The sequence below is a fragment of the Sparus aurata genome, chromosome 21 (genome assembly GCF_900880675.1).
Source record: "Sparus aurata chromosome 21, fSpaAur1.1, whole genome shotgun sequence".
NCBI classification, from domain to species: Eukaryota; Metazoa; Chordata; class Actinopteri; order Spariformes; family Sparidae; genus Sparus; species Sparus aurata.
In genome coordinates, this window is record NC_044207.1 from 14,794,461 (window position 1) to 14,922,159 (window position 127,699).

Consider the following 127,699-nt stretch of genomic DNA (forward strand, 5'->3'; position numbering starts at 1 on the left):
GACAGACTTGTTGTTATCTATGTATGCTGTGAGAGGTTGGAATCGTTGCCATAGAGAAAGACAATCCATCCTTCAAAGATGTATTTAAATAAGTGTGAGTTATGTGGATTTAATGACTAAATTGGTATGTCATATAGCAATGTAACCACATCCAAAATCGAAGATGATTCACAGTCCCATAATATGATATAATATCCATGTATTGCCCAGCTCTAGATTGAATACTCTGCAACCCTTGTGTTTTTGATTTGAGTTCTGTATTTTGAAATATCTCATCCTCAGATCTTGTGCTTGTATGACAATGTGGATGCGATCGACGTGGACAAAGTGGTGGAATACATCAAAGGGCTGCAGCAGGAAGACGGCTCATTCGCAGGAGACAAATGGGGTGAGGAAGACCAACTCCTTTGTATTTACTTCTTCTTTTGACATGTACTCATGTATAACTTGTATAAATATTTAACTGAAACATCCCCTCCACACATGTGTTTTAAGCCTAGAGTCCAAATGATGTTTCAGTTCTGGCTGATGTTAGCCGCCTGTTTTGACCTTTAACAGATTTATTTATTTATTTATTTATTTGTTTGTTTGTTTGTTTGTTTGTCTGTTTGTTTGGACATGTTAAAGACAAAATAAGACAATAAAAAAAAAGTTTTAAAAAAATAATAATGATGATAATAATAATAATACAAAAGCAAACAAGCTTTGAAAACATCAGGCATACAGCAAATCACTAAATCCCTGCAGAGAAAAGCAAGCAAATATTTCATGTCCAAAAAGGAGCAGGAAGGAAGTGTGAACTTATCGAGTCCTACTCCTTTTTTATATCTATATTTCATTTTTAATTTTATAGTCATTCTTGTGAAATCAAAGATTCAGATCACATAGATGATAAATAAGATGTACTTAAATAACAAAACAACCTACGCAGATAGATGGGTACCAGCGCAAATGCTGGCCGATATGTGCCTGTGTGAGATTTTCTTGTTGTAATTTATTTATCATGATAATAATAATTACAGAATAGTTACCGTCTCTGTTGTTATAATTGCAGTTCTTTGTCTTTACAGGAGAAATAGACACAAGATTTTCTTTCTGTGCGGTTGCTACACTTGCATTACTGGTATGTATGTCATGTACGCTTCTTCTCAATTATTTGTCTTCACTAAATGGCGTAACACTTTTTAATTAAAATGACAATATTTGAAGAGGACTCTCTGTCTTTACCTCTTTCCAAGGGCAAGATGGACACAATAAATGTTGACAAAGCTGTAGAATTCGTCTTGTCCTGTATGAACTTTGATGGAGGTTTTGGCTGCAGACCAGGTTCAGAGTCTCATGCCGGTCAGGTGAGTCTATTGATGTAATGCTGTGAGAGTTTCACTTAATTTAATCTCTTTACAGAGTTACAAAATAATCCCACGGTGAGTAAAGTAGGTGTTAAATTGCTCTGTCCCTAATACAAGTCACTCATCACAAATGTGAGGCTGTCGGTTGGTCTCGTGGGAGGGAGTCTGACTCATAACTGAGAGATTGTCAATCCCCCAAACTAACAGAATGAAATGTTCTCACTCTAGAAGGTGGCTGGTATCACATTTACACCAGTGACGTGTTAACACCCCCTCCACCCATCTCACAGATTTACTGCTGCACTGGTTTCCTATCACTCACCGGTCAACTGCACCAGGTGAATGCTGACCTGCTGGGCTGGTGGCTCTGCGAGAGGCAGCTGCCGTCTGGAGGACTTAATGGACGGCCGGAGAAGGTTTGTGCTTTCCCGATGCTGTGCTGAGAAAATCAAATACCATCTTGTCTTTTTTTAACTTTTACCAAATCAGGGCATAGTGATTCCTGAATTTGTTCTGCTGCTCTGCTATTTCTTTATCATTATGAATTCATACAAGTACAAGTTTCTTCATATTGGAAGAGTTTGAACTGCAGACTCGATTCTTAAACATTCACATTTATTTATAAAATAAGATGGTACATTTACTGCGAAAAGAATAATTAACTGGACTTTATTTAGATAACTGCACTGACCCATTGTGTTTTTTTTTGTCTCATTCAGCTTCCAGATGTGTGCTACTCGTGGTGGGTTTTGGCGTCGCTAAAAATCATCGGTAGGATCCACTGGATCGACAAGACCAAGCTGCGAACGTTTATTCTTGCCAGTCAAGATGAGGAGACCGGAGGTTTTGCTGATAGACCGGGAGACATGGTAAGCTGTCAATCAAAACTCACTCCTGCATGCTGCAGTGGAAAGGGGAAATCTTTTATCATCTGTCAACAGTAGTGTGCTAGCTAACATCTGTAACAAAGACAAGGGTTGGTTACTGTTGCTTGGCAACACCGCCAGCTGCTTTGGGATGTCGCTCTCATTGACTATCGTGAAAGTACTGTTGGAATGACAGTCATGGTTGTCCAGATTTTCAGCTTTAGATCAGTTTAATATTTATCAGGGTGGCCCAGATAAGCCTGGTTCACTTAAAGAGGCTAAAGACTTGATCTGTGGACCCCTCATGTTACCAGATAATCGGGGGAGAGCTTGAGGATCGACCAAGCTCTCCGCCCGAGTCTCCTGTAGTGTAAGCCCCCTCCATACTAGCCGCAAGAAGTTGTTCTTTGCACCGCAGCAAGATTAAAGTCCTTAATCTCACAGCCTCATACACACGTCATAATTTTCTGTTGCTAAACGCTGAGCTGAGATGCTACTGGGCGAGTGTGTTAGTACAAGCCCAGTGACTTGAGAAGCATCTCTCTGATTCTCATCTCATCACCTCTCCCGCTCCCTCCATCCCTGCAGGTGGATCCTTTCCACACTCTTTTTGGAGTCGCAGGTCTCTCCCTACTCGGAGACGAACAGATCAAGCCGGTGAATCCAGTCCTGTGCATGCCCGAGGACGTCCTGCAGAGGGTTGGCCTGCAGCCGGACCTCCTCAGCTAACCATCCGACACACACTATCACACTACTCTCAAAGACACACACACAGCTGCCCTGTTAGGCCGCAACCCGACTACCACGGCTGGATGTTGGGAGCAGAGCGAGGACCACCACACATCTCCGCATTAGCTGAAGTCAACAGACACGTTTTAGGCTTTGCTCTCCACCCACTGAGGACAAACCCAGTCACACAGTTCTGACTCGATTCCTCTGAGCCTTTCTGTCTTCAAAACCTCAAACACTCATGATGTTACCAAGTCACATATGTTGGTTTTACTGCAAGAGAATGACTTGGAGATGTTTTGAAGTGTAGCCATTGTTGCTAATACCCAGAAATAAGTAAATAATATTCATCCTTCATTATTTTTGACTTACTCACTGTATGGATGCAACACAGGACTTGTTGCAAACAAAGCTGATTTTATTAGTGATGGGCTGGTTATCGGGGCTGATGTTGATCATTATTCTGATTATAAGTGTCTGTGAGGGCTTTTTTGTCCAACTGCTGGTTAAATTAATTATTTTGAAAATGAGCTCCTTTGGCTCTGATGTAGCCGCCTCTCTCTGTCTGTTGTCATCTCCAGAGCTCTTATGTAGAGAGAGTCGTGACAACAGATGTTCAAATGCCAATCGTCATGTGATTCACGGATACCTCAGACAGTCCCAGAAAGTTCTTATTGGGACATTTAAATGCATGAATACAGAGATACAGTGTTTTGCAGTTGGTAGTCGACACGTGATTTATTGGTCGATTGATTTACAGAACTGGTCTGCTCGTATTTGCAGCAAACTTCCAGGACCTATTGAGAGGCTCCACAATCCGTTATTGGTTAAAAAAAAAAGGTCCACTGGTGTAAAGGAAGATGATGCAACTCTACTCAAAGGCTCAGGTCACCTCTCTGTGGTCTTAATAAATGTTCCTCCCACTAAACTGTCTGATTGGTTACACATCACTGGGAAGAGCCTTTTAACTCTGACTAACCTGAATCTGAAAAGTAACTGAAGTTATCAAATAAATGCAGAAAATGGAAATACTCAAGCTAAGTACCTCTAACTCTTACAGTACTTGAGTAATTTGTGCTCAATTGCGTTCAGTCACTGGTGGTTTTAAGTGTTGACACTAAGAATTTCATTTTTACTCAATATCAATATCAATATCAATTAACACTCTCCTTGATTATTAATAATCGATATGGTCCCTGTAAAAAAAAAAATCAATATTGGATCCCTAGATTTTATTTGTAACTGGAGACACCCAGAGGAGTCATCTTCTCTTGCCAAGCATGTTTAATTTCTTATCCACAGGCTCAGCTACACTGTTTATTTAACCTCTGGTTACTCAGTCCAGCTGCAGGCGGACACACTGTGTGTAAAATCATGAAATATTTTTCCAGTCTTATGATTTTCAAGTGTCTTTTTTTATTTTTCATTTTTTATTTTTTACATCTACTAATCGGTTAAAACACATTTTCCTTGTCTTTCAGGATCTTTGTTTCTGCACTCTTGTTGTCTTACTGAATCCACATTATATCTGTTGTTAGATAACAGTTCAGTGTTGACATTGTTACAGAAGTTAGATAAATCACATGTTGGCATCTGCTAGTTCCGAGGCTGTGTCGATCTAAATGACTGATAACTGATAAATGAGTTCATTTGACATTGTTATGCAAAGTCGTTAGTCAAACGAAAGCCTGTAGTGTGAACGTAGGGTACAAAAAGTTCTCAAAGAATTGTGCTTCTCAAAGATGATTCAAATCTGAACAACAACACAAAAGCATAACTACGTCCTGAACAACTTGGTAAAACAAGAGCTCATCTTTGTGTTGCGGTGGCGGCTCTGATCCAAACAGCTGCTCGCTGCTTCGCGCCTGTATGTGTGTATATTCATCTAACTTATTTGTTATCTTTGTTGGCAATAAATGTTTCCCCCCAGCTGTGACTCCGCTTGTTTTTGCACTAAATGAGTTTAATGAGCATATTAGGGTCTCCGTATCTCGGCGTGTTAGTGAACTGTTCAATGAGTTCTTTTTTGTCAAACTCGATTAGAATCAGAAACTCTGTTCATTGCGAGTTTCACAGCGAAACAGTGTTCCAACAATCTCCTAAGCAACTGAAGTAGATGTTTTAAAACAGAGAAAAAATACATAAGCCAGCTTTTTTTTTTTTTTAACAGCATTTTTATATGGATGCTTTTTTGTTGTTTCATGTTATTTTTTTGTTTGTGTTGAGCTGTGCAGGATGCTGCATCACTGTTTTGCACCGTGAGCTCCAGAAATGTTTTGTGGATTTTCATTTTTTGGGTCAACTCATCCTTTAGTCTTGTTTTCTGCAGGACAAAATGGATAAAAAAAAGCCTTTGCCCAGCTGGTTATCAGATTGGATAAAGCTGTTTGCTACATATGTTTGCTTAAAGGATTTTCTATTTTTTCGTTTTTAACAAACGCATAACTACGTTATATTTTTGTGCACTCTTTTTGTGCAAAAATGTCAGTGAGCTCTTCATAAACACATGTAGCCTATGTGTTATACTTGTGTATGCAGACACTACGGCATAATGTCCATGGAGGGATCCTTTCCACAAAATCCACCTAAACTTGCCTCTGTGGCTTGTTCGTGTAAGTGCCACTAGGTGGCAGCCTTACCATTCAGACAAACTACATATGTTTTAACGTCTCACTCAGGATCCTGGTAAGAAACTTCAATTATGAGCTCTTAGTTGAATGATTGCAAACCAATTTTGATCGCAGGTTTAAGTCTTTGTAATCAATGCCTCACAGTGAGGCTCTGATGTAAGAGCTCTGTAGAAAGTGTAACTGAGTTATTTCCATACTTTCCTCATGCACATCACAACCCACGCTGATTAATACCAGGGAGGCTGGGGTAATAATGCCAGCACCCCAGAAATGCCACAACTCATTGTGTATGAGATATTATGTTTCAGAGCGGTGGCAGATTGTAATAATGGAGCAGCGTAAAGATTGATTTACTCCGCCTGAGTAATTAAAGGTGGGTAATTCCCTCCTACCTGTTTTCCTCCATGTAAGAAAGATAAAGACTCCCGCTGCAATGTACTGCCTGATGAGCAAAAAGACACTTCACCCGAAACAATTTTCAACAATGGCTTTCGTGAAATTTCAAATAATGATCTAGTGATAACACATTGTGAAACATTATCATCTCAATGCACTAATTACTGCGTCATGAGAGAGAGAGAGAGAGACGAGGTTCACTTTAATATTCTGGTCCACTCCTGGGTTCCTGCTCAGGGATGGTCTTGGATAATGTTGTAAGAATTTGTGTTGTTGCATCTCTACATGGTATTTATGCATTTCTTTTTTTTTTCCTGGTCTTTGTAGGGCCCCGGGGTCTGTACACTGTGTGGTCGCTGTGGTAGTTTTGCATCTTTTTGTATCTGTTATCTTCATTTTCCTTTTTTTTTTCTCTTTCATCTAGCATCTCTTCCTCAGCTTTTTTGCTTCACTCTGTGGTTGTTTTGTGTCTCTTGGTGGTTGGTTTGCGTCGCTTCAAGTTGTTTTGCATCTGTGCGAAGATGTTTTGAGTCCATTAGCAGTCACCTTGTGTCTCTATGCAGTTGTCTCTACGCAGTCCTCTCCTTGGAGCCATTTTGTCTTCTCTTACTGGTTGTTTAGCTCTTTTCAAGTCAGTTTTGCATCTCCTAGGCAGTTCTTTTTACACCTCTTAGTGGTTGTTTTAACCACAAAGTGTTGTGGTCATTTTGCACCTTAGTATTCTTATTGTGTGTCTTTGTAGTCATCTCTCTCAAGTTGTTATGTGTCGCTTAGCAGTTGTCTAGTGTAACTTGGTGGTTGTTTTGAACCTTGACAGTTTTTTTCTGTAAGTTGTTTTATATCTGTGTAATCCCATGACTTTTCCACAAAATTGTTTCGTTTTATGAAGAGGCTCTGCCTGTACCCAGCAGGCCCATTCGGTAATCAATCCGTGGCACTAACAAGCAACAAGGGGGCATCAGATTCTTGGTAGTGGGCCCGTGCCACCCCTGGCCGGCCCTCTTTCACTGCCCCTGCTCCTGCTCCATGCATTTTTCATCACGTATTGTCAGAGCAGCGCGGACCTGCAAAAATATAGTGGAAGCCCTGTGAGTTTTGTATTTATTTGTCTATTTACTAAGTCGATGGGGGAGCAGTAAGCAGTGGGCCCCTGGTGTCTGGGCAGAGACAAACATGCTGGTTGTTAGGCTACTGAGAAACCCCACCGGCTCTCATTAGTGAGGAAGAGCGAGATGAAGAGAAAAACAGAAGGTGGGAGAGAGGGGGAGAAAAAAAAGAAAAGTGCGACTGAGAGATAGACGCAGAGAGCGGGAAAAAGCAGAGGGAGAGACAGAGGCAGAAAGACAGATGGATGGATCACAGCCTTCACCTCTCCGTCTTGTTTTGTTTGCGGGCAAAGCCGCAACCCATTTTTTCTTCCCTCTCCTTTCCTCGGCGCTGTCACCCTCTTGTTATCTCTCAGCACAAAATACTGAGGATTAGTCCGACCACAGGGGCTGCAGCCAAATGCTGCTGAACCACCGACACAGCAGACAATCACTTATAAATGTTTAATTAAACCACTGCAGTCTTGTATGTGAATGTAGAGATGACTCATGAGTTTGGTGGAAAAGTCTCAGCATGAGCTTCATGTTAAACCTCTCGCCCAGTTTGTGCCTATTATCCAGGACGCAGTGTGACGTGTTATTTTCCTGCCCTCCACAGCTCTGGCAAAGTATGATTTTGTATCTCTGGTGTGGAGTTTTGTCTGGAAAAAGTTTATTTTTCGCTGGATTCATAATTTACCTCGTGTCACTGAGGAGTTGTTTTTACCCATCAGGTTGCTGCAGTTTCTGCTGACAGAGCAGATGTTGTTGGTCAAAGTTCTGCTCTCCTCTGACACACCTGTCACACATCCAGGTGTAAATATAGATATACAGAGCTTTGGGTACGAGGGGGGAAATGTCAGCTGAATCTCACAACGAAACCACCTCAACCAAAGGCACAGCAAAAGCCAAGCTGATGAAAAAATAAACCCTCCCATACTGCCATAAGAAATGGATCTGAACGATCTGTCTGTAGGAGAAATAGTTTATAAAATCTACCGGATCATGTCAAGGATGAATACTATTTTACGTCTCATCTTAAAGGTCCAGTGTGTAGGATTTAGGGTTGTTTGTGGGCAGAAATGCAATATAATGTTCCCAATTATGTATTCGTTAGCGTAAAATCACCTGAAAATAAGAATCATTGTGTTTTCGTGATGTTAGAAGGAGCCTTTCACATCTGCAGAGGATCGGATCAGATCACGTCCGCCATGTTTGTACAAAAGCCAAGAACAAGCTAACTTAAGAAAACTGCCACGAGAGAGGGACTTCTGAGTTTCAAGAAACGAGGGGTATTCAGTTGGTTGGAATTTGGTGGAGGTTACACCACTTTTAGTGTCGGCGTTACAGATTTGACAAAGACTTGCGCTTTGGGATAGCTGCCAACCCGTTGTACAATCTTAAAGTTTTTGACAAGTTCTGAATCTGAATGAGACTCAAAAATATTTTTTTCTTACAAATAGGTCCTTTAAAGGATTAGTTGAACATTTTGGGAAATTAGCTTTTTTTTGCTCTCTTGCATTAAGTTGGATAAGAAAATCAACCCCCTCTCATGTTTGTAGGCTAAATATGACACTACCGCTAGCTGCTGGTTAGCCGCAATGACATTAAAGCATAGATCTAACAAGGAAGGTCTGGATACAGTGTCGGAGGTGGAGCCCCCATGTTGGCATGTTAAGCCAAAAAAAAAGCTTGACTTCCTGGTTGTAGATTTACCACAGAGAGGATCAACTCAGAGGATTCACTCTCTGTTAAAACAAAAATTCAGTATCTTATACAAAACATGTCCTCAATAAAGTAACACACAGATCTGAACATTGCAAACAATGTTTGTCTCAGTCTCCGCAAATAAAATCCACCTTAGAGGTGCAATATGTAAGAATTATGTATAACTATATACTATATATAATTATAACTTTTAACAGTCTTTTATTTTTCATCTTATTTGCACATTCCTGTACAGCTCTTCCATCTTTATTTATCAATAATCCCACACTCTATGTCTCTGTCTGTTTATGTTATATATGTTATAGTCACTGTTTGTTTATTGTCTTCATTGTATGCACCTTCTTCATCAAGCCACCTTGAATTTATACTTAGAGCATATCTTGCATATAACTGTATTTTTTCCATGCTACTGTTAGCTTTTTAGATCAGTTAGCCATGCAGCTAGCCAGGGAAGTGTTGGTGTTTGCTCCGCTTCTTTGGACCCCTGGCTGGGAGAAAGAGGTTTTCAGGCCCTGACTATTGGCATGCTAACTTCAGTAGATATCTCTTGTCTTTGACATTACTGAATGTTCTGAACTACATTTCTTACAAATCGTACCTTTTAAAAAAAGCTCAACTCCAAACAAGCTTAAATTTGGGGGAATATTTTTAAATCTGGAGGGTTTAATTTTCTTACATGGGACACCATTTTCTCTCACTGCCATCAACATCCTGTAAAAAATCACTGGGAGGCAGCAAAGCACAAATGTTGCACTGACCTACTGTACGGTTTGTAGCGATGGTGACATTTATCAGAGGTTTGTTTTCCTAAACAGCCGAAAAGACACATTTAAATGACCATAAACGCTTCTTAAGAGCATCTTAAAGGAGGGTTAGGACTTTAATCCCCTCAGGTTATTTACTTCAGTCATATATCAAATCACAATATGAATATAAAGGAATCTTGTGTTTTATTATGAACCGTTACACACGTTAACAGAATGACACAGCGTGCAGAAGGACATGTGGTAATTAGATTTCAATGTATGTTTGTGTTCAGTGGCAGGAGCGACAAATCTGTCATATTGAGTCAAAATGATTCATCCTGGTAATCTGTCTTGGAAGCGGAGAGGCACATGGAATGGGAGGCTGTCCGCTGTGTCTGTAGGTGGAGGTGATGTGATGTGCCAGAGCGTCGTCCATGAAGAGCTGCAGTCTGAAAAGCTCCACTTGTGTGAAAGTGCTGCTTGTGTTACACTTTGATTCAGGTTGCAGTGACGCTACACCTGTTGTAGAAAGCGACTATAAGATTTCTCCTACATTTTAAATGATTCATTAAAAGCTAATGAAGAGGTTAGTCAAGGAAGAGTGAAAATGAGCACATTTCTGGATTAGTTAATTTTATTTTGATCCCTGCAGGTAAATTCATTGTTTTCTCGACGAGTTTAGAATAGTTTTTTGTCATGTGTGATTATGTCACACACTTATTACCAACTTGTTTGTTCAGATCAATAATTGATGGTTCATGAGAATACTTGCTGGTTATTCATATTTCTGCAAACCACAGATATGTTGATACTTTACATTTCTTCAGATAAAATTTTTCTATTGCGCACTGTGCTTATGTTTTGATTAGGTTTAGGCACAAAAAGACGGTATTAAGGGCCCACACGATAAAATCTGACAGTGACTTTAATAAAGGAGGAAACTGATTTCCTCAAGGTTGTCATAACAAAACAACAAACAAAACTACTCATTTTAAGTTGTTGAAACTTTTTAACTCATACAACTTAAATCACACGTCCATTTCACTTGGGAATTCTGAGGTAATCGGTTTCCTGACTTTTGAAAAAATAAAGTCAACAAAATTTGACAGTGCAGACACACCGTTTTAAAGTTGTCTCGGCCAAAAAGCTGCACCTGAACACATCGCGAAGACTACACCCGAAGGCCAACCAAGCTTTTACACTGTAAGTTTTAAATTTGTTGAGCTCATAACTGTACCAACTTAAAATATTTAGTTTTTTTGAGGTTATTGGTTTACTCAATTTGATATATTAACTAATATTATTACAAACAGCCTTTGCAAACTCTTCAATTTAGTGAAATGTATTTACAGGTGAAAATATCATTATAACACGGTTTAATTGACACAAATCATGAAAAAACAACTCAAATGTTGAGAAGTTAGACGTACATATATGGAAACTACATTTACATATATGTGAGACAGTGAAACTTGCAGTGATGTACAAATACATGTACAATACATCTTCATTATTCTTTATTTCATCAGTTTCTCTGACTGGTTTTCCACAAATTAGATTATTTATGTTTGAGACAATTGAAATGTTTGATTTGAATTCCACTAGATTTCCCTCTCTGTCCATCTCTTTGTCTTCAACCAGACTGTGAGGAGCAACTCGTCTCCGTCAGCTTGAAACCTCCACCGGCGTCTTTGTGTGCGTCTGTCAGCAGAGGAGGAGGGTTTCAGGGAGCAGCGAGGGCATCATCAATCAGGCATCCTCTTACTGGGCTCACTAGACTAAAGCCTGGGAACCAGAGCGACGATGACCATTCTCATCAAGCAAAATGAGCTCAGATACTCTGGAGCTGAAACCAGATCCCGGCTGCTTCACAGCGTGTTGTCCACTATTTTTAGACAAAAGCTCAGAGAGAAACAGACTTTAGCTCAAACATTTGCATTGTGCACAGTTTCACATATTCCTCACTGATGAGAAAAAAATCCTAGATGATAATAATAATGAATTAATAACTGTATAGTCCACAGGTCTCTGTGTTTTTTCACATTTACAGACTTTCTGCCTCACTCATTGTACAATATAGTTTTAAATAAACACATTTTGGCTGTGAACAGATTTGTGGTTTGAACCTTTACTGTTTTTTGCTTTCACACTCTTTCATCACAGAATGAATACAACACATTCCTACGATCATATTCTTTTGTTCTGTGTTCAGATGTGATGTTTCTGGTCTCTGCAGGTTGTTTTTCATCAGCTGCTCAGAGAAGGATAGTTAAAAAGGATAAAAAGAGAATGACTCTATTGAGTTACTCTCTTTTAAAAGTCGTGTGAAATATAGACATAGCAACATTATATTGTCAGGCACCTCCTGTGAAAACAACACATCCTCATGTCCAGACAATTTTCACTGTTCACTGTTTTCCGAGATGAGAATGACTGTAGTGGTACAGCAGCTTACCAGTGACAGTTCCCCAGACACCCATAAAAAAACTCTCAACTTTGTGAGTTGTTGAGTTTGGAGAATCTTAAACTTGGTTATGAAAAAACGCTGGCAATGACAAATTCTTAAATATCTTCTTGTTAATTCAGCAAATGTTGCACATAAGAGGAGAGGAGCATATACAGTACAACACAGATCTTCCTGTTTGTCCCTGTGAACAGGGACTCCAGTGCGCAGCATGGTTCATACACTTAACCAGAGTATTGTCAAATAACATCAATGTTTCTTGATCAAAGAAAGATTTAATATCCTGTGGGCATCAGTTGATGGTTTTCATACCTTGTTTTGTCCTTTTTTAGCTTTAGCCTTTATGCCTCAGCAACCCTACTTCCCGTGTCCATGGGGTGTACCGGACATGTGTCGTTCGCTTGGCTGGTTTTAGGCAAGAAAACTACTGCTACGATTTAGGAAAATACTGTCATTTGAGTTAAAATAACTATGTTACTTATGTGAATTAAGTAAAATACCAATGCTTCGTACAGAATTCAAAGCGGCTCTATATACAATTTGGAACATGTATTTATTCCCTTTTTTATTGGCCGTATGGGAGCAGATTGTAATGTAACGTGAAAAATGGCACCTCCCCGTCTTCTCTTGGTTGTCTATACAAGCCTGTGGCAGATTGTTTTCAGTTGCTGTCTTTGTGCTACTACGCCTGACTTCCTCCTTTGCTGCTGTAATAACGACTATGGCCACTCGAGGTCACCAGGTAGAAAACAAACATGGCACTAAACATGCTGCGTTTTACAGTCGACCTATATGCTTGTTTTCCTGATGAGGACGCACTGTGTGATCTTTTTTGATTGTGTGTGTATAATAAAATAGTGCAGTTTTACAACAAGGTTTTCATGCCAACGTGGTTAAAAGGCCTGCAAGTGGGCCAACAAGTGACACATGTTAAAAGGCTAACAAGCTGACAGGCTAACATGCTTTCAAAAGATAAAGATGTGAAAACACACTACATTGTTGTAGTTGTACTTTAAACTAGATCTGAATATTTATAACAACAACAGACGCTAATTATAGTGTAATTAGAAATAAAAATACTGTGTTTTTGCCATTAAATTGTGTCTGGGTTGCTGTAGAATCACAATATGTAGAAAAACAATTAGTGTGATTTTCTTCTTTATCATTGTAAAACAATCACAGTATATATATTATATATTATTAGCCCTAAAATTAACCAGTAGTCATTTTTACAGCATCTAGCAATAAACTGGGATGCAGCATTCCGGAGTCCAGTTCACACCATGTAAACCTGTCCGTCAGTATCTACCGTCCACAGCCATCTGGCGACTGGAGAGCGGAAAAGATATATTTTCATCTTGCAGACTTCGCTGAGCCTGAAAACTCTTTAGCACCTCCAGAGAAGTCGAAGGGGTATCATCCACAGTCTCTTAATCATCCAGAGGTAATTTCAGATGCACGGTCTGCAGATGACCTTGACTTTCTCTTTTTGGGCCAGGTGTGCACTCCTGAGAATTTAATCCGTGATTAAGAGTTTGAGGATTACTTTTTTCATGCTCTGTTTGAAAAGCTTTCAAAGATGAGAGGCACAGAGAGAGAGAGAGAGAGAGAGAGAGAGAGAGAGACAGAGAGACAGAGAGGGGGAGATTTGGTGATAACCCCGATGGAGGTATTGATTTGGTGCGAGGACCTGCTTCACACCTGGCAAGAAGTTAATCAATATGCCGACAGCTAATCAAAAGAAGTGAGGTGTACCAGCCACCTGTGGATACCTGCTTACAGACTTCATGTATATGTGTGTGTGTGTTCCTCTATCCTCAAGCAAGTGTTTGTACCGCGGTGGATTCATGCTCGATTGTTGTGTGCCAGTAATTACAGAAGGTGTGTATCAAATATATTCTCCGGAAGAAAAAAAAAAGAAAAAACTTAGATTGGTTTCTTTCATTTGCAAACAAGACTGACATCTTGGAGAATTTCTATTTACTCAAGGTGTCATGTCATCTGACAGGAGGCAGACTGCAGCTGAACTCAATTACAGGCTCCCATACAGGCAGGCACGACAGCGCGGCAGCATCTGAATAACACGATGAAGAAGACAGACGGCATGTTTGCCAGGTTGCTTACGCTTATTCTTATCATTTTAAACAATTTCTGTGGACATACACAGAAAAATCACTATCACAAACCAAATCGTTTCCAAAATACAACCCCTTAAAGAAGTTTAACTTGAGATGTGTTGCCTGGCTGGTTGTGTGGACGGACTGTCTTTGTGTCCTTGGTATCTTTCAGTGGGCTCCAACCATTTATTCAAGCCTTTTTCTCTCCTCTCACAGAAATGCTGTTTTTCTTTCTCATCCTTTCACATGAGTCCTCAGCATTCATACAGTTTCAACTTTTGGACTGACTGTCAACAGATCAGGGTCTATTGATGGCAGCTATGGCTCAGAAGCAGGTTGTCCCTCAACCAAGGATCAGTGATTCAATCCAAGACTTAATCCAAACCTCGGGCAGGATACTGAACCCTGTCCATCAGTGTGAGACTGCATGATGAGCAGGTAGTGTGTGGTGGTGTGACCTGTGCTGGTAATTGCTTTGAGTGGTTGGCAAGACAAGAAAAGCATTATATAAATGCTGTCCATTTTCTGTACCTTCCCCCTAAATCTCTTATTTCATACTGTTGACAGTAAAGAGCAACAGGAAGCAAGATGGGAGGACAACATGAAACAAAGGTCCTGGATTTTACCAGAAGACATCTTCACAAGGGACCTCAGATAACTGAGCCGCCAGGAAGCCCCGTCTTCATTAAGTCGACTTGTGAGGCAGCTGGATTTGCTCGATCATGTGATCATCTGATCTCCCAAATCCATTTTGCCAACTTTCAAACAGCCGACCATATTCACACTGTGGCCATTTTCCTCTGACATTGCGGTCAGGGTGGGAAGCTCAACTGTGGCACTGCTGTGTTCCCGATGGCAAGCCGTATTTCAATCAGGACAGACTCGTATGAAGATTTATTTCCATGTGTACAAAAAAGAATGAGAAAGTTTAGCGGTTGGACTCCATTGTGATAACATTTGGGGAGATGATGAAGCTGCGTGTAGACCAGGACACCGCCCCCCTGATGGAGTCTAGACACTGGTGTTGGTGATGGAGGAAGAACGAACAGGGGAGCTGATTCTGGTGAGTTGAACCTGCGCCGCTGGATATGAAGAACTGGTAGAGAAAGGTCACGAGAATGTCTGACAGCGGCGGAGAGGAGAGCGGTTTTGAGTTGGACAGCAGAGACACAATTGGCTGATAGTGTTCGTGACAAAATCTGGCTGGTTAAACAGAGAGGGAGAACATGAAACGCCCATCGTCAGGTGAATGGAGGGAGCAGGGAGAGAGCTGAATGAAAAGATGAAAAGTCTTTGTGATTAAACTTGAGCTTTGATTTTGTATGATTTCAGCAACTGTAAAAAAACAAAAAACAAAACAATGGATGGTCATAGTTTGTTGCTACAAACATGGCTGTAGATGGCCCAACTTATTGTGAAATATATTTGGCTTTGGCCTCCACAAACATGGAGATGTCCCCAGGTCTCCTTAAAAAACCTTGTGTTGTCCTCACAAACATCCAGTGGTGTCACCCTTGCTGAAAGGCTGAAATGCTGACTCGAGCTGTGGTAGCCCATTTGCCAGCCTGATGGTTTGCTAAAACATCCCATTCTGTGCAGCTTATTTGGGTCACAGATGTAACCAGCTTCTTTAAAAGATAATTAAGTGGCCATGCTTGAACCCAGAAGTACATTTAAAAACACTCAACGGAAGTATTTCCAGATTCCCCAAAGACTCTTCAAACTGTCCGGATTAAAAAATATTTTATCCGCTGAATAATAGAAACAATTTTGTGAGCTGTGTGTTTTAAAAGGATCCCTATCTAGAATATTTGTTATCTGCTCTTGTGGGGAGACGGTATAGAATGAGATAACCTCAGCTCTGCAGATATAAGATATTTTCTTCCAGTGCAGGATTCCCCTGAATGCAAATGTGTTGCAGTGAACAAGATAGATGAACCTTTCAGGTTCTTGATGGAAACTGCACTATACTCGATGAGATTATTTTCCTCCACGAGATGCATTCAGTTGGAAACCTTTCTGAAAAGGTGGAAGCCTTTCTGAACTACATCATGAGCGCGGTCATTACAAAATTACAACAAACAGATGTGATTGTGGTCACGCTCCTGTTCTCTGTATCTGGTTTATTCAGGGTCACACGAGGACTGGAGGTTTCCTCAGCATGCCCTGGGTCAAGTTGCTGTCTGTCACACAGTGGAATAAACACATTCACACCGCTGGCAGCTTAAGAGTATCTGCCCCACCCTTTTGTGAGGAAACTGGAGCGCTCAGAAGAAACAGGAGCCGACATGTGAGAACACTCAAACACCACACAGGAGGAATCCAGCTGGCAGGATCAGCTGTTTGCTGCCTCTGCAGGAGCAGAGGTGCTTCATCAAACTAATTTAGCTGATTAAATCTTAAGTGATTGGCTATAACTGTTATAAGTTTATTTGTTAAATTACATTAAGTTACGAGAGTCTTTGTCTGAACTGGTTCAAGTATTTAAAGGGACAGTTCACCCCGAAAACAAAACTAAATATTTTTCCTCTTACCTGTCGTGAGTTTTTATTGGTCAGGATTGTTTTGGCGTGAGTTGCTGAGTTCTGAAGATATCTGACCATGTTGTGAACAGTTTCATGTCGGAACTGTTTTCTTCCCACCAAACTGCCAGCGGAGGAGGAAGCGTTCTCTATTCACTTTAATAGCGCCCCCCCTCAATTATCTGTAAGATCAGCTTGCTGAGGTTGGTAACTTAGCAATCTGTCGCCTGTGTTCCCTTTTGCACAATGATACGGTTAGTTGGTGTAGTTCAGAAGGAAGAAACTAGTTCCTACATGAAACCGCTCACAACAAGGCCTGTGGATTATTTTGAGTAACTGGGCCATGATTTCTGGAAAGAGACACTGCTGTTGAGTTCCCCAAATGTACGTGTTTGGTGCTGAGTGCCATCTCCATCCTTTATATTTAACAGAGGGCAGACTGCTCTACAGCTGATATCTCCGAAACTCAGCAACTCCCACCAAAACAATCTGGATGGATAAAGAGCACTGCAGATATGATACGATTGATTTTGGGGTGAACTATGTCTTTAAAGTGTCAGGGATGGGAGAAAGTAGACACTGACAATGCAGATAACTGCTGCTGTTATGGCCAGTTTTTAGCTGTGTCAGAACCTTTTAAATTATTATAAATTATGACCTGTGAATATTTATACCTGTCGTAAAATAAAATCTGATAACTTGGTGTAATGATATTGATGTTTTAGTAGAGTGATGGATCTGGAACAACCTGCCACAAGATGCATGGTGAAGAATGTAAACGATCTGGAACTGTCAAAACTTCAGCAACACTTGCAGAATTACAAGCTTGATAAAGTTGCTCTGGAAACTAAAGTAACACCTGACACTGTATTTTGTTGACTGCTTCACCATGCGCATGGCAATAAAGGAGCAATCTGTAAGATATGGCCAGAATTCAAAAAATGAATGTGAGGTTAGCATGCTAACCAGCTAGCCCTGGCCTGTCCTGTCTTTTAGTACCACTCATATTGTAGATCGTGTTCCGTTGTGAAATCAGAGACCGTTCAGAGACCCACAGCTTCACAGAGACCTGTCTCCACCACAACATTTCAGTTAAAGATGTTTCACTCCACAGACGGACCGTGTCTGAGCCGACAGAGCACAGGACTACAGCTGGACGAGGAGCGGTGGACTCTACGTTGATAACATCAAAGTGAACAGTATGTCTGTGATGCTGAACTTTTGATGTGATGCTGATTACCATCTAGTTGCTGCTGTTGACATACACCCTGACGCAGATTCAAAAACTTTCACTACATATTTATGAATATTTATATATTTATAACTGTGTATGTTGTAATTTCTGTAGTATGACGTAGTTTGCAAATTTTGATTTCATTATGCAACCCTGTGTTATATCTCTCTATAAAAGCAAGAAATCTCTGTCTGTCTGTGTGTGTGTGTGTGTGTGTGTGTGTGTGTGTGTGTGTGTGTGTGTGTGTGTGTGTGTGTTCCTCAAATATCTCTGCGGATCAGGATCACACTGACCCGAGACTTTCAACATGGCTGCTGCGTGGTTCAGTGGTGTGCAACTAAGCATTTGCTTGGACTGCAATGATACCGTGAATAAATTATTTCATAAATGCTTTACAAATTCTGCAAGCATTGTCCACCGGAGCCACCACAGTCACATGCGCACCAGAGCCAATCACTGCACACCGTGGCCACGTGCGCACCAGAGCCAATCACTGCAGAGCTCAAGCCCACAACATACCTTAAAAACAAGCGGATTTATACCTGCAGCTGCGCGAGCTGGACCTGGATTTTGCCGGTGGTTCGGTCCCGTTCTGTGCATCTAAACTGACTGTTGTGGATTAATGAGATTAAACAAGTCCAGTTTGTTCGGGTCTGAGGAGATCCAGAGACGCGCGGACAACAAAGTGGGATCGGAATCTGTGGATGTTCGTGTGTAGCTAGCTGCTAGCCGCTAGCTACACGGCCCACCTCCCGAGTTGATGGAGCGGACGCACTGGCATGTCCAAAACCGGTCTTAGGGTAAATAATGTCCAACACGCTTTTTCGCGAACATCGCCGTTACGTTTGCTTTATGTCTGGTGTAGGATGAAACATTCTGTTCTGTTCTGTTCATCTAAACTGACTGTTGTGGATTATAATGAGATTAAACAAGTCCAGACTGAGTCTGTTGGGGTCTGAGGAGATCCGGAGATGCACGGTCAACAAAGTGGGATCGGAATCTGTGGATGTTCGTGTGTAGCTAGCTGCTAGCTGCTAGCTGACCCACACGGCCTAACGTTACCTACCGAGTTGACGGAGCGGGCGCACTGGCACGTCCAAAACCGGATTTAGGGTAAATAATGTCCAACACGCTTATTCGCGAACATTGCCGTTACGTTTGCTTTATGTCTGGTGCAGGAAGAAACAGTAAAAATGTGCTTTTGTCACGAAAGTGTCCAAGCAGCAAGTTTGGTTGTTGAGGAACAGGAAGATGTGGGAGGGACATCGGCGGATGATTGACAGCAGCAGTGATGTGTTGGAGACAGCGACAGAGATAGCGAGTTTTGAGAGTTGAGAGATTTGTGACATATAGCATGTTTGGAGTGTATAGTTAGTGTGTTATGTAGCGTTTGGTGTGGTGTGTTTAGTGAGTAGTGGAGTCGTGTTGTGAGGCAAACCAAGGAGGAGACAGCTGAATGTGGAACAGGCAGGAATGAGCTGAGGAGCCTAAGGCATTGCCTGCATTTAAATGTAAATAGTTACACATAGCTTTGTAAATTTCAAAAACTTATGCACCAATTTAGCAAACAACAATTTATATTTGCATTATAACTAATGCAATTGGTCCATTAAACATATTTGGGGTTTTCACAGTAAAAAAACTAACTTTTTCTACTCATTTGGCCATCCATGACAAAGCTACTGAACTTCCTACTTTTCTATCGGATTACATGCTTCCTACAGGCAATGCACTAGTAATTACTAACAAAATACCTTGTATAGGTTCGTCCCACGATATATTCATCTATTACATTGTTTCTCAACCTGAGAAGTCAAAGTAAATTTCCAGGGGAGGTCTAATTTCTGTGGCGAAATAAAAAAACAAAAACAAAAAAACCCCCATATTTTTTCTGAGTATTAGTTATAATGCTTGTTTAGTTGTGTTTCAGTGATAAAATGTATCTTAAAATAGATTTTATTGAGTGTGTTCAGGATAAATCTTAATCGGAAGAGAAAGATCTTCATTGACTGATCTTTTAATGCTTAAACAAACTGAATAAACAGACTAACCTTATAAGACAACACACAACTTCATACCGTTTTACTTTGTTTATATGTGGCGGACCCTGCCATTTTTCTTCAGTGTTCTGGGGACCTTATTTTCCTCTGAGAACAGCTTGCTTATTTGGTTATGGAAAAAATAAATATTTCTGAATTTGTATCATTACCTCATTCATATTGTAGATGTCAAAATCCTTTGTTTGAATTTCTTCTCCAGGACTACATAGTGCCCCTTGAATTTGTAACTGAGTTAATTCTCCCGCTTCTTTAACATTTGAAATATCTGAGTAACCATCTCAGATCCTCATATTGTTTCTCACTTGTTCTGAGCCCTGTGACTCTCCCATGGGTCACTGCACATCCTCCAGCCTCTGCTCTCCTCAGCCTGGCCTGCACTGAGAGCACAAGTCAGGAAATCAGCGGCTGTCACGTGACGCAGGCGGGGGCGGGGCTCTGTGTCTGCGGCGGCCAGTAGCAGCGCAGCGTCGGTCCAGGTCCCAGCAGCTCCATGGGGGAAAAAAAAAAAAGAAAAAAACCCCAGAGAGAGGAGACGAATAACGGTACTCTCCAATATTTATGGAGCCGACCCCCGCACATAACCGCACCGCATCTGTGTCTCCTCCTCTGATGCACTCATGAATTAAAGCCTTCGGAAGCGGACGCGGTGAGCGGCGTTTTTGGGGCTGACGAAAAACAAGCAGTCCACCATTGTCTGCGTAGAAATAAGAATGGCCTGGATGTGGAAGGTAAGTGGGGGCTTCTCTCTCATACATGACAGTCAGACGGAGGGGAGAGCGTGTACAAAGACAGCTGGTGTGCCTGGCTTTACGTCCGTGTGCGTTGTGAGCAGATGTGAGGTGAAATGAGAGCTGTGCTGCTGCTGCTGATGCTCCGTGGAGGTAGTCAAGCCTCCTCTGGTTTCTGTCTGCTTGCCGGGGTTTTTTTTTGGGGGGGGGCTCTGAATTTGGGATTTTTGATCCTGCACATGAAGGAAACCAGGCCCTTTGTGTGTGTGTGTGTGTTTCGGTGTGTTTTTGAGTCCATGTGTGTGTTGCTTGTGGTAGAGAAAAAAACAAATCAGGCACATGCAGGCCAGCCAGCTGTGATCACAACATCCTTCATGAGGCGTTCAGGTGTCTGAGGAGCTGATGAGGATGCCTCAACAGATGAGGAGGATGTTAACACAAAGTTCCTCAGTGACTCTCACTTTCTGCCTCTTTGTTTCAACATTTACATTTCAGTTTATTTCAGTTAATGTCCGTAGTTTATAAATGTTGACACAACTACTCTGAGAGGTTTAGGTTTAGCCTAAAACACTCCCTTTGAGGTATTTCTCTCTAAACAATGTCAGAAAACAGTGAAAAATATTTCCTACAGTTCAAGGTGACATCTCCATACAGTTTTCTATGTCTGAACAACAGTCCAAACCCAAAGATATAAAGTTAACAATGATATAAAGTGGAGAGAAGCAGATAATCTTTCCCTTTACTGAACCTTGAACATGCAATGATTGACATTGTTTAAATAAGGGACTTAAATCAGGCACGGTGCAGGCCAGGCAGGTGTGTTCACAACATCCTTCATGAGGCATTCAGGTGTCTGAGGAGCTGATGAGGATGCCTCAACAGATGAGGAGGATGTTAACACAAAGTTCCTCAGTGACTCTCACTTCCTGCCTCTTTGTTTCAACATTTACATTTCAGTTTATTTCCAGTTAATGTCCGTAGTTTATAAATGTCGACACAACTACTCTGAGAGGTTTAGGTTTAGCCTAAAAACACTCCTTTTGAGGTATTACTATCTACAAAATGTCAGAAAACAGTGAAAAATATTTCCTACAGTTCAAGGTGACATCTCCATACAGTTTTCATTGTCTGAACAACAGTCCAAACCCAAAGATATAAAGCTAACAATGATATAAAGTGGAGAGAAGCAGATAATCTTCCTCTTTACTGAACCTTGAACATGCAATGATTGACATTGTTTAAATAAGGGACTTAAATCAGGCACGATGCAGGCCAGGCAGGTGTGTTCACAACATCCTTCATGAGGCGTTCAGGTGTCTGAGGAGCTGAGGAAGATATCTCAAGGGATGAGGAGGATGTTAACACAAAGTTCCTCAGTGACTCTCACTTTCTGCCTCATTGTTTCACTCTTTTCATTTTAGTTTATTTTAGTTAATATCACTAGTTTTACAAATGTTGACACAACAACCCCGAGAGGTTGAGGTTTAGCCTTAAACACTCCATTTGAAGTTGTTGTTTAAGTGATTAGTTCCTAAATTAATCTCTACATAATGTCAGAAAGCAGTGAAAAATATCCATCACAGTTTCCTTAAGTTCAAGGTGACAGATTCATACACTTTTCTTTGTCTGAACAACAGTCTAAACCCAAAGATATAAAGCTAACAATGATGTAAAGTGCAGGGAAGCAGATAATCTTTACTCATACTAAACTGGGAACATGCAGTGATTAACATTTTTGTGATAAGGGTTATAATATGTAAGAAATCTTCATCTGTTCTGTATTTTGTAGGGGTGTCACGATTCTCCATATCCACATTTGGATTCAATTTGATTTAGTTTTTGATTTAATTTTGATTTAGATTTAAAGACATTCAGCCCTGACAGCAATGCTATCGTTAAACTTTCATGCCCTGTCAACTGTCGATAACATTTTTAAATTCTCCTTCCAAAATATAGCTTGACTTTGTGTTTGTGCTATTTGCAGGTTAGGGTGAGAAAACTTACCACATTGGTGTCCCAAACTTGTCCAGAGTAAACCATCCGCTGAAGTAAAGTAAGCGAGGATCTTTGGCAATGTTATCAGTTAAGTTCAGGCCAGTTTTTCCTCTAAGACAGGGGTCGGCAACCCAAAATGTTCAAGGAGCCATAATGGACCAAAAAAACAAAAAACAAATCTGTCTGGAGCCGCAAAAAATTAAAAGCCTTATATAAGCCTTATATGAAGGCAACACAGGCTGTAAGTGTATATTAGCTATATTAGCCTACTATCAAAATGACTAAGTAGGCTACAAATACATAATGAGCATTCATGATTAAATGTTTATTTTCCCTGCAGCGCATCCTGAAGAGAATGACACACCACGTGACTACTCTGGTGTACGATATTTGGTGCTTTAAGTTTAACTTCCATTACAATATTAATGTATTATGTTTTGTTGCATTGATGAAATTATAGAAATACAGTAAAGAAATCTGTGTTTGGCCTTTCAGTGATATTAATTCGATCATTTCTTCTTGCGGCCCATCAGAGTTCACATACCTGCACAACAGCGCTGTCTGTTCGATATCGATCACATCACACGACTCATCACAGGCAATTGAGTACGCTGGAGCTGAATTAATGTCCTTGATTTGCCGATTGGTGATGTCCCCTGCCATTTTAATGGCCCTTTCTTTCACCGTCTTTGCGGAGAGAGGCATGTCTTTAATTTTCTGGATTATCTCGGTTTTGTTTTTGAAGTCCAAAAATAGGCGCTCTGATATTTTGATGAATGAATCCTTCATGTAATCACCATCCGTGAACGGTTTTCCACGCTTTATTATCTCTCGGGTTGCAACAAAACTTGCAGCAGTAGTGGAGTTTGGAGATGCAATCCACTTCTTAAATCTACCTTTGTGCTCCTCTAATTTCTGCAAAGTACTGCAATCGCACGTTTTCTCTCACTCCCAACTGGGTAGTCGGCTGCAAATTTAGCATGCCTTCCCTGGAAATGTCTTTCCAAATTACTCTTTTTGTTGTTCGACAACTTCTCATTACAAAGCAAACATGCAGCCAATCCTTCCGCATTGGCAATGAAAGCAAATGATTCGGTCCATTCTTCTTTGAATCCTCTGTTCTCATCAGCTATCTTTCTCTTTTTCCCTTTGGGATCCATGGCCCTTGACACACCCGCCGGTTTGTTTACAACAGCCACCTGCCTGGCACGGCACCGCGCTGAAACGTGTGTCGCAGGCTATGACGCAAATCTTCGTTGACAGAAATGTTGAAATTTAATATTTATTATGCACATTTTTACAGAATTGGAAACCGTTAAGAATGTTTGTCCTCCTACAGAAACCATATTAAAACAAAAAATATATCCCTCCATCCATTTTCATACATTTTTGAAGAGGCTCCAGGGAGCCACTAGGGGGGTGCTAAAGAGACGCATGCGGCTCTAGAGCCGCGGGTTGCCGACCCCTGCTCTAAGAGTTAAGCCTCTTCTCATCAATAAAGAGGGTTATTGTCAATACTGCATTTGAATTTGATTATGGAAATTGAATTTTGCTTTCGATCTATTTCCTATAAGACTTAAAACTGTGACACCCTTAATGTTTTGTTGAGTTGTGTACATTATTCCAAATGTTCCCAACAATGTTCCAACCCAAAGAAATCCACTAAAATGATTATGTGGTTTAAAAAAAAAATGGATGAATGAAAAACGTCCATCACGTGTTCTTAAAGCAACAAAAGCAGACGAACAGGGAAAGATATTAGCCGGTCGCGTTCTTATTGATGGAAGCACACTGTTGAGATTCACGACAGTTTCAACCAATTTAATGCGATTGCGCAGACAACCATGTAAGAGGCATAAAAGTGTAGGATATCACGCTAATGCACAGAATTACAAAGAAAGGTGAGGTTTTTCAAACACTAGACTTTAAAGTTTCCCTGAAGTCAAAATGCTTAAGTGTTTTTTATCACAAATGTGTTGCTATAAATCTCACCTATCAGTCCAAACAGTGGCAAAAAAGCTGTTTTTAAGGTATTTATAAATGGAATTTTGGAGTTTGTAATTGCCTGGAAAGTTGATGACTAACCTTGCACTCGGGGACCTATGTTAACTTTTCGTCCTCTTTATTTTATGACGCTGCCATGGATGTATAAAAAAGAATGCCACCTTAGGAGTGTGTTGCTCGTGACTGGACTACATGTATTAGTGAACAAAAACATAACTTGAACAAAACTTGCACAAAAACCCACCATAATACCTTCATTCAGTGTTTTGGGTGGAACCGGGTCATGTTCATGGAGAAAATACTTGCTAGTTTTCCCTCTGCAGCCCTCGAGCCGCTCTGCCTGCGCTGATAGATTTGACTTGTTGCTAAGGTAACTGCTAACAAACCTTCTGATAACCAGCAGCTTTTCAGTCTCTGGACCGGGGATGTAAGCAGCCTCAACTACTGACAATGAAGGACAGTTACAGAACTGCAGTGATTCATGGAGTCTCCTGGTAGACAGATACCGATAGCTTTGTTGTTAAACTAAGCACCAGCTGCTGCTAAATGTAGTTAGCTGCCGTTAGCTGGTTAACTCGGCCATGTTCCCTAGAAGCTGCCAGTCTGGGGAGAGGCAGCATCAGTGACGTGGTATTTAGGTGCTGCGATGGGGCATGACCATCATCGGTCTATGCTGCAACAAATAGCCCTCCATTAGCTGTTAAATGGGAACTTTAAAGAACAGTAGTGTGTGATGTGGCTTTAATTGAGGTTTAAACTAATTATAATTGAAATGGCCAAGTGCAATATCCAAACTGCATGAGCTGCAATTTTTAAAATATGTCCCAAACTACTATTATAAGATAGAATTGTAATGCTACAGAGATGCAAATCTTATTCTTAGCATTTCTTCGCAAGGGAACAGGATTTTTTGGTACAAAAATGACTTTTTCAGTGAAGTTGAACTGCAAAAATGACCATTCCCACTAAAAGTGTGGCTCATTTTGCAATTGAAATATTGATAATGTGATTGTTTTCGCTTACCCTTCATTCCTAGTTTTTACTACAGTAAAAAAGCTTGTTATCCTCTTCATTCATCCTGTCGGTGTTGAAAGTATCAAGCATCATTCCTCTCCCTTCAGAAAAGCCACACGTGTTGTGTTTTTATTTTTGAGTATTTTTGTGCTTAAGTTGACAGTTTTCATTCATTTAGATCCATTTTTGGTTCCTGTCAATCCTCCAACACCCACAGGAAGAAACAAGAGTCGCTGTCAACAACACGTCGCTTCACAAACTCGTTTGGGCTGGTTTTGTATCTGAGACAGGAGATAATTTCACACTAGATTTGACACTGATATATTTTAACAAGAAAGGAACGTTTAATTACATGGTATCAATTGCAGAGTGATTGAGGGGAATGTAAACTGGGAGTGGACCGAAGTAAATGAGCTGTAACTTTGAATAAAATGACACCAGTGTTCTTGTTTCCTGTCATCTTAATTGAAAAGTAGCTCAACATTAGTCTGTTGTAATATACAGTGAGTGATTCTAGAGTCTACATATTGGCAGCTGTTGCAAGTTGTTGCTTGTATTGTGATATTAGACATTTACAAGTGCATGTGCAGACAACACCTGTGGTCTTGTTGTCATTCTAAGCTTAAAGGATGGATAGATGGATGACGTGATGACTGATGGGTGTATAGATGAAGTCATTGATCTACTCAGCTGAACCCTGCTCTACTTTTGGGTGTTTCCCAATGTTTGGGTTTTAAATGTGGTCTTTGAAAACTGCTAGTTGTCTCTCATTTTCTTCTCATCCCACCAATCACTTTGAAGATATGATACTTTTAGATATGGGTCATAATAATCTGCTTTCCCAGTTGACCAATGTGGTCATTTTTCTGACGAGGACAGCCTGTAATTTCTAATCAAATCTCAGTCACAAAGACAGTTTGTATCGGAGGAAATAACAGATTTCGAAGCCAAATGAAGTGTTTGATTTGCCATTTTTAAATCTCTCACTCTAAAGTCAACCCTACATAGTTGTTACAGTGCATGTCTGACGTGATGTGATGTGTTTAGGTGCATGAGAGGATGCATTTCTCACTCCACCTGGCTGTCCTAGTATATGGTTCACGACACTGGGAGCTGTTTGACCCACACTGTGCTACTTACTTCATGTTTATAATTGGTGAGAGAGGCCTGCAGAGAGAGCTCTGACACGCAGGGTTCCCCCTTTGTCGGATTGTGTCTTAATTGGAGTGAGTTCACCCGTGAAGAATTGTGCTTGAGCTGCGAAAGGCTGCGGCTGTTGTCCTCCATCGTAACAGTTCAGGACGAGCCCTCCATCGCATCTCATCCAGAAAACGGTGATGTCGCAGTTGCTCCTAACTACATGTGGCAGATCAGAGCCTGCAGGGCAAGCTTTTCTGACGGGTTCATGCCGGCTCACACAAGCAGAAAAAAAACACAAACACAGAAAAAGAGATTTAGAATTAAGTAATGAATACACACACACACACATACACACACACAAACACGCGGTATTTTGTGTGTGTCGAGAGGTGTTGGAACAGCTCTGGGGAATGCAGTGAGTGTCCCAGTTCCTAAGAGTTTCAGGGATGAATGGCACTTCTCTGAGTCCCCTTGGTCCCATGTGATTGTGTTACAGCAGAAGGCAGGCTGATAAAAAGTGCCCTGCCACAGTTTTAGAGAAAGCACGGGGCACCGGCAGGATATGGAATGAGGCTGAGTCTCCGGTTTATATTCAAAGTTTGATCAAATCCGTGCTGAGATTTCCCCTTCGTGCCTTTGTGTCGAGTATGAAGTTTATATGAGATGTTTGGAAAGTTTGCAATCTGGCTGCACAGAGTCCTAAAGGACATTCATTTTTTAATCCTACAGCAGACAGATCAATTACTGATGGTTTAATAAATTGCTTCATTTAATAATGATACTCAAAGTCATTATACTTTTAAAAGTTGCTTTTCGAGCAGAAGTAAAGTTTTACTCATAAATATGCTAAATATGAATCAGTGCAGAATGAAAATCCATACAACAGGGACCCAAAACCATGATTGCAAGTTTTATGTGAAATATAAAAACCCTCATTATTGCACTCCAGCATTAAAACTTCCAATGTGAACTGAAAGTTATTGAAAAACAAGACATTTGAGGATATCATCTTAGACTTTTCCTTCATTTTCTGACATTTTATAGACCAAACAACTTATTGATTTATCAAGAAAACACTTGACAGATGAATCAACAGTGAACATGATCACCAGTTGCAGCCCTATCTCCTAACAACACCGGCATTTAGATGTGAGTCAGCCATTAAATAACGCCCACTCAGAGGCCTGAAAGTTAATCCATGTTCACACCATTGTTTAGAATTAAGAAGTTATCGAGCCAGAAACACGGTTTCAGTCAGCTTCTGAGTTGTAATTACAAGTCAGAGATAACAGTAGTTTAACAGGATTAGGAAACAGCAGCAATATCTCCTATCTGGTGTCAACAAACTGATTTGTAAAATGGCCACAAAGACTCAGTTGCTGCCTGCAACATTGAAATAAAATGCTATATCAACACTTACATTATTGATTCAGCTTGTTTTAAATGAGCTACACAGTTTTTTATCATGTTGTTATCCATCCATCCGTCTTGTGAACGCGTTATCTCAAGATCACTTTTAGGGAATTTCCTAAAAATTGGTACAAATGTTCACTTGGACCCAAGGATGAACTGATTGGTTTTTGGTGGGGAAAGGTCAAAGGTCAAGGCCATTCTCATCTCATGGTGCCCAACTTTTGTGGATGCGATATCCCTGAAACACACTGAGAGAATTTCTTCAAATCTGTCCACTATGTATAATAAGATATCCAAAAGTTCAGAGGTTAAATGCACTGTGTGATCATGATATTCTGCAAAAAATGTTGTGGTCATTATTCAACCGGCAGCTCTGGAGCAGCAACGTAACGGGTCTGTGGGACGTACAACTGCAAGACAGTCATTCTAGTTTGCAGCTGGTTGCACTTTTATGGAAGTGTTCCAAAAGAAACTGCAAAGTAACTAAATCCAACAATTTAACTTAAGTTAACAGTGGAGGTAATCCTTCATGAAATGTTTTTTTTAAAAATGTTTTATACTGTTTGAAAAATGGAAAAATATACTCAGTTTTAACATGATTTCCATATAACCATAGTTTCTTATTAAAAATGAGGAGAATTCAGATTTCAGTTTGACTCTCTCTGAACCCTGTCCTGACTGAATGACCTTAAAGAAAGTCTTTGTCTGACCCTTTTCAGCCAACAGGGTAGCATTTAAGCGTGTTGCTTCATTATCATGGTAATGTAACCTAGATAACACACATGCACACTCACACACACCGCCGCAGAAGCTAGTCCAAGGGTTAGCTTATTCACAGTGGTAACCAAGGGTGATAACCTCCCTGCAGATCCGGCATTAATCCACACTGCAGCAGTCATAGTGGTAGTAACTGGGCCAGCGGGCTGAGCCTTCACACACAAGAAATCTGATCAACATCTGGGAAGACTTAAAGCTTTACTTGTTCTCACAACGCGTCGTCGGTCGTGTTGCTCAGGTAGTCTATAATCCCGGGTTGTTTAATCTCTGCTGCAAGAACTGTCTTTTTTTTTTTTTTAATGTCGCTCTTCCCTCTTCACCCCGATTTGGACAAAATACAAAGAAAAGACACCCAGAGTTTAATGAAGGAGGTGATATGGCAGCCTACAAATTAAATTCTACTCTGTAATTGCAGTCACGGTCAGCAGCGTAAAATTACATGTCACTCACAAAGAACCTCTGGGCCATAACCCCTATTATTACTGTACATGCATTCACAAAGGACGTCTCTGAGGCTTTAATGTCAAGGTTGAAGTTTTGTACTTTAATTACCCTAAAACAAGAGGACAGAGCCACTGTTAAAGTCGAAAAGAATTAAGTGCAGTTATTAATCTGTCTTTGTTCTTCCTGACACCAGAGGAAAGTGCATTATAATCAATACAGTTGAACGTTAAGCTACACTTTGGTACCAAAAATGATCATTCTTCCTTTTTTGATACTTGCTTAAATGCTGCAGTTTTATATCCTGAGAAAAGCCATTTTAATCCCAGAGATTAGACAAATATATATATATTTTATGCCAGCAGTAGTTTTCCAGATTTTCTTAATCATTTCAAGATGCTCCCAGATAATCTGTCTACTCTACGCTCTTGGGTTTTTTTGATTCCAAACAATTGACAACCCTACTTTCAATAGAGCAAGGTCTCAACCTTTAGTGAAGTGATTTTTAGTGATGTTGTGAAAGATTTGTTTATTTGTCTCCCAAAAACTGATGAAATGCCTCCACATGATCCCTTGCTTTGGGTCAAAAGCATATAAGTGAACAGTAGGGCTGCAAATGATGATTTTCTCCACGACCAAGCCCACAGTGATGGTGTCATTTGGCTTGTTTTGTCCGACCAACCATCCAAAACCTAAAGATACTCAATTAATTTAATTTATGACAAAGGGAAGCAGCAGATCCTCTCATTTGAGAAGCTGGAACCAGATAATGTTTGGCATTTTTTGCCAGAAAAATTACTGAAACAGTGTATCGTCTCTGTAGTTTGATTATTTGACGAATCATTGTGGTGTCACAAACAAAAAGGGACACAAACCCAAGATACAGGCATGAAGATGACAGAACAAAAAGTAGGCTTTTTTAAATAAGTTTTTTTTTTTTTTTTTTTTTTTTTTTTTACGTAAAACTGAAAACCAAAGTCTGAACTGAAACAACACAAAATCCAAAGTCCAAAATGCAAAAGTCAAAATGCAAGAAATAGAAAGGCAGGCGGCAACACATTTAAGAAGCAGGTAGGGGATAAAATCCCCTAGCAGCACATTTTATGAAAATTTGATTTAAAGATGTTTAGTATTTTTGCTTGAATGTGCATTTTCAAACAGTTTATCCTAGAAATGACATATTTGTACGACACATTTGCAAAAATAAATAAGTTTTTGAAGGAAACATAATGCCAACTGGATTATGCTCTCTATTACGGTTGTTGTTTTCTCGCCAAAATATCAAATCCCGCAGAGAGATAATGATCTAGGCTGAGGCTCGTGCCCAACTGATGCTTTGCTTGTGTCGGGAATGAGAATCATCAATCTGACAAATTGGACCTTTAATATAGTAAATGTCTCTGGTGACGTGATGATGCATGATACATGGCATAGACTATTAATCAACATTTAATCATGATATTTCAAATGCTTTAAAGATGGGACTCAGACAGGATATGAACTCTGGTCTCTAGTGTCTCAAAGTCCTGTGTGTGGTACTTCCTGACCACCTTGCTGCAACTGTGGTGCAGTTCATAAATAAAGCGCTTGATTCACTTCAAAACATGCTACCATAAACCAGACAGCCATCACGTTTGTCAGCACAACTTAATTGAAAGAACACCTGGATTTGCAAGGAGTCGGTGTCGTAATCTGTCCGCTCATCAAGTAATTGTTTCAGGTCTAGTTTCAGTGTTACTGAGAAAAGGTGTATTATTAGATCTCTTTAACCATCTCAAGCTTCTCCTAAATAATCGTATGACTCTATCTTGGACTAAGACATCTTGAAATAGTGTTTGATTTTCTTTCAGTAACGTATTCTCCTGGTTCTTGGATTAACATCAGTGTTTGACTTGGTGGTGTCAGGAGAATTTCCAGCTAACCTGTCTGATCCCCCGGCAGCACCGCACACGTTCACTTGGACCCCGGCGTCTTCAGGGATTAAAGGGCGACACACCATTTTTGGATTAAGACTGCCCTTTTAACACCTTCTCACACAGTCCGTTGTGAACCTGCACTTGTAAATAAAGGCAGATTGACTGACTGAGAGCCATCAGTGCAGTCTGTGAGTCACGGATGAGGGTGCCAAGACAGCGGGTCGTCGGTGGTCAGATGGCATCATCCGGCCCTGATGGCTTCCTGGACAAACTCTGGAGTTTTGGGTTATAACATGATGCAAGAGGTGATTTACCAACTGACTGCTGCGAGGAAATAACAAACACCAGATGGACTTTAAATTCTGTATGTGTGTAAGCAATGTCCAATGGTTGCTTTAGACTGTGTGAGATGTGATGTAGTGTGAACAAGCTAGACCGAACAACCTGTCAGTGCTGAGATAGGAGTGTGCCCTAGAGGAGGGTGTTGATATTTATAAGCTTTTATTGGTGCAGTATAAAATCTGTTTGGGCTTTTCATTGTTGATCAATCCAACAGCTATTTTCTTAATGACCCTGATGATCGAACATCAGGAAACGATATGTGATGGCCATCACCACTGCATCGACCACTAGCTCACACACAATTTAATAGCCTTTTATCACGATGTTATTTCAAGTGTATACATCTAACGAATCTAAAATTAATGTTTCAGCTTTCATATCTCACTGATATTAATGCACAATATATGTTATATGTTGGAGACCTAATTTACCTGTTTAGCCACAGCATAAAGGAAATGACAGCTTGAGTTCACACAAAAGTAGCCGTTAGTCTGAGATATGACTGTCGAAGATATCAAAGACGGACCAACATGTTCAACTATATATTTTTAAGAGTTACAGTTGAAAATGAAAGCAGAAGGAAGGACATTGCTGATGTCACTCATCTCCGCATTGCAAACCAACTTCTAGTTGTCTACCGAGAAGTGACTGTGACTGCCCAAAGAGACATCTTAGTGGTTGACCATACTGAGACACATTGTTAGATTAGTGTCGCCAGCGAAATCATTGTTTTTTTGAGGTACGGAACTCTTCCTCTATGCTGCACATCACATTTGTCCAGCAGGCTTTAGAAGTTGATTTTCCACACAAGAGGTGGTTGTGTCACCTTTTTGCAATGATTACATATGATGGTCACATGCACATGTAGCTGTTGATGATTTTTTTTCCTATTTGCTATTTCCCTATTTTTCCTATTAGTTTATAAATCATTTAGTCAATGAAACATAACAAAATAGTCAGAAAGTCTCAGAGCCCAAGGGTGTCCTCAAATATGTAATTAAATCTGACTCCAAAAGTGATTAAATTAATGTAAAACAGAAAAGCAGAACATTCTCACATTGACTCGCTGAATCCTGCAGCTGCTTTCCAGTTTTGCTTGATAAATGACTTGTGATTTATTATTCATTAAAATTAGACCTTCATTAATAATGATAACTCAATTTACAGAAAAATAAATATGCAACAATTTTGATTGGTTTTAATAAATGCATTTTCAATCAAACATGCCTAAAATTAAAACGAAAAACTTTTTGACTGTTGATGAGACAAAAAAGCAATTTATGGACGTTATTCTTGGCTTTTCTGCTTTTTATTAGAGTGAGCAGCGAGTGATTAATCTGGTTTAATTGGTAGATTGCTTTTGATTAATTTGTTGTTTACTTATCAGTTAATTTAACTAATAGCTGTAGTCCATTAGTCAGTTTACGTTGTAGCAGGGCAAGAAAAACTGATTCAGCAACTGCCATATTTAAGTCAAACGACACCTCATGTGTTTTTCTCCCTTGTTGCACTCTCAGAGCTCTTGATCACACATTTGATGGACCTCAAGGAACATTTATGTCCTGGTTTTCTGTTGATTTCCTAACATGAAGCAGTTACAGAGTCACACAACTTGCAGCCAGTTGGATTCATTTGAGCCTGTTGAACCATTGCTGGATTACATTTGGCAAGTCCCCCCCTGCACATTGTACTCTTGGCAAGGCCTAACTGCCCACTGGCACAGGGGCGATCCGAAGCCCCAGAAGAGACGGCTCAGCAGAGGCCATGTTTGATAAGGAGTGGGCTCTCTGTAGTCTTGAACGCGGCTCTGAAGTGCTGTCCAAATAACACAGGAAGAGGCCGTATAGAATCCAATGGGGGAACAGTTAGTATCAGCCTGAGAGAGAGATGACTGTAAGTAAGTGTAAATGAGTTGTTAGTCTTGTTCAAGTGTGTTGTTTCTGGGCTGTCTTCATCAGAGGTGTCGGTGTGTAGTTTGATAATGAAAGAATCTGCGGAGGTAAGGCTGGGTGGAATAATAGAGCAATCTTTATTGAAACAGATCTCAAGCCTGCGTCCCAACCAGTGTAGCCACACTCTGGTATTCACAAAGTTATGCCCAATGCTTTGTCCTCTGCTCTATCAGAAATCCTCTCAGACTTTGATCTCGGAAATCTATAAGTAACCACCCCACTTTCTCTGCCTGTGCGGGCCTTTTTAGGGTCCCTTTACCCGCACCTACCTACTTCTTCTTATAGGTCACTTTGGTGGATTGAGGGTCCATCTATCCAATGGGAGAAAAGAGGAGTTGATCTATCTCCACTCCATCTGGAATAGCTCATCTTCTGTACATGTTCTGCTGATGAGAGATTTAGAGCTTACAGCCTAAAGTTGACCGGATTGTCTCTCCATGCTTATATGGAAATTTATACATTAAGTCAGCTTCAAACCTCTGGCATGAGAGATAAATTCTGTTTTAGTGCTCCGGAGGGGCCTCGTCCTCTAGCTAAACTAAAGTGCACACACAGAGTTGATTAATAGCTGCGGAGGACCCTGGACATGTAAACCCCACACGGGCCACATTTCATAGCCCACCGTAAGGAAAAACAAACTGTCACTATTACATCTTAGCTCGGAATGTGTAACTGTGCAGACACCTCAAGTGCAAAGTGCTGAATCCTATTTAGCTGCTTATTTGTACCTGACACTGACCTTTGAGCTGCATTAGGAGACGGGCCAAGAGCAATCCCTCTTTGAGTATCAGTTTAGTTGAAGGAAGCAGTAGAGCTGGGAGATGCTGCAATTTCCCAGGTGATTTGACCACAATCTATTTCTCAGGTGCGTTTGTAGGCCTTAGGGAGTGCTGCTGCATATGGGTCATTCCATGTCAGCATGTCACTGAGATTCTTGATTTAAAAATCATGTTGAAACTTCTATTTTATTCACAGGATCTTAAACAATCCTATAGCTGTCCTCCAAATACTTGAAGTCATGATTTTTTTTGGAAGTTTGGCCATCTGAGCTAAATGTAAACCTCTTTGTGATTGTTTGTATGTGTACTCTTGGCTGCACCAATTGCTTATTTTTCACTGGATTGGGCTGAAATTTGTCCTCAACATCATGGAGACCCTATGAAAACTTGGCAATGTGATTTAATTTGTAAAGTAATCGCTGAATGTTTACAGCACTCATTTTAGATTTTCGAAGGTTAAGTCCCATTTGCCGACTTGCTCCTGGAGGTTTTAGCAACAGGCGACCGTGAACGCACTGTTAACTTCATTGATTTCTCTGGGTTTGAAAATTGTTGGAACCATTGGGATAGTGTGACTACAAAACTCAACAAAATGTATAACAAAGGTCCAGTAGTTTTAGACATTTTAATTAATTAGTCTCAAGCCAGCTGATCAAGGCAGTTGGCTGCCCATGATTTGAGTCCTGGTTCTGCTCGAGGTTTCTGCCTGTTAAAAGGAAGTTTTTTGTCGCTACTGTTGCCAAGTGCTTGCTCACGGGGCAAATGTTCGACCTCTGTAAATAGATTAATCATGGAGTATGGTCTAGATCTACTCAATATGGAAAGTGTCATGAGATGACATTTTAATGAGTAGTTTTTAGACAAGGTAAAAGGTGAATTTATTGTTTTGTCATTTTTTTTAAAAAGCAAGGTTTTAGAAGACAACATTTTTGAGTTGGAGTTTAAAGATGGGACTCAGACAGGATATGAACTCTGGTCTCTAGTGTCTCAAAGTCCTGTGTGTGGTACTTCCTGACCACCTTGCTGCAACTGTGGTGCAGTCTTTTGGCCAGATGAATGAATGTATGATGTCTGATGAAGAAATGCCTCCAGAAAATGAAAGAACACACTTCACACTTCACTTCACTCAGTTAATCACTGATTTTCTTTCCACAAATGATTGACAGGGCTCATCATATCGTGACCAAACGGGGCAAGTCCAACCAAAATGTCACTGATGAGACTGCGACATCACCTGTGGTTAACCTCTCTAAAGTGTGTTCTTTCATCTTCTGGAGGCATTTCTTTATCAGAAGTCAGACGCTGTAGATATGTTGGGTTTTAGTGTGTTTCTCCTTGCATCTCCCATAGACTTCAATACAGCACCAAAGCAAGATTCAGTGATGTAATGACCCCTTCCAACTTTTTTAGGTGTCTTGGTAGTTCACAAATGAATTGCTGTCCCACAAAATTCAACAATCTGAAACAGCTCAGCTGATCCCGGCTGGACGCGTCAGACTGCCTTTGAACTCAGAGCCACGCTGCCGTAATCCTGTGTGTATTTTCTCAACAGCTTTTCCAGACAGTGAGGTGGCAAGATCAGGCTTGGCTGTTACCCTGAGTAACGGCTGGGTTTGTGCAGCTTGCCTCGAGCTTCCTGCGCTCCGCCCTTGAACCGAGCCTCTGAGCAAGCAGAAAATCCCTGTAATTGCATTAGTGTTGTCCAACTGTGCACTGCGCACCACGCCCGTTCCCTCCAGACCGACGTTTTAGCTTGATTTATTGCTTTGACATGTTAGGATTTATTTTCATCCTGTTGCAAAACTGCGGACAACATCAGAGATCCTTGACAAGTGTCCAGGCTTTGATTCTCTCTCTCATTGAATTGTCAGGTTGTGCTATGAAGCCAGTGATGTGCTCAGTGGGAGCCAGGTCTGGTCATGGTGTAGGCCCCTTCCTGAGGGCTCTTGACCAAGCCAGCTAATAAAAGGTTTCAGTGCCACTGTTATTATCCCCAGTGGAAGCCCTGCAGTGCTCCGGGCGCCAGCACCAGGAGTCTGATTGCCTCTGTGTATTTGAGAGGTTGACAAACACAAATAGAGGCTGGCAGTTAAGTGAGGGCATTAAATAAAGTGCAGTCAATTTTTATTTTATTTTTTTTTGTGAAATTTAATCCCCCTGTCTGCTTTTATGGCCACCTGTACCCTGGAACTTTGTGTTCGTTGTTGGGGTTGTGGGAAAGAGAAAATGAAAATGTCTAGTCACACTGTTGTGTCCGAGGTTTCATGGGTGGTTTTGTGATCGTGATTGTTTCGTCTGTCCGGATTCGTGTTTTGGCTTCTCATCGATCTCGACTGCAGGTGTTGCTGTTTTTGTGTTTTGCTATTGACTCTGACACCACCACCGACCACCAACCTTAACCCACACGATCATGTTGAATGTCAGACACTCTTCCACCCCTCACTTCTGCAGCACCCACCACAGAGGCTTTGACTCTCCAGCACGAACACCTGCTTGTGCCACATAGCGGTGCAGTTTGGTGCCCTTCGAGTCACCTGGCTGTTTCACGGTTTCATAACGCTTTTGTTCTCACGAGCTCTCGTAGAACTTTCTCAATCTAAGAGGATTAATGAGAAGCCAAAACCTGAGCTGGCAAATCATTTGAATGCTTTCACAGTCAAAAATGTCTGCTGCTAAGAACCAAGAGGATTTTCTCTCCCTCAATAAAAAGGCAGACCGTTGATTGTCAGTGTAAGAAATTACCCAAAATATGTCTCAAATTCGACATTTCCTTCATCCAGTCCAGTGTATCATATTTTTCTCTGCCGCTCAGGAAGATAAGATTAAGTTCCTAAATGCTCGTCTTTTCTTTCTTTCTTTGGCTCTGATTGTCATGTTATCTCATCCTGACAGACGCTAAGAGAGTGTTCGTGTCTGATGTCCTGGGAATCATAATTAGCCAGGCATCCAGTATGCTGGTGTAACTGACAATTATTTTGATTACTAATTAGCTTGCAGATTATATTCTTAAGTAGTCGATTGATTGTTTAGTTCTTGAAACATGAAAGAATGGTGAAAAACAATCAGTGGTTCTCTCACCCTGTTCTCTCGTCATTCTCTAACTCGGATATATTACATTTATTATAACTGATGAAGCAGCTGGAACCAGCAGTCGTTGGCATCGTTGCATCAATTATTAAAATAGGAGCCAGTTAAAAGAGCAACGTGTAAGAGTTTTAGTTTTGACATTGTGATACCTATACATGGAGATCTCTTTTTCGGTCCTCCTTCTAACTAGCTAACAGCATGTAGCTAGATTAGTTGGCAGCAGTTAGCGGTTACTGTGGTGATTTGCTTATCCCTATTTGTCATGAGTATATATTGGACAAGATGCCAATTCTTACATGTTGCACCTTTGAAACTGCAATAATTTGTTTACAATTATTATTTTCAATCAGGTTATGATTTGGCTTTGTCCGGTCACAATTTCCAAAAGTCAGTGGTGACGTTCTCCTTGTTTTAAGAGTAGCAATGATTAATCATGTAGCTGTCAATTACTAAATGAACCTGCAAATGTTTTGACAATTGATTAATCAGTTTGTGCAATATTATAATGAAAACATGACACAATTCTCTTTTTGTAGCTTCATCAAAAGAGTCTTGGGGATTTACTCCTCTGTGCCATAAACTGAATATCTTGGGTTGAGCACAAAGCAAGACATTTGAGGACGTCATCTTGGGCATGAGTTTTATAAACCAACCAACAAATCAGATGATTAAGAACATAATAAATGGATTAATCAATAATAAAATTAATCGTTAGTTGCTGCCCTGCTTGTTTTGTCCAATCAACAATCCTAAAACAAAAGATATTTCATAACATCGATGATGTGATTTAATAATTTGGAATATTTTCACACTGTTTATTAGGGGTGTGCATCTCTCCCTCATAAGACGATTCGATACGACACATGTGCTACGCTACAATACAACGATACATTTTAAATATGGAGTGATTTGGTGCGATTCGATGCGGTACGATACGATATGATACGATGCAATCTGATACATTACTTAACATTTGTTTAATGTAGACATTCATTTTTCATAATGAATTGAAATAAGCAATTCTATAAAAGTGGCATCAGCCATCACTCTCAACCACACTGTAAGGTCGTAAGTCCTTACAGTGTGGTCCGAAATGGGCTATAGACGCCGTGATGACCCTGGACCTCGCCGAGTTGTGGCTGGAAAAAGTCTTCGATTGCCATGTCGTTGTCTTGCGTGTTCTTGATGGTGCTAGCTGAAACGTTAGCATCCACAGACTCCTCTTCGCCCGTGTAGCTTTCTCCATGCCGTCTCACCAGATGAGTTTTCCGATTTGTCGTGCTACCGCTGTACTTAATAGCTGTTCTACAGACCTTACATATGGCCAGACTTTTGTCCAAATGTCCCTCCTTCTTATAAAATCCAAACTCTTTCAAACTTTAGATTTCAGATTAGCTGGTGCATTGTAAACAGTAGCCCCTTTTAGATAGAAAAGGTGGCACATGTGCAGCAAGGTAAAGGCTGTGCCGCCTTGTCTATCTAAAAGGGAGGTGTAATATTCCTTCTTTTCCAAAAAGCTGCTACTGGGGTAGGAGTAAACATGTGATGTGATGTGAAGCACGAAGTTCGGCGTGAACAGTGAAGCAGGACGAATTTGTCTTCAAAATAAGAACTTTACATTGCACCCCATTGGAGTTCAGAACTGGGTTCTTAGCGGGGGGCTTTTAATTTGAAAGTAGCGACCGTTAGTTGCTTGCTGCTACAACAAGCAAGCAGACAACGAAGACAGCGACAGAGACCGAGGAGAAACTTGTATCTCCCGATCTCAGCGGCTTTCCAGTTGCTCATCTTGACGTCCCAGGATGAAGTGATGGACTGACTGCTGTGATCAACTGTTTCATGGCTTTAAAACTCCCCGGCTGTGGGTGCACGTCATCGACACCTCCGCTCATCCACGCAATTGCCGGCACATCAACGGCTCAGATTTACATAGCAGTAGAGGTGGAAAAAAGTGAATATGAAGTTTAGAATGGGCTTGCTGCCCAGTATAAAAACGGCTAGTGTCGGAGTTGTCGGTTGTTGTTGTTGTTGTTGTGGTTTTTCCCTCGGACACGCTAACGTTACTCTCGCAAGAATCTCGCGTTGACCTATAACCTTTTACGAGAGTTGAGAGACGCTCTGCAGAATTAGCAGCAAAGCTTCCGTCAACCGCTTAATGGTAAATTTATATTGATACAGCGGTCCGCGTATGTAGTTGCATCTTTAACCTTAAAAAACAGATACTGATTCGTATCTGTGAATCTTTACACCCCTACTGTTTATCGTTGTCTTCTTCTACTGCTTCTCTCTTTTTTCTCCTCCCCACTGATGAGTGATGTTTTAGTTGTAAAAGCCTTTCACAAAACTTGAATAACCTCACCAGTTAGAAAAGTGCATTTGTAACCTCAAGGTACCTTCGTCATCATCCCTCTTAAGGTCCGAGCTCTAAAAACAGGACAAATTCCTCTTATTGCGGAGCCACTTGAAAATTCAGTGTGCATAGCTGCTTTTTGTCTCCGGCAGCCTTCAAGTTTTCTTGTCAGACACATTTTATTTAACAAATAACACCTTTAGGAAAATGTCTGCGGAGGCCGGACGTCTGTTTAGTCAAGTGGAGAAGAAAATTGGCGGCGCCGTTTGTTCCCCTCGTCCTGCAGATGATGTACTGCATCTGTCTGCTGTCTAATCCTCTCAGATCCTCGCATGTATTGCATCGCTGATATATATACTCACATTTCTCTGTGTGAGCAGTCACGCTGTGTGTAATCACTATCAATGAGAGGCTCTATTATGGAGTTATGGAGGGATAATATTGAGTTTCGGGGAAAATATCAGTTGCTAAATGTCAGTAATCCTGCACTGGCATTTGGCAAATTGAAATGGATTTTCTCTGGTCGATGTTTTTTCTCAACAGCCAGATTCCCCCCTGCGTGTGCCCTTCAAACACAAAGAGACAGGGACAATAATGGCTATCTGCTGTAAAGCACTCCATAGTAGTTCATTTGCTGTTGCCGTTAATTGCTTTTTTGAACTTTCTGAAGTTTTTCTTGCAAACTGAGTGCCTGTAGACTTAAAGCTAGGACATCTGTGGCGAATGGTTAAGCAGCAGATTCATGACTACAGTAGCAGTGTCCTTGGCTGGCAGTGCGGTTGGCCATCTGTGACAATAAGAGCCGGCACTTAAAAAACTCAAATATTACAGGAGAATGAAGCTAAAATGTCGTAAGTGAGCGGCAGAAGTCGTTTTCTGTGATTGGCCGAACGCCACACGACATTCTGGCTTGATGTTCTCCCTAAATATAACCCTCGACAATAGAAGTTATAGACATGATAGAAGAGGGAGCGTCCTCAGACTCCATTTGCCCGTAAAAGACGAGTGAGTGGAGCAGGTGGTCTGATACATGGAGCCAATGTATCTTTATAGCCAGGCTGTCCCTGTCTTCACGCTCTGTTTATGCAGTTTTTCATTGTTTGATTGACAGTTTGTTAGTTTTAACAATGTTCAACAACCATATGTGAAGCTGCTCAGCACAAAAACTGATATGGAAAATTAGGAAACTAGGAAATTACCATTACACAGACAATGGAGGTTCTGTACAAACCAAGACACACGCTGTACATGTAGATGAGCTTTTGCATTGTTACAAATGCTGGGTTTGGAGTTCTACATTTATTTTTTCAGCAGAAGAACTCTGTGATCTTTTTACAGCATAAAGCATTGTTACCAGAGGTTGGAAGTAACAAAGTACAAATATGAATACAAAATACTTGACTTTTACTGGGCTCAAGAAGATTTTTCAGGTCTCTTTACTTACTTGCGTATTTATCTTTATGACAACTTTTTATGTTTCCTCCCTAACTTTGAAGACAAATACCTGTACCTTCTACTCCTGACATTTTCAGAACAGGCTTGTTACTTTTTAATGCATTTTAGGGGAATTAGCAAATTTCTTTTTTTTTTTGCCTCATTGTTTCTCGGAGGACTGTTTTCAAGATATGACACCCCATGTCCTCAGATTAGGGATTGCTGATGGATTAAATAAATATGATAAAATGGTAGGATTAGTTTTATCATTTATGAACTTTAGTATTAAAACACCTTGCTCATTTGTTTGATTGGATTTCACATCAGATGTTGGGCTCTCCTATACACATGACTTCTGACTCTCGTCATACGTAATTGAAGAATATATTAGTTTCCTCACAAAACGGACTAATTCTGGCTTTCACAAAACTGCTGCTGTCACTATGGTCAGATGTATTTTGATCTTCACCTTTGTTAATACTTTTCTTGTGCCAGTAATAATAATAATAATAATAATACATTTTATTTCATAGGCGCCTTTCTGTCACTCAAGGACACCTTACAGTAAACAAAGACAATTTAAGCCACAAAGTACACAAGAAAAGAAAACAGTAAAAATTGACAGAAAATTCATTTAACTAAAAAAGGTGATCTTAAACAGGTGTGTTTTGAGTTTGGACTTGAAATCAGATAGTGTAGTGATGTTCCTTATTTCGGGTGGCAGAGAGTTCCAGAGCCGGGGAGCAGAGCGGCTGAAAGCTCTGCTCCCCATGGTGGTGAGACGGGCCGGGGGGACAGTCAGCAGAATGGAGGAGGATGAACGGAGGGTGCGAGAGGGAGTGGCGATATGGAGAAGATTGGAAAGATATGGGGGGGCAAGATTGTGAATGGCCTTGAATGTTAGCAGAAGGATTTTGAAGTCAATGCGGGACTTGACCGGGAGCCAGTGGAGCTGCTGTAGGACGGGAGTGATGTGGTGGATGGAGGGGGTTCTGGTGATGACACGGGCAGCTGAATTCTGGACCAGTTGAAGTTTGTGCAGGGATTTGTGGGTGAGACCGGAGAGGAGGGAGTTGCAGTAATCCAGACAGGAAGTGATGAGACTATGGACGAGAATAGCAGTGGTATGGGGAGTAAGGGAGGGGCGGAGGCGGTTGATGTTGCGTAGGTGGAAGTAAGCAGACCGGGTGATGTTATTGATGTGAGATTGGAAGGAGAGTGTACTGTCGAGGATGACACCCAGACTCTTAACCTGTGGGGAGGGGGAAACGGAGCAGTTATCAATGATGAGGGGGAAACTGTCGGTTTTGGAAAGTGTTGACTGTGTGCCAATGAGAAGGATCTCAGTTTTGTCAGAGTTGAGTTTTAGTAGATTTGAAGTGAACCAGGATTTTATTTCAGTTAAGCAGTCGGTAAGGGAGGAGGGAGGGAGGTTGGAAGTGGGTTTGCTGGCGAGGTAGAGCTGGGTGTCATCTGCGTAACAGTGAAAAGTGATGTTATGTTTGCGGAAGATATTGCCAAGGGGAAGGAGATAAATGATAAAGAGGAGGGGCCCCAGGACAGAGCCCTGAGGCACACCAGAGGTGACAGGGGAAGGTTGGGATGTGAAGGTTTTGAGGTGGATGAACTGAGTACGGCAGGAGAGATATGATTTGAACCAGTTTAGAGGAGTATGAGTGATACCGAGGGAGGACAGTCTCTTGAGGAGGGTGGTGTGACAGATGGTGTCGAAGGCTGCACTGAGATCGAGGAGGATGAGAATGGAGAGTAAACCAGTATCAGCTGCCATGAGGAGGTCGTTGGTTATTTGTAAGAGTGCAGTTTCTGTGCTATGGAGAGGGCGGAAACCAGACTGGAACTGTTCGTACAGGTTGTTGTTGAATAAATGAGAATGGAGTTGAGTTGCTACTGTTTTTTCAAGAATCTTGGAAATGAAGGGGAGATTAGAGATTGGACGTAGGTTATTGAAGTTTGTGGGATCTGCACCGGGTTTTTTCAAAATTGGGGTAATTGCAGCAGTCTTGAATGGTGTAGGAACAGTTCCAGTGGAGAGAGAGGAGTGGATAATGGCAGAGATGAGAGGGACCAGGGAAGGGAGGCAGGCTTTGACCAGAACCGTGGGGAGAGGGTCTAGCTGACAGGTGGATGGCTTGGACTTGCGGATAAGATCTGAAATTTCTGCGGAGGTGGGGAGCTGGAAGCAGGAGAAAAAGTGGGTAGGAGGAGGAAGTTCGGATATGACATTGAGGGTGGTTTGTGAGCTGAGATGTTGGTGGATCATCTGGATTTTCTGACTGAGGAATGACATGATGGAGTTACAGAAAGCAGTTGAACAGAGGTGAGATGGGAGAGATTCTGGGGCTTGGGTGATATTCTTGTACAGTGAGAATAGTGATTTAGTGTTACCTTTGTTGGAACAGATTATAGCAGTGTAATAATTGGATTTGGTTTGGGTAATGCAGTTCTTGTAATGTAACATATGATTTTTGTAAATGTCTTTGTGAATATGAAGTCCAGTTTTCCTGTATAGCCGCTCGAGTTGTCGTCCTTTAGCTTTCATAAGTCGAAGTTCGGGGGTAAACCAGGGAGCGGAAAGGGAGAAGGAGACAGATCTGGTTTTTAGCGGAGCAAGGGAGTTGAGTATCTGTTGGAGTCCAGTGTTGTAGTGTGAAACCAGCTGTTCGAGGGTGAGTGAGTTCTGAGTGGCCATGAGGGAGTCAATGCTGGAGGAGAGGGAATCTAAGTTAATATCCTTAATATTGCGAAAAGAAATGAGACGGGGGAGCTTGGTAGTGGAGAGAGAGAGTTTTACATTAAATGAGAGGAGGAAGTGGTCGGTTATGGGGAAAGTAGTCACGTTGGGGTTGGTGACGAATATTGAGTGAGGCAATGTAGTTCACTGAGCGTTTTCACACAAAACTAGTTACTTTTTAGACTTGCACAATCCACAAACGTCCTATGTGCGATTCATCGCACAATTTAAATGGAGTCAAAAGTGTAACTGTCACTCCCCATTCACTACTGTACTAAAAAAAACCATGGTCCGATGGGACCGTTACGACCAGGGGCCTATGGGGGACCCTGGCGCACCATGAAATTTAGACTCCCCTCTTACCAGCTCCCAAGAACCACCAGCAACAAAAGATTCAGCTGCAATTTTGAAGGTTTTATTTAAAAACACAGAAACTTGAAATGACGGTAGTCTGGCTGATGTGGTGGGAGAAGGAGCTCACAGGAAGCTGGGAGGAGCTGGTTTTGAGACCGGACCAATCAGCTCCCTGGACAACCAGCACTCACACAACACAGTCACTCAATTAACCAAATGCACCTGCAGCCAATCACACGCATAACACAACAGAGAGGGATTCAAGGAGAAGAAACTTACATGGAAATGTTCATACGACATTGACAGTGCCTGCTCGTACTGAAACAAGAGGGAATAAAACAAAAAAAATGAGCTAAAAGATTCTAAAATGCTCCATAGAGCTGGGGGGATTCATTACTGTGGGTTTCTCACTACAGTCGACCTCTTAACATAAAAATACTGTCAATTAATACTATAGCATTAAGGATTATAATATGTGTCAAATAAAGATAAATGCAATTTAAAAAAGAATCCCCAGTTTGACATTTCTGGAACAAAAGGGCTACATGTTATCAAATGAAACAAAATGAGCTCTCTCCAGGAGGAAAACAAAAGTTTGAAGCGCTGCGAGGGAGAAATAGACACTGATGTCAGTGGGAGTCTTTATGGCAGCAGATAATTTACAGTCAAGCGTAAAAATCTCAATGTGATTTGTGTCTGACAGGTAGACTCATTCTGCTCACGCGGCTTCACAGCTTTTTCAAAGTGCCACACAAAGCAGATTTTTCTCTTTTTTCCCTTTGACAAAATCCCTCACTTTCTCAAGCGTGCGAGCGTCAACCTACGCAGCCGAGCTCAGAGCGTCTCCTAACATTTTCTGTGAACATATGGTGGTGTGTTTTTTTTCATTTCACCTCCCCCCCTCGTCCTGAAAGTTTGCCGGATCCAGACGGGGAAGTGAATATTGTAGAGTGTTTAATCCTTTATACTTGTGGGGATTATGCTCCATTTGATATCAGATATGCATTAGTCAAATGGGTTTTGAATGCTTTCCATTCGCAGTCACGCACGCAAGTACACGTATGCAGAGACACACATGCGCACACACACACACACGCACACATTTCAATCCGGATGCAGGGATTTGTGGCACTGATGCTTGTGGGTCATGATAAGTAGGTAAAAAGGGTGTTTCCTCCTTATTGTCGCCGCCTGCAGAGTCTCATCCACATCAAAAACAAACAAATTCTTTTTTGGGGCCAGATTAAGATTCTCTGTGTTGCTCTGCACTATAATGATGCCCTATCATGCCAACAGAGCAGATTAGTGTTCACTTGACCTGGATTGAAGGATTTTCTTTTCATATGTCACCGCTGATGAGGGTGATACAACAGAAGTAGCGCGTGCCAAGAGCATCGGCATCAGGATATTTGTCATTGAACTGGAGGAAGGAAACATAGTTCACATCAGGAGTGATTAAAGTTTTATCTGCTCAGCTCCAAGCAAGGATTTTAATATAAAAAATTGACTGTATAAAGAGTGGTTGCCACAAAATCAAACGGGAAAATCAGCAAACCAAAAGTCATCCCACAGTTTGACACCAGCTTGAGTGTGTGTCATCTGTAGTTCAGTACCGTCTGGTATTTAAAGGTGAAGTTGTTATAGTTTGAGTTTGTAGTTTTGTTATTTCCTTTTATTTTTAAGTTCTGCCCTCATGAGCCATGTTATGCTTTTCATTTCCTCCCTTTGTGTGATTTCCCCCCCCCCGTTTTTCTGTGTTCACCTGTGTCCTATTAGCTAATCAGCCCCTCTGTATATAGTCTATGTGCTCCTCGCTGTCTTTGTCCTTTCATCTCTTCAGTTTCCTGTTCTGATCTGTTTCTGTCTCATTCCTGGTTCATACAACTGCCTTCTGACTTGGTGCTTTGGTTGGTACTTTGTTTAGCTATTGTCATTCGACCTTCGTATATTTGGGATCTGGAGCTTTATTTTTTATTTAAACTTGCTTGTTGTTCCTCACCTGTCGGCTTGTGTGTCTTGCTTTTGGGTCTATTTCTGTGTAGACTTCTGACAGAAGTAGACACTCCTGAAGAAAAAGCAGCTGATTGTTGAGGCTCTGGGTTATTATTCAGACAGAACCGCTGGGACGATGGCCAGCCCAAAGCGTCTTTCCCCAGAATTGTCTCCTTCGCCTTTAGGTTAAAGGAATCAGAAATCTGCACACATTGTCTGTACTTGTCTGCAAGGAATTCTGGTTCTTTTTTCGGGACTATTGCTCATGTCATGAAGAAATGTTGTGTGTGTGTGTGGAATACTTAGGGGCGTTTACATGTTGTTATTGAGGATTTGCATCTATTTATGTCTCTGAAAAATATATGGATACAGACGTTTTATTTGTATTGTTGCCCCCCTGCAGAGTCGCAGCATGTAGAAACAAACTGGTTCCTGTCTGGTTCTCATATTTAGGTTAAAAAGCTCTTGCTGTCATTTGAATCAGGCTATTTCAACACCCGACAACAAAAAAGGGATTTTCATCGAGATGATGGATTATGAGAAATCTGTTATTGGCTGAACCAGACTTTTGACAAACACTCCGGAAAGTAGAATGTAAATGAACGAGCTGGATTGCATTTGCAGAGTAAACACTCTTCAGTCTTCACACGAGGCTGCTCTGGTGTTGCTGGGAACACTTGGAATTAAATAAACCTCCTGCTGCTGAAATGTGGCTGATTAACACACTGTAACTCAGTTAAAAAGGGAGTGAATGTGTGGAAGGTTTCTTCAGAGCAGAGAGATAATCAAAGGAACTCCTTGGATCCTTTCTTTTTTTTCAAAAAAAAAGATGTGAGAGGCAGCCCGAGCTCCTGCGGTCCCATCTGGGTTCCACATGGCGACTGTGTGAGGTGACTGCCCCCTCTGCTGGGCTATGATGGCACCAGCAGGCTCTAAACCTCCCAGAGGAGCGGTGAACTCTGCTGCCCTTCGCTCACTCATACTGCGGCAACTTCAGCATTTACAGGGTCTGACTTAATGCAGCATGATAGAGACTTATTTACTGCTTTTAAAGAAGTCAGTAGTTAGAAAATAAATAAAAAACAGTGGTGGAGTGCAACATATACTTTTGCTACATTTCAGAGGGACATTGTTACGCCATTGCATTTATCTGACCTTTTATTTCTACGTTTTACTAAAGGTGGGAATTTACAAAGTATAAATATTTCATTACTGAACTTGAGTAGACTTTTTAGGTATCTGTACTTAACTTGAGTGTTTAACCATTTACTTTTACTCTCTACATTTTATCACAAATATCCGTACTTTCAAAACAGGCTTGATACTTGAATCACTGATTATTTTCTATCAGTGCTTATCAGACGAAACAGACATGACAAGACGTAAACAGACAGATAGGGAGACTGGACTGGGGAGAAAAGGCGTGTCAGTGCCTCATACATCTGCAGAGACCCTGCAGCCCCCTGCCTGGATTTTCTTATATACTCTTTTTGTTGCTGCTTGCAGCGCTTCACCAACACAAAATGTGGCTATTTGACGTTCTGTGAGTGAGACTCAATAGTCTATAAATAAAAATAATAACTATCTTTGTGGCACGTTAACAGTTTGGACAAATCTGACTGATCGTACCTTTAATTTTAACACTTTCAACTGTTCTGTTAGCTTTGCACAGTGACTGGTCGAAAAATGGACCTCAGAGGGATACGTTTATGTAAAAAGTGCATTTCAGAATCGATACTTTCTGAAATGCGGTGAGTATCTCGGTGAGTTGTGCACTGACATTGTCCCATAAGTTCTGGACATAACTTTACTTAAATGAAAATGTGTTTCTTTTTCGTCTGCCTCTCATTATTACTTATGGTGAGACATCATATGATTCATCAGAGAGTGAGGAAGGAGGTCAGCGAATGTGACTAAATGTAACGCAAATGCATATTTAAAACCTTTCTGCCTGAGCCATGAAGATAGATTTACATCTGCAACAGTCCTCCATTGACACTGAAGACAACAATTTCAACAATGCCGCACTACTTCATCATCAGCATCATCAAACTACTTTTACTTTAATTGTTTTTATTGAAAACCGTAGTGGCAAATGCACATATTGTATGTTGAAATTAAAAACAGATGGCAAAATATGTTTTTTGGGACACAACTGCTAACAGAAAGTTTTTTTTTTTGTTTGTTTTTTTTAATTTATTTTTTTGCAGAATAAACATCCAGACACTCTTTAAAGTGGATAAAATTGGCTCCTTACCATGTGACCATGGGTGAAAACCCCAAAAGACTCATGTAAACAGCTCATGAATGAGATTAATCATATTGTCATAAACCCTAATATATGTGCAATAACATCTAGAAATCACATTATTTCTGTTCCACTGCTCCTTTGGCAGTCACAGGTCCTATGGGTGAAATTTGGAGGGGAAGTTGTGCGTGACCGTGTTACCAGCAGCAAAGAGTCAACCTCCTTCCCCTCCTGCTGCTCCTCCTCCTGCTGCTCCTCCTCCTCCTCCTCCTCCTCCTCCTGGGGAAAGAATAGTTTGTTATCTTGTACTTTGACGACTTTAAAAGCGAGACCTTTGCTGGAAATATGACAGGAATAAAGTAATGTGTCTGGACCTCAATCTCAAGAGTGGCTCTTTGTTTATGCTCCCGTCCCCTTTCTCCGGAGAGCAACGCTGAGACTTTAACAGAGAGGAGGAAGAGTGAGAGAAAGACTCTAAATATTTTCTCAAACGCCTTAATTGAAATTGGATTTTAACTGCTCACTAGACCGTGGTGGCAAGAATCAGGTGCCAGGGAGGTAGCGCTTTTGCATTGCAAATGTAATTTTCTTCTATTTTTTTTTTTGCCCATTGCCCAGGAGGAACTCGAAATAGCTGGCAGATATGTTTTTTCATGAGCCATTTTCTTCAGGTTGAGCCTCTCATTATTCCAATACCCACTGTGATTAGCTTTTTGGATTGATCTACAATGTGGTTCTGTTGTTCACTGAGCTGCCGTGTGAGTCTTTGTGGGAAATTGTATTCTCTTCATGCCCAGATATAGCGCGACGGGGGTAAAACTTTGATTGCACAATATTTACAAGGAATGTGCCTTGAGTTTCATTCATTTCGCAACGGGATGGAGCACTACTTGTTGATTATTCTGTGATTTACAGATGTTTTGCCTAGTCGGTGTACATTAAGCTGGAGTGATTGATACAGAAAGAAATGTTTGGACATCTACTTTCACCTGTGGACTCTCATTACCTGTAAATAATGCTTTAAAATGTCAGTCTGCACTACCTGCTCAACACCTAACAGACGTGAGACACAGCGAGTGACCACCTGATGAACATAGTGGAGCATTTAGCTGGCCTGGTCCTGGGCTTAAGTTGAGTTATTTCCTGTTTTATGTTGAAAAAGAGATCCATGCTTCCTGTCTTTGTCTTTTCCTGCCTCTCTGTGTTCACCTGTGTCATGAGTTAATTAGTCCCTGTGTATGTAGTCAATGTGTTTTCCCTCCTTTAGTTGTCTGGTTGTCAACATCTGTTTCCCACTCCTGTGCCTCATCAGTGTTCCTGGTTTTGTTCCCTGTTTCTTTCGAGTTTGTTCTAATTTCTTTGTAGTTCTCTTCAGGTTTTTTGATTTGTCCCCGCCTGCCTTTTCTTTTCTTTTTCTTTATCCTGTGTTTCTTCTTTGCATTTCAGCTTTATTTTATTAAAGCTTGCTTTTTTGTGGTTTCAACCTGCCTTGGTGTGTCAGATTTGGGTCCTGTTTGCTAAAACCTGACATTACAAGAGCTAGATATATCCCTGAGGAGTTGGTAGAGACTAGGACTGGGCAATATACATAATATATGTAGTTATCATTATATGAGACTGAACAGTATATCGTTTTCGATTTTGGATAACATTATATCGTAGTTTGAAAGGCTTTATTGCAGTGATTAAGTGACTGTTCTGTTTGTTTTAATACTTGCCTCATTATATCCACAATTCTGATGACTATTTATCAAGAATGTTGTTGTCTTAATATTTTGTCAAAGTGCAAATAGGTCACCCTTACAGCAAATTATTTTTACTAGATCTGCTTGCCGTGGCCATGTGGCAAACACAGCAGCGGCATTAGTGTTACCACAGGGAAACGCTAGAGGTCGATGGAAATTTTTGCTTAAGGTGTTGTTTTCAATTAGGACTGCCACAATAGCAAACTTTCACTACCCGATTATCCTGGCCAGACAAATTAACAGTAATCTATGAATGTAGCAATGTCCACAGAACTTTGGGGGAGAAAATGGCAACAATCAAATCTATTGTGGGGTGCCATTTAGCTCAGTGGGTAAAGCGGGCATCCCATGTACAGAGGCTTTGTCCTCGCTGCAGTGGACCCAGGTTCGACTCCCGACCCGGATCCCTTTGCTGCGTGTCACTCCCCCTCTCTCTCTCATCCTGTTTCCTGTCCAAGTCTTCAGTTGTCCTATCAAAAAAGGCCAAAAAAATACTTAACCGTGTGTTCTGTCTTTTTTGGCAAATAGTTGCCATCAAAATACGAATAAGTCTAAAGTATATAAGTGTAAAAAGAAAGTGTACAAAAAGAACAACTACTATCAACTAGAGCTGTCCCAAACGATTATTTTTCAAATGATTATTCTAGCGATTATTTTTTCGATAAGTCGACTAATCTAACGATTAATTTAACGTTACATGACCAAACAAAAGTAATGTAGTAACTGTAACTGCCGTTAGTGACTTATATGAGGAAAAAAATACCGCAGTTGTAGGCGGAGCAGCGTCTGTCCTCCCGCCTGTCCTACCAACTCTTTGTCACATATCTGCCCGAAAAACAGCGTCTGTCACCTGCAAAAACCTTTAGCTCACTCAAGTGGTTGTGTTGATAGAAATCACCGCGATGGTCAGCCCTCAGTGAACTTTCCCCCAGAAAACAGCCTCCGTCCCCGCAAGTGACAGAGTCACACAGGGACTTGTTTACTGATGGCGGTTATGTAATAATGTGATTTAGTGCAAAAAAGGGGGCCGGGTTCTCAATCACTACACATTATAAATGGTCCGCGGGTTTAGATTGACAGGGGGGACACCTGGGAAACACCCCGACGTCATCATCATGACGTGTACCGTCATGTCTCTTTAGGAGTGGCAGCAGCTTTCTGTGTGAATTACATGGTGGTTCGTCTTTATTCCAGTGGTGCTTTGCTCTGTGTAAATGACCAACGGCGGAGAATTGACGAACTGCCGCTGCGGCGTTAATGCAGCGTGTCTGTGTGAGAGGGGCTATTCTCAGCCTCCGCAGGTACTACCACTGCAAATTATTCATGTTGATGAATTTATGTTGTCGATTACGTCGACGCGTCGTCCCAGCCCTACTATCAACTACTCAATTAGTATTGAAAAGGCAACAAGATGAACTCCAAAACAAAAGGTCGAACATCTTTGTTGGATAATTCAGACGATATAATGATATTTGTTATTAACACAATGTCAATATTCATTTTTTTTCGCATCACGGTTATTGTGAATACAGTGATGTTGCGACGTGCCTATTTTGAATTAAAGACTTGTACTTGAACTGGAGTATTTATCACAATACAAAAGTAAAGAATTGGAATACTTCTTCTACAATTGTTCAAATGCACAACACTGTTGCTAACTACTAGAAAGTAGTCTGCCAGTAGTGTGTTCACTGCTTCTGTCCAAAAGCAAAAGAAAAACAGCTATTAAAAGTTCAATTACTGTAAAGATTAAATTAGTAACATTTCACCATTGTATTGCTCGATTTTGGCACAACAGATGCTTCAGTTAAGTCATTGCTGGGAGTGGACAAAGTTTCCATCGATGCCTTCCTGCAAATTCTCCCTCCTCTATATGTAATCTGGTCACACAGGCTGACTGCAGGAGAGACTGGTGGAAAATTATGGCTCTCTCGTGTCTGGAGTCCCAATGATCCCACGCAGTCTGTCTGCAAACTGAGATCAATACCCCCTCAGAGGAGGTTTTTAGCACCTTTAAAAATAGCCCCTTCAAAGCTTTCTGTGGGGGTGGTGGTGGTGGTTGGGAGGTGTTAAATGAACCATCCTGGGGCTACAACCATAAGTGGCACTGCAGTTAAGGGCCATCACTGTCTGATTTGATGTTAGCAAACAAGGTCGTTGCAGCTGCATATGGAGTCATATTCCTCAAGCAAAATGTTTTAACATTGACCGAAAGCTCTAATGCTGAAACTTTATAGCTGTTCTGCTGCCTCGCCGGTGTTAATGGTCCCCATTTTCAGCTGGCGCTCCCTTACTTCCCCACTGTACTCCTTCCTCAACATCAGGCCTTCCAACGTCCCTGTCAAACGGCTCAATAAGCCGACTCCTGATCGCCCTGATGGATGAGCGAACCAGGAGAGGAGTCATGAGTCTCACACTCCAGCTAGTCGGGGTTCAGCGCCCCCTCTCCGCTAACGCCAAGCAGTCCAATATCCTCCAGACTTTGACACATCATTTCCCCTGTGATTTGTGGGCAGATTGAGGTTGAAGGAGACAAGGAAATTTTCCGTCCTGTACAGATGGATGTTGCAGAATTGCAGACTGAGCTCAGAGTTGTTTCTTTTTTTTTTTCTTCCGGACAAACCCTCCTGGTTTATAAAGGATTGGTTTCATAATGGGCTCATGATGACTAGCCATTATGGCACATTTTCAGAAAAAGCCTGACCAGACCTGCCATTTTTGTTACTTTTGGGACGGAACAGACTGATTGTCCTTTTGGGAAAGTGTCCATTATTTTGTTAAACACCTTAAGTTCAGAGTGGCAATCGAGAATTTCCCATTTGTCCTCTTTGTGCTGTTGGATGAAAGATCACAGACGGGACCCCACTGTTTGTGATCAAAGATGAGCCCTAATGCCACGAAATGATGCATGATGTAATATACATGCAATTGGCAAAATGAGATAGGCTTGTCAGGGCAGCAAATGGTGACCGTCTTTTTCATCCCACCCCCTCCTCCCCATGTTTGATCTCGGTGCTGAGATGCGAGGCCTTCGGCGCCTCCCTGGGGATGTTTGATGTTGAAGATCAGAGCTCATGGTGGTGCGGGCACTTTGGCGGTGGGGGCATCACCATTACTGGGCGCCACATCCAATCTTCTCACCATCAGATAACTTCAAAGAACCTTCGAAACACCACCTTCCTAAAATATCCAGCGTTTCCCATCGGTGTTGTCTGTTAGATTAGCAGCATGTTATTGAAGTTTCCCAGGATAAAAAAAGAAAAACTTCTCTGAATTTGCTGAAATATATCATCACCTCTGGCTGCAAGACGTCGTAGCACACCAGAGATTTTTTTTTCATCTCTGTTTCTTTCTCCGCCGCACATTGATCTCTAGCTCTGCCAATAGATTCTCCTCTGTGAGACCTTTCCTCATCCTCCATCTCTTATCCATTATTCATCACTCTCAGCTCTTCCTGCCAAGCCATAATACCTCATACCTCCAGACGAGCCAGATTTTGCTGTTTTGCAATGTATGAAACAATGACACCCCGGCTGTTGCTCTCTTGGTGCAGATGTTGAAACAGAAAAGTAAATTTCAATATCATTGCACAGGGGACGATGACTTTAATCCTCTGACTTTGATAACACAAGACCAACAAGCTCATGGGTCTGTGAGGCTGTTCTTACATCACTAAGAACAGAGTACAGCTGAGGTCGATGGGAATGTCATTGGTTTTGAAGTATTTGATCATAAAGAAAAGTATTGGACAAAGGTCATGAAAGTCATAAAAATAAATCATATTTTTTATCAAATTTTGGCAAATCAGGTCAAGAAAGACATTAGTTTTATTACTGTGTCATGTCAATCATCTGGCCCCTCTGGCAGGGGATAACAAAACACTGCTGTTTTACAATAATGGGGAAAACAGTGACTTTTCCTCTGGTGTCACCAGCAGGTCAAGACAATCACCAAAGTCAGTAGACTAAGGACGTCAAATGTTTGTAGTTAACCTCCAGGTGATCCTTTTTGTTTAGTTGCCAAGATTTGGATGACAATTGTCAATCTGCCAATGGTGGATGGTTTTTACATGGAACCATCTGGGAAGGCGCTGCTAGAAGCTTTTTGGAAAAAGGGCAGGCACCCTAAAAAATGGTGATTGGACAAACCATTTGTCTATCGCAGGCTAACTTTAAATAATCTGAACAGTAAGAGAGCACTGCTACCAGTGGAGCCTGCTGGTAAATCAAATTCTGAATGAAGCCAGGAAAATGTTGGATTGAGAGCACAAATTCTTATTAAAAGACGTTTCGATGCACTGAGAGCACTGGACAGGCTTCCAGCTCAATGTGAAGCGACTGAGGCGCATTAAACGCCTTCCTTTATCCTTACGAAGCCAGTTGGGAGAGTGCCTTTGCTATTCAATGAAATAAATTCTTCAGTTCTGTTATAACTGATGCTAACCAAATGAGTAGCAGTTTGAGTCTTCACTCACCACAGGATTCAATTCGATTAAGATTCAGCTGTCAGTGATTTGAATATGATTCTCCTTGCATCTTGTCAGCTTTGGGTGAAAACGTCTAAAGAGTTAGGTAATTGTTGTGAGGCAGAATTCACGCACAAGTTAATCAATTCCAATATATGACCCAAAAAGTATGCATTCAAAATACACATTAATCAAAAGTAACGCTGGCCTACTAATGTCCGGCCAAAATCAACAGTCAGTACTGGCTGCGATCTCTCAGTTATGTCTCTGTCTCTGCACCGATGCACAATCTTCCACGTCTGCATCCTGATGCATCTTATATTCATGAAATTTCCACACCTCTACTCTTCAGAAGCTGGCGTGGTTGTTTTCAAAGGAACAGTCGCTTCTCTTGATGGCTGTCACACATAAGCCTCATCGGGAGTTGCTGTCTCTAGCTGTGTGTTCGGCCTCAAGCTACCTGGCAAGATCAATTTACAAGATCACGTGATCCCGCATTCTAGCTGCCTCACAAGGTAATGGAACTGCTGGTGGCTCTGGCTGAACAAATCACCATCCAGCGAACATGAATGTCTCAGCAAACTTTCATGACAATCCTTCCCATAGATGTAGAGATATTTCAGCCTGGATCAAAGTAGTAAGGCAGACAGAAATTGCCTTCCCTGGAGCCATGCCGCTAGCATGGCTAAAAAAAAGTAATGATTACTTTGCAATCATGTGTCGTCTGGACTTTTTGAGTCAATCGCATTAGAAAGAGTTAAAATTAGAAATTCTGTGTGTGAATAAACATAAAACCACGCAGCGGCACAAACAACGTGGAGGGAGGAGAGAGATGCCCCTTTTGTAGCTGGAAATACAGTCATTATTTTGAGTTATTTAAAAAAAACCACACACACACAAATGCTTGATCAAGGGCCGGCACAACCCGGCCCGAGGATATTGACAGGAAATATCGGCCTGACCCGGCCCGGGTCGGGCTCGGGCAGAGAATCTCAACTCTACTTACACTCTCTGGCAGGCATGTAATGCCGGATGAGAGACCTGTTGTCGGCGGGACGGTTGCAGGTGGGCCCATAATGCCGGCGGCGGAGATGAGAGCATGCGCTGTCGGCGGGATGGGAGGATGTAAGCCAGGGACGGAGAGGGTCGGTTCGGCCCCACTGACCAGCGTCAACTGACTCTTCAGATATCCAGACTTTACCTGGTGATAGTTGCTGTAACTATCGGGGGTAAAGTGGACACTGCAGAGACGGGTGATGGTGGTGATTTTTAACTCTCCACAGTAGCTCTTCTTGACAAAATCGATTCACTGTTTCCTTACGTTGTCCTCCTTAGGAAACTTAAATAAGCAAACGGCGCTGTTACCCTACATACTGTGGCATCCAGGAAAGATGCACGAGTGATGTGGAGGAGACATTACTGTTTAGCTGACTGGTTGACTGGTTAGCTAGCTGCAAACTATTCTAAGAGATGCTATCCAAGACTCGAGAGCGAGCGGAAAAAAACACCGACGCTAATGCGCTGAATGTATTCATACCACTTCCGCAGCAGGGCCGGGTTTATGCAAATCAGATTTCTGACCCGCCCATTAAATCCTGAACACAGAAATTTTGAGACACAGTTTGTGAGCCTAGCTCCAAAATTAAATTCTAAATGGTTGAATGGCTTTTTACATGTTTTAAGGAAATACATTTATGACCTTTTTAATGTGTTTAGAAGAAAATGGCTGAATTTGCTTTACACGGACTTTAAGTGTTTATCTCTGCTTATTGACTATCTTAGAAGAAAGAGGACTTCAGAGAGATCTGTTCTCACTTGAACGCATCTGAAGTGAAGAAAAGAGGTTACAGTGAGTCACTCATGCTCAATCTCAATCAAATGCATCAGTGATTGAATTTAACTAATTCTTCTCTCAATGCTTTAAAGCAACTCTGCCCCTTCAGAAATGTCTTTTCGCCGTTAAGAGTGCTCTCGTCTCTCTGTCTCGCTGGCCAGACACTATCAACGAGCCTCGAGTAAGATGCACTTTTATGCAGACTCATTTATCCCTAAGAGATTTTTACTCGGATATTAGGCGGATGATGCATTACCACACTCCATGCTGACAAACTAAACATATTTCCCCATGTTTTCTGTATTTCTGTTGTTGCAGTGTGAATGATTTTGCAGCTTTGCAGCTTATGTAATATGATGGGTTTTAAAATGCAATACTGAGATGTACATTAAAGATTGAACATTTAATTCAGCTTTTTTACATTTTATTTAAACATATATAACTTTGCTGAAAAAAGTTGCTGCACTAAATAATTCTAACTCTCTGCTTCCTTTTGGCTCGACGGTGCTAAAAGTTAAGGATGTCATTTTTGATCTTCTCATAGAATTTTATGCACATTACATCACTGCCAAAAGCCCAGTATTATATGGTGTAATGCAGTGTGTTATATATATTTAGAGATGAATCTATCTCATTACCTTAATGTGTAAAATGTGTGTATCCTATGGTTTATGTTACATATTCTATACAGTGTATGCAGCAAACATTTCTGTGGTCATGTAGTGTAGTTGTTGTTGTTGTTGTTGACATGAAAATCAAGATTTCAAGAGCTTTAGTGTCTGATCGCTGCACTCCTTCTCCCTCCACAGAGGAAGTCGCTGATCGCCACCAGTCTGATTGTGGCGGTGTCGCTCTTCGTGGTCGTGGTGAGCTACTCGGAGAAGCCGTACTTCCTGTTGCAGCCGGTGTTCGGTCAGACGTTCAGCAGCCACTGGATGTTCTCCAAGCAGCCGTACAAGGCCTTCAAGCCTCACCTGGGCTACGTGAGCATCCCCAAACAGGAGGTGAGGGACACAGAGGAGCAGAACACACGGACACATACCAGCAGGCAGAAACAGACACAGCAACTTCATTTAATAATGTTTTATATTTTCTGTCATCTCTGTGTTTGAAGATGTTTGAATACAGTTGATATGAGCTGCTGTCTTCAGGTTGCATTCAGGTAGCATCTTGTAAACTTAATAATGTCTTCAAACTAAAGGTGTTCAAATCCATATTTTCATTTTAACAGTGGTTCCAAAACTATGTGTATCTTTACTGACAAACCCACTGAGAATTATTACCTGACTTCAACATCTCATTGTTTTAGTTCAACCTTCAACTTTACTTTCTTGTTTCTCTGCCTGCCCAGCACCAGTAGTGGAGCATTTAGTGGCTAAAAGGTTAAGAACAAAAAAGAGCAATATGTTATAAGCAACTGTTTGCTCAGTAAACCGACAGACTGAGGTGAGAATAGCTCTGTCTCAATTTGGGGGCTGCATCCTTCAAAGGATGTAGACCACAAAGGCCGAACTGATCATGTTAAATGAGATATTCTGGTCTACGCGGACTTTACTGTATACGTCAACATTTCCCCTTGATTTTACCTTTGCGACCTTGACAGTGTTGGGATCCCTTGTGTTTTAGTATTGTTAGCTATTGGAGTGACTTGAAACCCCATACTCACATTTAAAGGTGTATTCAGCTGCTGTTTTGCTCTGTGAGTTCACCATTGTTGTCTTTTGGAAAAACAGAATCTTGGGATACAGTTGGCCATGACGAAATGGTTGAATCCTCTATGGCACGAGAGAGGAAGTTCAATTTTATAAATTCAAGAGTTTAGAAGTCATTAATTAGTCCTTAAAACATTAGTTTTATCCATCCTTTAATTTCATTTAGTCAAAATCAGTCTTTAAACCTTCCACCGAACCTCATACTGTCTACTTACTTGTGTTAGCAAAATGTGGATTAAGTCAACTTACTCTGATAATCACATTCCTACATAAAATGCAGGTCCATGTACTACATGCCTCAATACTTACCTGCAGTGTTTAAATAAGAAAAGGTCTTAGTCTTAAATGTGGTTAAAAATAATAAATGGGTCTTAAAAAGCATGAAATGTGTCCAATACCTGTAGACATCCTGAATTAACCTTTGTACAGTTGTCACATTACAGTGTCAAAATGTATGTCACACGCAGGTTATCTTTTCTTTTATGGTGCTTTCAGATTCTCTAACCTCCAGTAACATTAACCTGCCATCATGCAGCAGCCCGATAATGAAGGTGCAGTCGGATGCACTCATGCAAAAAGCGCAGCACCTCCTTGAGGACTTTCTTAATTCATTATATCAGGTTCTCTGTGATGGATCCGAAAACGCCTTTTTGATGTCTCCTGCGTGCATTATTTCTTTGTAATTTCAAACACCCGTGTCCGTGATCCTATTCTTGTGCCTTCAAACAGCTCTGCGCTGTATATTCCCCGCACAATTTATGGAAATTGAAATATCAAAGCCTTTTAATTCCCACCACATCAAAATGTAAAAAAGCAAGCTGTGTGTTTGTTGTTTAGGGAGGCAGCTGACGAAAGGCGGAAATTGTGCTCATACTGGTGAATATTGGGTAGTTACGCAGGAAAATCGTGTAATTTGCTCACATGAGATGCATGCAACGTTTCTGGCTGACGGGTAATGAGGACGGTGCCTTCAGTTTGGTGTGCAATACATCTAGATTCGGAGCAGCGATGGAGGAGTTGCTCCTTCATGAGAAGTGGATGCCTTATATTCAGCGGGCTGATATTGGCAGATTAATGTGGAGCGTCATCCTCTGCCTCTGGAGGGTTTGATTCCGCACAACACGGGCCCAGAGGCAATCACATCTAACACCAATCTCTACGTCTGCACCTCCTTTTGCCTCCAGACAAGACTGCTTAAATCACTGCCCTCTCCCCATGGAGATTTATGCAAATCATAGGCAAGACGGGCAGCTTCAGCAGAATTAGGCCTCTTTTCAGATCAAATGCCCCAACCTGGGAACTCTCTATAGCAAATCAGAAGGGGCAGTGATTGGCCTGAGCGTCGAAAGAGTTCTGTACGCTCCCGGATGTTTCTTACAAAGGATGGACAGAATTGTGGAGGTCTGGTCAAGGTGATACTCCAGTGCTGGTTGTCATAAGTGATTATGTCCGGAGTGAACGCCCCGCTGTGTGAGCTGTCAGCCTCTGTTAAGCACACAGCAACACCGTAAGAAGCGCCGTATTTCTCCTGGACGGTGAGGCAATCTTACATGATCCACAGTGAGGTGTCATTTGAGGTGTTATAAACCTCTCGCAAGCATGTATAATGCATAACCCCGGTAGCATGGGAATGGCCGGACTTATTTTCCTCATTTGATTGAGTCTGCCACCCAGTGTGATAAATCGTCCCCGCTCTGCTTTTTTTCAGGGGAAATAGAAAACATTTGTCTTGTGGCACTTTACATTCATGCCCCTTGCCTATCACACACTGAAACACAAACTCAATATTTTCATTTAGACCTGAACATGTTAAATCCCAGCCCTTTGAAACGTAAACAATTGCCAGCAGGAGGTGAAAATTGCTTCTATTTTTAGATTGATTCGTGGGTCTGTGATTGTAAGTCTTTAGTATAACAATCAGCTACTTTCACACAATGAAACTTGAGCTAATAAAGACTTTAGTGATGTGTAAATCAGTTGGTAGGAAACTGCAGCGCCGTCCTATCAAAAGCAATAAGCTGTGTCAAGAGAAAGTCACTTTAGCTTCATGAGCTGCAATGTAACTTCCCAAATACGCATTTCAAACAATCCCTGCCTCTACAAAACAGCAACAACCACCTCTGAGCCAGCCACCTACACTCGTCGCTAACAGTAAAACGTCAAATCTAAGAGCTCTCACAGGGCTTCTCCAGTGGCACATTTGGCAGGGAATCACGTTGCACTGACTGGCTTATCCGTTACTACTTTAAATGAGCCTAGTTGAGCTGAGAAGCACCCAATTGGACCCTCTCCAGAGTGGGACCAGAGCGCACCCGCCCTGCCTCCAAGCGGGCTGCGTTGACGTCTCGTGACCACAGCCAACCCCTGACGACCCCCGACTCCCCCTTCAATAAACATTTGCTGCGATTGTGAAACTCATGTCTGTGCAGGAGAAAGGAGTCTTTTAAAAGTCTCTCAGGACTTTTGTAGCTTTTCAACGATATCTCTTCAGTTCCTCTCCTGTGTCCATGTGTGTACTTTCCGATTTCTGCTTTATTTTACTGTTTCATCTTGTTCGCTTTCAGCTGCTGTGGGAGCTGTATTAAGTTACTGCTGATGAAAACCAAACATTTGCTGATTTTTGCTGCTCCATAGCAAAAACTTTTGAATAATTAAATAATGGGGGACTTTTATTGTGAAGAACTAATAAGAAACATGTTTGATTAAATTTGTCTTTTTAATACAGCAGGGAGGAAAAGTGTTCTAAGCCGCTATTCAAGAGAAGCGCTTCATTAGTTAAAATCCCTCAAGCAAGTAGGCCTGTTGTACGTGCTGCACAAAAACCATGTCCAGCCCAGCCAGCGCATGTGTGTGTGTGTGGAAAAGCTCCACCAGTTTTTTTCTTTTGCGGGGGTTGAGCTCTTCTAATGCCGGGGCTCGCCTCCCCCTGACCAGTGAATGAGTGAGTGAAGTAATAGTTACGTAACAGTATCAGTTACGTGTGTCTGTGACAGGGTGTCTGTGGCGAAAATCTGATTTCTATGGTACAAACTTAACTTTAGTGGTGTGTAATGCGTCAACTGTTACGTAAGGAATAAATCGGACAGTGAAGCAGGCTGTAGTGGGGAGTCCGCGCACATGAGGTCAGTTTCCCCAGCTTTTCAAAATCAAACAGAGTTACTCACCTCAACCAGAGGGAGGAGGATTAGACTTTGTGTTGTACGGGTATTCAGATTTTTCTTTTTCTCTTGAAAAAAAATAACACATTCATTTAGAACAGTAAACAGGCAGTTTCACCAGAACTACTTGAGGAGTCAAAGGTTAATTCACACCTTCAAACCAATCAGAATCTAGTATTCACTCACTTGCAAAGTTTGACCATGAGAATAAGTCAACCAGCTCCTGCTTCAAAATGCTGTAATAGTTAAAACAGTGAAACAAGAACAGAACTAAGAGCTACAGTCATGCTAACAGCTTTGGGAAAAGTTCTGGATTAGCCTATGAAAGATACATCGTCATACATCATCATTATCCTTGCAGCACTCTGTCATTGATTTTGAAGTCATTTGGTAAAAAAACAAAGTACTGACCAAAAGGGAAATTGAACCGATGATTGCACCAGAGTTAATGCTTGAGTCCGGGCTAAAAGCGATGAACCGACCACCAGGCAGCATCTAGAGCCACGCCACTAGCATGGCTAGAAAACTAAGCATGTGCTGCAGCTTATTGAGTTAAAGATATTTTTAATTAATTTTCCATTATTCGGTTTCAGACATAAACTTTTTTCTTCTTCAGGATAATGTGTGTGCCCCAAGACGAGCATTTGGAATTAATCAGTTTCTCCCGTGCAGACAGCTACAGCTAATCAATGAATTTTAAAGTGCCAGGGAGGCTCCTTACACTGGGACTTGGCACGTTAATGTAATAATTATTGCTTCTTAATTAATCGTGTTTAGAGCATTTTAATGAATGTCAAGGTTAAGTTCACATCCCAGTGCTATAATTCAATGATGACCGTCTTCCCCGCATTAAGCCTGCTTTTGTAAATAACCCACTTTATTTTTAACACACTCGTGCATTAAAATCTGAGGCTTTGAGTAGATTTTGTACTCACCACTGAGTGCCAAATTATTGGGATTATAAAAGTGCACTCTGTTTGCGATTACAGGATGCTACACTGACACATCACGACCGTTAAACCGAAGCATAAATCACAGCTGAGAGGATGAAGAGGCCATAACGTTTTATTGATTTAGAGGACGTAACGTTCAGAGATTTGTTAAGAGCTAGATATCCATTCCTGTATCGTAAATGAAAATTGTCCAGTAGGGTTTTTAGTTGTTAGACGAAGTGTTACACGCTTCCTCAGTGCATGTAGATTAGTTTTTTTTCTTTTTAAGCTTGTGAAACGACTGCAATTCAAATTTTTGTTGTTAAAATAACCATAATTAATGCCAGAAGTACAACCTTCCTGTCACTGTCATGCCTTGCTCAGGGGCTCTTCGCTGGTAGGTTTACAGTTACAAACCTATGTGTCTCACATGCATTTAGCCAGCCAGTGTTCCCCACAGAGTTCAACCAATCTGTGTGTGCTGAGAGGCGTGATGGAGTTATGAGCTGGACTGAAGGGAGCGGGCGATGATGGACGAGCTGCTGACAGCTCAAGGCTATGCTGATGTGTGTCTCAACCAGCCAGTAAATGGAGAGCTACCAGCTCAGGTCCAGAGATCATTTCTCAACACATGACTGACTCCATACACGAGAGAAAAAGCAATAGCAGGTAGCTCTGTCGGAGAAATTCATGGAATAATTATGTCTCATAAGAAATAAAACCAACACTGTTTTTAATTTCCTTTCCAAGCAGTCGGTCTTGTGCACGCACAACAGTGAGTCATACGAGTGACGATAAGCCAAGTTTTCATAATAGAATTTACTTGTGGGATTGTGTTTGCACACTAAATCTCTCGTTTGTTGATTAGATGCCGAACATGCAAGAGAGAGTTTCATGTTCGCCGCCTAAACAGTCGCCCGGAAAGCAGCGCAAATGCAATTTGTATGCAGACCAGTGACAATACAGTTATTCTTCATTAAGCAAATGATCAAACATGGCTTAGTCATGATACAATGGTTTTTCTTTTCTAACTTTCTCTTGCATTCATTCACTTAAGTAAGCTTAATCTCATCAAAACAAACCAAGCATATTAGCTTCAATTAGTTAAATCTCCCATTTCGGATTCAGAGAGGGCTTTCCTCCTCTTTTGGCAAAGCGTGGCTAAGAGCTATTATTGAAGATTACATTACAAATCATTACAAATCCCCTCGCTCCAGTGAAGTATAATAAGACGTATAAAAAATATATAGTAAGATAAATGATGCAACTCCCCGGCTTCTTTAATCTGCATTGTCACATTCAGACTCCGGTGTAACCTCTGAGTTCCCGCATTCAATTAACTTAATCAGTGTTGGTCCTGGGCTCAGTGACATTAATCTTAGAAAAGAAATGAAAGTTATGGGCCGTAAAATTCTTGATGAATTGTTTTTATAAATAATTACCAAATGCATTTTATTTAATGCTCTGATCACACAAGGCCCCTTGCCAAAACCTCACTTTCATGTTATTATTGTACAGGTGTAAAGTAAATCACAAACTATAAAAATAATAAGATGAAACGACATGAGATGCTGTATATTGAGGAAGAAAAATAAACTCAGAGGTTGATATTCAGTGTTGGTCTGAATTGAGTTAAATTAAACATATAATATGTAACATTTCTGCATCAAAATGTCTAAAGATGAAGGTGTTGTATGTATTTTGTTGAGTTGTGGTTTTAACTATGCCGCTATAATTTCTGTATAAACACCAGATGACTCGTCAGAGAATGGGGAAGTAAGTCAGCGAATCGTGACTGAACATCAAACTTTTTTATCTCGTCTGTGAACCTGATTCCTGCCTCAGCCAACTTGTTTTGATTGACTTTAACTTGAAACTTGTCATGAAATTGACCTGAATCAATCTTTGACTTGAGTTGAACTTGTTTTTATTGACTTGTATCCAAGACTTGACTTTCTCCTGTCTTCCTCTCTTCTTTATTGACTTTGAATCTAGACCTGACTGACCTGACCTGTTGCCATACATTTGAGATTTGACTTGAACTTGTCTTGATGGACATCTATCTGAGACTTGACTTGGATTGGTTGTAGTTTTCTTGAGCGATGATGTGGACCTGAGATTTGAAGGAATATGTCTTGATTCACTTTAACTAGGGACTTGATTTGATGTCTTTGTTGACTTTGACCCGAGGCTTTACTTGGACTTGTCCTGATTGTCTTGGTTCAAAGACTTGGGTTGGACTCTTGACTTTCACCTGAAACTTGAGTTGAACCTGTCTCTGCCAGTTTTAGACTTAACTTGAGACTCTCCCTAACATTGTGAGACAACTTGCCTCTATTGACTTGAGGTGTGATTAATAATTATAATCATCATTCCTCTCCTCCAGCCTCTTAAGCTGCACTGTGAGCTCTGCAGCATCGTGTCCAGCTCTGGACAGATGTTGGGCCAGGCTGCCGGCCCGCAGATCGACCGCTCTCCCTGCATCTGGCGGATGAACAATGCGCCCACGCGGGGCTTTGAACGCGACGTGGGCCAGCAGACCACGCTGAGAGTCGTCTCGCACACCAGCGTTCCCCTTCTGTTGCAGAAGCCCCAGTACTTCTTCGGCCAGGGCAACGACACCGTCTACGTTGTGTGGGGGCCGCTACGAAACATGAGGAAGGATGGGAAGGGCATCGTGTACAACATGCTGCGGCAGGCGGCGGAGAACTACCCTCATGCACGTATCTACGTCACCACAGAGGACAGGATGAACTACTGTGACATGGTCTTCAAGAAGGAGACAGGGAAAGACAGGTGAGTCAGACCGCAGTCTTCATTTGTTTGCAACAGCATCCCTACATTTCACAGCGGACCTTCAGTTTTTCCTCTCTGATAATTTCAACACTCAGCACTTTGACATTCACTTTTCTCCTTGCCGCTATAATATCGACTTTATCGACGCTGATGGTCTGCTCAATGCTCTGTGCTTTCCTCATCTCAAATCCCTCCTTTCATGAGGCTTTATCAAAGTGAGTTACTTAACTTTCCCTCTAAAGAGGCTCTACATGGCACTGGAGGCCATTCTCTAAAGAGAAGCTTTTATGACGAGCCTCAGAAGCATGCGCTGCCTGGGTTATAGATGTTGGCCAAATGCCGCTCTGGGGAAAGTCTGGTTAATGAGGTAGCATGATGCTGGCTGTCTTTCTAAACACCCAAGTTGCAGCCAGTCTCACAACTTCTTTGACATTTTAAATGTGCAAAAATGGTAAAATTATTCAAGCTAGAGATCAGTAAAGGATAACCTGGAATGTTAGAATGTTGTGTTTGCCTGAGATGTTTGCCAACAACGTATGCTAAAGTTGCTCTCTGTTATTCAAAGACAGAGCAGCCGAACAATTCCTTGCTCTATCAATTCCCCAAAGAGAATTGCAGGTTAATGACTATGAGAACCAGGCTCCAGGCTCGCTATTGTTCCGGATGAACCTCATTTTTCAGACTAGCCTCTGCTCATTTCCACCGAGCTGTACACTCCTGCCTCTCCCACATGTCATCAAGACCTCTCTTAACTTCTTAAGAGGATTAACATGTTCCGTAATAGGCACAGCATCCATTCCATTTCAGCTCCATTGTCTTGCTCTTATTCAGGATGGCAGGGTTAACAACGAATTTCATGTAGAGCGTCCGTGTTCAGCCGGGCTCAGCTGTTCTAAAGGCCCGCAAAGAACAGATAGAGACATGGGATTAGGGAGGTATGCTCGGGGAGAAGAATCTCATTACAGGACATATTGCTCCTGGGAGTGATGCGGTGCCTCAATCATTACTGATTGGTAACTGGGACCAAAGTCGAGGTGTGAACAATGAAGCGCATCTAATGCATATGTGATGAGCGCTGTGAGGTTTGTCTATATGTCTGTTTGTCTGCCAGCCCATCATTGTGTTTGTCTGGCACTTGGCTGCAGTGATGTAACACTTTGAAAAATCTTAAAATATTCATTTTATTATCTCAGCATATCCATGAAAACTACACTTATTAATATCTCAAAGTCAACAACAACCTAACACACTTAAAACACTCTTACTGGAGCAGCTTGTCCGCCTTTACCCTGTCATTTGTGTGTGTTTGTTCACTGGTTTACTGTGAGTGCGCGCTGCATAGTGCAGGGGATAATCATCAGCTTGGTGGAGATGGAGCAGTGATCGAACACAACTCTAATTATCCAGATTGCCTCGAGCAGCCTAGGAGATGCACCGCCTCAGCTTCGACTTGCTGATCAGGCGCAGTGAAGCGCTGACTGAATGACTCGGCAGTCGACCGAGTGACCGTCTCCCCAGTAATTTAAAAGCAGACATAAAGGGTCTGCCAGGAAGCGCGGCCATTTCTGGACGGAGGTGGGGACATTTTATTTAAAGGGTAACTTAGAGTGTGTTACAAAAAAGTAGTGTAAAGCTGTCTGTGGATGCATGTAATCTGATTAATTGCCTCCAGTAATGTAACTCCTAATTAAGCGATTAGGCCCTGCCACATATTTCTTTCCAATTGAGGATGGAGGTTTGGTCGTCTTGTTTTCAGGGCTTTCTTTCTTGTTATGTAGTTTTTTCTTAGTTTAAGGAGGGAAGTTCTGGATCACTGGCCCACTGTGTGTCTTGCTCACACTTCCCCCATTATTTTGTTAATTTGTTGCCAGGCTCCCATAGTTTTGGTTCATTAAGTTCAGTTTTTCTTAGCATTGCTCTCCTATAACTGGTGGACTCATTACCAACAAGAACACTATGAATATTTGTATACACTACACACTATACATTATTATTGTGCCACATGGAATAAGAGTTGAGAGGGTCCTCTTGATAACATTAGAGTGTCACAGACTCTATAATCAGTATATACCCAGGATACTGTTGGTGAAAGTTGTGTTTGTCTGCTGTCAGGAAAAACGTCCGTGTTTATGTATTTTCACACAACGAGATGTTGTATCGTGATGACTCAGCCGTTTAAGGCACAACACCACAGTGACTTCCGGGGTTCAAACGCGGACGAGGACGTTCGAAGCTTGGCATCCTCCTATTTCACCCCATCCATCCATCCATCTCCTCTTCAATGAACCGTGCAAACAAAAAGCAAAGAAATAATCTGTAAGAAACAGGCAGGACATTTTCAAAGCAACATCCAACCAGGAGCCAAAACAAAGTCTGACCACAGCCTTGGATGTAAATGCATTTGGCAGCCGCTTAAACATATGATTCATGTAATTGCGCACTGCGGCTGGAAGTTGCACAGGCTGAACCGATCCGTCATCAGTGCTACCTCCTCAGCTGCAGTCGTTGGCTGTCGGACCGTATCGGCGTGGCCCTGTTACCGGCGGTAGATAACGGGCCTCACGACGACACAGGACTTAAATCACAGTGTCACTTTACAGCGTTGCCACCTGGGCCTGCGTGACCCGGCTCTCTGCTTCCCAGCCAGCTGCTTCTCCGTAGCGCGTGTGTGTACTCGGGTTTGTGTGGATGTGTGTTTTCACAGTCCTGTTTCTGATAGCGTGAGTAAGTGAGGGCAATTTTTTTTTCCTCATACCTGTGAGTACCCATTCATGTGGTGTTTTTCCTACCCTGCAGACTCTTCAGCATTTTATGTCTATCGTTACTTTGATTTTATAAGGAATCGATGTGGTGATGGTCATAGATTATGATGCACAGTTGAGCACAAGATACAAACAATATCTCCTTGTCAAAACTTTACTTCGAGGAGTGACTCGATGTCACAGACTCCACATGTGACCTTTCACTTGAGGAGAACACGGGTGCCAGTTAGACATGGCTCATTTACCTCTGTGTACTCCAGCTCACATTACTCTGTCGTTCTCAGATGCAGCCAGCATGAAATTAGATTACCAGTTGTTACCTACAATATTTTATGGCGTCACATCTGTCTCTAAATTAACTCCTGTTGAGAAGTCGGAAATAAGAAGTCATAAATGTGGCAGCAAAATCTGTAAAGTGACGTGTTTTTAAGGGCTTTTTTTGTAATGAAGACGATGATGTCAGATGAGTTTAGGCAGAGCGTGATGTAAAATAGCTGTTTGACGGAAACTCTCAACTCAGGTACATTAATTGTGGATGGAATGGGGGGACTGTGACCGAATTTGAATCACATTTAATTTGAGAAATTGTACTCTGAGGAAATTAATTTTCAGACTGGACCAGAACAAACCGGACGTCAGAAAAGTGACACAAACACAAATTATACTCAAAGGGCTTGCTAGTGCTCCGGGGCTGAGTAACAGTCTGACGAAAGAACCAAAAATGGATATTTCATCTGCAATTCATCATCAGGGGTGAGTCACTCTAATCGTAGATGAACCTAATAGCAGATGCTCCACTCGCCAAATATGTGGCGAATTTTATTTTAATCTGTTATATTAGCGTGAATGTCATGGCTGTGTAATCATGCTTCATAATCTCCGGCTGTCCACTTCATATGAGTATAAGTACCTCTGGCAGTCAGCATCGCTTACTCATCCTAAACTACTTTTGGATCTGAAAAATGAAAACACCGTTCAGTTCAACAGCTCAAGAGACTGTTCAATATTTGTGAATGTGAACAGATTCTTTACAAGAGTCAAGTGTCGCAGACCTGAGATGTTAGGAGAGCCTGGAGGTGCTCCGTAGAGAATGAATTGGAGGAGAGGAGGAAGCACCCATAGGCATTGTCTTTGGATGAGGGAGTATTTTCTGGTTTACGCATGGCAACATAGTAACTATTAAAACATCATATATCATGGTGCAATCAACTAATCTTTTGTTATTTAAACTGGCAATAGAGAACTTGTCTGCCTTGACTTATCATTCTGCTGAAGTAAATGATTTCACAGTGTAATGGCTGCAGAAAGATGATGTATAGAATGGTTCCCTATTAACCTCACTTTCCTTGTGCTGTTCGGTCCGCCACTGGGCTGGACGCAAAGGAATTCCGTCTGCCTTTTTTTTTTTAAACTAGATCATCAAGTAACAAAATCTGCTTACTGACCATTTATTTTCACCGCAAGGAGATCTTGCTTTGGACAGTAGTCAGGCTGTTAGCAGTAGCCATGTTGCTAATACTGTCTTTGTGACAGTAGCACCAAGACAGGGTTGAGTTGTTTTGTTTGACGTAAAATAATGAGTCACATTAATGTACTGAGTGTGACAAACAACTAAATTAAGTTTTTAAAGACAATCATCATTTTAGTATTTTAGACCTCCCAGCATGCAATGCTCGACAGTTAAAACTCTGTTGTGTAGTACATAAGAAATGTGCTTTGTGCCAACCCTCAAGGTTGTTTCTTTGATAATAATGAAAACAAATGACGCTTACTATTGAATTCAGTCTCTACCCTGAACACTTACTGGGACTACTATTACTCAAATTACTGAGACAGACCTAATGTTTTTTGTGGCAAGGTGGAAATCATATGACATTCTGCTGATTTAAAATACTTTGATTGAGATTACAATGGAAGCCATTTTCCCTAGCCTAAAAAAAAAGAAATATGAAAAAATGGCCTTTAATCACAATTATGTGAGAAAAAGAATTTAAATTATGAGAACAAGTTATAATTATTTAGATTAGATGTATTAAATTACAAGATAGAAAGTCGTTGAGATACATTTTGACTTTTTATCTCATCTTATGATTACCACCTACCATGGGAATACTTTTTTTTTTTAATCAAGCTTGGTTTTCATCTAATTTATTTTTTCTTTAACTGGCAGAAATGAGCTTCTATAAGATTTACTGACTTTGTTATAGATTCTTTTGAGATTTTCTTTTCATTCAGCCTCAAAGTGCCTGATAGTCCTGACAAAGCAGCTGAAAATAGCTGCCTGACAGTTAAATGTTGGTAACACAAAGTAAAGGAATGTGACAGAGAGCTTGATCGTTGAACTTCTGTTGATGCGATCTGCGTCCTGATGTGATGGAGAGCTTCAATGTCAAATGACTCCCCACCAGTGCACAGCTTTTGTTTACAGGGCGTGCGGTACGTGACTGTATCTGTAATTGCTTTGCGTATTGGATGTGACGAGAAGAAGAAAAAAGACAGAGGGATTGTTGCTCTCGGCTCATGTAGGAGATTGAAACACAATGTTTGCAGCATCACCACAGAACTGTAATTTCATGCTTATCACGACGAGCCGTTTAAAGAGAAAAGACAGCGGGGGGATTCATTGTGTATCTCTACACACGAAGCAGTGATTCCCTCTGTACACGCACTAAAAAAAAACAGCATGAGTGTGTTGCTTTCCATCCAAACCAAGAATTTGTCACTGAGCAAGCGTGTAATGACATTATATTTCTGTGTTGAAAGCTTGTAATTGCTGTGAAATTATCTTATTAAATGAAGCCACTGGAAACGCCGGAGCACAAATAAGCCGGCGTTCTGGGCGGCTGTTCGTCAGGTCAAAACCGGTCAATTCAGAAGAACGAGGAAGTCATCACAGTGTTTGCTCTCAAAGGAGGAGGGGATCAGCGGCCCGTCATTTTCTGTGTTCTCGTGACCCCGTCTGAGAGAGAAGCGAGGCGGTAGTCAGAGAGAGCGAAGCAAATTGTCAAGCTGAAGGCGAAGTGCAGTCTTCCTTAAAGTCCATTTGCATTTATGTCCTAATGGTGTAATGACACTCTGAAGATGTGGCAAAACCATCAGCGGAGGAGGGGTGTTGGGTTTCCATTTGGAATTTCAAAAAGTCGAAAATCCTTTTATCTTCCATCCGTGTTAGAGGGTATTTTATTTCTTCCCTGGCTCTGTGTATTATAATTGTACATTTTAAAACAAAAGAACAGCTAGAAATCACTCAGTCAGTAATTATAAAAACTATTGAGTCACAGGACTTTTAACCAAGGAAATAAGCAACAGAGCCTCACACCAAAACAACTTAATTTTGTACGGTTCCGGTTTGGTTAGGTTGAGGAAAACACAGGCCAGTTGCCCGGATATTACGTTAGCAGTTAACATTTCTACAAACCAGCAGAGCCACACTAGCTATTTTCCTTTGGAAGTCAGATCATCTCAATCTGTGAGTGTTGCAACCAAACCAAACTGTAATGTTTTCCTAACCCTAACCAAGTGGTTTCTGTGCCTAAACCTTAACGGAGCATAAGCACAGTGTTGAAAATTCACAGTCTACACAACTGAGTCCACATAGCTTAATAATTGTACATACTTTCTTCCCATATTTATGTTTCTTATCCTTTTTTTCTTGCTGAAATGAATGATTGCTCAATAAAAGCTCTGTGTTCTGAAAATCGACCAGCGGCTTCTTCACATCACTGACAGCTTTGTCACACAAGATGATACCTTTAGTCATTCCCTCATTTATGGTGCCGTCTCTGCTCTGTGGCATATTTCAGTCGACTCTCATATATGCGGTGGAAGCTAACAAAATCACAGTGTTTCTACCCGCTGGACAATATCGCAGGTAGACACGATGGTTAGCCTGCAGCCACAAAAGCAGTAAATGCATTTTCTGTTCTGCTTTGCAGCACCTGATTGAATAAGCTCCACTGGGCGAAATCTCTCAAACACACACCTGCTTCGCTAGTCATGTAGCAACCCAAGCCCATCTAATAAGCCTTATTAGATCAAATGCCTCTGTGGGTTCAGAAAAATAACAGTCTAAAGAGATGAAATAGCCTCATAACACCAGGCTCCGTGGTGTGTCAGAGTGTGTTAAGAATATGTCTCTGCACCACCGTCACAAAGATAGTTTCTTGCCTATTTATGCGGTTAACAAGAGTAATGTTCGTCCTTTAAAGGGCTATATTGTCCTTAAAGACACGAGAGGATAAGATGAAACTTTATTTGGCTCTGTTGGGAAATTATGTGGCGGCAGCAGCAAAGTAATAAGGATTAGATGGAGAAAAGATACTGAATAGATGCATTAGAACATAAACTAGGCTATTAAGAACAGCTTAAACAACAAGAACAGTAATCATTTACAACTAAATGGATGCATTTGTTTATACTGAAATTTTGCATCATCTTTATTCAGTAAAATGGTTCACAGACACACATTTTACTGTGATGTACGGCTCCGGGCCGACATAAAATCAGGCTGTTTGTCAGCCACAACTTGCATTTAATACAGAACAGCGTACTCTGTGTGGCTTAAAACTTGTTCTGAATGCTGACAAAACAAAATCTCAAGATGTTTTCTAATGTATAATCTAAGTCACTTAACCTTCAGTCCATGACCACTTTCAAGGGATCTGAGACCGAGTGTGTCTCAGTACAAATATGGATAATTCTCTCTCTCTCTTTCATTTCAGCTTCACTGATGAAAAAGACTGATGCTGAAATTGGTTTTCTATTTTAGAATCAAGTCCGGCTTTTCTTTTGAGGCCACCTTTATGTCTGTGCTGGGCTCTGGTGATCTTATATAAATGAATGCATCTTCGCAATGCCCACACACAATGGCCTCGCTCACCATTAGCCTTTGTTTGAAAGTTAGTTGGTCTGTCACGAAAATGGAATTTCTAACTTTGATACATGTTTGATACCATTTTCGATACCAAAGGGAAATCATAAAATAAAATCAGATTTTTATGAAAAGATGAATATAACAAGGTGTAATTGTGTATTGTGTTAATAACAACAGCATCTGAGTTCATTTATTTCTGGAGGAGGTGTGTGGGCACTACAGCTGTGCGTGTGTCGTCATGCTGTTGGAGTAGAGAGCAAAACAAAAAACCCAGCTAGCACTGAAGTATGAAAAAATGAGAATTGAAAGGGAAAAATATTAAACATTGGAGGCATGACCTGCTGCTGCTGCTTCTTCATACACAACCCAACCTACCTCAGTGCTACTTTGCACCTCATGTAAATACTGTAAATATCTTATTTAGTTCATTTAGTCTATTTTATCTCTGATCTTTATTTGATTCGTATTTATCTTTTCCAAGCACTGACTTGTTCTAGCATGCTGACCTGTTTGTGTCTGAGAGCAACTCTTCCACTGCCTTTAATTGTCCTCCAGGGACAAATAAAGTAACAATTTTTAATATTCAGTATTGATATGTATTGATAATTCGATTCACAACATTCTCGTCCAGTCATTGTCATATTCTTAATTACAAGGCTTTACTTGCTCTTGTTCCATCCTACCTACAGAACTATATCCTTTGAAAAAGTAGGGGAAGTATTGTCTTTGCTCCAAGGACAGAACTGTCCCAAAAGTTTGTGATGTACTTAAAAAAAAGGGCATTTAAGTACGCTGCTCCATTGCTTGGAACCAGTAACAAAATGACCTGAATGGCCTGACCCAAAAATTCTGATTTGATTTTGATTTCTAAATTGTACACGTCCTCTTAACATTTCAAAGACTAAAATCATGACAATCATTGTTTCATTTCTAATATGTGAAAGTATAAAAAGAATAGCATAAAAATGCAAATGAATAACATAAATCACCTGATGAATGTTATTAAAGTCAACTGGTGTGTGCAGTGCAAAGTATAATACAACAGAATGAAAAGCAAACAGATCAATCACGTGAATTTCCTGCAGTACGACTGGTTCTCATTAATCAGATCTCCAGATGGCCTCACTCTCCTCCTCCTCCTCCTCCTCCCAGTCTCTGTTTCAGTTTCTCCTCCTCTTCTTCTTCTTTTCCCTAGCTGCCATTTGACATTTTATCAGCAGCAGGTACAGAATTCAAAGTCTCCCGACAGAGCAGATAACTTGCTCTGCTACATGTCTCATAGATCCTCTTAACACCTTCTGACTTAAACAAGCTTTTCTCTGATGTTTCAGGCTGCTTAAAGACTTGTTTCTTTATGCTCGCTGCGCCGTGGGATCACAATCACATAATCTGCAAAACAGGCCAAAACATAAAATGCAAGACGAGCAGCCTGCTGCATAATTTGAGACAACACCCACTCTGTGATGTCAAGTAATGCTTTTACTAGTGTGAGCATGACAAAGATGGATGTCCTATCAGTGTCCTAAGAAAGAAGAATGAGTGCAGCCATGATGCTCCGTGCTGCATCAGCTGTAATGCATCCTGTCAGTGATGCTCTGTTATACGTTCAGCTCTAAATTGGATGTGAACTAGTCACTTCAGATTATACTTGTACAGCGCTGTGTGAAAAGGGAACCAATCACCTCTTGGCAGCAGCATTAAAATCTGCTTGTAAAATTGTCAGACTCTCATCTCATCTCATCTCCCCAAACAGAGCAACGCCGGTCCTCAAGAGTTTCTCAGACAAATAATAATGCTGCAGTTTGCTTTGCCTGACAAACACCGGCTTTCCGGGCTCTTTTCAATCAGCTAAGGCAGCGCATTACTGCTCCACATTTTGTTTTCAATTTTTAAAAGCACTGACACACAAATCATAGTAATCCCGGTGAGACACTTCCAGTATCGCTTTTTATTACTTGTCTGCAGAGCCGTGTGAAATTAGGTGGTTTACTTTCTGGTGAGCTTTCAATGCAGCTCTCAAAAAATCTGGAGCCTTTCAGGTCTCACTAATGTTGATGTATGCCTTACTTAAATTTAGACCACATTGTACTCTGCAAAGTATAGCTATGTGGTTAAAATCTCTGAAATGTATCCAATATGAAGTTTAGGTCCAAAATGTGAATTCTGTTCATTTTGTTACAGAATGAGGGACATTTTTTTATCAAGTCTGCTATCTTATTTTCGTATTTAAACCTCATATGCAGCAGTGGAGGAAGTACTCGCACACAAATGTAACTAGGTAAAAATACAATTAAGTCAAAGAACAGCATGTTCTCTTCATAACGTACCTAAGAATACCATTATGCCATTTGAATTTTCTTGATTCATCTGCTCATCTTTTTCTTTTCGTAGTCGTAGTCAATTAATTGCCAAAATCAGTGATAAATGTCATTTGAAAAAACAGCAGATATTCAGGTTTTAAGAAACTGAAACTTGGCAGTCACGCTTAGGAAATGATACGTATAAAACAATTATTTTCTTGCAGTGATTCGGCATTATTTAATGGCCACATTTTATCAACTTTATACGCTGTAAGTTATTCATGATTCATGTTTGGAATATCTAAATCTGTACACGAATTAGCAAAGAATTTTCTGTGATATTCATGGACAGGATCTTAAGGCGCAGCGGTGGTGAGGAGAGAGTCAGGTTTGGGATCATAATTGCATCTCTGCTTTTATGCAGATGACGTGTTTCTGTTGGTGTACTCTATCTGTGACCTCCAGCACAAACCCGGGGCGGGATGAGAGTCAGCCATTGTTCTCTGTCTGAAAACAAAGGATTGCAGCCTCTGGCTTGGGGCTGTTCCCCTAAGTATCATGGGTACTTGTTCTTAAGTGAAGGGAAAATGTGTACGAAAACCACAGGTGGTATGTTGCGGCCCTCGCAGTAAGACGTGCGTTGTTGCAGACCATCGTCATTAAGAGGAAGTTGAGCTGAAAGTGGAAGTTTTCGCTCTACCAGTTGATTTATGTTCCAATCCTAAACTGTGGTCATGAGCTCTGGGTTGCAGCCGAAAGAATGAGACCGTGGATACAAGCGACCGAAATGAGTTTCCTCTGTAGGGTGGCTGTGCTCAACCTCAGAGAACGGGTGAAGAGCTCAGACATCTGTAGCCGCTGCTCCTCGAGTAGAAAGGAGCCAGCGGAGGTGGTTTGTGGTTATGTCTGTGCGTATAGGTTTGACCAAGTTATGCCTCAGAGCTTAGACATTTTTGACACAAGGGTTTAAAAGTACAATGTAAAGTTTCCTTACAACCAACAAAACTAGGTCAACAAAAGTTCGGTCTACAGCTCAATAGGGAACCTTTAATTGCCTTCATGAGCTGCGTGTTGCAGCAACTGCTGCTGCTGCTGCTGCTGCTGCTGCCGCTGCGTCTGCTGACCGTGTTGGGGAGCTGCCAAATCAGCAGCCCACTACAATAACTAACTTCCTATTGTTTTTGCTTGTATCTTTGCCTGTAGTGTGCAGTGCCATGGACTCCTTTCTCAGTTTAAAAGCCTCTGTCCAAAAAAGATGAGCTGAAGTATTTCATGTGAAAATTAAGTGACAGGTAGACAGACACGAACGTACTCGATATGGAGCCTAAATCCATAAGAGATGTGTCATTGTTTAAATGAGCTGAATTACTGAATACATTACACGTTAAAGGAAGAGTAATCACTTCATTATTCCATCTGTCACACCTTTCAGATTTCTGATTTGTGCGCAGCATCATTTACCATCGTTATAATGTGCTGTGACGAATATGAAAATGTAAAATCACGACAGCGTGAGCTGTAAGCCTCCTGTAAAACCAGGAGAGCTGCTGCTTTGTCGGAGCGAGGGGGTTTTGCATATTAAGGTCGTAACACATGAGCAGCCGTAAATCTTCTTTACTGTAAGAGAGGGGGACCTGGTGTGGCTTAAGAGCAGCCTGAACAGTCAGGGGAGAGCTTAATAGTGGCACAGTTATTGGACTTTTGCATGGGATTACTCCCTATTGTGAAGCTTTCTAAGGTGTGACTCGGGGGAATAGGCTTTAAATTATTCAACAGTACCACTGAGATTAATTGATTATTGGGCTTTAGATCAATGATAATCAGTAGTTCTGTGTGTAATTCAGGATCTACGGTCTGTCTTGATCTCTGTCCCCGGAGAAATCTCTTAAGTTGGTCCTCATCTGTTTTGCTAATCCTCGGGTTTTACTCCCCTGGTCTTGGACAGGCTTCCCATTAACATGTTGAATAGGCTGCGGAGCTTTCACACTCTGCCACTAACCTCAGACTGTTTCAGTCCTTTTGTTTTTGTGTGATTTTGAAGTGGTAAATACGGCCACTTTAACCAAAGGTATCCTCGCCTCTCCTGACAGTCTACCGTTTGTTATTCTTCTTTTTGTTCTACCAAGATTAATCTTTTTGATTTCTTCCATTCCTCTACATATATCTAAACCTTGGTTTGATAATATAAATAAACTGTTCTCCAATTTCTTGTGGAAAGGAAAGAAGCCCAGAATGAATAGCTCCAAATTATCATTGCCAAGAGATAAGGGGGGCTTGGGAATCCCAGATGTGTATATGTATTATTTAGCATTTAATGTGCGATTCCCTTTGATGTGGGGATATCAACATAATAGAATCCAAGGTAGTTGGGAGTGGTTGGAAGAAGCCATTGTAAGGGACAAGAACAAATTAATTTCGTTGTCATCACTGTGGTACCATCCTGCTTTAGCAAAAATAGACAATTGTATTATCAGCCTGTCATGTGATATTATTAAAAAGGTTCATAAAAAATTGGGAATAACAAAGATTGCCTTAGCATCATGTCCACTATGGCACAATGCAGCATTTAAAGCAGCAGGGAATCCATTGTCAGACCCTGTATGGCAGCATCACAACATTAATGTTATCTCACAAATTGTAGAAAATGGGTTGATTTTGACTTTTGAGGAGCTCAGACAAAGGTATAGTTTAAATGCCAATGCTTTCTTAAAATATGCACAATTAGCATCAATACTGTCAAAATTCCCAAGAGAATATTTGGAGTACAATGTTGAAATAGATATTAAATTGAGAGGTTTAGCATCACACAGAGGCACAGTCTCGGGTCTATATAAATTGTTAATATGCTCCTCCTCAAATCCTAATACCCACACTCAGTTAAAGTGGGAACAGGATTTAGGGGTCTCATTAAATTCAACAGAGTGGGAAAGAATATGGAGGGACCCTGCAGCAATGTCCAAATCGGTCAGATTTAGAGTCATACAAATGAAAATCCATCATAGAGCATATATCACACCAGCAAGAATGAAAAAAATAGACCCCAGCTCCTCTGACCTCTGTTGGCATGGGTGTGGTCAAGTAGGAACTCTGATCCACATGCTGTGGCACTGTCCTGCAGTTAAATCCTTCTGGGAGGATGTGGTCCACTCAGTGTCACTTATGCTGAAGATAGAACTTTCTCCTTGTCCTCTCATTTGTTTGTTGGGATATAGGGCTGCACAACTCAGGTCAAAAAGAGATAGGAAAATAGCAGGCCTAGGCTTTTTGGTTGCTAAAAGAGTGATTTTGATGAATTGGAAGACACGTAAGACAAATTGTTTTTCAAGAGAAACATGGTTACTTGAATTTTTTGATCTTCTTGGAATGGAGCGAATGGCCGATATGATGAACGATTCCGCGTATAATTTTGGAATAAATTGGGACCAAGTTCTGGGAAGTATTCTAGTTCCAAATTTGAGATGATGGAGGACTCTTGCTGTGCAGCCCTGTAAGTCACATTGTGACCCTGTTTCCATGTAAATTAACTTGAAAATGATTAAGAAATTAACATGATTATGAAATGAACAATCGAATTGCAATGGTACAGTACTGCCCCCCCCCCCCCCCCCCCCATCTGTGTTTTTAATTTGACTTTGTGTATATGTATGTGCTTGTATATGTAGCATGTCATTGTCATATCTTTTTGTTTGATTTATTTTATTGTGGTTGTTTGTGGTTGTATTGTTTATTTTGTGCTAAAAAAAAATAAATAAAAAAAAAAAAAAAATTCTTCTTTTTGTGCCAAATAAATCTTCATAAATGGTTAATGGCCCTCACACTGCCAGGGCTGATGTTTTGACTGTCTTTGAGGGCAAAGACTTAAAGGTGCTATGTAGTAAAGCCTTTTCTTTCTGTTGCTGTATAAAATGGGTAAATATAAAACTCTCAATCTGCACGAGGCTTTCATTTCCAAGACACTTTAAACTCTCTTTGAATAATACATACATCACACTCCTCTCCTTCAGCAAAACAAATGCTGTTTTCTCCGAGGTGTGTTTAGCTCTCGGCTCGGATCATTTTTAATGATGGGATTCTTTCCTCAAGGCTGTTTGACAGTGTTTTTATAAGTGGAGCTAATAGGCTTATAAACAATGACATCAGGGGTCCTTTTATCAAGATGATGTTCAATGAAATGTTGCATGAATGACTTGTAACTCAACTTAAACTGAGAGTGAATAGCTTTACTAACTTGAGTATAAAATAGTTTATCCTCAGGTCTGAGTGAGAGCTGCATGATAATTATTTTACCTTTTGATGAATCTGTCACCTTCATGAATTCACAACACAGACCTCTACTGTGGAACCTTTCTGAGAAATAGTTTGAATCAGTCATACCTCTCTGAATGAATGCTTGGTCTGATCAGCCGGGTCACCAGGAGAAGACTGAAGTTAATATTTCTGTAAACCACTCACTCATTCAAACTTCTGCGTGCCTACAGGCTACGTACATTATTACTTACCAGAAAGGTATTTTAAGCCAAAACATGAACGTCACCTCATCTTCCCTCAACCTCATCCTAACCAAATAGTTTTTGTGCCGAAGCCTAGCCAGATCATAAACATAGCTTTATTTGGGGAGGGTTGATGCCTTGGTGTCCTTCATTGACCAACCGCCAATGCTATTGATGATAATGTAAAAAGAGAGAAATACGTCAAAATGCAGGACAAGCACAAATCCGCAATAACAAGGAAACAATAGCTAGATAGCTAGTTAGCTACTGAGACATAGTACCGATTGTTTATTGCTTTTTATAAAGAAAAGTACAATAACTCACTGAAACAGCAGAGAGTTTCCATAACCCTTAGTTTGAAGCGTGTCTCTGAGGTTTTGCATTGCCTTGAAATTTGATACAGACATTCATGGTCCCCTCAGGACAATGTTTGTGCACCATCAGCCTCAGCTGTATTCTGGGTTTAGTACTGATGAGCAAATGATCACATGCTAACACAATATATTAGAATGGTGAGCATGATTAACAGGACACCTTCATACAATTAGCATGTTATCATTGTCACTGTTAACACATTAGCATGTTGACGTCAGCATCAAGTCAAAGCAGGGCTGTGATTCAGCACAGCCTCAGGGAGCTGCTGGCGTTGCTGTAGACTGTCAGTCTTGTTTCTTCACAAATTAGTTCAATGATCATAAATTGTTGTTGATAATTTTTGGTTATTATATTGCCTCTTTTCAGCACTTTGAATTCACAAGTCTTCATTTCAGTTATTGGCACTTGCAAGTAAAGTAAGAAAAAAAAACCTCCAAAGAAACAAGACTGTTTGATGTGTTCTGTGTGTATGTGTTTTAGTTTTAGGCAGTTTTTTTATTTGGACTTGTTTATTCACTCAGGTTGTTTTATCAAGCCAACAGAAACTGCAAAAGCTGTAATTTGAACTCAAGATGAACTGCTGCTGTAATATTTTGCTCTAAGGTTGTCAGACAGTCTACCCACAAACAAATGCAATCACGTCAGACTCCAGTTCAGTTCCTGCTGCTTTTTAAGCCACTTTATTGTAAAAGGCAAGAATAGAGATAACAGCAACAGTACAGTACTGACTATAGGGAATTAAATGCAAACTGTTCAGTGAAAAATGTATGTTATTGGGCCTTACAGGCAAAGAAATGGGAAATGAAAAACAAATTATGCCAATATCTGACCTGTCTGAGGTACTTCATATTCAATTTGGGTTTGTTGCAGCAGTGCAGGCTTTTTAAAATTCCTTTTGTTATTGTTGTGGCAGCTTTTTTTTTTTTTTCTTCTCTCAGAGTCAATTAAAATTCAGACCTGCCATTCACCATGTCCACTTCAATCCCCCGCCCCCCCTTTACAAATGGCTGGTGACAGGTGGGTTGTGGGAAGGTTGCCGGTCGGCAGGTGGCCTGTTTCCATGACTCCCCACAGCACATACTCATTACCAACCCACGACTCAATTTGGTAGCAGCGAGCATACATGATGTTCGGCTGTTAAGTTGCTGTGAATCTCACACTTTTTTTTTTTGTTAATGAAGATATTTTTTTGTTTTTGTGTGACTAAAACATCAGAATCATGGCTGTTTATTTCATGTCAGGTATCGGACAACATGGCGTCTCCTTCTCTGACTCGGCTGCGAAAACAACTGATGTGATTTCTGATATTTAGTCGGTCGGTCCACCTTGACGTTTATGTCAATTGTATAATGAAACCTATAGACTTTTGGTGATGTGCTGACTTTTACTGTAATGCCATCATGAGGCTGACATTGTGAAAATGAAAATGTTATTGATCCAAGGTTATTGATCAGAGAAAATATCCTCAACCAAGGTGTTATGGTACATTGCCATAATGAATGTTTTATTTCTTGTGTACTCCCTCCTGATTTAAGTAGTATGTTTACTCAAAACTTTCTCTAACTGTCTAGTGATGCCTTTCATCTTGCCGCTTTTTGTGATCGCCACAGTCGCAGATATGAGATGGATTATTATATGGAACTGACTTGCAACTGGCTGTGGGAAGAACCAACAGGACTCCATTCTGGGTTTAAAGCTGTGTTTTTTGCTGTCTGTTTTTCTCCAACTGTGGTCTTTCATCCTGTCTCCTGCCTCCCACAACACAGATTTGATCGGGTGAGTTGCGCCACATGAGTAATTAACAAAGCATGCCCATGTTGTGGACTGCGAGTGCCGTAAAGGCTAGAAACGTTGCGCCAGACGCCATGTTCAAATAGACTCACTCTGGATCACCTATCAGTGATCTGAGGGGAGATGGAGAGGGATAGGGGATGGTTTCATGCCTCGTCCCCCCTCAGATTACCTCCTGCTAAAACATTAAACTTAGATGGTAAACGTGGTAGATGTTGTACCTGACAGCACTGTCACTGTGAGAGTCTTATTTTAATTGGTGAGATGAAAAGATGACAGTATACAAATAAGAAAGACAGAAAGGACACTGTGACCATGTTAGCATGCTAATGTTACCATTTTTGCTCAAAGCTCTGCTGTGCCAAATACTCCCGTCTCCTGGAGCTGCGAGTGTGATTATAGACTCTCAGTCTTTTTTACTTTACATTTGTACTTTATTCAATTGAGATTTCGCAGTGTGTAGGTGGTCCTCCTGCCGACAGAGAATAGATGATCTGTTTTTGAAAAAAAATCATTAATGCACCTTTTACTGGAGAGATTAAGTGTCTCATCGTGGTGTTCTGAAGGCCTCCTCCTGTAGACAATAAGAGAATTTAGGGCACTGAATACTGAAAATACACAGAGTACAAGCACAAAACAGGAGCTATTACCAACTAAAAATACTGAAATCAGTAGGAACCAAAGTAGGAATTCGCTGTTCCAGTAATTGTGCACTGGTGAGGGCTTATCACGTCAGCTAAATGCCCTAAAATGATACAGAAAATATGCTTAGCACGTGCGGCACACTTTGAATCAGGGCTGAGCTCTCGTTGATTAATCTGGTTTTGTCTTTTGAAATGAGAAACAAGGTTATATAATTAGTTTGAATCTGATCTGCCCAGTTGTTTCAGACGAAACGGGGAGAGAAATTAGCTTTGAAGCTTTAGCCGGAGTGTGACTGAGACAGAGAAATTATCTGTGGGCGGTAATTGTGTAAAACTACCATCAGTGTAGGCTGACTGCTTTTGACTTTGACTCACTTTTGAGGTTTTTCAAGTGCAGTCTGTTGACCTCAATTAAACGTATGAATGGAAATGATATTAAAACATCACACACAATATTTTTATCCTATGGTAATAGTATTATCTTAATCTCCTAAGGGCTATAGAAAATTATAAGAATGTAATGTTTTCAAAAAAATGTAGACTTTGGATCTTTTCCTCAAAGGTAATGGTACCTGGCAGCTGAGTTAATTGTTATGTATTATCAAAGCAATATGCAGCACTGTAATACATGTAATCTAACACTGAATGACTCTGATTCCTGATTTATAAAAAGGGTTTAATGCCATCCTAGAGGTAGGTCAGACGTCATCGTGCATTTGTTTTGCCCAAATAGAAGGAGACATGTTTCTTGTAAAGCAAACAGCGCAGACACATTCTCCTAGAGCCAAATGAAAAAAAAAAAAAAAGATTTAGATGTAAGTGTGTTGTCTTCTCCAAGTCTTTGCCTCAGACTCACTGGGGTGCTGCGAAATTAATGAGAGAAAACTGCTGGGGTGGTGGTCGGCATAAAAGCATCAGATGCCTTCTTCTGCACTGAGAGAATTATTAAAGTGCTGGTTGCCAGGCGGAGATGAGGAGATCAGTGGAAACCCCTCGCCGTGAGCTCCCTGCATGTTAGGAGAGGCGAGGGATGGCTGCGAGGATGCAGGAGGGAGGCCGAGAGGAGGGAAAAATATGTTGCTTTCTGGCTTTCGTCATTTGCACCATCTGGTCGGTCATTTGGGTGTTTGTAGGGGTTTTTGTACATGCTGCAGGGACAAATGTAGAGATTGTGGGGCAGGTTGGATTGTTCTCCACATGCAGAGAGTCGGTGAACACTGCAGCCTCGGATCATGCCAACAGCACAGAGACTCTGCGGGGGGAGATGCAGCAGCTCTCCACCTTGTCTGACTATCATTCTGAATCGTCTGAGTCTCTGTTCTCTCTGTGGTGTTTTTTTAAAAATAGATCAAAATGAAAACCATCAAAACGCAGTTAACTTTGAGACATTAGCTGCTTGTGGAATAAAGCAAACAAGAATCCTGGATATAAAGTAAGCATGAGAGAAGTAAGATGTGCGTAAAAACATCACTTGTGTCATTATGAGTAACATCATATCAGAATCAGTTATCTCAAATGTGAACTGACTTGTTAAGTATACAGAAACGGAATTGATATTCCAGCGCTCGCCAGGATCCGACTGACACTTTTTTATCATCAGTCACTTTAAAACAGGGAGGAGTGATCTACGTGTTCCACATGATGCTTCACCTGTGCTTCATCACCAACTGTTCTTCTTTAAAAAGTCCACTGCTAATCAGCGGAGAATCCAACAAAGTCACATTCCCTGGTGCAGACACGTCTGTGGAAGAGTGTTGAACATGACTATAGGAATCTCACAGCCCGAGGAAAGGAGCTGCTCAGTAGTCTGGTGCTACGGCAGCTTCGCATACTCCTGTATCTCTTGCCAGATGGCAGCAGGGTGAAACGACTGCGGAATTCCTTATGTTAATGAGGCACATTTTACTGATAGACCCCCAATTTTTGGCCTGTTGGCTGATTCAAGTTGCATTTTACTCTGGAATTGTTTCTCAAAACTTTTTTAGACCTAAGACCACTTAACCATTGCATAAAAAACCTCACAGACCACCCAGCGTTAACTTCCAACAATTGACCTACTTCAGCTGAATACCACAAATTAAAGCCTAATCAGATTGACAGTCTAATAACAAACTCAAACACGCAGATATTGTGCTGCTCAGGCTAAGTGAACTCTCACTTCAGAACAGGCTGAGGAGTGTGGCAACAATGCAGCTGAATAAATGTATAATGATCATCAGCCGCTTTGATGCTCTGACATTTTTCTGGGACACTTCAGGGAAGGTCTTTCCACTCCAGTCTGTCCTCATGTTGTGGTTTTGTCGGAGTCCTCAGTCTCTCTCCCTCCTGGACTGAGACGACTGGTGCAAAATTTGACTCCTGTGGCGGTAAACTCAGTGTACTGAGTGTATTCAGTGGGTACTTCACTCTACAAAATGCTCTGCGCAAAATGTCAGTAGTGCCACGTCTGTTTTGAAGGGACATCAGCCTCCACATGGGGAGTTCAGAGCCTCCCTGTCCTCTTATTTTAACCAGCCCTCTGTTCTCCGTCCTCTCCCTGCGCTCATATCGACATCTGCTTTAGGAGGACAACACGGCCATTAACTCAGGGGAGAGGAGAACGCAGGGAACAGAGGGTCAGGACAGAGAGAGCGGATGAACAGATTGAGCGCGGAAGAGGAGAGTTGAAAGGGTCAGAGAGAGAAATTGTGGATAGAGGTGATAAAAACACAGAGGAGCAGAGGCCGAGCGTGAACAGGAAATAAGGAAAAGGGGTCATCAGACAGAAAGAGAGAGACAGAGAGAGAGAGAGAGAGAGAGAAAATTCAGAAACAGCCACTGAAGCGGAAACAAAGACGTCCTCAAGGGACTAAAATCCAATATCATCAGGCCCTGAAGGACTATAGTACAAATGACTTATTCCCAAGAAAAGAGAGTTTTACATATCAGAAGATACAGAGAAAGCAATCGTACAAACTGTCTTTTGGGATTTGTTTTGCATCGAAGGCAATATAAGATAAACCCAGACAAAGAGAACGATTCACAATGTAGCATGGCATGTACTGTGGGAGGAGTGATAGCTCAAGGACCCCCTTTCTAGAGTTTCCCTGTGGTATTTCTGTTAGTGCTTTTCTCACAAAGGCAGTGTTTGCAACAAAGCAACAGGTAGCAGCCTGGCTACTGCCCAAAGCAAAACAACAACCCCAAGAATTCCAGTTTGACTGAGAGACCCTGATCTCAGTGCCATGAAAAGGCAAAGTAAAACATTCAGTTGTAATATTAAGTAGGCAGGTTTTGTTTCTTACTGATCTAGCAGAAGGAACGTTGGTCTGTCTAAAGTCCTGCTGATAACAGGAAACACATATCAGTGAGGGAACAGAGTTTTACACAACACCGGAGCGCTCTCCATTGAGTAAACGCCCATCTGTTCACTCTTGTTGCAATGTAGAGTGTCAACAGTTAATCCAGTTGTTCCACCATAACCTGGGGACGGTGACTGGAGAAAACAATGCCTCTTCCTGTTTTGGTTACGCAAATGGCAGACACCCTACCTTTGGGGTTTTTCCACTGGCACTTTTGGCTGCGTCGAGCCATGCCCAGGATGGACCTTCTCTGGAGTATGGCCAAAGGGCACCCGCCCCTCCCTGCCTCTCCCTCAAACAAGTGTGTGTTGGGTGACGCAACTCATGTGTGCGCAGGAGACCTGAGAGAAAAGCAGTTTTAAAAGGCCATGTGCTCAGCTCTCAGTAGTTTTTTTTAGCTTCCCACTGAATCTTTGTGTGTCAGCCTTCTGCTCTGAGTCCAGGCCGTACTCAGGGAACAGAGGAGATGTGTGTTTTCCTCCCTGGCGGAAGCTTTTTGTGCTTAACCCCTTCACTTTTACCAGCAGTAATCAAACAACTCTACGGAGACCTCAGATCGGTCTTGAGAAGCTGCAGCCTTTGTTCATCGACAACTGAGGCCTTTACTGTACAATTATGTTGCTGCTAAACTGCAAACTTACTGCTAAATGCCCTCTTTCTCCAGGCCCTCAGCTGTAAAATGTCACACACTCGCTGCTCGCTCACTCGCTGTTGCTCTACCTTTCAAATCTTACCTGTTGTTTTAAGATACTGCTGGTAGAAACCAGACATTTCCTCATTTTGTTGCTTCCTAACAAGGGCTTTTAAATAATGAAAAAATAATATAGGTCTTTCATTGTGAAAAATGTATAGAAAATGAACCTGTTTGCCATTGAATTAGAACAGCTTTCTGAGTACACTTTTCCACAGTACTGCAGGGAGACAAGACAAGTCAGGTAGCCCTGTTGTAATGGAAATGCTAATCCCTGCTGTGCTGGGCTGATTCAAACCGAATAGAGCCCGGCAAGGCAGATGGAATGGAGAAATGCAACTTGATGTTGAGATTAGACCTTAATTGTTCCTGGATAAATCCTGCTTGGTGTTGAACCGAATAGCCTCTGAAAAAGAAGCTTATAGGGAACAAATGTATGCGTTGATGATGTCATTCTTTGTAGCCATCACACTGTGCAATCAGTGTTTACTTCAGAATGATAAATGGAGGCAAAAGGTTGTCTATTTCCAGTGTAGGTTGGTGGTTTTTACCAAGCAGGACGGTGTATGTGGGATTGACACAAAATTAATCATCACAGTTCTCGTGTTCATTACAATAGGAAGAACATTGGTGTTTTTTTTTTTTTAACAGTTTAACACTGTAGGCGTGTAGCAGAGAGGAAAAATATAAATCTGTCTGTACTTTATCTATCTTGACTCTACAGACAATACACCGAATCACAGTTGGTTCTGGTCTTTTCGTGGGATTTGTGGACAATAAGAAAAAAGTCTAGAATGTGGCAGGCTTATCTTTCAAAGTCATTGAGCAGTACAGTCGGAGACAAATGGGCAGTGACAGTTTTATAGCGTTCCAGAGGAAATCTGATGCCAGGAAGATAGAAGCAGTTACACTGTATGTATCTTTACTGTGAGAGACACAGTAAAGATACAAACCTGGTTTATTTTGAGGGGGTGCAGTGAGTTTTATTGCAGTGAATAGTACATATATACAGTAGACCCTGAAGGAGAGAAAACCTCAGGAGAACCTTGGGTTGAAATTTGGGCAACAGCTGCTCCTGCAATCATTCGGCTGAGAAAACTATTTATCTAACCCACTTGTTTTTGTAACGGTTAGGGCTCAATTATCTTCTTCGCTGTGACTTCTTGGTTCTTTAGTGCAGCTTCTTTCTTTGTTCAGTCTGATTGCATTAGTTTAAGGACTCACACTTGTGTTGATTGGAACAATGTTGTTCTCTCTTTAAATGGTAGGTGTGTTTGGCTGGAAGGTGCTCGATCCTTTAAGATTGCGTCTGCTGATTGTTGTTCGACTCCTGTATAGAGAAAAGTTTGAAAAAAGTGGAGGATGGAGGTTTTACTTCTGCTTTTCCTGTTATTTAATCCCTCAGTTCCATTTTTAAACATCTTAAAACCATCATCTGTTTTTGTGAAGTGGATGTGTAATTATACTCTGTGGAAGAAAGTGAAATGAGGGGAATGATTTGAGAATGAGGATAAAACACTCCCTGAATGGGAAAATAAAAAAATAACAGCCCAATCATCAGATTAAAAGTTGGAAATGTACTTATCTGCAGACCGTGGAAATGTTGCAATTTTATATTTCTTTATGCTGCAACTTTATGTTTCTTCATGTTGCATTTTTATGTTAGATTTGATATTTTATGCTTTGACAGAGCTGTGATTATGATCCGGTTAGGTTTAGGCACAAATGCCATTTTTCTATTACAGCCGGGATTTTGCAGTTCCATCACAACTGGGTGGTAGAGTTTATGATTTGAATTCCTGTATATTGGATACTCATGTGTAGTGTTTTGTTTGGTCCCAGTAATATTTCTTGTTAGCTTGCACTGAAGAAACAGATCACATGACATTATGCCGTGTTAGAAAAAGTTATATCGCGGAGATGTCGAAGTTCTGTCAACATCAATGCTGCGACATTGTAATGTTAAACTAAAGCACAGTAATTCAAACAAAACATTCAACTTACCATTGACGGGTAGATAAAATGGTCTGGTCAAACAATTATGTTGTCAGCAGTATCCAAGGAGGGCAGAGTATTTCTTTTTGTCAGCGTGCAATAACTTACGCTGTAAATTCTGAGAGTGCAACGGCCAGTGGGGAAATGCTACGACTCCTGCCAGGACCAATATGTAACTTCATCACTCAGTCCTGTGATGTCATGCTCACAAATGTTTAAATGCAATCTCAAACAGTGATCACTGGCTTTTGCAGCCTCTTCACCCGTCTTTCCACCACCATCACTTCCACCTCCCGAGATGTCATGTGAACCTGACATGTTCTGTAGAAACGTCAACATGGTATGCAGCCTAGGACACTTACAAACGTGAACCTGGTTTGCAGAAAAGTAACTGCCAGCATTTCATCCTGGCAGCTGGGCTGAAAACAGATTACACTTGTAACTTGTACTAAACGTGACCAAAATGATCCATGTGTGCAGCAGCAACTTTAAAAAACTGAAGTTACATTTTAGTCCAGTCAACTTGTCTTGAATCATCCTTGGAGGTTATTTCATCGGGAGCTGAATCGGGCAGTACCAGATTCTTTTGTGTGCAAACACCTCCATTGTCACATCGAGGTTGATACAATGGAACAGTGTGAGCACTTCAAACTGAACAGAGGAAGACTGAACTGTACAGTTAGCCTGCAAGCTATTTTCTTTGCCAGAGATGTGACTTACAAAATACCTAAATTAAAAACACAAAATTTAATCCATACGAAACGCAGACCTCAAACAACCCTGAACTTGAGATCAAGTGAGACACTATTTCATAATGAAGACAACAAACAGAGAACGTTGTGTATATAACCAATGCTGCATTTCACACTGAGCGGAAATAATATTTTCTGTGCTGGATTTGATACCTTGACAGTAAAATGTTTCCAAAGCATTGAAGAGTTGTCTTTTTTCAAGTACATTATTGGCAACGATGTTATGTTAAACTGTAACTTAACAACAAATACAGTTAGACCTCTCATCGAGGTACATTTCTACAATTGTGTATCTATCTATAACACAGTGAACTGTCACACTTCTGTCATTGTGTTTGCAAGCTGACACCACTGCAACCTTTACCTGAAACATCCTTATACTTTGTAGTTAAATCCTGAATATTTAGTCTGATCTGAGCTCAAGTATGCAACAGCTGCTACTCACCTCCTTTCAAAAGTACAGCCAAGGCTGATAAAGTATTGAACAAATTAATGGTGGTGGCACTAGATGAAGGATTAAAGCAAGACTTTAAAAAAAGAAGTCGTCTCATTTCCGTCTTTGGCCATCTTGAATGTCTGTGCCAGAGGAAGGGAGGAGAGTTAGGAAGAAGAATGGAGATTCTCTTTTTAGCTTAATCTCTTTATTATTTTTGCACTTTCCCTTTCAGCCATCCCAGTTAATTCAAACATGCACACACGCTCACGTACACGCACACACAGTTTTTGTGTGTGAGTATTGTCTTTTCTTACTGTCTCCAGCTTTGCAATGTCTTTTGTTTTTATGTCACACTTGGTGTCTTTCCCATCATGTCTCTCACTTGTCTAGTGTTGCATCACTTACTAAAAAAACAAAGAAAACAAAACAAAAACATGTTGGGCCAAAAATGTAGCCTAAAACTTAAGAGATGATTTTCAAGCGAGTCACTGGAGGGAAAACTTTCTGTCTCTCTTTCTGACCTTACATCATCAAAACATTCGAGTGATGTTTGGATGCAGAGCATTTCTGCATCAACAGGCGTCTGTTCTTCAAGGGGTAACACACTCCTTCTGGTTATTAATAGCATCACATACTGGTACAAAAGTAAACAAAACTAGACTTGAAGAAAGCAAATTGTTTTTTTCATAATGCGGGTTGTGGAGGTCACCCCCGATGCCACATATTGCCTCCCGGCAGAATTAAGTAACGCCTCAGCAAGCCAACGCGGCTGCATTGCTCATTCACATCATTAAAATAAATTGCTGTGCTTCGTGGTCTGTGAAAGAAAAATGTTACACAAAAGCCCCGTTTTCACCCCGCAGCTCTGCTCGGGATTTTGTCACTCTGTTGTCCCAGGGGCTCCTCAGCTGCTTCAGAGACACAGGAAGTCACGGCATGTTGTTCCTCTATACAGAACTCGCCCGTGGGCAAACACAACGGCTCGTCTCGCAGCCTATTGTTGTATGAAGTAATCAATTAATAACAAACAGTCATTTGCATCAGGCTACATCCTGCCGGGAGAAGGAGGAGCAGAGGTGATGCAGGCGAGTCTGATTTTCATGTTTCTTGGATCAATTCTAAAACCGTAGGTGAAGAAGCTCTCGCACTCAACAGTTGGATGGTAGAAGAAACTTCGAGAACTAAAGCTCTGCTCGAGTGGCATTTTCTTTGAGGCAGAACAGAGGGGAAAGATAAAGAGATTAAGAGAGAAATAAACAAAATAATGCTCAACCTGCTCCTGTGAGAGAGGAGGGTAGACTTGGTTTGGTCCGATGAAATGTTCTCTACAGGTGTCTGAAGTTAACACGATGAAATGTTGGATGTGTGGGAGGGTCTGGATCTCTCCACATCAAGCACAAAGGTGACCTGGCTGAAAAGAACAGAGGGCTCACAGCTTCTTGGCACAATGTTAAAAATTAAACATAAGTTATACAGCGCTTTCAAATACTGTGTTACAAAGTGATCTGCAGTCAAGGAAAATCAGACCGTAAAAGGGTAAAAATTATTATCCTGCTCCGTAGAACACCGTTGTGAGGTTAAAGGTACTTTTGCTTTTTTTCCTTTCCTTTTGATAACTGTGGTTGATAAGCTTTTTAAAAATGTATCTGCAAAATTTTAATTTACAAACTGTAAGGACAGTAATTTCAGTTTCAACCTTTTGAAACAGACACTTAACAAATAAAATAAGACATAAAACATCAATACAACATACAATGAAATATAGTCAACACAGGTAAAGGGTAAAACAAAATGATCATTAAATACAGAAAAAAGGAATAAAAATATAATATTGAATAAATATAGAATAATTAATTTCAGGGACTTAATATGAAGTTGGATTTCAGCATAATGGCCCATCAGTCTTCACACTTCCCTTGCAAGCCCCCAGGAAGTGCGTCATGCTTTGAAGCCAACATTCATAGTGGCCAAGCTGTGTAATCATAACATCATGTGAGGCCCAAAAAATACTTCTTACCATCAGCTTGAATTGTAAGAGACGCGGCGGTAAAACAGTGAATATGTCTTATAAAATGATTTGTTTCAAGATGAAATCATTTAATCTCTATTAGTGTTAGCTGGAGGCTAAACGGAAAGGTCGGCAGGAGTCACTATAATAAATATAAATTAATCAATAACATATATAGATAAATGTATCCATCATCACCCATCATTCACACACCAAGTCATATGAATACAGAGCCCCTGGTTGAAAAATGTAGTGACTTTCTTTAACAGACAGATACTAAATACATATTAATTAGCTGAAATTAAAGAGAGGTCTGGGAGTTATTTAATTTGAATTAATGAATTAATTTTTTGTAACTCTAGTGTAAAGGAGAATGTATCTCAAGAGACTTTCCGATTAAATTAAATTAAATGTAATGAAAGTAAAAATGAAGGGAGTCGCTATCTCTCAAACCAGCCAATGAATACTAACTGTGAAAAACGACGAGTCTGCATGAAGTATAAAAAGTGTAGAAAATGAAAACTGAGTATTAATTGACCTTTCGGAGTCACTGGGGGCCAATGGAATAAGCTGTGAACACAACATTAACATATTATCAGCTGGTAAATGTTGATATGGTGAATGTGCTAGCAAACAGTGGCTTATTAACATATCCAGCAGACACAGAGCTACATTAGCATTCATTTAGCGGTAACAGAATCCGCCTGCCAGCCCTTCTAAAGCTCACTAATTAACACATTATATCTATGAAGTTTCAAGCCACAGCATGTGGCCAAGAAAAAGTACGGCACACTACAACACATTCTTGTTTTGCACTCTTTTGGTTTTTGTAAAAACAAGGCATGTGTTAATTTGTGAACTTTCGTAGTGGTGTTCATTTTGTCATTTACTCCTGTTACCTCCAAGTCAAGTCTTAGTCGAGTAAAAGTCTGGAAAGTCTTATTTTAGTCAAAGAAAACTGAAACTATTTTAGTCTTGTTTTAATTAACAATCTTTTCAGTCATTTTAGTCTTTTTTTGTCGTCAGATTACATAAAAAAAACATTTATCTTCTTAGTATCTTATGTAAAAAACACAGGTTGAATGAAGTAATTATCAAATAATGTATTTGACTTTCTTTCAAATTAACTCAACATTTACCTCAACATATTTAATGTGAATATTGTGCTGTTTTAATAATAAGCAGCTAGTAAATAGCTGCTAAATTCTTTAATGCATTCCCAATACCCAATAATGGAATGAACACTAACTGGTGAGTAGATTTTATCACTGTTGGACAAAGCTAGCTGTTTCCAACTGTTTCCGGTCTTTGTGCTAAGCTAAGCAAACCAGCTGTTCGCGGTGCCTTCATATTTTTTATTATTATTATTTATATTATATTATATTATATTAATTATTATTTCTTATTCAGATGTAAGAGTGTTGTCAGTCCCCTTATCTACTACTCAGTAAGAAAGCAAATGAGTGTATTTCGAGAATGTCAAACTATGCCTGTGTGGTGTAGTGTTTAATACTTTACATCACAGTTCAAGCTGAACTGTCCATATAAGAACCGGTGCTCCTCTAGCAGGTGACTGCTTACGTGAGTGTTTGTCTCATATCGTATCATAATTGATTTTGTTTGATGTGCAACAGTTTTTAAAGTCAGAGTGAAATCCTTACAGATTAAGGATCAACTTCTTACAATGGAGTTGAGTTATATCCCACTAAGTATTTTTGACAGGTGTCATATCATATTTGTGCAGCTGCAGAGGCACTATAAGGCACGGTTCGATTCAACCGGTCGTCATGGCGGATTTTCTCGCACACACGGACAGCTCCCCTGCTGTGAATGTCAAGTGCGAGTTATTGAACAGAGTCGGCGTTGGAGGAGACTCTTACAGATCCTGGGCAGTTCTCCATCGCTCTTAGCCTCTGGCGCTCGGCAGGTAAAGCACAATAAGCTCCAGCTCAGTCAGACTTGGGGGATTATTTACTTAGACCCTGCTCAGGGTGTCTGACTTCATTTCTCAAACACCCTTCATTTCCAAGTGCTGGTAGCGCCGCAGCGTCCTAGCACGTCAGCCCCAATCACTCCCGCCTCACTTGTCTCAGCTGTGTGTGGGAGAGAGCAAGGACAGATTAAACTGAGCTTTCTCATTTTTGTCTTTCTTCACCCACCTCTGTTCGTGCCCAAACACAATTTATTATGTTTCATTTTTCAGGAATGCCTCAGCAGTGGGGACTGAAAGAGACTGGGTATAAAGCCAGACAGGGTTGAGTCAGACCTCATGACACCTTTATTTTCCATCTTGGACTTAAAGGCTGTGTTTTAGTGCTTTTAAAAAAGAAAAACAACAAGCAAATTGCATTCTCTCTGTCCTCCGGCTCTGTGTGTTATTTGTCGCCTGTCAAAGCAGCTTCACACCGCGTCTTATCAATTTTTTAATTTGGCCACACAATGAGAGCATCCTCTCTGCAAAGTTGTCCCATAATAATTGCCATAGGTAAACGCATTGGCTGCTGTAGACCTTGAATTCTATCAGCCGCCCGCTCTGGGTCTCCACTCCCATACATCTGCTTTGAAATGTTAGTTATCAGGTCAGCAGTTCCCACCCACTTTTATTTATTCCAGCAAGGTTTTTTGCTCCAGGACATTCAGCGCTCGTTTGGGGATGCGGTGTATGTGTGTGTGAATATATGTATATGTGTGTGTGAGTATGTGTGTCTACTACTAGAGTGGCAAATGGCTAATGAATAATGCAGGCTAATAGTGATGTGTTGACAGCTCTGACGGCTGCGAGCTGCAGAGCTGTGTATCAGTGATAATGTGCCATTTCCCGTCTGTGCTCCTCCGCTCCCTTATTAGGACAAATTGTTGTGTTTCTTTTTTAATTTCACCTCCCGACAACCCCAGTGCCTGTGTGTGAGCGACAGTTTGGTGGGCTATCAAAACTAAAAGCCCAGCTACATTGAGCACTTGGGGCCATAAACGCACATCTTAGCAGTGTGGATGTTTGAAAATGTTTTAGTTTAGTCGGCTGAAGGGTTTGGCTTTGGTGTGGTCGCACAGAGTTGCCGTATTTACTTATCTAATAAATGATCATTCTAAAACCAAAGATAAACAGATGGGAGTTGTGCAAGCTCTTCTACAGCCGATCAGGGTCGCAGTTGCTGATGCCCTCTGCACTTTTGTTTTAGTCCACTGAAACAGGGTTTTTTTATAATTAACAGTTTAATATAGTTTTTAAGGTTTCTCTAATATTTTTGAATGACTAAGTTTAAGCCAAGAAACAGTATTATACAATATTACAGCCCAGTCGCCAGATAAAAAAAGGAACTTTTCCACAAAACACTGATCTGCTCACATTTGCACGTGTCGAAGACTGTGTGCCATATTTATATTTCTACAAAACGTGTCATATCAAGTTCACATTACATGCTTGTGACCTGACTCTCATATGAGGAGGTGACAGGAATAGTGATGGAGCCACGGGCAAACCAGCAGCCAAGCCAGTGACAACGTTTTAATGACGTAAGCGTGACACAGCTTGATATTTTCAAGGAGACTGCAGGACAATTTAGTGGCACATTTGTGGTGACCAAAACAGTTTTATTTTTGCCTAAACAGAATCTTTTCCTAAGAATTAGGAAAAAACTGTGTCAACATAAAATTGAAAATGGAACCTAAATAAGTTGCAACACAAAGAAAGTAGAGTTTCAACATATCCTTGGTTTGCAGAAACATACACTGCCAACATTTATTCGGCTGATTGGGTTGTAAATCACAGAGCAATAACATAAGATGAGTCTTAAACTGCGCTCACAGTGCTGTAAAGCCATACTTGGGGAAAGACTTACTTTGAGATAAATGCTAAAGTCAGCATGCTAACATCCTCACAGTGACAATGTTAACTGCTAACAGCTACAATGCTGTACACACATGTGAACAGTATGTGTTGCAGTGGTTATTTGGTCAGTAGCCTGACATGTACAGCTGTGAACACATCAATGGATTGCAGGAACATAAAGTGCCAACATTTTACCCTGTTGCCTTGGCTAAAGTTTCAGATTACAGCATATAAATTACACAAATTAAGACTCAGGGTCATAGCGTCCTGGATCAACCATGGGCAATCAATGAAAGCATTTACAGCCTTCTTGCATTTATGTCAGTTATTTTTAAAAACACCTGAAGTGGCCAGCTGCCTCGGAACCAAATCATCCTACAACTAATTCCAAGCCGCAGGAGAAGCATACAAACCTTTTTTCTATTTCAGGATGGACTTGTGGGACAGATAGCCGGAACAGGTCCTGTGAATATATCTCTGAGTGGAGACGGTAACTTTTCAAAGTTAGAATTTTCACCTGATGATGACTTGAGGTGAAAAGTTCAGGAGTTATTAAAATCATTATTATAATTCATTCTGACAGGGGCATGAATTCCATCAAATAATTGGAAAGGTAATTCACTCAAGCTAAGACAACTCATGGTGGTGCTGGAGGGAGAGTTACCAAAGTAGGATTCATCCTCTGGGGACCATGAACATCTAGATAAAATTCTGTGGCACTCCATCCAGTAGTTTTTGAGATATTTCAGATATGAACGCTTCCATCCCTCCGCCAGCTAATATTCCAAATAATAAATAAAAAAGATTGGACAGTTTTTGTTAACTGGTATAGGAGCATATTTTCTAAAGCCCTGGTTCTGGCCATGTGGTAAAAAAGAATAATTGAACCATGATCTAGCTCATGAAAACTTTATCATTTTCTACTCACTGTCGCTACATCTTAAGAACAAATCCTCACGAGCACAGGAGGGTATGACACATTTTACTTGTTAATCAGCAGCAACGGAGGTTAATTTCTGACAAAAGGAAGAAGAACACAGCTGAACTGTCAATGATAAGAGCTCACCTTGAGTATCTAAAACCGATACCAATATTATTAGGTAGAACAACTCTGATATCTATATGTTGGACAATATGTACAAAAAGCAGCACATCAGATACTGATACGCTGATACAGTCCAGCTCAATGGGAATAGCAATAATTATAATTTACCCCAAGCCAGATTTTCTATTACTGCTGTTTGGAAACATATATGGCAATACGATATATGCAGCATTTAACCGTACGCCACAGATTATTGGGACAAATACATGGATGTGACACTTCATAATAGTTTTTATCCATAGCTGACAGTCAAATCATTTTTTAAGTGTAAAACGTTGCGAGCAAATCATAATTTACATCACAAAAATGCTCATGAACCACTGGAGCCATCATTTCCAGACAGACCTTTTAAAAGAAGAAGAAGAATGTTAGAATGATGTAGGATTACAGTCTGCAGAGGAGGAGCAGGAAGACAAGCAAACTAGATGGGGCAAATGTCGAAGAAATAGTGCAGGCACAGAGGTTGTTTGAGGGGAATCACATTATTTTTAAACCTGATCCCTTTATTTGCATGTTGTGTGTAAATGACTCATACTTCCACTACAAGTTTCATTACAAAACAGTATTACATCAGTTATCTGTAAGATTCCTTTAATAATTATCAGTAAAGTTGACTTTAAAATGACTCCACCAACACACATGAAACATTTTTAACAAGGAGACAAAACACTGTCTTTTGCATTGCATAAATTAGCCTTTCTCCTCTGCTGGTAGCTTTACTTATTACATATTCATGTCTTTTTATAACTTTTCTTTTTGCGCTGGCAAAGTAAGTCACTGTACCTCCCGACAGAACAACCTGGTTGAATTCCAGCCTGCATACGCTTTTTTTATATAGAGCAGCTAATGAGCAAGAGCGACAAGTAAGCGGATTGCTGAGTGAGAGGGCCTGTTCAAAAGTCAAAATATTTCCACACTGCTGATTTATTCCTGAGAAGGGAGTAAATATACTCATCGTCCTGTTCTTGCTACCTGGTGCTGGCAATGTTTAACTTTTTAGGAAGGAGGTGAGCCCGGACAGACGAGGTAACACATGACGCCAGGGGAATTTAAAAATAAAGATGAATCTTGAAAATGATGATATGGATCTATGTTTTCACTTTGCATTTGTCACATTGGACCCTTGGTCATTGAATCAAGCCATCCAACCTGTTGAAAATGAACGAATCATCGCCTGGTTCTAACGTCCACGCTTTCGGTTCGACTCAGAAGCTGCTACACAAACCTGACAGATTATAGCCACTGGCCTTATGAGGTCTCTCAGATTAAAGGTCAAGATTTTAAACTCAACTACAACATTTTCTCTGCCTTGCAATGCAAATCTCTTCTCTTCGTCTTTTTTTTATCCTGACCCATCTCAGTGCCGTCATCCACCCCTGCCGTGTCCCCTTTTCTGCTTTAATAAGGTCGATGTTAATATTAGCTCGTAATCACAAGTAATTATTTTCTGTAATTTGAAAACAGTGTTCTCTGCCTGTTTTCAACTGACATTAGAGAAGAGGCAAGAAATTATGTTTCCGCTCCGTGAATTGTTTGGAAAATAACCCCCTAGTTATCATTCAGGCCTGCATCAGTCGTATCCCAGCTGCGTTCACTGCACAACAATATGAGAGAAAGGAGTATTTTTTATATCTAATTATGTCTGATTCACAACAAAATAAAATGTGTTTACCACACAACACTGTGGAAACTGAATGATTTCAATGAGTTGAAGAGCTTTGTGTGGGTTTTAGTCTGTGATATGGTTCCAGTTTTGTTTGGAGAACTGAAATTTACTCATCTGAAATAACCTGTTTAGCTGTTCCAAGGCGTAATGACTATAAGTAGATCAGCAACAGCCTAAAGCATCCGCATGCTTTGTCGTAGAGGTCATTTAGAACAGTGGTTCCCAAAATAGGAGTCGCAAAACAAATTTCATGGGTCAAGAGATGAATAACAGGATAGGACGGAAGAGAAAACATTTCTCTGCTTTCTCTAATCGTTGCATTGCAGTTAAGGTTTTCACTTGTGTCCATTTGTTTGTTGTTTGGTTGGTTAGTTGGTTTGTCAGCAGGATTACACAAAAACTACTGATCGGTTTTTCCAGAAATTCATTTGGACAATGGGTCTCAGCCCAGAATCGACCCCATTAACTTTTGATGCTTTAACGTATGGCGAGATTTTGTTGTTTTGTGACATTTTCATCAATTTCTCAGGGCAAAGTGCATGGATCTTATGAAAAAAAACAAACTGCGTGAGGGTGGCTGGTATCTATGAGTCATGCAGATCCAAAAAGAGTTCCAGATCTACCAGATTTAAAGTTATCGATTACATATAGCCACTTCCCTAAATGTGTCTTCTCCGCCTTTCATTTCACCGTTGCTCATCATCTGACCCCTCAAATGGTTGCCAGTTTATTGCACTGGCTAATGTTTCTAACACTAAATACCAAATGTTAGGACAGAACAGTACGCTGGGTTTTTTTTCCACAAACTGGCAACTCCCAGGACTCCTCTGACAAAACACGGATACCATGTGATTCCAATGGCTATAACTGTCAGAACATATGCAAACATAAACAAAACAATCATTTTAGACCATATATATCTATATATATGTACATATAGATATATAACTATATCTATATATCGATCTATCAAAAAAAATCTAAAACAAAACAAAACAAAAAAAATACATATATGTCTTTTTTTTTAATGTTCTTGAAACTCTGTAGCTGTACTGAGTGCCGTTCTACTCGGAATACAGTCAGTTTTTAAGGAATCATGAGACCAAAATGTCAGGAAACCGATTTAGAACATTGTGAACCAGCTTTTGTGTTGAGCGCTGTCCAGGGTCCTGATCCTGGAACGGCCAGTGATTCAGGAGCTGTCCAGTGTACCTGCTGAGAACAATGGCTGGATGCTGATCAGCCAACAGGGTTTGCTTTTCCAAATATTTGTTATGTGTGTTCCAGTAAATTCTGCTGGGCTTTTGACTGTGATTTGCTGTTTTTGGGGACCACTTTTTGTTATTTTTTATCTTTCTGCTGGGAGCCAGAGTATTAAAATTGGTTTAAAAGCATTACAGTAATTGATTTGTGATTGGACATTAGAAATAGGATTTAATACGATTTTCCACATAAACTGATAAAAGTTAAATAAATACATGGAAAAGCACCTATTTCTGTATCAAACCCTTTATAAATTTTTTTAAATATTTGTATTGATGTTATTATTGATTGATGTCATTCTCTTCATAAATCTCTTTTTATTTGACCCATTTTTTAATGATCTTTTATTAATCCTCCTCCTTATCATCCATTTTAGGATCCAAAAAAATAGTGTAATTTATTGGTTTATTCTTTTTTTATATATATATTTTAGTATTTATTAATTGCTGTGTTTGTTGTCCAAAGAGTGGCCTCGACACCTGTGGCCCTCCATAATCTCTGTGCTGATACTGTTTCAAGCTGTGGTGATGCGACTATTTTTTCCTCATTATCAGTATCACACTGTGCACTCTGTTTAATTTATTCAAGGTCTAAGACTCCTTGTAGTGTTATGCATTGCTGAAAGGCGCGGGGCGGGGGGGGCCCTCCGGGAGTGCGGGGCCACCTGCCCTGTGGGGGCAGCAGGTCTACGTTTCATGACCCACTTCTGAGTTTATTGTTCTGCTTTCGACAAAACCTCGAGTGAAGATGCATCTCGGCTGTGCGCTCTGTGCTTGAGAATGATCAAAGCTTTTTAAACTTTGATAGATCATCACTCATACACCACAGGTCTGACGCTGATGAAAGGATTGTGAAGGTTGTTATTGATTAGCCCACGGGGGCTCCTGCATCGCTCCCAGGGGACGGCATGTGTACTGCTGCCGGCTTGTTGTTGTGAGATGTTCAACAACCCAATGAAGTGTGTTTCTTTACTCAGCCTTTGAACATTTTGTATACTGGATTTCTACAACCTGTTTAACCAAGTAAAGGATGAGTTCAGTCATTATCTACTCGCTTTCATGCCGATGGAAAGTTAGTTTTGGAGTCCACAAAAACATTTCTGGAGCTTCACAACAGGACAAGGTTGCAGTGTTCTTTGAAGTAACTGAAGTAGCAGCAGACTTAAATAATGTTGAATCCTTATTAAAGTCTCCGGAAGCCTTGAGATCCCAAATTGATTTGAGAAGAGGTGATCTACACCCTCGACTCACCCAGCCGTTTTAATTTAGCAGCTACAGCGAAGATTTTGGCTTTCTAAAGGGTGTAAATAACCTATTTTCAAGTCAATTTGTGATCTCAAGGCTTCAAGAGAATTGGATCATGCTGCACAAGCTGTATGGAGCCCTTTTATGTTTCGTCGGGGTTGTTTTTAAAACATTTTAAATAGGCATGGGCTGATATGCAATATTACTGATATATGTATATACATTATATTTTACACAATGTTGAATAGTGAATGGCTGTTACGTCATCTTTAGGCTTTAATTTTGAAAAGAAAATGCACACGGAGCTGTCGGAGGCAGTGTGCATTGATACTTGGGTGGTGACTTCAGCTCAATCGGCTCGACGAAGCTGTATGCACGTGCTGGCGTGTGTGGCGGTATTTTCTGTTTGGAGTGGGAGGAAAGTGATTTGAATGAGGCTGCATGTTGTCTTTGCTGTAAGCTAAACAGGGCAAAACCACAAATGTGTGGTCCGCTTGGCCGGAGTGACAATGATATCGTCTATTGTGATATTTGGGCGGGAAAATATCGTGAAATTTTGGATATTGCTAGTTTCCCAGCAACCTAAGTCTGCAGCCACTAACTTTGTTTAGGGGAATGCTGCTTTGAAACTTTACTTTCAACTTTCAGCATGGGGGTGATGAGAAAGAGACAGAAATTTACATTTTCGGGTGAACTTATCCTTTAAGGCTGCAAGTGGTGTTTTTAATACCAAAGAAACGACTCATGTGAATCTTACAGTGAGACAGACAAATGGTTCGTACCTGAGGGCTGTCTCACTGTGCTGGAGATGCATTTACATTTAAATTTGCATTTTTTATCCCAAGCTGAGATTTGTATCCAGAGCAACCTACAATAAGAACAGCTGTTTGAAATATTTTAACCCTCAGATCAACTGCATTACAAGCGCAAAAGAGACAAGAGTACAAAGGTCACACAAGTCCTGTACACGCTATGGATATTTTTATCTTGATACAAATGTATTATTGTTTCATCCAAATGGTTGTTAGAGTCAAAGAGATGTCTTTGTGTGTGTTTTGCAGGATCCAGTCCGGCTCCTACCTCAGCACCGGCTGGTTTACGCTCATCCTCGCCATGGACATGTGCAAAGAGATCCATATCTACGGCATGATAAATGACACCTACTGCAAGTAAGACACCAACTATCAGCACCCCCCTCCACCTTCCTCCATGCTAGGATGAAAAATGTCCACGTCCCTGCAAAAACTTTGAAAACTAGATTCACATTCACAGCGGCGCTGGCCAATCACAGCCTCCCATAACTGCGGACTGCCTGTTGGAATTCATTTCCAATGCCTCAGTTTGGATTTAATGGCTGAATTTCTATGCTGAAATCCATATTGGGCTCTCTGTGCTGTGAATACCATTATGTTTTCCTGCCTAGAATACCCAGCAGGCTGCAGAGTCTCCGCGGAGGCGGGCGGCTGGGCTGCAGCGCCCAGTTTCTCCTCTGCTTAAGGTTTTATTTGTATACAGGCCTGTCGTCTCCTCTCTGACTCTAGGGTGAGTGATTACTGTCTGACTGCGAGGCCATAGGAGGGATGACAAACTAGATGCGGTTGCCCCGGGCATGACTGCTCGGTCTCGAGTGATGTCAGCCTCGATGGGCCCGCCACCTCTCTCCTCCTTACGTCTCCCTTCCACTCAGCTCAACCTGAGCTCCCTCTATCCCCTCAAATCAAACACTCTTACCTAATGCGCGGTGAAAATCCTGCCTTTTATCCTCTCCGTGTTCCCTGTGCACAGCAGGAGTTGGAATATAAACAACCCCAGACACACGGCAGAAGGAGTGATAATTCAACCAGCACGGAGGATTTTATGATTCAGTGAGGCAGTTAAGGGGATGCTCTCTCTCTCTCCCTCTCTCTCTGTCTCCCCGCCTGTCTCTCACTTATTTTCTTCCCTTCCCGCGTGAGACAGGAGGATATTGTGTTCCACTGACTTTCCAAATGGACAATTTAGTGTCACACAAAGTACTGTTGGCAGCCGAACGACCCTGTGCAAAGGGAAGAAGTGATGTTTTGTGTGACGGCGTTCAAAGCTTTTAGTCAAAACTGACCTCACCAGTTGTGCGGTAATGGAGCCTCAACAGGTGCTGCAGAGAGAGTGAAATTGATTTTATGTGTTAACTCTGGTGTGACACGGAGAGAGGAGAGGCAGTGATTGGGCCGTTTGTTACTGTAAGCTGGCAGGCCGCCATAGATTTTTTTTTTTCCTGCTTGCCATGGACCCACTGGCTGTTTCTCTTCCGCCTGTGTTCCGTCTGCAAATGAAATTGTTAGACAAGTCGTCCTCTCATAAAGCCGTCACTTTCAATTAGAAATCAACTGCAGATTGCACAATGATTCGATTCTACTGCTCCTCATTGATTCCTCGTTCATTTGAATCATTTGAAGATGACTGTAAACAGAGTGACTCATCAGCTCAGAACGGCCAAACTTTCCTACCTATTAATGTGCGATGTTTTCAGATGGAGTAAGAATGAATCTTATGGTGATGTTTCCCAGATAAATGCAGCTCAGTCGGAAGAGTATTTATTGGAAAACACTTGGCCGCCAAACAGCAGCTCCTGTTTCTCCGAACGAGGTAGACCTGCTGAGGGGAAAATTCTGCCTGAGGCGACATCAGTTCAAACTGCTGAACACAGTCCTGAAGGATCTTCAGTTTAGTAGTTTAAATAATTTAGTTCGATTATTATTTCAGATAATAGTTTTAAAGGCTGAACCAATTAAATCCAAGGACTGTTGCTGACTGGAATTTGTCCCGACGGGCGCAGAAGTGCGCTGGCTCTAAATAGTGTCTTGCAAGCAAAACGATATTAAAACAATGTTCTATTATATCTATTGTTTACGTGCACAACAAAAGTAACTGCAGTAGGAGACGCACTTGGAACTCATATTGCACAGTCAAGTATATGAGTCAGCTGAACATGAAATAACTGCAGCAAAACGCTTCTTTGTGCCCTTACTGTGATGTTGTAATGTAATGTACCGATCAATCTATCACCTGCTGAGCTAAATCAAATACATCCTGTCACATCTCATTCAATTTACATCACTTTCATCAATTTACTTCACTCGTTTGTTTGATATTATTAAATTCTGATGTTAATGGAGGCACACTTCATTTCATTCGGGCCAGGAAGCCACAAAACACTAAGAGGTGTCCACAAAACTCAAAGTTTGGTTTGTACCTCCTGCTCAGCCGTCGATAATAAATAAAATAATGTTAACATAACTTCTGAGGTGTACGTGTACCAAACGTGGCATATCACAGTCACATTATGTGCTTATTGGCCGCCAGCAGGAGGCAGAGGGGGAGGTGGTGGCGTTACTACAAGCCAACAAAGCTGAGTCATACAGCTGGATATTTTTAAGGACACCTAGAGACATTTTGAACCAGGTTTTTATGGCGACAAAACCAGGTGTTTTTTTCAAGGAGCTGCGGAGACATCTCGAAAGAGGATGTTTTTCAAACCATTACCAAGTGGGTTTTGTGTGTAAACCAAAACAGACCAAAAGCACAGCATTGTGATGAGAGAAAGAGAAAATTCAACCTGAACAAACGTAAAGTCACAACGTAAAGAACCGTCCAGTTTTAACATTTTTTGCAGAAACATACTTGGCCAAGAAAAAACAAACAAAATGTTCAACATAGAAAACGTAGTCATTTGTTTTGAAGATGTTTGAGACTCAAATACTTCCTATTGGTGGTAAGAAAAAATAGATTAAAGAAATACTTACTTGTTTGAAACATGTTACTGGCATCAAATTCAGAATAAGCACATGTTTACAAAGGTCTATGAAAATGTTAAATATGTTGGCTTTGTAATGTTTTCAGTTATCTGTTGCACATTCTGTTTTATTAATGAGTCCCAGCTTGTTTTTCGGGATCAGCGTTGTACAGAATAGGACCTGAAAGAAATAAAAAAGATGTCCTGGTTTTAACTAAATCGGCATTTAAAAATCACATCTTTTTTGTCTTTTCCTCTGCTCTTCAGGACGGAGGGTTACAGAAGGGTTCCCTACCACTACTACGAGGCGGGCAGTCGTGACGAGTGTGCAGAGTACCTGCTCCACGAGAGCGCCCCCTACGGCGGGCACCGCTTCATCACGGAGAAGTCTGTGTTCGCCAAGTGGGCCAAGTCTCACGCCATTAAGTTCTTCAACCCGTCCTGGCAGCTGTCGTGACCCTGGCTGAACCAACGTGGAAATACTACACCATCATCATCATTGTCGTCATCATCATCATCATCATCATCATTATCATCATCGTCATCTGGGAAACAGCTGAATCTCAACATAGACAGAAAGCGCGTTCCCTGACGTGCGTGAACATCCATTTTGGCACAAGTTTCACTCCATATTAATAAGAAAAGTGTAGCTGGGGGGTTGCTCGGCACATCCTGGATGACTCATATCCAGTTTTCTGACATTTGCCACTCAGTCAGGCTGAGTTCCAGTTAAGGTTTGACCGGACCGTACAGCAAAAACATATCTCCTACTTTGTGAAAATTAAGTCTCTTCTCCTGAATCTGAGAGCTGAAGAAATACGCAAGGCACGCCGCTCTTCATTGACTGTTCGATCCGTTTGCTGCTCTGTGAGCAAAGGATGTCTCGAAGACTAAAAAAAAATATAACAGGAGAAAACAACATGAGGAAGAAAAAAACATCCATCAACTTGCAGTGACCTCAGCAGCTCATGTTTCCGCAGGCGCCGTACATCGGAAAAAGGCTGCATTCAATTTTTTGTTCAGGAGTGAAGTCGAAGACACGAGTCACGTTGCCATGGACATCTGATGAGCTCGCCTACTCTGTTTCCTCTGGGTGTCTCGTCTTCTTCTGTCAGGCTGTAATTAATCTATAACAAGTATCACTAAGCCTTCATCTCAAACGGAGGGAGTACTGAAGGCAGCTTTCAATTCACTCTGGTCTGATTAAGGAAGCTGCAACGAACAAGGTCTTTTAAAAAACGAAATACTACAGGCGAGTACAAAACAGATTTCAGTCAAACTGGAAGGTGAACCAGATGTGTCGGTGTGAATCAGATTTTCTAACGTCATGCTCAGTTGTGTGAGGTAACTCACACAACTTAAAGATGTCAGCTTTTTTTTTTTTTTTCTAATGCTGTGAAATTGCATTTTAGGAGACGTGTTTTGCCATTGGCGTGATGTCCGGACGGATTGCTAATTTATTCTGCAGAGAAAAGTTCCTAACGCTCTTGAACAGTGTGCCATTGACAATGTGAGCATCACAGCACATAGAGCAATGTGCAATTATAAACTCCATCCTTACGGAAGGAGTTAAATCATTTGTGACCCTGCAGAGGGAAAGATTTATGTGTGCAGTGAAACCATTTGAAGTTAATTGTATTCTATTATCATTTTGTGCCTGCAATATACTCTGCAGTTCATTGTATGGAGACGGAGGAAGATGCTCCGTCTCCCTCGCTCATGCTCTCATCCAGCTTTGTGCCTCTTTGTGTACAGTATCACTGTGTGAACACATCTTCCCATTTGTCTTTGAGCGCAGCGTGCGTGTCTCCTGGTTTGGGCCATTACATTTGAATGCATCTGTTCCAGGACAGTGAAGAATAATCAGCGAAGTGCTGAGGTGTGGAGGTTGGCTGGTTGCTCCGGAGGGCTGAGACACTCACTGACTGTGACCGTGTCTCCCCTCCCCAGGCTGTGATTAGTGTCCTGGTCAGAGCGGCGGCCCAGAGGGGAGGACTGGAAGGATTCAAAGACTTCTAATTTAGGCGCCTTGATGCACAGGGCCCCTGACGACTGTAATGTACTGCAGCTAAGCTGCACACTCTCACTCCTCCTGCAGAATAATGTTTACTATAACACTACATGTGGGGCTATTTCTCAGTGGGCAGTGAATTGGTGATTTACGGGTCAAATGACACGTAGGTTAAAACTGGCTGGGTGCTGGATGTCTTAGCTGTAACTAGTGTCCCACTGAGGACTGTGAGGTCGTGTCCTGTGTATTTTCGCCATGTGGGAATTTACATATTATAGTGTGGTGAGGATTGTATAAGCATATTACAACATTTGAGCATGTATAACTATGTCAAGCCAATATTCAGCATTCGTCCCCCAGAGTCGACGTTCATGGCAGTGTGGCAAAGGCTTCGCAGTGAACTTTAGATCTTCATTTTAAGATGGAAAATTTGCAGAAAATATATCTGAACAGTTAAATGCACCACAAGGACTTCTTAACAGTCTCAGTTTAATACTGATGCCTCCTTCTGACTGACATAAGATTGCCATTTTCAGTATAGTTATTATAGTTATATAGCAAAATCATAACATCACAAGTGAATGTTGATAACATAAACTTTTTGAACAACAGAACTTGTCAACCTAAGTGTATGAATGGCACAGAAACAAAGTTTTCATTGTGTCTTAACACAACGTCATATCTAAACAACTGAACAGGTCAATTGCCAGTCATCCCCTAAACAACACATATTACTGATCTTCATCATAAGATTACCATTTGTTAACATCCTGCAAACAGCTGTTGAAAAAACAAAACATATTTTAAAATGTGCCTTTTTTGATGATATAAAGACAAGTGAAAATGTCTTCAAATGTTTATTGATGTTAGTCTTCAACATCAGTTCAAAATATCATTAGTACCATTTCCTAATGCAACTTAAAAATGACAGCTTGATTTTTGTGTCAAAGTCGTCGATTGTTGGTCCTTCATCAGTCCAATTTTAATCTTCAATGTTTTTATGACGAAGTAGAAACAAACATAATACTGAGGCGTAGCTTCTTAGTTTGTTCCTGAGTTGAGTTGTTTACAATTCAGTTGATGATTTCTGTCTTTCACGCACACTGACGGGAAGTCTTAGAAGCGCTATAGATTAAATCATGACAGCTCCTGAGCTAGTGTGTCGACTGACCGATCTCCAATATAACTCAAAGTCTTCTCCCTGATAAAGATTCTCTGAGATAGTTGAAAGCCCCAGAAATAGCAGATGTCTGGAGGAATGTTTTTCAGATCGATCCCAGTTTTAGTCAGACGTCCGTTTGACCTGCAAATATCCCAAACTCTGCCCTCTGTGTTTCTGTGTGTAGCTTGGAGTGCGTGAGGAACAGGAAATTCTGATCTGAGAAGTGTACCCTCAGCGCCTACAAAGACGCCAAACTCCAAACTCATTGTAAGTCAACCTAGCTGACAAGAGCGTCATTGAAATGTAAAAAAGCCCTGCTTTAAATTCCTCCCAGTGTAGCCCAGCCGATAGGAGGCGTACGCAACACAGGCAGGGTCATGGCTCCGACTTCCTCTGGGACAACATGTGCTCGAGACGTACGCTGCAGACCAGCGCTCAGAGCGGCTGCGGATCAAAGTATCCACCACGCGATATATGTAAAGCAGAAACATCTTACAGTATGATTGGTCCTGTTCGGAAAACCTGGAGATAAATTCAGGGCCTCGGGAAGAGTTCAAAATTACACTTCCTTCTTTTCCTTGGAGAAATGTGCCCTTGATACTGAGGCGGGAATTCATGCGGTATGCCGTGCATGTTACATGATTAACGTACAGTATATCTTTTTTAAGTTGTTGTTCATGATTCGTGATTGTGCCGTCATCTGGCAGCTCTCCACCAATCAGCTTTACCCCTGCTGTACGGTAAATCCACCATGAATCGTAAAGCGCTTCACGACAACACAAGGAATTACGTGTCTGTGCTGGGAGACATGTTTGAGGTGTGTTGTGGTGCATTATTTGAAGATTTGTTTAAACCCTCACAACCGGAAGAAGAGCACCGTGTTCCCTGTGTTCATTTTCCGTCCTCCGTTGTGTTATTTATATGTTTTATCGTTTTGTTGATGCAGTGGTTTGTCTGCAGCATTTCTTCGGCTGCAGGTCGCATGTTGCCAACAATTTCTGCTGCTTCAGGCTGTGCTCTCGACAAACACTCCATTGTTCTGCACTAGAACACACTGGAAGAATACCCCAGGATGTATTATACAGTATATTATGGAGAATACGCCCTTTTATAGGCCCCCATGAATCATCTGTGGCTCGCAGGAGGGTGACGGTGGACACATTCGCTGTGAATTAGTAACACAGTGAGTGAATGTGTGAGCAGAGTGGGAGGCGAAATACTGAATACTTTAAAATGTTTGGGTTTTTTTGTTTAGAAGGAGTTTTGTTTAACTTTTGACTTTGGGAAAAATGCTTATTTGTTTTTCTTGCCAGAGGTTCAACGAGATGGACAACACTTTCATATCTGTGTGGTATATGAGGCTACAGCCAGAGGCTGGTTAGATTAGCACAAAGAATGGAAGAAGGCGAAGCAGCTTCGACCGAGGGGGAAAAAATTAATCTACATGTACCCCTTAAACTCCCAAAAGCCCAATCCCAATACACCTCTCGCCATTTGCCCTATCCCTTCTTTCTGCATGTCACCTCTACGGGGTAGGGGTGTCTCGATTCTTTTTAGTGGCTTAAAGGTAGGACGCAGTGTGGGGGGGCTACATCCTAAGGTACAATCGAAAGGTCACAAGAACTCTGTTGTTTCAATCTACTGTGGTCCTTTACCTTAAAACAACCTCAGTTAGTTTGCAGACGTCTCAGTAGCTAACTAGCTAGCTAGTCTTTGTGCCCAGATAAGACCACCAGCAGCTCGCTGTGAGATCTAACTATCAGCCAAAAAAGAAAGCAGCTAAGCCCACTTCCCAGAATGTTGACCTGTTCCTTTAATTATTCTTATTAGTTTCTGATTCTTGCTCCTGTGTTTTCATCCACAGCTTGAACTGATCATTTAAATTGGCCTAATTTCATGTTCTGTGCAGAGAAATTTGCTTGGAAATGTTTTTGTCTGCCCCTAAAACCTGAAGTAGACTTGTCCCTTTGCACCTCGCTGTATATGTGCAAAAAAGTCACACAAACACACATACACACACAGTGAAAGCATCGCTTGCCCTCAGCTGCTCTGAAACAGAAGTGGCATTGGAATGAGGTCCGATTATTCGTTGTTGTACAGCACAAAGTTAAAAAGCAAAATTGAAGGTCACCTCCTTCAGAACGTGGCAGGCTTTAACAAATACTCCTGATTAAAACGTCTGGCTGTTGCGGTCCGCTGAACAAAGATGTGAATTTCATTATTTTCATTATTCCATTTAAAATGCTGCCATTATTTTTTGTTTTGTTTTGCTGCGATCAGTCGAGGTAATTACTGTCTGTTTCGGAGTACAGAGTTCAGATTTTAAAGACCTCTTTGATTGTCTGACTCCGAGTCGAAAAACTCTTCAGTTCACTAGCTGTAGCAATTTACTTTTTCTCTCCTGACTGTTGTACTTGTTGCCATTTTCTCAAATGCCTCAAGTGCTTTCTTACATTGAACAATACATCTTATTTCTTTTTTTTCCCAGTGTGCATGTCTTACTATTATTTCTGTGTTGTAAAGCACTTTCCTTCTTCATTTTAAGGTCAAGTGTCCTTGTGAAATGTGTTACTTTGAGTGTATGTTGAGTGACATACATAGAATGTAATATAACACTAAGGTTGTTATACTGAGAGGGTTTGTTTTTTGTTTGCTAACAAAGCTAACACACTCCTTTTATTGATGGTGAATAACATCCAAATGCTGCATGGATTGTTGCAGGTGATTGAAATGTACATTTTGTTATAAAGCAAGTAGTGGTTATATGTATTATTCTGTCATTTGCTGTCTACGTATTAGCTAAAATTATATATATTGTGATTGTTCTTATTTTTTACCAGCGTTTCTGTCCTCTGTGTCTTTTATTCTCCATGGGGATTAAAGAAAAAACCTTAAAACCCTGTTATGTGATTAGATTCCTTTCTAAACCACACACAGTAAGCAGCTGCAGCACAATGTGAGAAACCTGGTGAAATGTGTTCATGGTATTTGAATGGAGCCCGAGTTGAGCTGTCGTCTTAAACCTGGCATCTCATGAGACATCTTGAAACATCGGCGAAGGAGCAAAGATGTGCTGAGTTCAGACAGTTCTCTGGAGTTTCAGTGAGTAAGAGGGTTTTTTTCTTCTTTTTTTTATGGAACCTCTGCATAAATGAAGAGCAGCGTGAAATAATAATGCCCACATTCCTGTTTTTTTATGCTACAGTTATAAATAAAGTATCAGGGTGGAAAATTAAAGGGGCACTTCAGCACACCTAGATGGGGACGAGGAGTAGGGAGGAGTCCGGGTTGGTAGTCTCCAAGCACACACGCTTGATTTCACAAAACTCCAGAGCTGCAGAAGACATTTTAAAGACAGATAAGGTTAAAAAATACTTGTCATGATTAGTAAACTGAACCTTATGTGCAAAACAGTGGCGTTGCCCTTCAAATGTGGGTAGCTGAGCACAGATGCTGGACATTTCCATTCTCGGGACTTGTAGAAGTCTGCAGGCGGGGTTAATTTCAATAGCTCATTTAGATAAATACTAATCTCCAACTGTCATGTAGTTCCCAGGCTGATGCCAAGTCGTGGCTTTTATGGTATTTATCAAAATGTTCCCCAGCGCTGCAAAGTAAGTTGGATGATGTTGTTATGACTTCCCTTTAGCTTTAGTCTGATTAATTGACGCTTCGAGTCAGTCCGTGTTCTTCTGCTTCATTCATTTCAGTCTCACAGTATCTCATGAGCTCATAAACCGAGGTGTCGGGCATCCACGTACTGAGCGGACCATATCAACTCAACAGGCACTTCATAATAAAAATGAAATAGCTCTAAGCCCATTCATTTCTCATATGTGCTCGATGGAGCCACACAGCGAGCTCACAGTCTGAGCAATGAGAGTAATGGACATGATGTAATTTGCCCAATCTTACAACAACAGAGAAACTAATGAGCCGTTGGGTAAATGAAACAAAACAAAACAAACAAAAAAAAGACTTCCCATCGACATTACCTTGAAGAGAGAAAAAAAACATTCTTCCATGTTCACTTCTGTTACCTTGACTGTGTCAGACGTCAATTAAATCCCAGCCTGATTGATCCCATATTCATTCCATTTTATTTTCCTTCCTTTTACTTGTTTTGCCAACCATTGGCACACGGCAGTGTTTTCCGTTGTGTGCACAGCTGAACTGAGGAAGGTCAATGAGACAACTGGACTATTTTCAATTCAGTGTTTGCAAATTTGCTCTTGCACAGCGTTTGACCTCTGGAAAATATTTGCAGGAGGGTGTGCTCTCTGGGCCAGATGGTGCCACAATATGTGGTATTATCGTAGCTCAGGGACACTTGCGTAGGTGATAAAATATAAGAGATGAAAGAAGGAAAGACAAAAATGACTAGATGAAAGTGACTTTTTTCTGCCGTCTCTACACTCGCATCTCTGTTACTTCTCAGATCATCTGCCAACCTTTCATAGGTTTCTTTTAAAACATTTCCACACACACTATTTCTAAACAGTTAACAGTGAAATAGTTACAAAGTTATATAAACTTTATATAACTAGAAAGTCACAGTAAGATTAAAATTTCTTTTTCAAGTGAGATCTAGCCAAGACAGGGTCAAAAAGCAGCATGAAGGAAATGACAAGACAACAACATCAAATTAAATCATTATAGCAGCAGTAAGCATAAAAATACATTTTTGATGTATATCGTAACAGCAAATGTCCTAAAACCAGGCTTAATTAAAACCCTTCATAACAGTAACTGGATTGGATTTGATTGCTATGTCTTATATTAGTAATGAAATAAACCATTAAGAGTCTAAAAATGCTTATTTTTGACAGTTTTTTTTACAGGCTACAGTACATCATTGACCCACAGCGCACTATAAAAAGATTTGGAGGGAATACAATCTCCGACAACTTCTGTTGTCTCATTTAGCCACTTGCTCGCAACCGCCTTTTATAAGAGATTTCAATAGCATTGTAGTGTTGAATCGTAAAACCAATAAATCAGTCAGCATCTTTGCACATCCGGTTCCCTTGTTTCAGTGTCAGTGTTTTTAAAAAAAAAAAAATGTTTTGCAGTTAAATGCCTGAAATATGAACTGTTGTTACCACAGGCTTCAGATATTTACACATTTTGTCCTTCAACATAAAATATGTCATTAAATATCCCCAAATTGTATTTTAAAACACTAAAATGTCTTAAAAAAGGAGGCTGCCAACAAGTGGCTAAATGAGATGTTAAACGTCATCACACTGAACAAGGAGACTCATCTAGTCACTAGTCCGTCTTTACAGGCCGACTCTAGTTACAAACTATTCTAACTCTAACTTTTCAACTTGTAGATTTATCCATTTACAGAGAACGTGTATTGTAACTCTGTAGTAAGATGCTCAGTGTAGTTGTTGTTTAGGTTGTGCCGGCACAGTGTAGTCTGTTTATAGCCTAACATCAGCTTTTTACTTCTAGGGATTTAATTTACGCTTCGAAAATCACAAAAGTGGTTTAGTTTGCTGAACAAAACATATCATAAACGTTTGCCACAGAGTTTATTTTCGACAATAATCCAAAATCCAACTCAAAAACTGTACAAGCTCTATGTAGAGGGAACCAGCGTGGATGCTAACTGGGTTAGCCCAGAAGAATAAGTCATCCCAGCAGCACTCTTTGCTTTTTAATTAAAATGTGGGTTTTTCCATGACCACAGACCTTATTTCAGACATTTAACCGAAAAACCAATAAAAAAAAAAACCTATTGACTTCAAGACGAAGTTACCAGACGTACAGAAATGCTGACTTTTCCCCCTTTTTTTTGGGACTCACTTGTGTTCATGTGCTTGTAGTTGGCTGTAGCTGTAGTTTGCTTCCTCAGTGTGCTGCTTTCTGTGTAGTTCAATCATTCAGATCATTTTCCAGCCCACAGGTTGCCCGGTTACAGCTTAACAGGTCTCCATTTGCATCACATGGCTTTTGTACCCTGATTTAGAAAGTTGTTTTAATAAAAGATTGAACCTAATTATCCCCGTGTTGGACTTTTTCCTGATCATGTCCAAGTCCTTGCTCTTAAATGAGGGCTCCTCTCACGTCTCCTGTGTCTCACTGATCTGTTGCACTAATGACCACTTTCTCGTTTGTTGACAGCTGCGGCCTATTAGTCAGGTGTGTGTGTGTGTGTGTGTGTGTGTGTGTGTGTGTGTGTGTGTGTGTTGGACAGTTCAAGTCCAAACACATCATATCACCTTCCCCTGAGCAGTGATTTCCAGCTGCGTACGAGGCTCAAACACCGTGTTTGTGTTTGTTTATTTGCGCCTCTGAATGTTTTGTGTCCCCGTTTCCTCTCATTTGCATGTTTCACAAGGACTGTGGATAAAATGAGTGCTGACATCACGCTTCCTGGACTCGGTCCTGTCCACTTGGCGCACCACTTGTGTCTCCTGCCAGATCCTGTTAATTGGCGTATTTCGCTGGTTTCAAAGTGGCCGCCCAGTCCAGACATGGTGTCCACTCTCAGTTAGTTGCAGAAAATGAAAATCTGAGGACACATGTGGGAGGGAGCCGCCAGGCCTGTTTTCCCTCCCTGTCTGCTCCCTTTTCACATGATCTATAGCGCTGTGTGACAGACAGAGGTTTGTATTGTGTTTTAATTAATTCCATGCAGGTTTCTTAAAGGCTCTTTAACAATATATCCCTGTAGTTGCTCTGGTGCCTCATTAATGACTCGCATGGTGCAGACATCACTTTGATAGCCACGTTTTCTTTTAACACCCACCTCCCTGAAGAAATATGAGTGCTACACTAATTGCCTCATGTTTGTATTGATTACACCCCCCCTTCCTGCAGCAGTCGCTCATCCTCCCATCTTCACTTTCCGCGAGCATATCGAGCTTGTCAGGAATCAAGAGTGGTCAGAGGGGCTGGCACTAAATGTCAACAATTTTCAGATTATCCGAGGCAACGGAAAATATTCAACCGTGACTAATTGCGTCGACGCAGAAATATCTCTCTGCTGTCACGGATAGATGAAGCTACAGTATATTCTCTTGGATAATTTCTGCAATAATTCAAGCAGAAATGTGTTCTGCATTAACTTGAGCTGGAATTGTGAAATATACAGCTACAGTCTAAATAATGCCTCGATTAATGTTCCTGTTTACAGCCGTCTCCTCCCATCCTTTTGTCAGCCTTGATGTGATCAAACTTTATAACATCCAACATTTCCTGTGCGCCTGAAGGTAATTGAATTGCTCTAAAAGGTCTCATCCCTGGAAAGCCTCCTGTTGCTCATCACAATCAGTCACCTCCTCTGATGTCTATTTATATTCCTTCAAGTACATTAGCCACAGGTTTTCTTTATTCATGTCCGGCGCATCTTTCAATTTGATGCAGATGACGTCCTGGTTTGTGTGGCAGCAGACAGAAGTGATTGACTGCTCTGTCAGGAACGTGGCTAGGTGTCAGCTGCATTCAAGATCCATGAGGATCAAGGAGAAGCTCTGAGCGACCGGAGAAAAGTTTAAGGTTAATAATATTAAGATGGAGCTTGGTTGTCACAGTAAAAAGTCTGGGAACGTGTGCAGACTGGAGACAGAGACGATGCAAACAGTGTCCAATAGTTTGGAGACTGTGTTGGAGACAAACACAGCTTTTGCTAGCTGGTTTTAAATGTTACATGTTGCAGGCCTCCCCTCTCAAAGTCCCCCGTTTGTGAGATTCTCGTTTGTGATGGAGAACTGCAGATCACGGAGGACTGCACAGTGCCTCAAATTTGAAGATGTGTTTATGCTGTTTTGTAATGGGGTACATTCAATATAATATGAAGAACTAAAAGTTACCTTTACCGTTAGTAGAAGCTAGCATTAGCTACATGATCTTTAACAACACATACGAACAAACTAACATTATTCAGACACGCTAACCATTCTGAAATGTCCTGCTGCAGCCGCAGAGTCTGTACTTCTTCTTCTCCTTCTGGGTCCGATTCTGGGTCGAACTGGTTTGGTTGAACAAAAGCATCTCAGCGAGCCATAGCGTTACATCCACCGTAAACATCAGCGCATGCTACCGCTAGTGCAAGTGGCATCCTCTCCCTGAGAGGGGCGCGTAGAAGCAAGGCAGGCGTTGACAGACGGAGCTCATTAGCATTTAAAGGTGCAGGCACAGAAGCAGCCTGCTTTCAGTAGAGCTCACTTTAGCGACTTTTAGACAGCTGAAATTCAGGACCACGGATGGGTTTGGGGCAATACATTTCAAATCAAGTGTTGTTGGACCTCTGACTGCTGTGTGAAATTGATGAAAAACAGTATAACATGGGACCTTTAAGGAACAAAAACACATTGGTTAGGGTTAGGAAAACATCATGGTTTGGCTTAAAGTACCTGTTTTGGTCACCACAAACACAGCTGGAAATGTCTCCGGGTCTGCTTAAAAACACCCGGTTTTGTTGCCACACAATGCTGGAGACGGCCTTAATTTGCATGAAAAATATCCAGTCTTGGTCCCGACAAGCAAGGCGAGTTTTCCTTAAAAATATCCAGTATTTCCATGCTTACAAATGTTGACACTGAAACTACGGTCACCTGTTTCGCCGCCTCTTCGCCTGTGAGTGCACTGCTGTCGCCTTCACTGCCCAGTGTGACAGTCAGGCACTAAACAAGTCATGTGAACGTGATGCAATAATGTTTGCAATAATGTTTGGGTCTAACTGGGATAATAAACAAACGATATTTCACGCTTAACATTGAATGCAAGAAGTGCATGAATGAAATAAGAAAACACAGATTCACAAAACTATAACACATACAGATTCTGTGACCTTACTGTATAACTTTCCTCCAGCAGAGCAAATATAAGGAAGAACTGATCGACACTTTTTATTGGTAGCAAGCTCAAAAGATTAAATCTCGGCGCTGAATGACATTGAAAACGGCAAATAGCTCAAAGGTCATTTTATATTCATCATTTCAGTTCCCTGGGCTGAATATAATCACCTCCACCAAACTCCACAAAATGGAGGATGATCACAGCCCAGAATCGACCCCTTGAACGTTTCATGCGGATCCATAATTCTTTCAAATTTTCTTAAACACTGTGAGACAGGGTGATCTCTCTGACATTTTCACGCATTTCTCAGGGAATAGATGAATGCACGGACCTTGATTAAAGCAAATTGGGTGTATTTAGGTGACATGATAACAATTTGATGCAGAGCCGAATAAAAATCCAGATCTAGAAGAATCAAGCACATGTTATTTGATATTGGACGAGGCTTGATTGAGTAAGAGGGAGCTGTTTGGCCTTGGTGAAGAGTCTTGACTTTGAATACAGTACATACAATGATAAATGGACCTGCATTATATGTACAGTGGCGCTTTTCGAGTCTACGGACCCTTCAGAGCACTTTACAGCACTTTCCACATTCATACACTGATTCACTGAAAGGCTTGCTCATCAGCAGTGAGACAGCACTTCCTATCCAAAGAACCCTATCGATCTATGCTCAGCTATTCACACACATTCACAGCCATCGGGAGCAATTTAGTATTTTGCCCAAGGTCATTCTAATGTGCAGCTGGTGGATCTGGGGATTAAACCAGCAACCTTCAAATAGTGGAGGGCTGCCCCGGCTCTATTTTTGGGGTTTAGTTGATTTCAATGTTTCTCTTTCTTTCATGAAAGACTTTTATTTGTAATGGCTGACTTTGACATTTTGATAGTTATATATGTTGAGGATCTAAATACGTTTCTCACCATGGCCTAGTCCTCGGATGCTCTCGTCTTGGCCACCTCAGATGCAATTTTCAGGCAGCGAAGACCTTTTCTCATAGTTTATTAACTGCTGATTCTCCAACTTTACAGAGCAGCCATGCTCAGCTATGGTCAGTCTGAGATCGGCAAAAAACCATCTCCAATCATCTGAGTGATAAGTGGGATTTTACAGGCAGTGAGAGATGTTCATTGTGCATTTGCAGCCATGCCAGGCAGCTGAAGACATGAAAGATTTCACTGGCTGCGTTTGCCAACTTGGTGAGATTTTTTGAATTCACTGACTGTTTGATTAATCCTCACTCTGCTGGTGATACACTACCAACTACAGCAGCTTTTTTAGCCCCGGAGCAAAGTAAAATTGCAGTACAGCATCGCACAGCCGTTGTTCTCCGTTCTAACCAAACATTATATGAGCACGGTTATCATTCCTGCTGTAGATACCCAGCATCTGTGTCGAGCAGTCTGCCTGTCTGTCCAATCCTTGGAGGCAGCGCTGCGCTCTCTGGGGATTCTCACACTACAGAGACAGGGGAGCCTTCAGAAGCCTCGTGAAAATTAGATCTGTCCAAACCAATCACACATCGTGCAAGACTACTTCCCAAAAAAAAAAAAAAAAAATAGATGAAAGGATTCAGGGCCCTTCAACTGTCTATCTGTCTCGCTACTCCGCGCAGACATGGGAACATTCACGAGACGCCTGTGGTTAATCTGAACTGTGATCCTGCACAACACAGCCCAGGACAGGTTTTTAAATGCAGTGGTGCAGACGTTTGAGAATAGTTTACTGTCTTAATAAGAAGTACAGTGGCTGCATTACGAATCCTCACAAATAGTTTTACTAACATATAACTTTACCTCACTTTATGTTGTGGGTTTGGGTTTCAGTTGAGCCGTTTCCTGTTTTTTATTTTGTCTTGTTTATCCTCATGTGATGTTCTTTGTGGGGGTTTTTTTCTGCCTTTTTTGATCGCCCCAATTAGTTTCACCTGTCCCTAATTAGTCTTTCTTCCCTGGTATATTAAAGTCTGTGTGTTGTTCCCTCTCCCCCTCAGTCCTGTGTTTATGCCTGCTGTCAGAGCTTTTGTTCTCTGTGCCTCCTTTTTCTGGTTTCATTGCCTGCTGTTTTTTGTTGTCTAGACTTCAGCTGTACATTATTAAAGCTGCTTTTTGTTTTTTGCCCACAGTCTTGCATTTGGGTCATTTCAGTTGGAACCTAAAAGCTTCACCAAAGTGCTTTCATCGCCTAAACCGAGCCAGGGTTGATGCATACCCTGGATTCTGGTGAGTATTAACAAATGTGGCGCAAGCCTTGAAAGACAATCATGCTGAGAGTCAGGAAAACAATTCCAAATTTGTGTCCATGTATGCAAATCCTGTGGATTATATTTTGTGACACTCTGCCTGATACTACTTTGACCATAAATCCCTGCCAAAACCTCCTCAGCTGTGTTTCATTAACAGACAGGACTCCCCTGCCACCGAGTAGATCCAAACAAGAATTAGGTCCTGCATTGGCAGGCTTGATCGACACTTCAATTTCCTCTCTCATTCCCCGACTGCAAGGACCAACAGTTATCCAACAAGGCCTCCTATTTAAACGTAAGACTACATCATTTTCAACTGCACTGCATTTTCTTCTTTTTTTAATGCGTGAGCACACATTTGTGTTCAGATGCAGGGAGTAAAAGTAAAAGTTGTCAAGTTGTCAAGTACAAATACCTGAAAAATCTACTACAGTACATGTTAGGGCAGCCAACAAATATTCCAAATTCGAATATATATTCCAATATAAAAAAAAACGGAGATTCGATTGTGAAAATTACTATTCGACAGTGGAAAAAAAAACACATCAGCGGCTGCCTTGCGAGTGGGTGCACGGTATGACGGGTCAGTGACAGGTCACAGGAGTCGCACTTGCAAGCGTCACTCATTGCTGACAGTGAAACGAGACAAAAATTGCGGCAGATGCAGATGGTAGAGAGAAAAACGAAATGGCAGAAAGTTCAGAGCCCAACTCGGCAGCAGAGAGAGTGGTTTCAACCTAAAAAGCCCTGTTTGGAAATACTTCAGATTTTGGTCTGTAGACGGCAAAAATGCGGAGCCTCAAGATAAAGTTGTATGCAAGCAGTGTAAGCTACAGTTAGCTTACCATTCCACTACTAGCTACATGTGGGCACATCTCAAAAATGTGCACCCAAATGAGTATGCCATGAACTGAACTTGTCTGGAACTCTAACTAAACAGCCACGTCTTGACTATATATTTTTCACTGCCCACCACCAGCTATTTGTCTGCAGCACGACAAGAGGCGTGCACAAAGAAACTTGCTTTGTTCATATGAAAGAACATGAGGCCGATTGGTATCGTTGATGGCACAGGCTTCAGAGAGTTTTCCTATCGAGGTACTGTATCCCGAGAATACCTATACAAGTAGTTATGTCTCGTTGTATTAGTTTGTTCTCCTGTTATTGACATAATGCGCAAAAATAGATATTCGAACCTATGTGTTTTTTTTAGAGCGAATATTCAAACGTCATTTTGGAGCAATTTTGACAGCCCTAGTACACCTACAGTAACAAAATCTTTGTATGTGTTACTTCCCACCTCTGAGGGCCAGTCTAGAAGGGACGGGACTTTAATATTTCCTGTGTCTCACCTGTAAAGCTCAGAAATGCATTAAAATACACTTTTTACTATTTTTCTCTGCTGTATTTAGTAGTCTTCCCGATTGAAAGAGAAACATACTGTATTAAAAAGTACAGAAAAAAATCTTATTGGTAGGTTGTCAATTTGATTCTCGTAGATTCCCAATGCTTACACAGCCTGGGTTAAAACTTTATAATGGATTAGAATAAGAATATTTTTGTTTCTTAGCAACAGATATAACTAATAAATGGGCTAGAATGAGGTTGTTAAAGGGCAGCATTCAGCCCAAGGGCCGTCAGGTGACGTGGTCTACACTGCTGATATGTTAGGAAATAGGTTTTTATGTAATTTGGTTGAGCCAACCTTGATTTTAATGCGAAAATCAGGGACAAATCAAATTGCTTTCTCCCCAGCTTGATCACTGCCGGCAAATAGAAAGCAGTCTCCTAAGCATCAACTCGTGAGGACTCTATCCCAGCAAGGTTGCCACGAAGAAGAAGAAATTAGCCTTGAACTTGAATACAAATTCAAATTGCCGGAATTTTGTGTGATGAAAGCCTTCACAATCAAACCCAAACTTCTTTTCATTAAACTTGTTCACAACAAACATGTTATGTTTTGGAAATAGTTGAATGGCATTTCAGCGCCGTACCCTCCTGAGAGAACAAATGCAGTTTTATAAAGCAGCACTACCTTGGCTTCTGCAGTCTCAGACAGCTTCACAAATTATTTCAGACTCCCTGTTTCGCAGTCCTTCACTCCTGACCTCCGATAGCTCCCTCGTCACCAAGGAAGCTTTTCCCCAGCAGCTGGCCCACTTGCTCCCCCCGTGAGAGCGAGCATGTCGGGGCAGACGAGCGTGCCTCCCTCCGGGCCCAGATGATGAGACAGTGCATTTACATTAGCCTAGTGAAGCAGGAGCAGTGGCACGCTGCCAGGACCGGAGCGCAGAGTGTGCAGCCCCAGCATCTGGTGGTTTTTTTTTCGCTAACGTTGGTAGCGGCTTGGTACACCTTCACACAGACTCACCGACGACGGACAGGCAGGCAAACAAACTGGCACACAGTCAGATCATAAAGTCAGATAAACAGTCATATTCAGAACGTTAATTAGCCATTACTCATCCAGCCAAGTCATTTGTCAGCCAAAGAGGGAGGCAGCGTCCTGGCCTGTGCCTCAATCGGCTCTAGCTAAGGGAAAGAATTAGAGAGGAGAGGGGACGGCTTCATTAAAGGGAGTCTGGCCTCGGATCTCTTGGCTTGGATGGCGAGGACACCAGGTTGTTACATTCATGGGGAAATTAGGGTGGAGGGAAATTACCTTGGACACAAAATGTAATCTGCCTCCTAACCACTGACCATCGAGAGGGAATTTTCTTTAGATTCCAGCATGACTTTCAATAGAGATTCAAATGGAGGGGGCTGAGAATGGGACATTAAAGCGGCACTTGGAGAGAAGCACTTAGGTACACCAAAGGTGAATTTCCATTAGTGGGAACGGAAGATGGACATGTTAATGGCAGCAAGCGCAGCAACATTGTGGGAAGGGTTGCATTACATCCACATTTGAGGTAGCATAAAGGAAGGCGAATGTGTCTCTTCAGCCGAATTGGGTTAAAAATGTGTTGCACGCTACAGCTGAAATAAGCAATAAAAGGAGCACCGTAAGTGTTCAATACACCTCACAATGGTGCTCAAACAGCAAAAAGCAGGAAAATCCCTTCCAAAGCAGGAATGAAAAGGAATGTTGATAATATAGTGCAGCGGCCCCCGACATGTCGGGCATGTGACCACTCATCACAGGCTGGGTCCTCTACCCCCTCACACTGTTATTGTTTGAAAAAATTGCTTCATCTTTAAGCTGATAACTGCTGTGATAAAGTTAGTACGCTGTAGATCAAGGTAATTACCAACTTTGGAAGACAGCTAGCCTTGTTTCGGAGTGCCAATTTAAACCATTACAAAAAATTTAGTGACTACTACCCAAAATAGTTGAGCAGAAAGCACTAAAAGACAACGAGTGCACTCAACTTAATGATATATATAGTTATAGATACATTTAACTTGTGCAACCACATGACATAAAGAAATTAAGTGAAGTCAACATAACTTCTTTTTCAGTGGACCGTAAATTGTTGTCAGTTATTACCTATTTAAATATTATACGGTATGATCTACACTGTAGTTATAGTGTAGTACAATGTACATGTATTTTAGGTCATTCGGCAAAACACTCCACTGAGTTGACAAGGTTGGATCACTCATCATGGATATTACTACTCAGCCTTTGAACACAGTTGTATAATATCCTCTTCTCAGCGTCTTCCGTCATCTCAGACTGGGCTTAATTCAGCATGAGACATTTATAGACAATAATGTTCATTGTTTAACTGTTAAATGTCCTGCCTGGTCAAATCAAACTGTTTGATAACCACATTTGAGGCATCGTTGCAAAAACAATTGTCCATATTGGCCGATATATCAATATCAAGATTTTATTTTATTTTAATATGTATGAAATAGACATTTATGACATATTTTTGATCCTTATTTGGCACCATAGCAGTGGAGCAGTGGCCATTTATGATGAAGTCTTGGGTCTAATGAAAGAAGCTTTATGTTTTTGGAGCTAGACCAACACTAGAAACTAAAAGTCAGGATATCTTGGCACCTACTGCTTCCATTATCTTTTAATCTGTCTCTTGTGAGTCCTTCAAGTGCAATATGATACGTGTTGTGCTTAAGTAGATTTGATTACTGTAGAAACTGCTTTTTAGCAAGAAACTGCACAATAACTTAAAAGTATATAAACCAGGGAGCTGCTGCAGATAACGACATACAGTATGCATCTATACATGCACAGAAGGAGAGTGGAGCAAGGACAAACCCCAGAGGAACTCCTGTTTTATGCCCAAAGACAGATGATTTCTCATTGTTAATGATTTTTTTAGCCTAAAGAGCTGAAGTATCTGTTTTTTTCACAATGAAAGGTTGAACTAAAACTGTATGGGAAAGATGCAACATGATAAACACAATTAGCTTCATAGCCATTAACCGAATTTCTCTTTACAGTTAAAGTAGATGATACATGTATAGAAATACTGCATATCTTACTAGCTCTCATATAGAGCAGCATCTAAACCATGTGTGTGGCCTCCAGGTTGGTTTGTTTCATGAGGGGAGGGGGCGGAGGGGCGGGGACACTGATGCATCACCGCTGAGCTGTTTTCATGTTTGCCGAAGTCAAACCCTCAGTGCTTGCTTCACCTCCAGCAGAGACACACAACAAAGCGGGGCCCTCACAAGAGCCAGGTCTCCCACTGTACTCGAGGCCCAGTCACCCCTGAAACTAGATTCTCTCTTCCATCATGCCTCAGGGAACAATTTAATTAAAGGCCGGCTCAGAGCAAAGGAAGCCCATCACCCTATTCTTGACGATCCACAGTCAACGAACATGAAGAGCAAATAAATCCTCTGGTGGACATTGTCCCGGGCCCTGCTACAGTCACTGTCAGTACACAACAAGTGAACAAACTGTGTCAGTTATTTACAGGGCAAAGGGGCAGGATTAAATATTGTTTGGGCTTTGAGTTGTTTTAATGAGAACGGGCCTGATGATTGATGTTATATGATTGAATCTGGTCTGGGAAATGTGTTTTTTAATTGACTCACAGTGCAACCTGGACGAGCTTCATTTTTTTGTCTCATCTCATAATGCAATCCATTCATTTCCACCATAATGACCTGTCAGGCGTTCATACGATGTTAACAATGTGTTTATCACACAAGGAGCTGACCCCCATGTTCCATCAAATTGATGAGATTAAAAAAGGTCAAACTATGTCTTAGTTTTATCCACCTCAGTAACACACAGGGTCCAACCTGGTAAGAGGACAATGGAGTTTTAGTTCCTGAGATATTAACTATGCTAATTTTACTCAACAGGTCTTGGAGAGAATAAGTGCTTACGTGAAAAAAGTGTATAAGAGACATAACTCAAGGCAACGCCTGCAACAGGCTTAGGACATGAAAACTGGTGTGGAGGTAGAGAGATGTGAGTTTACCAGACTCCTCTTCTCTACTTGAGACCATAGGGGCTTGAGGCGTCATCACAAATCTTTGACTTTTGGTGGTTGACTTGTGCTGACAATGACGAGGACTGTGTGTTTAAAAGAAGACAATATATTTGGTTCTGCTGCAGTGATTCTGCACTGTTGTGAGTCAGACAGTGTTAGAGCAAAGCTTCATGCCACAAATACTGCCAAGCAGGTGATGGCAGTCCAAGACAGATTTTTCTGCATTTAGAAGTGTAACACCACTAGATATTTTTAAGGAGACCTTGGGAAATTTCCAGCCATGTTTGCGGGAACCAAAATGGGATATTTTTCACATGACACTGGGCCATCTCCGGCTGTGTCTGTGGCGAAATAACAGGTGTTTTTAAGAAGACCTCCACACATTTACAGCTGTGTTTGTGGTGACCAAAAGAGGTATTTCAAGCCAAACCATGACGTTTTCCTCACCCCAAACAAGTGTTTTTTCGTGGCTTAACCAAACCAGAGCGTAAAAAAAAGCACTCTAACAAGAGAGAAACAGAGAATTGGACTTAAACATGTAAAGTTCCAACATAAAGATATATAAAGTTTCAGCTTATCTGTCGTTTGCAGACACGTACATTACGAACATTTATTGTGCCGATGGAATTGGTTTATAAATAAATGCTGACTAAAGGTGTTATTGCACGCCAATGAGGCTGCTGAACAGGCCACCTGAGTTTGAGTCACACCACTTGATATTTTTAAGGATGCCGGGAGACATTTACAGCTGCTTTAGTGCCGACAAAACCAGCTATTTTTCACAGGAAGTTGGACCATGACAGCAAGCTGTGATGCCTTCCTCACTCTAACCAAATGTTGGTTGGCGCAGCGTTGTGATAAGACAGAAATAGAAAACACATGGAAAGTTGCAACATAAAGAAGCTTCTTGTGTTTAACTTATCTGTTTTGTAGACACTTACTTGGTTTAACATTTAAAGTATTGGTGATTGGGTTGGAGAGCAGTGGCCGTCTGGAAGGAAGAATTACCTCCTTTTTTTTTTAAACAAAATTATTTGCAAATTGGCTGTCAGTAATAAACGTACTTGTCAAAGAAAACTAGCCCTTTTCAGGTCAGTCTTCAATGTGACGAATACAAGTTAAATAGATGCTCACAGGGATGCTTTTTCTCTCGCCAAATACTGAAAGAAAAAAAAGGCTTATAATATAAAATCACATCCCAAGGAGAGGCAGTCACAATGTCCAGTCACCAACCAGAACCAGTTCTCTTCCTCTGCATATCCAGGGAGGATGTAACATCTTCAAGGTCCTTTTAATCTTTAAGGCTCGATCCTCCTCACACAGTTGGCAAAGTGTGAAGGCTAACCACAACAATACAGAGTCGCATGCATTTCTCTGCACCTGATTAATTCTTCCCACCATGGGCGCTAAAACATTCAATGTCACTCCTGCGGTCCTTTAATTCTCACTGTTAGTTCAGTCCTCTGGTGAATCGTGCAGATATTTTCAGAGAGGAGTGTGTGAATGATAAAAAATGATGATTTGAATGAATGATGATAAAATAATTCCCACTTATATTTTATTCCACATAATAGCTGACCAACTTTTTGAATGTGGCGTCTATCCTCATGCATGCACTGTTGCTCATTCACCCCAAACGGACCAGCCAGTGAGCCTGCATTAAAGCAGGCCTCCTCATCATTTGTCTCCGGGCCCAGGGGTAATGAACGGGGTGAATTGGATACTACTCTCTAATTATGGAAAGGACAAAAAGCCAGTCAGATTCCCTTGTCAAGGTCCCCCTCCTGCAGCACCACAGGGAGCAGCTCTCAGTCATAAATCAGAGGCGGGAAACAGATCTGCAGCGGATTAGAGAGCACATAAAAGGGAGAAATATAGCACCGTGCGGACCTTTGACAATCAGCCATGTAATGGCCGCGACAGGCAATAAGTATGTGCCTGAGCTCTCCTGCGTGTTATAGGCATCGTAAACACCTGCTGATCAGCAACCGCCACCGTCCACGCTGCTTGGCGGCCATCTTTCACATTCACCTCAACATCATCGTCGTCGAGCTGGCCCTGACGATCAGATGCCTCCATTACCTCAGTGTTACAGGACCATTAACATCGATCAACATGCTGACGGCACTGTCGCATGTCAGGCTGCTCGCATGGTGATTAAATATCAAATCTGTATGACTGCTCACGACCCGATGATCACGGGTAGAGTATGGAGCACAGAGCCGCCCAGCCGCCCACGCAGCAGTGATCTGCAACCGGCCCCCTCATGAATACTCAGTTTTGAAAATGACTTGAGTTAGAGTTCACTAAAACTGGAGTTATTTTGTGCACAATTTCTGAATGTTTCCCCTCGGGGGCTGGGTATTAGAAAAGCAGTGGTAAAAAGAGAGATTACTCCAGCAGAATTACAAGCCCAGACTTTTAATAGCTCAGAGAAGAGAGGCAGAAGCAGAGTTCTCGCTTTAAATGGATGCAACTGCAGCCGCTGACTGCTCTGTCTGTGGCTTTACACAAGCTCACACTGGAGGTTTGATCCTTTTATCTATCAACAGAGTCATGGATAATGTATAAACACCAGCATAACATTCCAGCTGTAATCTGAACATTTTCATGCTGACACCGGAGTGAAGAAAAAAAAATCCTTTTTGAAGTATTAAATAGCACAATAAACCACACTAATCACGAGACTATAAACTCGTTCTCCGCGAGGATGCACAGCTCCCTCATTTTCATATTAAATTGAATATTTGGATTCATTTCCAGTTTCCTATTTCATTCTTGACTCCTCTCGAGGGACTGTAGATAAAACCCAGCAGTTTACTAACTCTGGGGGAATTAGAGTGCAGGTGTTGCCATGTAGAAGTCCTGTTTCCTGATAAGTGCTTGTTGAACTTTTAGTACACTGTAGTTCTGTTTCCCCAGAGAGAGCCATATGGACATTAAAGCAGGCTGTGTTCGCTTTCAAGCTCTTAGAAGTTACACTGAGAGGTCTGGTCTTTGCAGTTTAATGCTACCAACACAACGTGGGTTTTTACTCTTTAGTGTTAAACTCAACACGACTGCAGTTCAACTCAAATTCTTTTACCATATTTTTCTGAACATGCCTGTCTCGGGGCTTTTCCATTTGCACTTCTGGCCAATTTTGGCTGATTTATGGTTCCACTGGTTTTACTAGCACCGAGTCGAGCTGAGCCACGGCGAGCTATGCGTGGGATGGACCTATCCCACCTCAAAGCTGGCTGTGATGACGTCTTGCAAGCCCTCTTCTTTTCCTCAAATGCAGGGGAGATCCAACAGATGTTCAAAGAAGTGTCTGTGTGTTCAGCACTTTTGTAACTTCTTACTGAAGCTCTGTGGTTTTGATGTTTAGTTTCTCTCCTGTCCCTGTTTGTACATTCTGATATCCAATTTCTTTTTTTTTTCTTT

The 127,699-nt window shown here is 41.2% G+C and overlaps 2 protein-coding genes across 2 annotated transcripts in view; both read left to right on the forward strand.

Annotated features, from left to right (window-relative positions):
* Positions 1-4,880, forward strand: part of rabggtb (Rab geranylgeranyltransferase subunit beta) — a 5,951-nt gene extending 1,071 nt beyond the window's left edge. The window contains exons 4-9 of the mRNA XM_030403937.1: positions 283-388; positions 1,071-1,123; positions 1,239-1,349; positions 1,640-1,765; positions 2,069-2,218; positions 2,804-4,880. Coding sequence (XP_030259797.1) covers positions 283-388; positions 1,071-1,123; positions 1,239-1,349; positions 1,640-1,765; positions 2,069-2,218; positions 2,804-2,944 — 687 coding nt within the window. The 3' untranslated portion in view covers positions 2,945-4,880. The remainder of the gene's footprint in view (positions 1-282; positions 389-1,070; positions 1,124-1,238; positions 1,350-1,639; positions 1,766-2,068; positions 2,219-2,803) is intronic.
* A 15,468-nt stretch (positions 4,881-20,348) lies between these two features.
* Positions 20,349-110,697, forward strand: st6galnac3 (ST6 (alpha-N-acetyl-neuraminyl-2,3-beta-galactosyl-1,3)-N-acetylgalactosaminide alpha-2,6-sialyltransferase 3). The gene is made up of 5 exons (XM_030402566.1): positions 20,349-20,654; positions 57,498-57,692; positions 64,877-65,286; positions 101,913-102,020; positions 104,891-110,697. Exons 1-5 carry the CDS (start codon positions 20,637-20,639, stop codon positions 105,078-105,080), a joined length of 921 nt encoding a protein of 306 aa, XP_030258426.1. The 5' UTR covers positions 20,349-20,636; the 3' UTR covers positions 105,081-110,697.
* The last annotated feature ends 17,002 nt before the right edge of the window (positions 110,698-127,699 follow it).

What these genes read in the sequence shown, in the direction of transcription:
- st6galnac3 (XM_030402566.1), top strand. An exon ending in TGAGCATCCCCAAACAGGAG is followed by an intron (nt 57,693 to 64,876) that starts GTGAGGGACACA and finishes CCTCTCCTCCAG; the next exon opens with CCTCTTAAGCTGCACTGTGA. An exon ending in AAGGAGACAGGGAAAGACAG is followed by an intron (nt 65,287 to 101,912) that starts GTGAGTCAGACC and finishes TGTGTTTTGCAG; the next exon opens with GATCCAGTCCGGCTCCTACC.